This window comes from Salvelinus alpinus, chromosome 36 (assembly GCF_045679555.1).
Source record: "Salvelinus alpinus chromosome 36, SLU_Salpinus.1, whole genome shotgun sequence".
Taxonomy (NCBI): domain Eukaryota; kingdom Metazoa; phylum Chordata; class Actinopteri; order Salmoniformes; family Salmonidae; genus Salvelinus; species Salvelinus alpinus.
In genome coordinates, this window is record NC_092121.1 from 16,392,709 (window position 1) to 16,536,887 (window position 144,179).

Here is a 144,179-nt window from a genome sequence, read left to right on the forward strand (position 1 = left end):
ACGCTCCCTCAAAACTTGACTTGTGGTGTGGGACAAAACTGCACAATTTAGAGTGGCATTTTATTGTCCCCAGCACAAGGTGCACCTGTGTAATGATCATGCTGTTTAATCAGCTTCTTGATATGACACACCTGTCAGGTGGATGGATTATCTTGGCAAAGGAGAAATGCTCACTAACAGGGATGTAAACTAATTTGTGCACAGATTTTGAGAGAAATAAGCTTTTTGTGCGTATGGAACATTTCTGGGATCTTTTATTTCGGCTCATGAAACACAACATGTTGTGTTTATATTTCTGTTAAGTGCATATTGTGGCCATAGCCAGTTCAGCTAGGAAAGAAGGAGTTGTGAGAACTTGAAGAAAGTTTGTTTCTGTAGAAAGCAGATCATCTTTACTCAGGTCTTCTCAAGGTAATACTACAGATTCCATCTTTCTCTTTATCAAGGTCCTAGCCAGACAGCATGGATCTTTTGAACCAAAAATGTTTTGTACTTTTATAGCAGAATCTTATCCAAAATTATTTGAAATATGGCTGTACTTTCTGTATTTGCTGGATGTGACACATCCTTACTAAAAGACAAAAGATTGTTACCTCAAGCAGCTTTTTTGCCTGGTAAAAAACAGCCAAAATATGTTTTTGTGCACTGTCTCACAATGTTAAAAATCACTTACTTTCACTGTTGACAACTGAAGAGAGCCAGATGGCTAAGACCCAGACAAAAATGACCTCTGTTTTTCTCTGTTGTTTCATCTGCATTTAAATTGACATGCGTTACTTTAGACGGCACAGTTCACAGCTCAAACACATGGCTATAAAGAGAGGATCCAATCCAAAGCAGTGTTACTTTCTGATATGTATTATAGCAGTACTACTCACCATCTTGTTAAAGATCTTAAAAATACAGTCTTCTCTGTTTATGACTTCCTGCCTCTCTTTTCCTGTGAGTGGTTTACTCATACAGATTTAAAGCACTTGAACTAACCTCAAGCTGTGTTTAGGGCTTGCACATTTCTGAGCCAGAGGAGTGTCTCACATCTCAATTGTATGATAACATGGACATTCCTCTGGGTTTGTTTTCATGCCTAATGTCATGTAGTGTCAGGTTTGCACTAGAACATGTGCAGACTGGCCTCTTTGCTCTGGGTTGAGTGAGGAACTATGCTGATGGTTCGGGCAAATGCAAGCAGCTTCAGATTACTTTTCAGTTTCACTTTTGTCAGTCATCTGGAAAGGCCTCTAGTTATTTTTATAAACTCCATGTTTGATTTATTCCCTTATATGGAAATGATGTTCTATTTCTTGTTTATTTCAGTTAACAGGGACAATAGTTAGTACTGCATTCCCCCCTTCTTCTCAAACTAATCATGACCGCACCCTTTAGCCGCACCCTCATCCTACTACTCCTCTGTTCCTCGGGTGATGTGGAGGTAAACCCAGGCCCTGCATGTCCCCAGGCATCCTCATTTGTTGACTTCTGTGATCGAAAAAGCCTTGGTTTCATGCATGTCAACATCAGAAGCCTCCTCCCTAAGATTGTTTAACTCACTGCTTTAGCACACTCTGCCAACCCTGATGTCCTTGCCGTGTCTGAATCCTGGCTTAGGAAGGCCACCAAAAATTCTGAGATTTCCATACCCAACTATAACACTTTCCGTCAAGATAGAACTGCCAAAGGGGGAGGAGTTGCAATCTACTGCAGAGATAGCCTGCAAAGTTCTGTCATACTTTCCAGGTCTATGCCCAAACAGTTCGAACTTCTAATTTTAAGAATTAATCTCTCCAGAAATAAGTCTCTCACTGTTGCCGCCTGCTACCGACCCCCCTCAGCTCCCAGCTGTGCCCTGGACACCATCTGTGAATTGATCGCCCCCCATCTAGCTTCAGAGTTTGTTCTGTTAGGTGACCTGAACTGGGATATGCTTAACACCCCGGCAGTCCTACAATCTAAGCTAGATGCCCTCAATCTCACACAAATCATCAAGGAACCCACCAGGTACAACCCTAAATCCGTAAACATGGGCACCCTAATAGACATTATCCTGACCAACTTGCCCTCCAAATACACCTCTGCTGTCTTCAATCAAGATCTCAGCGATCACTGCCTCATTGCCTGTATCCGCTACGGGTCCGCGGTCAAACGACCATCCCTCATCACTGTCAAACGCTCCCTAAAACACTTCTGCGAGCAGGCCTTTCTAATCGACCTGGCCCGGGTACCCTGGAAGGATATTGACCTCATCCCGTCAGTTGAGGATGCCTGGTCATTCTTTAAAAGTTACTTCCTCACCATATTAGACAAGCATGCTCCGTTCAAAAAATGCAGAACTAAGAACAGATATAGCCCTTGGTTCACTCCAGACCTGACTGCCCTCGACCAGCACAAAAACATCCTGTGGCGAACTGCAATAGCATCGAACAGTCCCCGCGATATGCAACTGTTCAGGGAAGTCAGGAACCAATACACGCAGTCAGTCAGGAAAGCAAAGGCCAGCTTTTTCAAGCAGAAATTTGCATCCTGTAGCTCTAACTCCAAAAAGTTCTGGGATACTGTAAAGTCCATGGAGAACAAGAGCACCTCCTCCCAGCTGCCCACTGCACTGAGGCTAGGTAACACGGTCACCACCGATAAATCCGTGATAATCGAAAACTTCAACAAGCATTTCTCAACAGCTGGCCATGCCTTCCTCCTGGCGACTCCAACCTTGGCCAACAGCTCCGCCCCCCCGGCTGCTACTCGCCCAAGCCTCCCCAGCTTCTCCTTTACCCAAATCCAGATAGCAGATGTTCTGAAAGAGCTGCAAAACCTGGACCCATACAAATCAGCTGGGCTTGCCAATCTGGACCCCCTATTTCTGAAACTGTCCGCCGCCATTTTCGCACCCCCTATTACCAGCCTGTTCAACCTCTCATTCGTATCATCTGAGATCCCCAAGGATTGGAAAGCTGCCGCGGTCAAAGGGGGAGACACCCTGGACCCAAACTGTTACAGACCTATATCCATCCTGCCCTGCCTATCTATTGTATATAGACTTATTTTTTTTCACTGTATCATTGACTATATGTTTGTTTTACTCCATGTGTAACTATGTGTTGTTGTATGTGTCGAACTGCTTTGCTTTATCTTGGCCAGGTCGCAATTGTAAATGAGAACGTGTTCTCAATTTGCCTACCTGGTTAAATAAAGGTTAAATAAAAAAAAATCTAAGGTCTTCGAAAGCCAAGTCAACAAACAGATCACTGACCATCTTGAATCCCACCGTACCTTCTCCGCTGTGCAATCCGGTTTCCGAGCCGGTCATGGGTGCACCTCAGCCACGCTCAAGGTACTAAACGATATCATAACCGCCATCGATAAAAGACAGTACTGTGCAGCCGTCTTCATCGACCTGGCCAAGGCTTTCGACTCTGTCAATCACCATATTCTTATCGGCAGACTCAGTAGCCTCGGTTTTTCTAATGACTGCCTTGCCTGGTTCACCAACTACTTTGCAGACAGAGTTCAGTGTGTCAAATCGGAGGGCATGTTGTCCGGTCCTCTGGCAGTCTTTATGGGGGTACCACAGGGTTCAATTCTCGGGCCGACTCTTTTCTCTGTATATATCAATGATGTTGCTCTTGCTGCGGGCGATTCCCTGATCCACCTCTACGCAGACGACACCATTCTGTATACTTCTGGCCCTTCCTTGGACACTGTGCTATCTAACCTCCAAATGAGCTTCAATGCCATACAACACTCCTTCCGTGGCCTCCAACTGCTCTTAAACGCTAGTAAAACCAAATGCATGCTTTTCAACCGTTCGCTGCCTGCACCCGCACGCCCGACTAGCATCACCACCCTGGACGGTTCCGACCTAGAATATGTGGACATCTATAAGTACCTAGGTGTCTGGCTAGACTGCAAACTCTCCTTCCAGACTCATATCAAACATCTCCAATCCAAAATCAAATCTAGAGTCGGCTTTCTATTTCGCAACAAAGCCTCCTTCACTCACGCCGCCAAACTTACCCTAGTAAAACTGACTATCCTACCGATCCTCGACTTCGGCGATGTCATCTACAAAATAGCTTCCAATACTCTACTCAGCAACCTGGATGCAGTTTATCACAGTGCCATCCGTTTTGTTACTAAAGCACCTTATACGACCCACCACTGCGACCTGTATGCCCTAGTCGGCTGGCCCTCGCTACATGTTCGTCGTCAGACCCACTGGCTCCAGGTCATCTACAAGGCTATGCTAGGTAAAGTGCCGCCTTATCTCAGTTCACTGGTCACGATGGCTACACCCACCCGTAGCACGCGCTCCAGCAGGTGTATCTCACTGATCATCCCTAAAGCCAAAACCTAATTTGGCCGCCTTTCCTTCCAGTTCTCTGCTGCCTGCGACTGGAACGAATTGCAAAAATCTCTGAAGTTGGAGACTTTTATCACCCTCAACAACTTTAAACATCTGCTATCTGAGCAGCTAACCGATCGCTGCAGCTGTACATAGTCCATCGGTATATAGCCCACCCAATTTACCTACCTCACCCCCATACTGCTTTTATTTATTTACTTTTCTGCACTTTTGCACACCAGTATCTCTACTTGCACATGATCATCTGATGATTTATCACTCCAGTGTTAATCTGCTAAATTGTAATTATTCGATTTATTGCCTACCTCCTCATGCCTTTTGCACACATTGTATATAGATTCTCTTTTTTTCTACCATGTTATTGACTTGTTTATTGTTTACTTCATGTGTAACTCTGTGTTGTTGTCTGTTCACACTGCTATGCTTTATCTTGGCCAGGTCGCAGTTGCAAATGAGAACTTGTTCTCAACTAGCCTACCTGGTTAAATAAAGGTGAAAGAAAACATAAAGGGCATTATTGTAAAATGTTGCCCTTGAAGTCCATACATTTCATACTTTTGTGTGTTTTATAACCTTGCTTCTACTATCTTCCATCTCTTGAATATTTCTTGAGACTTTCCTTTCGTCCAAGAATAACATCTGGAGTGAGATACTAGAACACCCACGTATCCTCAAGCTTGCCTTTTATTTCCCCGTAAACATTTTCCTCAAATTCCCCTAGTATCCTCATATGGAATTATAGGATACTGAGTTTTGACCAGGCAAAAACAATGTTAGTTGAAGTCTTGAAGGTCAAAGTTGCTTAACTCTCACTTATCCATCATTTCTTCTTGTCTCTGGCTTTTCTGTCACTATGCAATACACCCCCTCTCAGAGAAATAGATTCTATAGCATCTGTCCACCCACTTGTATTGAAAATAGATTGAAATGTAGTTCCCCTGACACATCTTGACAAACTAAGGGTATTTTAATTGTCCTTGACTCACTGAAAGACATGCTGTTGTCAGAGAGAAGAGCGATTGAGCAACAATCTATTCCTACAGTGTAATTACATACTGTATCCCCCTCAGATTGAGAGTTTTACGTATTCTGGAGTCTCAAGTTTACCTTCACATTGAATTCTTTCACAGCTATCATACTTCCTTTTGTTTCATGAAACTCGAAAAAAAAATCTAAAAGAAAACCCAACAGCTTTTATTGCCATGTTTATTTATTTTTCAGCACTTTGCTGTTTAATGACACAGATATAATCAAATGTCTCCTGGGTCTTGCCAGAGAACGCATCGACCTCCAACACTCATATAGGCTTTCAGCGGTAATTATAGACTATGTCAAATCCTCGCAGCATTACAATTGGCCTGCTGGTGTATGAAAGGCAGAAAGTCAACTTCCACTTAGTGGCTGCATTCAAATCTTTAACCTCATTGATAGCAGCACTAATAAAAGTATTACCTTTCAAAAATGATGGGCCAAAATCATCATGATGGCCCTTTAGTGATTTGGGAGGGAATTAGAACATGGCCTTCCTCATAAATGTTATTGACTGTGGTAGTGACTCTGTCAATGAGAATCCCTATGGGGAAGATAATCATTAATGTGCTCAGATTTCATAGTGATTATCAAAGGTCAGGGTTGTGAAACACTGTCCTCTTTCCTACCTGTGTGAGGAGGGAACTAGGGCCTTAATCGCAATAAGGAGGGCTTGTAGAGCCTTGTCAGTGCCCTGAGGGAGATTCACATGGCCCACCCCTTAATTACCCACTCCCTGACTCATTCATCTGGGAGTTATACATGACACCTTGACCATGTGACATCACAGTGGTAGTAGTTATCCGTTGCCTTTGTCAAAATTAGTGAACATCAATATGGAGAAATGTATACATTAAATTAAAAACTCAGTTATATGTAATTGCAACAGGAGTCTACCAGTAACCTGTCTGCAGTGTCATAACTTGCCCAAGAATGTACTACGATTGTCAAATAAAATTCTAGAACTGATGATTGCTTAAGACCACAGCTACCTGGGCATATTTCCATACTTGCCAACTGGATACAGACGGGATATTATATAACATATCTGTCAACATCTGAATTAACATAATGGGCAGTGGGTGGCAGCATGTCTTGGATTTTAACACCACAGCAACCTTCTTTAACAAATATATTTCGGCAGTGTCTGTACACAGCCAGCAAATCTCCTCTGCCTTTTAGTTGTCTTGTGAAACACACAATGTTTGTCAGTCAGGGTACTGTGAAGTTGGTTCTGAATTCTAGCTAAGATAACAGACAAACCGAATATGTCCTAACCCTTGTCTTAAGGGTAAAAAATGACCCGCCACTATGTTTAACAGCAGAGAACCCCCTAAATGATATTTTTTCAACTTGAAATTTTAAATTTCCTAGAGTGACCCCAACATTAGAAAAAGTTAAACATTGCCTATTTCCACCCTGGCGGTGTACAAAGATTGTCTTAGGGTCATTTAAAAAATCATTTACACACCACACAAACCACAGTCACACACATACACACAATGAGAAATTGAGATGATATGCGCTACTGGTTGAACTCAGCCAGCAGCTCCTGAAGAGGAAGATCACCATGGTTGGTACAGTTAGAAAGAACAAGCCTGAACACTCCTCGCAACAAGGGGGAGACAGGCCTTCTCATCAATGTTTGCCTTCACCCCCACCACCACTCTAGTTTCTTACCACCCAAAGACTAACAAGAATGTGGTCCTCCTGAGCACACTGCACAAAACAGCTGAGATCAGTGATCGTGAGGACAGGAAGCCAGCCATCATCCTTGACCACAACCACAACAAAGGAGGCGCGGACTACCTGGACAAGGTGATTGGAACTTACAGCTGCAGGAGGATGACTGCCTGCTGGCCCCTGGTCATCTTCCATAAATAACATCATTGATGTGTCCTCATACAATGCCTTTGTGATATGGAACAAGATCAACCCTACCTGGATGCCTGATAAGCGGAACACGAGGAGGGTGTTCCTGGAGCAGCTGGGAAAGGCACTTGTAACCCCACACCCCACACATTCAAAGAAGGGAGTGCCTTGCCCACACAGCAGCCTCTGCAGTACTTGTGAAAGCTGTTTAGAGGGCTGAATCTTGTCCTGATCCACCTGAGGCTCCAGCTGGGGCAGGCAAGAGGAGGAGATGTCAATTCTTCCCCCCAAAGGAAGACTGTAAAACAAATACTATGTGCTGCACATGTTAGAAAGACATTTGCCAAGTCCATGCACACACACTTGCATACTGTCCTACATGTGCTAATTAGAGTTGATTGATTAATGTTCTTCACGTTTTTGTTTTGTATCTATTATCTTATTTTATTCGTATTTGTTGTTGTTTATACACCTTGTGGGTGGGGGCTGGTAGAAAATGGGAGAAGACTAGTATTTTGTAGTTGAATTCCTAATTGTACAGTATATAAGAATATATATATCACTGACTTATTGTTTCCCTTCAATAAAATGCATTCAAAACTACTTTCTTCACATTTCTGCTACTTTCTTAGGCTAAACAAGTGCTGTCTCTTGCTAAAAAATGTATGTTTACACCTATGCTGTACCTTTAGCAATAATAATAATAATAAACCTCTACTTTAAAAGAAAACAATTATGACAGGTGTGTTATAATAAAAAACGAGTGGTGTCCACTGATTAAATGCAGTCTTTCTGCATTGTGAAGAGGGAAAACCCACATATTCACAAAGTTTGAGATGAATGACAGGTTGTTTCTTCATGCAAAATAGATTTAGGGTTTAAAATTCAATTAAACTGCTTTATTTTAGGGGTTTAGTGAAGGCAGGTCATTTTTTACACTTAGGACAAGGGGAGTATACAGCATGTTAAGACTAGACTAGGGTTAACAGCTTGGTCCTGGCACAGGCTCTATCACAGCAAACTGACATTTCTAGACTGGTGTGAATCAATGCAACATAGCCACACCAGAGGAACCAGAACCAGGTGCAAATGAGGACAAGTGCGCATTGGTTGAATATTGAGGAAGCTTACACTTGGAGGAGTGTTTTTGGTGAGGAGGAGGGGAGAGGTTCAGATAGCGAGGTCACATTTCCATCCAGTCCTACACTCTCTTGAGAGACAAGTTGGTGTAAATAACATTTCCATCCAGTCCTACACTCTCTTGAGAGACAAGTTGGTGTAAATAACATTTCCATCCAGTCCTACACTCTCTTGAGAGACAAGTTGGTGTAAATAACATTTCCATCTAGTCCTACACTCTCTTGAGAGACAAGTTGGTGTAAATAACATTTCCATCTAGTCCTACACTCTCTTGAGAGACAAGTTGGTGTAAATAACATTTCCATCCAGTCCTACACTCTCTTGAGAGACAAGTTGGTGTAAATAACATTTCCATCCAGTCCTACACTCTCTTGAGAGACAAGTTGGTGTAAATAACATTTCCATCCAGTCCTACACTCTCTTGAGAGACAAGTTGGTGTAAATAACATTTCCATCCAGTCCTACACTCTCTTGAGAGACAAGTTGGTGTAAATAACATTTCCATCCAGTCCTACACTCTCTTGAGAGACAAGTTGGTGTAAATAACATTTCCATCCAGTCCTACACTCTCTTGAGAGACAAGTTGGTGTAAATAACATTTCCATCCAGTCCTACACTCTCTTGAGAGACAAGTTGGTGTAAATAACATTTCCATCCAGTCCTACACTCTCTTGAGAGACAAGTTGGTGTAAATAACATTTCCATCTAGTCCTACACTCTCTTGAGAGACAAGTTGGTGTAAATAACATTTCCATCCAGTCCTACACTCTCTTGAGAGACAAGTTGGTGTAAATAACATTTCCATCCAGTCCTACACTCTCTTGAGAGACAAGTTGGTGTAAATAACATTTCCATCTAGTCCTACACTCTCTTGAGAGACAAGTTGGTGTAAATAACATTTCCATCCAGTCCTACACTCTCTTGAGAGACAAGTTGGTGTAAATAAAGAAGTTGCTTGTGTTAAAGTAGTGCTGTCAGATCTCAGACATCTCTGTTTTTCAATATATGTGACAGAGTTACAGCACAGTGCTTCTTATTCAGTGTAGTCTATACAGACATCAGCACCGCATTCAGCAGGTATTCTTCTGGGTTATAAACCAGCCTGTTCCTCACAGGTGGAATACAAAGGAAAAAGAGGAAGGAAAGAGACTCCAAACCTTCAGAGCCATTTCCCTTTGATGTGTCACTGTGCCGAGCAGTGTACAGATGTAGGATCTTAATTGGATCACTTTTTTGTTGCTGAGAATTTGTAGTGTGTTTGAGTTTGATTTTTTTCTTCTAAATTTCATATTTCCACTTTAAAATGTCAGACTTAATTTGCCCTAATGAATAATGTATCAACCCCTACAAAAATGTCAATATAATCCACATAACAATTCACATAACTGTTGCTGCAGGATTATTTTCCTTCTCTAGCTAACTGGCTCAAACTAAGATCCGACATCTGTACCTGAGTAGTGAACAAATCCCCATCCACCAGTCATAGTCCAAAGCATGACAGATGAAGCAGAAGCCTGGCTGGTTTATCTGCATTTCCTTTATACAGGGATTCCTATATAGCACAGTAGAATATATTCTAGGAAGGCAGAAGTATGATACTTACAGTATGACCTAGGAATAACATCATCATTACGTTTTGGTCAGAAATGTATTGTAATGCCAATAACCATTGAGTAATTTGATCAACAACATAAAGAATACTCATACCATATTGCATGCTAATATTTTTGGTGCAGCAAATCACAGCACCATCATACTATTACAGAATGAAGAAGCAACCTTTCCTCCTTGGTTTGAACTAACTATAGAATTGAGATCAAACTTGAAAATGAGGGTTGGCATTTTGAGTACACTGTTCAGTGAGTTTCTTCTCTCCCTGCCTGCAGGTATTAACGCTGATGGGTAGAAGTGTTCCCGGGTCCCCTTAACCTGGTCTAAGGGGAGGAAGAGCATTCCATCTCTTGAAACGGCTTTGTTCATCTTCGCCTGGAGCGACAGTAAAGCAGCAAACAGTGCTGAGGTGCAGAAAGATGCCCTTTTCTTATCAGTGGGGAGGCTTGACAAAATAAACCCTCAGGCCAAACCTATATATATATATATATATATACAGTTGAAGTCGGAAGTTTACATACACCTTAGCCAAATACATTTAAACTCAGTTTTTCACAATTCCTGACATTTATTCCTAGTAAAAATTCCCTGTCTTAGGTCAGGATCACCACTTTATTTTAAGAAAGTGAAATGTCAGAATAATAGTAGAGAGAATGATTTAATTCAGAGTTTATTTCTTTCACCACATTCCCAGTGGGTCAGAAGTTTACATACACTCAATTAGTATTTGGTAGCATTGCCTTTAAATTGTTTAACTTGGATCAAACGTTTCAGGTATCCTTCCACAAGCTTCCCCACTATAAGTTGGGTGAATTTTGGTCCATTCCTCCTGACAGAACTGGTGAAACTGAGTCAGGTTTGTAGGCCTCTTTGCTCGCACACGCTTTTTCAGCTCTGCCCACACATTTTCTATAGGATTGAGGTCAGGGCTTTGTGATGGCCACTCCAATACCTTGACTTTGTTTTGCCACTACTTTTGCCACCACTTTTGAAGTATGCTTGGGGTCATTGTCCATTTGGAAGACACATTTGCGGCCAAGCTTTAACTTCCTGACTGATGTCTTGAGATGTTGCTTCAATATATCCACATCATTTTCCTACCTCATGATGCCATCTATTTTGTGAAGTGCACCAGTTCCTCCTGCAGCGAAACACCCACACAACATGCTGCTGCCACCCCCGTGCTTCACGGTTGGGATGGTGTTTTTCGGCTTGCAAGCCTCCCCCTTTTTCCTCCAAACAAAACGATGGTCATTATGCCCAAACAGTTCTATTTTTGTTTCATCAGACCAGAGGACATTTCTCCCAAAAAGTATGATCTTTGTCCCCATGTGCAGTTGCAAACCGTAGTCTGGCTTTTTAATGGCGGTTTTGGAGCGGTGGCTTCTTCCTTGCTGAGCGGCCTTTCAGGTTATGTCGATATGGTTCCAAGATGGCTTAGCAGTTCAGACGTCATTTCTGTTTCGTATTGTCGTGTCCTGTATATATATATATTTACACCTTTCTTCGCATATCTTTTATATATTTTATTATCCAAGAACTCAACTACAAAAGCTTCCCTGCAAAAGCTTTCCTGCAACCCGCTTCACCAATTACAAAAAAGTATTATTTACCTTTACCTCAAATCTGAAAAAACACCGTGGAAGCTAGCCAGGGGCTAATTCAGAAGCTAGCCAGAAAGCTAACCAGAAGCTATCCGATAGCTAGCCAGAAGCTAATCTGTAGCTGCCCAGAAATTAGCCGGTCTGCTGGCTAGCGTTGGTGTTTCAGCTGCCCACGTTTTGTGGTCATCAGCTATTCCTTTAGCTCGATAATCTACCGGCACTTTTGTGCAACGCGACTCGGACCGGAGCATTCCGGGACTTTTTTTCTCTCAGTTTCCCCGGATTTCAGCCGCAGGCTCTGGACATTTGCAGCTAGCTAGCTGCAAACCGTGTGACTACTGGCTTACGTCGATCCCGGAGCAAACTCAAATCATTCCGGAGCTAGCCAGCTGAGGAGTTCCATCAGCCATTCCTGGGCTACAGCCACCTATCCGGACCCGTTTTTTTTTTGTTGTTTTGTTGTTGCTGCAGATACGGAGCCCCACCGGGCCTTCACGACTGACTGCCGACGTTATCTGCCCGAGGGAGTTATCCAACTGGCACCTCCGTCCCGACGTTACCTGAACGCTCATCTGGGGCCCGCTAACCGTTAGCTGTCTTATCGGCTGCTATCTGAATAAGTATATCGGACAATTATTATTATTATTATTTTTTTTTTTTCTTGGGTCACTATATCTATTTTGCCAATTTGGATTGATCCCCTCTACCACACGGAACCCCACTAACCTACCGACGGAAACGCACGAGGTATCTACAAATAGACTTCCATACTATGCTATCTTGCTACCGATAGCCATCTACCCGGCCAGCTGTCTGGATCGCCGTGACCCCAACCAACCTCTACTCACTGGACCCTTATTGATCACTCGATTAAGCATGCCTCTCCTTAATGTAAATATGCCTTGTCCATTGCTGTTCTGGTTAGTGTTTATTGGCTTATTTCACTGTAGAGCCTCTAGCCCTGACCACTTTACCATATCCAACCTCACAGTTCCACCACCCACATATGCGATGACATCACCTGGTTTCAATGATGTTTCTAGAGACAATATCTCTCTCATCATCACTCAATACCTAGGTTTACCTCCACTGTATTCACATCCTACCATACCTTTGTCTGTACATTATTCCTTTAAGCTATTTTATCGCCCCCAGAAACTTCCTTTTACTCTCTGCTCTAGAAGTTCTAGACGACCAATTCTCATAGCTTTTAGCCGTACCCTTATCCTACTCCTCCTCTGTTCCTCTGGTGATGTAGAGGTGAATCCAGGCCCTGCAGTACCTAGCTCCACTCCTATTCCCCAGGCGCTCTCTTTTGATGACTTCTGTAACCGTAATAGCCTTGGCTTCATGCATGTTAACATTAGAAGCCTCCTCCCTAAGTTTGTTTTGTTCACTGCTTTAGCACACTCTGCCAACCCGGATGTTTTAGCCGTGTCTGAATCCTGGCTTAGAAAGACCACCAAAAATTCTGACATTTTCATCCCCAACTACAAGATTTTCAGACAAGATAGAACGGCCAAAGGGGGCGGTGTTGCAATCTATTGCAAAGATTGCCTGCAGAGTTCTGTTTTACTATCCAGGTCTGTTCCCAAACAATTTGAACTTCTACTTTTAAAAATCCACCTCTCTAAAAACAAGTCTCTCACCGTTGCCGCCTGCTATAGACCACCCTCTGCCCCCAGCTGTGCTCTGGACACTATATGTGAACTGATTGCCCCCCATCTATCTTCAGAGCTCGTGCTGCTAGGCGACCTAAATTTTAACATGCTTAACACCCCAGCCACCCTACAATCTAAGCTTGATGCCCTCAATCTCACACAAATTATCAATGAACCTACCAGGTACCACCCCAATTCCGTAAACACGGGTACCCTCATAGATATCATCCTAACAAACTTGCCCTCCAAATACACCTCTGCTGTTTTCAACCAAGATCTCAGCGATCACTGCCTCATTGCCTGCATCCGTAATGGGTCAGCGGTCAAACGACCTCCACTCATCACTGTCAAACGCTCCCTGAAACACTTCAGCGAGCAGGCCTTTCTAATCGACCTGGCCGAGGTATCCTGGAAGGATATTGATCTCATCCCGTCAGTAGAGGATGCCTGGACATTTTTTAAAAATGCCTTCCTCACCATCTTGAATAAGCATGCCCCATTCAAGAAATTTAGAACCAGGAACAGATATAGCCCTTGGTTCTCTCCTGACCTGACTGCCCTTAACCAACAGAAAAACATCCTATGGCGTTCTGCATTAGCATCGAACAGCCCCCGTGATATGCAACTTTTCAGGGAAGCTAGAAACCAGTATACACAGGCAGTTAGAAAAGCCAAGGCTAGCTTTTTCAAGCAGAAATTTGCTTCCTGCAACACAAATTCAAAAAAGTTCTGGGACACTGTAAAGTCCATGGAGAATAAGAACACCTCCTCCCAGCTTCCAACTGCTCTGAAGATAGGAAACACTGTCACCACCGACAAATCCACTATAATTGAGAATTTCAATAAGCATTTTTCTACGGCTGGCCATGCTTTCCACCTGGCTACCCCTACCCCGGACAACAGCACTGCCCTCCCCTCTGCTACTCGCCCAAGCCTTCCCCATTTCTCTTTCTCCCAAATACAGTCAGCTGATGTTCTAAAAGAGCTGCAAAATCTGGACCCTTACAAATCAGCCGGGCTAGATAATCTGGACCCTTTCTTTCTAAAACTATCTGCTGAAATTGTTGCCACCCCTATTACTAGCCTTTTCAACCTCTCTTTCGTGTCGTCTGAGATTCCCAAAGATTGGAAAGCAGCTGCGGTTATCCCCCTCTTCAAAGGGGGGGACACTCTTGACCCTAACAGCTACAGACCTATATCTATCCTACCCTGCCTTTCTAAGGTCTTCGAAAGCCAAGTCAACAAACAGATTACCGACCATTTCGAATCCCACCATACCTTCTCCGCTATGCAATTTGGTTTCAGAGCTGGTCATGGGTGCACCTCAGCCACGCTCAAGGTCATAAACGATATCTTAACCGCCATCGATAGGAAACAATACTGTGCAGCCGTATTCATTGACCTGGCCAAGGCTTTTGACTCTGTCAATCACCACATCCTCATCGGCAGACTCGACAGCCTTGGTTTCTCTAATGATTGCCTCGCCTGGTTCACCAACTACTTCTCTGATCGAGTTCAGTGTGTCAAATCGGAGGGTCTGTTGTCCGGGCCTCTGGCAGTCTCCATGGGGGTGCCACAGGGTTCAATTCTTGGACCGACTCTCTTCTCTGTATACATCAATGATGTCGCTCTTGCTGCTGGTGATTCTCTGATCCACCTCTACGCAGACGACACTATTCTGTATACTTCTGGCCCTTCTTTTGACACTGTGTTAACAACCCTCCAGGCGAGCTTCAATGCCATACAACTCTCCTTCCGTGGCCTCCAATTGCTCTTAAATACAAGTAAAACTAAATGCATGCTCTTCAACCGATCGCTGCCTGCACCTGCCCGCCTGTCCAACATCACTACTCTGGACGGCTCTGACCTAGAATATGTGGACAACTACAAATACCTAGGTGTCTGGTTAGACTGTAAACTCTCCTTCCAGACTCACATCAAACATCTCCAATCCAAAGTTAAATCTAGAATTGGCTTCCTATTCCGCAACAAAGCATCCTTCACTCATGCTGCCAAACATACCCTTGTAAAACTGACCATCCTACCAATCCTCGACTTCGGTGATGTCATTTACAAAATAGCCTCCAAAACCCTACTCAATAAATTGGATGCAGTCTATCACAGTGCCATCCGTTTTGTCACCAAAGCCCCATATACTACCCACCACTGCGACCTGTACACTCTCGTTGGCTGGCCCTCGCTTCATACTCGTCGCCAAACCCACTGGTTCCAGGTCATCTACAAGACCCTGCTAGGTAAAGTCCCCCCTTATCTCAGCTCGCTGGTCACCATAGCAACACCTACCTGTAGCACGCGCTCCAGCAGGTTTATCTCTCTGGTCACCCCCAAAACCAATTCTTCCTTTGGCCGCCTCTCCTTCCAGTTCTCTGCTGCCAATGACTGGAACGAACTACAAAAATCTCTGAAACTGGAAACACTTATCTCCCTCACTAGCTTTAAGCACCAGCTGTCAGAGCAGCTCATAGATTACTGCACCTGTACATAGCCCATCTATAATTTAGCCCAAACAACTACCTCTTTACCTACTGTATTTATTTATTTATTTTGCTCCTTTGCACCCCATTATTTCTGTCTCTACTTTGCGCTTTCTTCCACTGCAAACCAACCATTCCAGTGTTTTTAGTTTTATTTTACTTGCTGTGTTGTATTTACTTCGCCACCATGGCCTTTTTATATTTTTATTTATTTATACATATATTTGTTTGCCTTCACCTCCCTTATCTCATCTCACTTGCTCACATTGTATATAGACTTATTTTTTTTCACTGTATCATTGACTATATGTTTGTTTTACTCCATGTGTAACTATGTGTTGTTGTATGTGTCGAACTGCTTTGCTTTATCTTGGCCAGGTCGCAATTGTAAATGAGAACGTGTTCTCAATTTGCCTACCTGGTTAAATAAAGGTTAAATAAAATAAAAATTAAAAATATAGGACTCGTTTTACTGTGGATACATTTACATTACATTTAAGTCATTTAGCAGACGCTCTTATCCAGAGCGACTTACAAATTGGTGCATTCACCTTATGATATCCAGTGGAACAACCACTTTACAATAGTGCATCTAACTCTTTTAAGGGGGGGGGGGGGTTAGAAGGATTACTTTATCCTATCCTAGGTATTCCTTAAAGAGGTGGGGTTTCAGGTGTCTCCGGAAGGTGGTGATTGACTCCGCTGACCTGGCGTCGTGAGGGAGTTTGTTCCACCATTGGGGTGCCAGAGCAGCGAACAGTTTTGACTGGGCTGAGCGGGAACTGTACTTCCTCAGAGGTAGGGAGGCGAGCAGGCCAGAGGTGGATGAACGCAGTGCCCTTGTTTGGGTGTAGGGCCTGATCAGAGCCTGAAGGTACGGAGGTGCCGTTCCCCTCACAGCTCCGTAGGCAAGCACCATGGTCTTGTAGCGGATGCGAGCTTCAACTGGAAGCCAGTGGAGAGAGCGGAGGAGCGGGGTGACGTGAGAGAACTTGGGAAAGTTGAACACCAGACGGGCTGCGGCGTTCTGGATGAGTTGTAGGGGTTTAATGGCACAGGCAGGGAGCCCAGCCAACAGCGAGTTGCAGTAATCCAGACGGGAGATGACAAGTGCCTGGATTAGGACCTGCGCCGCTTCCTGCGTGAGGCAGGGTCGTACTCTGCGAATGTTGTAGAGCATCAACCTACAGGACCGGGTCACCGCCTTGATGTTAGTTGAGAACGACAGGGTGTTGTCCAGGATCACGCCAAGGTTCTTAGCACTCTGGGAGGAGGACACAATGGAGTTGTCAACCGTGATGGCGAGATCATGGAACGGGCAGTCCTTCCCCGGGAGGAAGAGCAGCTCCGTCTTGCCGAGGTTCAGCTTGAGGTGGTGGTCCGTCATCCACACTGATATGTCTGCCAGACATGCAGAGATGCGATTCACCACCTGGTAGGAGCGACCTATAGATACTTGGATATAGATACTTTTGTACCCGTTTCCTCCAGCATATTCACAAGGTCCTTTGCTGTTGTTCTGGGATTGATTTGCACTTTTGCACCAAAGTACATTCATCTCTAGGAGACATAACGCATCTCCTTCCTGAGAGGTATGACGACTGCGTGGTCCCATGGTATTTATACTTGCGTACTATTGTTGTAGAGATGAACGTGGTACCTTCAGGCGTTTGGAAATTGTTTCCAAGGATGAACCAGACCCGTGGAGGTCTACAATTTCTTTTCTGAGGTCTTGGCTGATTTCTTTTGATTGTCCCACGATGTCAAGTAAAGAATCACTGAGTTTGAAGGTAGGCCTTGAAATACATCCACAGGTACACCTCCAATTGACTCAAATGATGTCAATTAGCCTATCAGAAGCTTCTAAAGCCATGACATAATTTTCTGGAATTTTCCAAGCTATTTAAAGGAACAGTCAACTTAGTGTATGTAAACTTCTGACCCACTGGAATTGTGGAATTATCTCTCTCTCTCTCTGAAAATGTGATGGAAACACATTGAACATTAGATTTTTATTTGGTACATGGAAAACTTAAACAAAAAAGTACATTTTGTGTGCACTACGTTATCACGCACTGATTTTTATCTGCACTAAGTCAGTTTGTTGGAAACACTGGTGGGAAAATGTTTATATTTTCTTCATGCACATTTTTTTATATTTGCATTAACATCTGTCGCCCAAATACAATATTACTTTCGTATTACAGCAAATAGCCTAAAGTTAAGGCTATATTAGAAACTAATGTAACATTCACCCTTAAAATTAGTAACACATCCATGGCCACATTTTGAATTTACTGTAACTATACATTTCTTATGTAATCATATAAAGTGTGCATGTTCAAGATAGCATGCATAGGTCATTGCAGGTATGTGGAGATCTTCACAATTGCCGTAATAATCTGTGCAAAATCTCAACCGGCATTGATCACTTGCACCATGTACTTTTAATGTAATCTCAACTGCAATCCAGGGCCTGGTTTCCCGATAGCGATGGAATTTAGGCTTACGAGTGTTTTAACTATACATATTTCTTACAATGGCCAAAGATGTACACTGAAAACAAATATGGGGTTGAGGTCAGGGCTCTGTGCAGGCCAGTCAAATTCTTCCACAACGATCTCGACAAACCATTTTTGCATGAACCACGCTTTGTGCGCAGGGACATTGTCATGCTTAAACAGGAAAGGGCCTTCCCTGAACTGTTGCCACAAAGTTGGAAGCACAGAATCGTCTAGAATGTCATTGTATCCTGTTGAGTTGAGATTTCCCTTCACTGGAACTAAGGGGCCTAGCCCAAACCATTAACAGCCCCAGACCATTATTTATCCTCCAACAAACTTTACATTTGGCACTATGCATTAGGGCAGGTAGGGTTCCCAGATTTGTTCGTCGGACTGGCAGATGGTGAAGTGTGATTCATCACTCCAGATAACCCGTTTCCACTGCTCCAGAGTCCAATGGTAGCGAGCTTTACACCACTCCAGCCCACGCTTGGCTTTGCGCATGGTGATCTTAGGCTTGTGTGCGGCTGCTCGTCATAGAAACCCATTTCATGAAGCTCCTGACGCACAGTTCTTGTGCTGATGTTGCTTCCAGAGGCAGTTTGGAACTTTAGTGAGTGTTGCATCCGAGGAGAGCTGATTTTTTTACGAGCTACATGCTTCAGCGGTCCCATTCTGTGCGATTGTGTGTCCTACCACTTCGCAGCTGAGCCGTTGTTGCTCCTAGACTTTTCCACTTCACAATAACAGCACTTACAGCTGACCGGGGCAGCTCTAGTAGGGCAGACATTTTATGAACTGACTTGTTGGAAAGGTGGCATCCTATGACGGTGCCACGTTGAAAGTCACTGAGCTCTTCAGTAATGTTACGTGGAGTGGAACAGGGAAACCCAAAAGCAGACTCAGACGAGGAGACTGGGATGAAGTAACCAAGGTATTTATTGAAACACGGGGAAGATGGAGTGCAGGCCAGGGGAAGCTCGAGCGGGTTGCAGGAAATCAGGTGCGGAGGCTGAGGCTGGAGCGAGAGGGGTTGGGACAGGGTAAGCAGGTCCGGAGCAGGTCCGGAGGGGTATCCAAGGAGCAGTAGAGTGGGGTGGGGAGAGTGGGGAATCCAGGGTAGACAGAGTAGCAGGATGAGGAGACAGGGACCAGAGTCAGAGCGGGCAGAACTGTAGCGCAGAGGAAAACCAAGTCAGGCAAGGAAACCAGGCACAACAGGATCTAAATAGTAACAAACGGCTAGAACCGTAGACTGACTGAGCAGAGATTACGATCTGGCAGTGTGGAAGTGGCAGGACTGAGTCTTTGTAGAGGTCTTGATTATGGAACAGGTTGCAGCTGGTGGGGATCTGCTCTGACTCCAGCACACCTGTCTCCGCCCACACAATCACACACAAACGGAGAGGGAGAGGGCACTGGGGGAGTGGTGGCAGGTCAAGGAGACACAGGATGAGCAATAGAGGGCGTGGCAGGAGCAGATGTAACAAGTAAGGCCATTCTATTGCCAATGTTAGTGTATGGAGATTGCATGGCTGTGTACTCGATTTTATGCACCTGTCAGCAACATGTGTGGCTGAAATAGCTGAATCCACTAATTTGAAGGGGTGTACTTTTGTATGCAACTCTACTTGCTCGCTAGCCTAACTTCCTTTCATGGGCAATGATACGCCAGGCCTGCTTGTTAACACTAGCAATCTACATCTAGCTACATATTGAACTTCCATCCTCTCAGGACAGGGTCACAAGGTTTAAATTTAAGGTTAGATCAGAATCGCCGTTCTAATCATTGGTCAGTACGGAGAATTAAGTAAAACCACAAGTCCAAATCCAAATCTCCATCGATGGCTAATTTAGAAACGGACGATTTTAGCTAGCTAGCTAGCTAGCCACCAGAGGAAAACAACATAACCATACGTTGTTTTCTGTCAATAATGAAGTTTGGCTTCAATAATGAAGTTTGGATTGGGCAAATCCAAACTGGCTTCCCTTGACACGTTTTTTTTGTGCGCCAGCACCATACACAGCTGAGCTGACTCAGTTTAGCTCAATGCTGATTGGTTATTATTTTATTTGTTTATTATCAAGGGATGACAAATGCTCGCTGGCTTCTCTTGCATTCAATGCTACTGGCAGCAACAATGTCATACCCTTTCTGACCAGACAGCATCAGATAGATAACCTACACATACTGAGACAGAGGGGTGCTGTTTTGTTCGTTTGGATGCTTTCTCCGGTGAAATACGTACAGCCTCTTGCGAATTGAAGGAAATGTATGAATCACAGATAGACGAAAGATACATGATTTTGTATGTTTTTTTGTTGTTGTAAATGTTTGGGGGAAGCCTGGCTTTCCTTGGCAACCATGAATACACGTCACTGGGTCTATGTAGCCTACAGTAAGTAGGCTGTTTTTATTTTAATGCAGTCATCTCGGTTTTCATTTTAAGCTGAATTTTTTCCCTTCCCTTGTTTGTAACAATTGCAAAGACTTTGGCAACTCTATACTTGTAGTCAACTTCGTTGTGAAGTTATCAGTGGTCACAGAGCTTCAGATAAACATCTTGGTTTATATGTTTAGCGGAGATCTTCTGTGTATAAAGTGACAAGGTAGGGAAAAATGCATCTAACGACAGACTTAGCTGTTCTAGGAGTGGTCTGAGGCAGTTGGTAAATAAATAGCGTTTTCAATTGCAACTTTAGTAACGATGGTATTGGCACGATGCTCCTACGAAGGTTCTAACTTAGCCTTAAGATGCTTTTGGGAAACTGGGCCCAGGTCATTTGGTTCTGCTATTAGATAAATAAACAAAATATCTGACATTGTATTCCCATTTGAACTTTGCTGTGCTTTAAGAGGGTTGAAAGCATAGTGATAACACATTGGAAATTCAACTAACTTTTGTCTGTCTTTTTTTAGTGGTTGAAAATAGTTTGTAATCTCATTTATCAAAGTCTCAACCAAATATGACCCAATTAATTATCCACGTTGAAATTACGTAGTGTAGTACCATAGGGGATTTATATATAGAAGGGACCTTTGCTTCCTTTGAGTTGCTGAGGGAAACTTCCCAGAAGTAACTTTTTCAGATACCTACAAATCAGAGACTATGTTAGAAAACACCTCCCAACATTTGGGAACGCTAAGCCTTCCATGTTTGACGGATGCATAAAAACATCCCCCACCTCAGACAAACTGATATCTCGTTTATATGATGCTTTTCAATCTGTTAGCACACCTTCTACAGATGCCATTAAGGCAAAATGGGAGGAAGAACTAGGGACTGACATTTCGGTGGCAGACTGGGAAGATAGCTTGGAGTATATCCACACCTGCTCCATTAACTCCAGACATCATCTCATACAATTCAAGGTACTACACAGATTACACTATTCCAAAACCAAACTGCATAGGATATTTCCTGATACATCCCCTATGTGTGATAAATGTCAGGCTGCACAGGGTACACTACTCCACTGCTTTGCCCTATGCTCTAGCTTGTATGGTTACTGGTGTGGAATTTTTAGGATCCTCTCTGAAGTTCTGGAGACTTCAACGGACCCAGACCCGCTTCTGATAATCCTGGGAGTGTCTGATTCCCTAAACGGATTAACCAACCCTCAAAAACAACTCATCTCTTACATCTCGTATCTCGTCTCATTTCGGCAAAAAAACGAATCTTGTTGTTTTGGAAAAAGAGGGAAGCGCCCACTACCAAATTATGGCTCAGCGAATTGGCAAACACTGTACACTTAGAAAGAATTAGATATATTCTGAACAATAAATTATCAACATTTGATCAAATCTGGCAGCCTTTCCTCTCTTACTTGGACCGTTCGGCGCTGTGAATTTGTACTTTTTAACGCACTCTCAATTGTAATATTTTAATCCACCTTTGGGCAGCATGTGCTGGCACCGCCACCCGAGCAGTCGGGAGGGGAATAAGGGGAAGGGATAAAGGGGGGGAAGAAGTGGGGGAGGGATAAAGGGGGGGAAGAAGTGGGGGGTGACACCTACCCTCTTTCTTTCTACCTGTCCTTGTTCTGTATGTCTTGTTTTGTAATATTTGTTTTGTACCCAGAACTCTGGGTCTTTTTGTTTCTGTCTGCTCTTTTATGTTTAGATAAGAATTGTATACCTGTCTTTTATACCTATACACCATTCTTGTGTGTGTTCAAGAAAAAATATTTGAACAGAAATGACGTAGTGTGCTCAGTGGGATGTTACACTGAAACATATTGTCTTCATTGAGCCACTGCAGACAGAGTGATCTCTGTCCAGTTGCTTGTGGCCATATCGATCACTGTGTACATGATGCATTAGCCCATAGAGGTGATGGAGGCGATAGAGCCCCTGAGAATAAAGGCCTCCCTCTGACTGTCAGCATGAGTCATCATGCCACTGGCAGCACATCACTGTATTGGCTGTCTATCAGTGTCATTAGCCTGTATTAGTAACTTCACCTGATAAGCAATCAACCCCAGAATGAATTACAGTAGGTCAATTTGTTGACTCTTCACTTCATCTCATCATTTCTACTTATTTTCCCACTTTAATGGAAGTACGTCACAACCATTAGCTGTGATGGTCTTTCTATAGCCTAATTGTTATTGGTGAAATTATATATTTGGTGTTGACTATTTGTTGACAGGAGATGTAATTGTCATCATATGCCCTCACCAGCTAGGTTAGTCATCATTATGATGCCATTAGGACATCAGAGGTATTTTTCTTCCAATCTGTCTGTCAGTTGAATTAGCTTCAGCCTGTCCCAGGGTGTTTATACCATATGCAAATGTCTGACTGCCACTTCTGTTGTCATTGCACCTAGAACATCATAGTTCCTTGTCACGCTCTGTTACTCTCAACTCTCCCACTGAGGAAATTTAATTGTCTGAGATATCAAGTCAGGGGGTGTAATTTGACTTCAAAAGTATAGAATCACCAGGAAATGGAAAAACCCTGAGGATGGCACTTTAGAACCAGAGAGATGATTTGCCTGCCCATTTCAGAAGTGCTTTAGCAGTTTTGTCATTTCAATCAATTGGTTTTAGTGTAGGTCACAAAGAAAGTTAACTTGAATAGCTTTTGAGACAAGTGGAAATATGTTTGGAAAATTAATATTGAATGATGTCTCATACTATACCAGACATTTATCCGAGAATTATTCACAGCGGAGGGGTGAAATGAACTACACTATAGTGAAACAACAAACCTTGTCAAAAAGACCCAGCCTTTCTCAATATAAAATTCTACTCCTAATAAGGCTGAGTCTGTTGAGGTTTGGTTCCCTCTTGTGTCACAGTGGTTAGTCACAGCTTTTGTTTCCCTATAGGACGGGATGCCCTGCAGCTCTCCAATCTTGCTCCCCTCTTCTCCCAGATGTCTGGCAGAAGAGCTGTGGGGGAAAATGCTGGACGGAGGCCAGATAATGTGTATCTAGGCCACTCACCACTAGACTGTGTTTTATTCCATTCTGATCAGAGCTACAGTCTGTATCTAGGCCACTCACCACTAAACTGTGTTTTATTCCATTCTGATCAGAGCTACAGTCTGTATGTAGGCCACTCACCACTAAACTGTGTTTTATTCCATTCTGATCAGAGCTACAGTCTGTATGTAGGCCACTCACCACTAAACTGTGCTTTATTCCATTCTGATCAGAGCTACAGTCTGTATGTAGGCCACTCACCACTAAACTGTGTTTTATTCCATTCTGATCAGAGCTACAGTCTGTATGTAGGCCACTCACCACTAAACTGTGTTTTATTCCATTCTGATCAGAGCTACAGTCTGTATGTAGGCCACTCACCACTAAACTGTGTTTTATTCCATTCTGATCAGAGCTACAGTCTGTATGTAGGCCACTCACCACTAAACTGTGTTTTATTCCATTCTGATCAGAGCTACAGTCTGTATGTAGGCCACTCACCACTAAACTGTGTTTTATTCCATTCTGATCAGAGCTACAGTCTGTATCTAGGCCACTCACCACTAAACTGTGTTTTATTCCATTCTGATCAGAGCTACAGTCTGTATCTAGGCCACTCACCACTAAACTGTGTTTTATTCCATTCTGATCAGAGCTACAGTCTGTATCTAGGCCACTCACCACTAAACTGTGTTTTATTCCATTCTGATCAGAGCTACAGTCTGTATCTAGGCCACTCACCACTAAACTGTGCTTTATTCCATTCTGATCAGAGCTACAGTCTGTATCTAGGCCACTCACCACTAAACTGTGTTTTATTCCATTCTGATCAGAGCTATAGTCTGTATGTAGGCCACACACCACTAAACTGTGCTTTATTCCATTCTGATCAGAGCTACAGTCTGTATCTAGGCCACTCACCACTAAACTGTGTTTTATTCCATTCTGATCAGAGCTACAGTCTGTATGTAGGCCACTCACCACTAGACTGTGTTTTATTCCATTCTGATCAGAGCTACAGTCTGTATCTAGGCCACTCACCACTAAACTGTGTTTTATTCCATTCTGATCAGAGCTACAGTCTGTATGTAGGCCACTCACCACTAGACTGTGTTTTATTCCATTCTGATCAGAGCTACAGTCTGTATGTAGGCCACTCACCACTAGACTGTGTTTTATTCCATTCTGATCAGAGCTACAGTCTGTATGTAGGCCACTCACCACTAAACTGTGTTTTATTCCATTCTGATCAGAGCTACAGTCTGTATGTAGGCCACTCACCACTAGACTGTGTTTTATTCCATTCTGATCAGAGCTACAGTCTGTATCTAGGCCACTCACCACTAAACTGTGTTTTATTCCATTCTGATCAGAGCTACAGTCTGTATGTAGGCCACTCACCACTAGACTGTGTTTTATTCCATTCTGATCAGAGCTACAGTCTGTATCTAGGCCACTCACCACTAAACTGTGTTTTATTCCATTCTGATCAGAGCTACAGTCTGTATGTAGGCCACTCACCACTAGACTGTGTTTTATTCCATTCTGATCAGAGCTACAGTCTGTATCTAGGCCACTCACCACTAAACTGTGTTTTATTCCATTCTGATCAGAGCTACAGTCTGTATCTAGGCCACTCACCACTAAACTGTGTTTTATTCCATTCTGATCAGAGCTACAGTCTGTATGTAGGCCACTCACCACTAGACTGTGTTTTATTCCATTCTGATCAGAGCTACAGTCTGTATGTAGGCCACTCACCACTAAACTGTGTTTTATTCCATTCTGATCAGAGCTACAGTCTGTATCTAGGCCACTCACCACTAAACTGTGTTTTATTCCATTCTGATCAGAGCTACAGTCTGTATGTAGGCCACTCACCACTAGACTGTGTTTTATTCCATTCTGATCAGAGCTACAGTCTGTATGTAGGCCACTCACCACTAAACTGTGCTTTATTCCATTCTGATCAGAGCTACAGTCTGTATCTAGGCCACTCACCACTAAACTGTGCTTTATTCCATTCTGATCAGAGCTACAGTCTGTATGTAGGCCACTCACCACTAAACTGTGTTTTATTCCATTCTGATCAGAGCTACAGTCTGTATGTAGGCCACTCACCACTAAACTGTGCTTTATTCCATTCTGATCAGAGCTAGAAAGTCTCAGTGAAAGAGAGCTATTGATTTTTCATCTTTGTTAATGACAGTGAAACTAAGGAGTTTCATGATACATGATCGGGGACTGTGAAACAACACAAACATAGGGGTATCTTTTCTAGTTAACACAGTCACAGCTCAATATAAAGTAATCACTTTTAAGAGTTCTATTGCCCTCCCAGAGGGGTTTTGAACTCGCATGAAAAGCAGACTGAGATAAAACTACAGAGTAGTGAGCGACAGCAGCAGATAGAACAAAGAGAGTTAGCTAGGGCTCTATTGTTTCTACTATATGGTTTGTGCTGAGCGCTGTGACTGAGTACACCAGGTCCTGAAGGTTGTGCAGTACTAACATGTTATGCCTTAAAGCCAATTTTGATGCAACCGCACTCACACACGCACGCACGCACGCACGCATGCACACACGCATGCACACACAGTATCTCGTCCTGACATATCTTGCTACAAATGTCAGTCTGCTCTGCAATGAGTTTCCTTCCTGTCCAAACATATAATGTGAAGGTCATCAAAAAGAAAGTAGGACCAAGGCACTGCTCATGTAATTAATTAAAATGCCTTTATGTGTATGGCATGTTCAATGAAAACAAAGATGAAAAACTCTGACATGTTTTGGCTGCATGGCCTTCGTCAGGGAGTACAAAGATATGATAATACAATGTCCTTTTTTGAACAGCTTTTTCCAATAAACCCTGATTTAAAGAGGGAGTGGTTACAGAATTCATGGGACAACACCTAGTAAGCAATACCATACACATTAAAAAGTGAAGTACTGTAGATATGTATCAACATGCAAATCACAGCTAGAAGCATCAGAACCTCTAGAAAAGTAGTTCTAACCTTGAATATGACTGGGCAAAGTGGTAAGAATAGGAGAGACATCTATTTTATAGTACACTAGATCACAGCAAACATGGACCACCGCAGTCTAAACATAGCCGAGGGCAATAGAGCAATATGTCCACTAGATGACAGCAAAGGGACCTCCTACGACCCTACAGGAAAGGTGAGAAATCCATATCTTAATTTAAACCAGGGTACTCAGTGGCCTGTAGTTTGTAAATCCATATCTTAATTTAAACCAGGGTACTTAGTGGCCTGTAGTTTGTAAATCCATATCTTCATTTAAACCAGGGTACTTAATGGCCTGTAGTTGTAAATCCAAAGACTTTCCTTTTGGTTTAGCTGTTTAAGACGGTCCCATTTTCTAATTGAGGGGAACAGGATCAATACCCGTAGCTTGTAGGGAGGCAGGGTTGCCATGGTGTAAGGACTTGTAGTGCCTTGCCATGGGGTAGTCTTCATTGGCTACCCGTATGGCGCACTTGTGTTTCGCTAGGCGGATTTGAAGGTGTCTCTTTGTCCATCCAATGTAGAATACCTTGTAATGGACATTCGAATCTGTAGATTACATGAGTAGCATTGCAGTTAACGAAATGCTTGACGTGATACTCTGTTTTAGAAGCTGTGTCAACAAAATACTTTTTCTGTGCAATATTTCTGCGATGGTTGCACTGGTTGCATTTAAAAGAGCTGCTGGGTTTGTGGTCTAGCCAAGTCTTTTGAGAGTTACCAGGAAGACTAATTTGTTATTTAGGGTAGGACATCTCTTAAAGCTTATGACTGGTGGCTCTGGGAAGACTTCGCATAGTAGCGTATCACTTTGGATGATTCTCCAATGATTTTTAATGTTTTTTTTTAATGTTCTCTGCTTCAGTGCTATATTTTGTACCAAAGTACACTCTCTGGTGCATCACGAGGCACTCCCCTTTGCAACAAGTTCTCCCTATCAAGTCGTCCGGCCATTAAACCTGGATCTTTCAGGACCTGAGCGCTGTAACCCTGGTTCAAGAAGCGATTCTCCAATTCAGCTGTAGTCTTTTTCCTGATTCTGCGGACTCTTTGGAATTGGCCATATGGAATGTTCTCTTTTAGCCTTTTGGGGTGGTAGCTGTCTCCCCTCAGAATGTTATTCCCATCTGTAGGCTTCCTTAAGATTGATGTGTGCAAACAAACGTTGTCATTTTTACTGATGTCAAGGTCGAGAAAATGAATGTTATCCTTCTGTCTACCAAAACCTACTATTGTGTACCTTAGCAGCTTCTGTCTATCAAAACCTACTATTGTGTACCTTAGCAGCTTCTGTCTATCAAAACCTACTATTGTGTACCTTAGCAGCTTCTGTCTATCAAAACATACTATTGTGTACCTTAGCAGCTTCTGTCTATCAAAACATACTATTGTGTACCTTAGCAGCTTCTGTCTATCAAAACCTACTATTGTGTACCTTAGCAGCTTCTGTCTATCAAAACATACTATTGTGTACCTTAGCAGCTTCTGTCTACCAAAACCTACTATTGTGTACCTTAGCAGCTTCTGTCTATCAAAACATACTATTGTGTACCTTAGCAGCTTCTGTCTATCAAAACCTACTATTGGGTACCTTAGCAGCTTCTGTCTATCAAAACCTACTATTGTGTACCTTAGCAGCTTCTGTCTATCAAAACCTACTATTGTGTACCTTAGCAGCGCTTCCCTTCCTCCTTTTTTCTACAAAATAATGTGAAGGGTTGAACTTGTCATCTTAAATGAATGTGAGCTGACTGTCAATGCCTTTGAAGCCAGAGCTTGGGTATAATGCCATTCTCCACACCATGACCGTACCAGGCCTGCCAGTGTCTGTCTGATTCAGGGCTCATAGGGCTGCATGAAAATGGTTGCCATAGCAGCAGGGATGTAGATTGCTCTCTGTCATAGTAGGGATGGCCCTGGGTGACCTCAAGAATGGCCGCCTCCTCTCTGTCTTTCTGTCTCTTCTCTGTGATTTATTGCCTTAACCCAATGACAAACTCCTCTCTCTCTCCTCTCTGACTAGTCCTGCAGGAGCACAAGTGGTCAGGCTGGTCACACATTTTCATGGGTGTCTGAATGAAATCTAGGGATTTTGACAATCGGTTTCATCTATCTCTCCTCCAGTTTTCAGGTCTCATATCATTAGTTATCATATTTTATATAAAACATTTTCACTAGGTTACAAAAAGCCAGAGGGAGGATAAAGGATACATTGTGGAAAGGTGAGATCATTCAACTTTGTGAGTAACTTCTGCCCATAATTACCTAGCTATATATTAGAATAGTAGAGTAGATTCTTAGCAATTGGATTCATAGAATGGGCCAAAGCAGGCTAGTCTAACAGGTGCAAACTCTTCACTGATGCAAATGCGTCAGGTCCTAGTCCTACCAGTCACACTGCAGCTGTCGATAAGAGACTTGGTTTGAGTGTCCTCCCATTCAGACCATTGAGTGCTGCTGTTGATAAACTCAGCAAAAAAAGAAATGCCCTCTCACTGTCAACTGTGTTAATTACAATGAAGATCTGTGAAGTTATTTGGAGTTTTACGAATTATCTTTGAAAGACAGGGTCCTGAAAAAGGGACGTTTCTTTTTTTGCTGAGTTTATGTCTGCTCAGCTGCTGACGGCTAAGGGAACTGGCCATGGTGCTGAAAGTAAAAAAGTAGGCCACAGCGTCAACGGATGTGAAAAAAGCTGGTATGTAAGTTTAAAATAAATTATACTGTCCAAAGACTAAACATGTATTTTTTTTTAATAGCTTGTGTGCTTTTAAATGAAGCCTAGTTCCTACAGTTTATCAATGATGTTGGCTTTCTATTCTAAGTTTAAAGTAAATTATACTGTCCAAAGACTAAACATGTATTTCTTTTGAATAGCTTGTGTGCTTTTAAATGAAAACTGTAGGAACTAGGCTATCTATGATGTTGGCTTTCTATTCTAGAGACTAATTCACTGCTATTTTGATTTGGGCTTCTGTGCAGGGCTGACTAGGACATTTTTATGAAAACAGGAGTCATTTGTCCTGCAATACTGAAACTTTTGATTGTATGCATCACTCGTTAGATGGCGCTGCACTGAAGACTAGGCTACTTGCACAATCTGGAAATACACCGCCAGAAAGCGAATTGAGTCTAGCACACATTGTGTGCTCACCGGTGAGCAATGGACTTTTACGCTCGATAACTCTGCTACCCTTTTCCCAACTTGAAACACATACACGTTTACCATGTTAACAAGGAGAGGAGTGAACAATATTACTTGTGTTTTTCCAACAGAACGGCTAGGACTCCAGAGTCAGGGTTCATTTACGGACTAATTTAAACTCAGCGGAAGCAAACTATTGTATGCAGCTGGGTAAGCGGAGTGTATTCCTGCCGAACTTTACTGAACCAAGCACGTGCACTATTGGTTATCCGATTCCGAAGTCGATGTATCGATATTTTTAAAGCTCTATTAGTTAATAATTACTATGTTTATGTTTGCGCTTAGGACACTTTGTGAAATATACACAATGTTGGGGGCTCTTTGCGTTTTCTCCTTCTCCGGAAAATGAGTGCTGTGAACACAGACTATTCAACTATGGTGAGAAGATGTCTTCTGACGTTCAAACCATTCAGGTAAGCATTTACATGTAGGCTACTGTTCTTGTGGTCTCGATGTACAGGCAGTGTTCTCTCTCTGTGTAGCCTGAAATTGAGTTGTATTTTTATTTTTTTTACCTTATGAAAATGGGAACGTCATGAGTAGACTACAACAAACTCACAGTGGTCAGGTTGCCTTGACAGGAGTACACACCTGTGATGTCATAGAGGTGTGAAAATGGATCTGTCATGTCAGAAACATGTTATGACAACCTCATAAAAGCAAGGAGTAGGCTAACGGCATAACAGATCAAGGTGCATTGCAGATAGTGCACAACAAGACTAAATTTGAACTACATATTTCTACAGTAGTTTGCCTGTATTTTCCCCTGTACATAGAATGACATGCATGTACCTATACAGTAGGCCTATGCACTTGATACTTGAGTCAATATGGATCACTGCATTGTTTGAGCTCTTGGGCATACTCTGATTGCTATGGTAAACCTGAACTCTGCCAGCACTCTAAAAGCAGTTAGGCTTGTGCCTAGTGTCTACTGTGAATGAGTTAATTGGTGTGTAGAATGTGTTCAGTGGCATGCAAACACACAAAGGAGCAGATCATCAGCGTACAGTAGGTGATATCAACTAGTTATGTGTATTTCTGCTCACACTGGTTTTAACTTTCATGAGCGCAATACTCAGCTCTTCACCATTAGCCCAAATATTGGACAGTGATGGAGTATGACATCGCTCTTAGGCAGTAAGAGTATAATATTTCCTCTGAATTAAATAAAGCTCTCTTTTAAAGGGCTACCCTTAGGATGAGAAGAAAGAAAGCAATATCATAACCTGTGTTAAATGAGCAGCAAGTGATGTGAGCTGTGGTGTGTAATATGTAGATCTAGCTCTCCTCTGGAGGAATGGATGGGAAGGGTTTCAAATATTTCAACATTTGCATGAGCATTTCTCAGTGGAACACTTTTCTCACGCAAGGATGTCATCTACAGTTTGAAAGGCATCTGGTTATGAGCATTCATTTCCACCCACCATTCTGAACATTTGAAAATGTCTACAGTGATTGTGGTTGCAGTCACAAATATGCAACTGTAATCCTTAATGTTATAATTTTTCAGTTGACTTTTCATGCATTGTGTAGTACACAAGACCCATGTACTGTATGTAATATGCCATTTACCTTTGTCCACAACCAGATCCCCAGCATTGCCGTAGGTAGATTAGTTAAGATTGATAATTCATCCATCTCTAGTCTCGACAATTGGATTCTCTGCACTCTGTTAAATGGCAAGAAATACAGTGATAGGATCAAAACACTAAGTGAAACCGAAGTGGACTCAAAAAAACAAAGTAAAATAATTTGTTTTCATGATGCCATCAGCTCCCGTTTGCCGAGCTATGTGAGATGCCCATGACTAACCCCATGAAAAGAATTGCAACGCGTTAGACCAATGGGCATCGAATTCAAACTTGTCATCTTTAAGTTTCTTTGTTATTTTGCATCATCTTCTTGTGCCCCATTCCTTTTGTACTGTACAGCTCTTTTGCTTTCATTCTGACAGTTGACCCCCCCCCTCTTCTCTTCTCCCCTGCCTTAACTCCCTATTTTTTCTCTTATTGTTCCCCCTGAGTTCTAACCCTGAGTCTTGCTCTCTGTCTCCTGGCTGCCCTGGTCCCTGTCCCTGCAGGATCTTTGTGGCGGGGATCGGCTTCTTCAGCCTGTGCTTCCTAATGACCTCCCTGGGGGGCCAGTTCTCGGCCAAGCGACCCGGAGACACTCCCTTCACCATGCGGGCCGAAGGTAAGCTCCAGAAAACAGACATTACAGCGTCTCTCTCTCGGTAAAGCCTGGCAGCCTCTGACTACATACGTTCTCTGCACACAATAAACACGGATGAACATGCTCAGTGCAGCAGAAGCCCTTGATTGCAGGCAGCCGGCTGACAGACCTCATCAGTCTGCTGTTCACCAGGTGGGGGTTAGGGGGGCTGGGGAGATGGTGATGTGGGTCTTGTTATCCTCCCCTCACCTCCCTGTAGTCTTGCTAAGATGTCACCCCCTCCAGGTCTTTAGTATTCACCCTAGTCAGTGTTCCGTGCTCTGGGAAAGCAGGCTCTTAAATTTCGGAGCACGTTATCTGTGTTTGTGCTATGTGCCCCTGCATTTATATCACAGTGCACAGATCATTTAGAAGAGTCAATGTTAGCTTGGGCACTGTTGCCTCTCAGCTTTATTACAGCCTGTCACTCTGACACTGTGTCATCCTCATAGGGCAATGTGGGCATTATCAGGTAACAACCACCCAACAGAACAATAGAAAGTCAAGAGAACTCAGAATTATCCCTGTTGTTTTACAGATGATTTGCTTTATGGTTTGTTCAGCAGTGATGCATGCTTGTAGACCTAAATGCTGCTGCAGTGCAGTGATAATACAGTACAGTAGGAATCTCTAGTGACAGCTTGTTTGTCTGTGTGAAAGCCTGATCTAAAGCAGAATCACTCTCTGTCCTCCACACTGTGGATAAAATCCATAAGTGATGGATAATCTTCATATAATGTAATCCGCCGTGCTGCACGCCAACCCCAGCAGAGAGAGAGAGATTGGGAGAGGGACGTGGGCAGGCAGAGGAAGGCTGGAACGCTGCCTGATAAATTAACCACTCACAGGCTGCAGTCTAGGGAAGGCATTTGGCCCTCAGCTCATTAAACACTGCCTGCTACCCAACCAGGGAAAGCCTTGCTAAGTAAACTCTGAGCTTCTGTCTGTGTGTGTCTGTGTGTCTGTGTGTCTGTGTGTGTGTGTGTGTGTGTGTGTATTGAATGGGAAGGATGGAGGTCAGTGTTCATTGGAGCAGCACCAGGATAGTAGACACCACATCAGCTACTTCTGGCCCCAGGAGTGACACAGAGAGCCTGTTGACTGTGTAATCTGCTTTAGTGATAAGGATCTTTTAGTGCACACGCACAATTTGTGTTTTGCAAGAGGAAGGAAAAAGGATAGGGATCAAGTAAATGGGGGACATTTTTACGCATTAGACCAACTGAGCATAGAAATATATCCCAGATTGACTGTGACGGTAATAAGCCTTTTAGTAGAGCTCATGAACGGACCCGTAGTTGATAGAGGAGGAGTTTAGATGTAGATGGACGGGAGAGGAAGTATAAAAATGAGGAAACCCAACAGACTGGTTTCTAACGTAGGGAAGAGAAGGTTGCTTGATGAAAGGCGTTCCCCAGTGAACAGTTCACTCTCCCTCAGCAGTTTGTTTTTATAATGGAACTCACTTACAATGCAACCACAAGATAAAGCCTCAACAAAACTGTGTTAGGACAGTCTACTGTTTTCTGTTCATTATAGACAATACAGTCATTAGAGGCAGCCTGAGCCTATCATTACATCTTGTCCATAATGTTCTTTCAGAGAAGTCTAAATTAAATTTGAGTAGATACGGTATACTACTATACAATAAATGATGCTGCTGTAGGCTAGTGGGAGGACTACAAATCAATGAATCGTTTGTAGATTCTGCCCAGATCCTGTCTGTATAGTATCCAGCCATGCAAGCTTTGATGCTATTTACATTGGATGATCTGTTTGTCTAGGGCTTTATTGGCTTGTTGTGTGGACAGGGAGAGAATTAGCAGGCATACAGGCTCTGTTGTAGGATTCTCCCTGGTCGGATTAGTGACCACACTGGGGATATACACAATGTTATACAGAATTGATACCCAACAATGAAATAGAATAGATTCCTAAGGTTTCATACAGACAGTTTGAATCTTACATTTCAGTTACCTCCACTTATTGATATATGTATCAATTCAGACCTGTCTGAGTCAACATCAATACCAATCAATATATTGTAGCCTATTCTCAGTGACTGCTGTTGCTAAATTCTTATTGATAGTACAATATTGTACTATTTGCTTTTTCTGTCCCGTTGCTTTACCTGGCGACACCCATTAGGCCACTGAAATAATGTGTCTGTACAAACGTTTACCCCATTATTGGTGCAGGTTAACATTTTTGGGGGTGAGTCTTGTCCGTGATGCAGAACTGAGTGATATCCACTAGATGTGCCAGCTGCAAAGTCAAAGTTAGCTATATTGTAAAAATGAATGAAAACAAAATGTAGGTTAGTGTTAGCCATTAGGGTTATCAGTGTGGTTGGGGTTGTATGACTTTGTGGCTGGGCCAGCTAGTGACCACTGAGCAGAGCTGCCTCCAGCACATGAGTCATCCCAATAAATGCTAACCTGCATTATCCAGGTGGTCTTTCATGGAACGTGAAACTAATGATGTGGTGGGGGACTATTTCCTGGAAAGGATGAAGCTATGAAAGAGGGAAACATTTGATCCTCTCTATCTTAAAGGCTGCAGAGGGTTTCCAGGGGCTTCTAATAATGTCTTTGAAGCCCTCCCTCACGGAGACCCCTTTTTCCATAAGGGCTATTAACGTGGCCCTGCCTGGCTGTTGGGTAGATGGAGAAAGGGTAAAGTTCATGAGCTCCAAGATTTGCCCTTGGTAGGCTGATGCTGTTTAAATGGTTGATATACAGTAGTTTGAATGTAAACATATTTTGTCTATCCCCCTTGTACTGCTGAGAGATGAGAGGCAGAAGCTCCATTGTGCTGTTCTATAGACTCAATCTGAGTAGCTATTCTATCAGACTAGCTATACACACTCAATCAGAGCTAGGTACAGTACTGTAGCATCCTTTTAAGGAACCACTCATTATGAAGCTTCTGTGTGTCTATTCACTCAGTCACTCAATTAATGCACTGTAGCTGTGTGCACAGTGTGTTTGTGTACTAGGCCTAAGGTGCTCTCTCAGCAAAATGCCACTGATGGATGTTGGTACACATCTAATTAACAGGAGGAGTCTGGCGCAAATATGGGGCCAGGGAAGTAGACTGGCTCACACACGTATTAGGCCCGGAGGCCAAGTGAGGAGTAATAACTCATGAACTCTCACCCGTTGTTTTCCCCTACATTTTGTAACATAGTAGGTCACTTATTTCGTCAGAAAACATAGTGGTTGGGCAGGAGCCACTAAGGTGAGGATGAACCAGAGAGAGCTGATGAACTATTTTGCAGGATGTACAAGAGTGAAAATGACATCTAATTTGACCTTCATTCAATGTCATGGCTATCTTGTCACAATGTGTTCACATGTTCATTGAAATGCTAATAATACAGTTAAATCCATCGTGTTAAGACTTCCACTGCAGCTATGTTCAGTGACGCGTTCATGACAACGATAGACCATGTATTGTGTAGCTCAGCAGTCATCACTACCTAAAATAGAGCAATTAACTGAATTCTCAAAGTGGCTTTTTACAGTACAGGTCTCTAAAAAAACATACATTGCCTCAGTGAAAGAAAAATGGCACGCTTGAAACAGAGGGCGGTCTTCTCAGAAGTGGTTTTGAATTTTTTTAAATAATTGGCCTTTGTTACAGCATGCATGTATAGTCCCCACGGACAGAGAGACATTACAGGAGATCCAGCATGCTGTACTGAGGTGAGCTGCTGTGACTAAAGAAGACATGAGTTTCCATCAGGGTGGCCAGACAAAGAGACAGATGCTTTTCTGTTGGATTTTGAAAAGCTCACGACAGCCATGTTGTACAGATCTTTCTCACTCTATTTTCCATGATAGGCCGTGACATTTTGCTGAAGAAAAATACCATGGTTCTACGGGTAGGGCGGCTGCACAAATGTTTTTGATTCTTAGCAGATCTGATGGCATCCACCAGGGTAAGAAGGCATGGGGTTCTGCCGAGAAGAGAGGAGAAGGGAGAAACCTCAAAGATTCCTCATCTTGAGCAGCTGAAAAGATTTACAGTCATCTTGATTCTGTGTTGATTGATCAAACCTTCATCCAGTGAAAACACTGTCACAGTCATGAAGGGATTTTCCTTGCATTCTCACAAAATTATTTCTAGAAGAGAAACGAATATGTAAAATTACAATGCAAACCTTTTTAGAGTTGTATAACAAACTGGAAGTCAATCTGGATAAGAGCGCCTGCTAAATGACTAAAATGTCCAATTTAAATGTTGTGAATTAGTTCCTTGGAGTGTTCAAGTATACAATGAGTGTACAAAATACTATGAACACCTTCCTAATATTGAGTTGCATCCCTTTTGACCTCTGACCAGCCTCAATTTGTTAGGGCATGGACTCTACAAGGTGTTGAAATCATTTCACAGGTATGCTGGCCCATGTTGACTCCAATGCTTCCCACAGTTGTGTCAAGTTGGCTGGATGTCCTTTGGGTGGTGGACCATTGTTGCTACACACAGGGGAAACTTAAGTGTGAAAACCCAGCAGCGTTGCAGTTCTTGGCACACTCAAACCAGTGCGCCTGGCACCTACTACCATATCCCGTTCAAAGGCACTTAAATCTTTTGTTTTGCCCATTCACCCTCTGAATGGCAACATGAATGCCTAATGCTGAACACAGTAGTCAGTATGTATAGTTTGAAGGAGTGTGTGTGTGTGAGAACTGGATGTGTGTGTGCATTACATTGAATCAGAAGCCTATCAGCGGTCCTTGTGCAGAGTCCCTGACTCAGCGGTTCCCCTCTTTGTGTTGTTGGTGGGGTCCGATTTCTTATTTACCCTGAAAGAACGTGTGGCCCGGTATTTTCAGAACATAAGAATGGTGGTGGTGGGAGGTCAAATGTGAACTGAATGCTGAATGTAAACATTGTTAGTATCTACATAAAAGCTCCCCATCTAGTTCCAGCTTATGTATGCCATTCATACCAATGAAGAAGACTGGCCTTCAACTTGCTTGTGGTTCTCCTAAAATGTGTTTTGGGTTTGTTTGTGTCTGTGTATATTGTCTGTAGGGGGAGGTGGGGTTAATAGGAGGAAGAGGCAGGTTTTTAATTGAAGCCGTGGAGAAGCATAGACAGATACATTAGTGCAGATAGTTTCCTCTTTCTGGGCTGTCAGGTGAAATGAGGAGAGAGAGGATAAGTGACAGAGGTTGTCGGCTCTAATAGGTTCTGGTTCGGTCAGCTCCCCCATGGCTGCCGGGTACACTAGAGCAACTCAATCTCAATCAGTCTTCCTGTTAATGAATATTCGTATGAGGAGTGAGAGCAGCAGGGCTAGGGGGAGTGTGAATCTACCAATCTAGCAGGTGAGAGGGGGGAGGGACTGACACCCCAAGGGTCCTCAACCAGGAAAACCTATCACCACACACACACACACACACACACACACACACACACACAGTACTCTCGAGTTATATGTACCAACATTTCTCAGTTGTACACAATCTTGTACAATACCCTTTGAAAAACTGAATTGTCAATAGGGATATGCATAAATGTAATGTTTTATGTGGAAACCACCAACAATTCAATACAGGGTCAGGTATGTGTGTCTGTCTGTGCATGTTATAGCCAAGACATTGAATATATTTTATCGATATTTGTCTCTTTTTTTGCTACTGTAGGTAGCATTAGTCGGCTGTACCTGTGCTAAAACCTGTATTTTTCATCCTACAGCTTGTTCTCCATCTTTTTAAATAGTGAGCCAACATGTTTTCAGCATTTATTTCCATGACTGATCAAAACTCATTTTCTCATGCTCTCTCTTGTCTCTCTGCAGCAGACCAGAGGAGGCTGGTGGGAGGAGCTATAGGAGGACAGGCTCATTGTAAAGACTAGGATGGAATTATTGGAATGGTATAAAACATCTGGAAACAACGTTGGACTCTGTGCCCTTTGTTCCATTCCAGCCATTACAATGAGCCCATCCTCCTAAAGCTACTCCCACCAGCATCCTCTGCAGCAGACATATAATGGGCATTATGTTTGGAACATCAAATCGCAATAAAATCGCAAGTATCAAATCACAATTGTGGTGGTTATTTCTTTATTATCAAATGAGGAGAGACAAACTTATCACACAAGTCAGAGTTATACTTAAGACTTTATTCACTTATTAATAAGGAGAGCAGGTCACACACACACACGTGAATGATGTGAGTGATCTGCAATAATGATGGCTGGTCGACGAACCACCCCTAGATGATTTGTTGAGAGCCCCGACACAAAGGATACAACTATCTTCTATAGTAAAGGTACTCCCCCTTAGTCTACATGACAAAAGATGTGTGGAATGGGTCACAAGGTTAGGATTCGTATGAAATAAATTAATAATTCACAGCAGACAGTATCTGCTGTAAAGACTGTTCTCATTGTGTGGAAACCAGGATCTTGCCCCCAAAACAAGGTTCCCCTCATCATTATCCATACCGGCGCCATCTCTCCATGGTACCTTCCAGTCAGACCAGAGCAATCTGCCTCACATGAGTGGAATGTGGCTTGTTAGGTTTATCACCTAAGGCATCGTAAATCTACTGTCAGCACTGATCCCCAGGGGCCCACTCTCAGTTCACAGACACAGTAGAGTACTAAGAACTCTATTCTGTTGCATAAAACAACCATTTGATGCAATAACAGTGTTATAATCTTGTAATTCTGCTCTCACACAGTACATATACTGTAGAATCGTGAGAATTGCAATACATATCGTATCGGCCCCTAAGTATGGTGATAATATCGTACCATGAAGTCCCTGGCAATTCCCAACCCTAGACTATAGCACTTTCTTTATCTCATCCTACTCTCTCTCTCCTCAGCAGCAGTCCTTTTTCCTCTACTCCCCCCTCACCTGGCATCTCATCTCATCACTCACACACACACACACAACAGGCATACACACACCAGGCATACACACACACACACCAGGCATACACACACACACACACACACTTAGTCATCTATTACACATACTTGGCAGGTATTGATTTCGTCTCACGATTAAGTCATGAATTTACTTAATCAGTCCAAACATATACGCACTGTTTAAATAACAAATGAGGAATTTTCACAAGGCTAATAAATACATCATCCGGATGTTGGAGCGAGTGTGTCTGCAGGATTAGCGCAGTGTGATGAGACACAATACAGAGCCATCCCTCTGTGATGCTGCTGGAGTGTCAGCCCAAATCCACACCCACCACAGGAGGCTGAGGAAAGGATGCCCACAGACAGCCACAGTAGCAAAGGCAACACAGAGGTTGACATTAGGCAAAGCATGGCATGGCAAACACAAGCATTAAACTGTATCATGTTTGTGTGTCTGAAGCCTTACTGGATTACAGCGTACTGTATGCACACACAGGGCATGGATGATGCTTTGCTGTTGTCTACGCCACAATGGTGGCCATGTTTTTCTATCTTTTGCCAATTTTCCATTGATAGATTTGTTTAAATTGACTAGATTTCATGATCCATGCCACAAACATTTTGATGAGCATTACTGCCCAAAAACTAGGAGGATGACTGCTCACGATTGTTATGTTAGCTCGCAATGACGCATAGCATGTCTCATGCTATTGTAGTTTCCTGCAGTCAAATGACCAAATCGCCCTCTAGTGGCTTCATAAGTGGAATGTTATTAATATTTGTCATTATTCCATAATTAATAAACATTATTAAAAAACAAAAAGTGTTGCTATATTTCAGTCTTCTGTGATGTATATAAAGTGTAATATTGGGAGGCAAACTCAAAATGTAATACATTTCAACTCTACATCTGACATGGTACATACAGCTGTCTTCTTTTTTTTAAGCCCAGAACCATGTGTGAGGTGTATACGTTTGTTTCAAAGCAGATTTGTTTAAGACGACCAAGAAACACTCTGTGTGACCCTGATATAGCCCACTACAGTAAAAGGTTAATATTATTTTCAGAAAGAAGAACACAGGCTCTCACAGTGCTTCGCAGAGAGGGACATGTTCTTTTCTGGAAAGGTCTGGATGAAACGCAAAATAATAACTTATGTGGGAGTGCCCTTTGGCAAGGCTTTCATCTATCTGAACACTTGTATTTCAATCTAAATTACATGCGGCTCAGATTCAGATCTAACAGTCTCCAGGCAGTAAGAGCTCTCAGCTAAATTAATCTTAGCTGGAGTGATCAATAAACCAAGTTGGAATTTGATTAGTACTATGGCATTATATTGCCAACCAGGGCAATATTCACTTCACACCATTGAGTCATACATGCCTTATTAACCCACTAGGAGCCCCTCTGGTTTCTGAACTTATTATCTGTCCTCACCTCAGAGGCTCTGATGACGGGCTGCAGGAAACCGTTGTAGTTCAGACGCCAGACTCTCAGGACCTATAACGTTAATATGTGTCCCTACTAAAAGTCAATGAGAGAGCAGACAATTAGTAACTGCTCATGCAAAGCTGCTCGGAAAAGTACTACACTGATCTAATTAATTCTTCCTATGAACAGATGTTTCTCATCCTAGCTGGCAAGAAACATAAGTGTTATGAAAAAAGTGGTGAATGTAAGCTAATTCTTTTTTCCGTTTCTAACAACCCATAGCACAGCGAACCATAAAAAAAGAAAATAGAGTGAAAGTCTGTTTGCTGTCCATCTATGTGACCAGTCCCATTTGGGGCGAGCTAGTTCAAAACGGGGGTGGAGGCACAGTGACTGTGAAATGAGACTAGCCGACCAGTGCTCCGCCCTCAGCTTGCAACGGTATGGCTATCTAATTAGAATTTGTTCATAAAATCGATTGTGTTGTGGCATTTACGAAATGGAGTCGTTAAAGGAGATTAGTTCTTGTTAAATGGGCCCTTTATTAACCAGTAGATGAGGAATGACATGGCAACGGCCCATATTAGCACACAGATACTATCGGCAAACTGGCTGATGAAACCACTAACAGCGCAGGACTTGGTGAAAACACATTAGCCTGTTCACCTCCAGGGGATAGGCTAGTCGCTGGAGCAATAAATAGAGGTAGCTGATGAACAATAGATTGCGAACATATATAAAATAATTCTAAAATGTACTGTGTGGGAGGGGTGTTAGTTTCCATAATGATGATTTATGGGCGAAACGTGTGAGAAACGTCATTATTGTGAAGCTACGTTCCAGTTCCCCTAGACTCAAAGCCCAGCGGCAGGGAGAGCCTCCCTCGAACTTGGCACCTGCTTTATAGCCTCTACTCTGGTTGAGAGACCGTCTCTGTAAGCCTCATGCTCCCGCCGAACAAATGCATCAATAGAATTACTCTTGAGATTGAAAACTATGAATGACTTCTACATATTTTTTTTGCTGTTGTTGAATTATTTCAATCCCTAGCATTACTGTAGGGTGAGCATATGCTGTCTTTCAGCATTCTATAACAGTTATTACCAGGAAAATAAGGGAGATGTTCTTTGAAGTGTTTCTGTATATTACAGATCTCCCTCCCTCTCCTTTGAGTCATGTTGTTGCCAAACTGGTCCAGTCTGGGGATTTCATTTAAATGGATGTGCAATCTATGTATGTACAGTTGAAGTCGGAAGTTTACATACACTTAGGTTGGAGTCATTAATACTCGTTTTTCAACCACTCCTCAAATTGCTTGTTAACAAACTATAGTTTTGGCAAGTCGGTTAGGTCATCTACTTTGTGCATGACACAAGTAATTTTTCCAACAATTGTGTACAGACAAATTATTTCACTTATAATTCACTGTATCACAATTCCAGTGGGTCAGAAGTTTACATACAATAAGTTGACTGTGCCTTTAAACAGCTTGAAAAATTCCATAAAATGATGTCATGGCTTTAGAAGCTTCTGATAGGCTAATTGACATAATTTGACTCAATTGGAGGTGTACCTGTGGATGTATTTCAAGGCTTACCTTCAAACTCAGTGCCTCTTTGCTTGACATCATGGAACAATCAAAATAAATCAGCCAAGACCTCAGAAAAAAAATAGTAGACCTCCACAATTTTGGTTCATCCCTGGGAGCAATTTCCAAACTCCTGAAGGTACCACATTCATCTGTGCAAACAATAGTACGCAAGTATAAACACCATGGGACCACGCAGCCGTCATACCGCTCAGGAACGAGACGAGTTCTGTCTCCTAGAGATGAACGTACCTTGGTGCGAAAAGTGCAAATCAATCCCAGAACAACAGCAAAGGACCTTGTGAAGGTGCTGGAGGAAACGGGTACAAACGTATCTATATCCACAGGTAAACTAGTCCTATATCGACATAACCTGAGAGGCCGCTCAGCAAGGAAGAAACCATGCTCCAAAACCGCCATTAAAAAGCCAGACTACGGTTTGCAACTGCACATGGGGACAAAGATCATACTTTATGGAGAAATGTCCTCTGGTCTGATGAAACAAAAATATAACAGTTTGGCCATAATGACCATCGTTATGTTTGGAGGAAAAAGGGGGAGTCTTGCAAGATGAAGAACACCATCCCAACCGTGAAGCACGGGGGGTGGCAGCATCATGTTGTGGGGGTGCTTTGCTGCAGGAGGGACTGGTGCACTTCACAAAATAGATGGGATCATGAGGAAGTAAAATTATGTGGATATATTCAAGCAACATCTCAAGACGTCAGTCAGGAAGTTAAAGCTTGGTCGCAAGTGGGTCTTCCAAATGGACAATGACCCCAAGCATAATTCCAAAGTTGTGGCAAAATGGCTTAAGGGCAACAAAGTCAAGGTATTGGAGTGGCCATCACAAAGCCCTGACCTCAATCCTATAGAAAATGTGTGGGCAGAACTGAAAAAGCGTGTGGGAGCAAGGAGGCCTACAAACATGACTCAGTTACACCAGCTCTGTCAGGAGGAATGGGCCAAAATTCACCCAACTTATTGCGGGAAGCTTGTGGAAGGCTACCTGAAACGTTTGACCCAAGTTAAACAATTTAAAGGCAATGCTACCAAATTCTAATTGAGTGTATGTAAACTTCTGACCCACTGGGAATGTGATGAAATAAATAAAAGCTGAAATAAATCATTCTCTCTACTATTATTCTGACATTTCACATTCTTAAAATAAAGTGGTGATCCTAACTGACCTAAGACAGGGAATTTTTACTAGGATTAAATGTCAGGAATTGTGAAAAACTGAGTTTAAATGTATTTGGCTAAGGTGTATGTAAACTTCCGACTTCAACTGTATGAACAGCCCCTGCTGTCAGCCTTAGTGAATGAAGAGAAGCCTATCTACCATGTTTTATTTATTATCTCTAGACAGGTATGGAAGATGTAACCATGACAGGATGAAAGGAAGACATTTTAGACAAAAGTGTGTCTGTATATTTGACACGTCACACGGGCACACTTGTGCACACACACACACACACCGTGAATCTCCAGAGCAGGAAGATCAATTCCATTCTAATCAGTTTTTCCCCCCTGATTAAGTACTTACTCCTGAGTTTGTTTTGTTGTGTGGTTTAATTTAAAACTGTTTTGTTTTTTCTGACGAAGGTGACTTTCTCTTAGACGGTGACAAATGAAGTCTGACAGTGAAAGCAAGTGAGTCTGCACACAATGCATTTTTAAGAGCCTAATACGCTTGATGAATGACCACATAAAGGTGAAGCTCTATTTCATTCACACCACAATCACAACATTTTGGGGCTGTTGTCGGTCAGTGTTCTCAACAACTCAGACTGTCAGACATAGGTAAGGATAAGGCTATTATTTAGTTTTGTATCTAGACTTTTGGTACAATGACCTAAAAGGAACAGTCCTCTTTTAACAGCTTGTTAACCAGAAGTTGTACTATTCTCATTTAACTGCAGAGCTGGTTATATTGATTCAATATTCTGTTTGACTTGGGTGTGCTCTTTAGTTAATAAAATCTCCGTTGTGGAGTTAGAGCAGAGTAATTAGGTAAACATAAGGGAGAGCATGGCCGTAACATGTGAGTGTGGTGTGGTGGAGAACTGAGTTGACCCTGGTCTAATAGCTACGGACTCTTTCATTGACCAGGTGAGGGCTAACAGCATCATTCTGGTTCCCTTGCTCTCTCTGGGTCATGGGTAATTGGAGCCGAGAAAGAAGGGAAAAACAAAAATGTCAGCCTAATTTGTTCCCTTCCTGTTTGTCCAGTGGCGTGCCGTGGGCCTAGGGCCTGGGCCTTCAGTGAGGTACTACACAGTCCCACCCGAATTAATCCACCTCTTATTACCATCATTATGATGCCATGGCTCTAGACACTATACATTTAGACAGAAACGCAGTATAACCAGGCGTTGCGTCACCTTGAAATTGACAAATTGACATTTTTGGGTAAACAGTGTTTACCCAAAAACATGACACAATCAATGAGTCTTTTCAATATTTCCCTTCACCTTTTCATTGTGCAGCTCCGTTGCCCTGCGCGCTTGTTTTTTGAGCTGTAGATCCACTCCGGTGTCCCCAAAAGTTTTCAAAAGCACAATTGCTTGTAAGTGCCCAGCCGTACTTTGGCGTCTCGTTGCTGCCTTGGTTAGACAACTCAAGTTTGCAAAGCCAGTGTGGCTCCAAACACCAAATCGATCACTTGCAAATAATAGGCATTCCCAGCAGTACAGTTTGCAGTGCTTCTCGGAGCCTGTGAGCCATTAACAGCGCTCGTAGTTGAAACTTTGAAAGTGGCTTTCCCGCCTGTGACAGGCTTTGTGGCGTCGGGCGACCTCTCCTTACAATGTCTAACTTTTCTTGAAAAGTTCGTCTTGAGAATGGCGTTATAATTATATCCTCGACCAAATCGATATCTTCTCCTCCTTCCGCCATTGTGGGTTGAAAAAACAGCTTAGTAGTACGCGAATTAATTCGTTTATCAAATTCAGTTTCCTAGATCTGCATAGACCTGCCCATAGGACCTGCCTCTCAATATTGGTAATCCAATCAAAAGACGTGCACGCACTACGCCTGCTAGCTGGCTCCTGTGTAACACTGGAGCCAGCTAGCAGGCGTACAATAGCCAACTCTAAAGCTGATTGGTTGACACTAAATTTTTATTTCCATTCACTATAAGCTACAAGCGCCCGCACTGTTGATTCTGAAGGCCTGAGGGCAGATTTTAGACCCCTGGCAACACATGATGGCTGAATATGATTGGATAAAAGATCTAACATAAAGACCAGCCCTCCAAATCTCAACCTGGGGCTGGAAGCAGTGCAACCAAGAGGAAAGCTATGAAATGAAGAGTATAACTCTTACTCTGGGGAATAATTTAATACATATTTGTGGGAAAATATATTAAAAAAAAAATTATATTCTGATGATGTTTAGGCCAGCAGAGAAGGCCTTGCAGGCCCTGACGGCCCACCACTGTGTTTGTCCCTGTGTTCTCTGCCTCGGTAATGAAGGTCAAATTAAGGTGTTTTAAAATTATTATTTTTTATCCCAGCCCCCATCCCTGCAGGAGGCCTTTTGGTAGACCGTCATCGTAAATAAGAATTTGTTCTTACTGACTTGCCTAGTTAAATAAAGGTTAAATAAATAAAATAGAGAAACTCCTGGATGTTGTTTTGTCAAGGTGCACCGAAAATACCACAGGGCCTGGCTGAGATATTCATGGAACATCTGTCTGTGTCACACCCTGACCATAGTTTGCTTTGTATGTTTCTATGTTTTGTTTGGTCAGGGTGTGATCTGAGTGGGCATTTTATGTTGTATGTCTAGTTTGTCTATTTCTATGTGTTTGGCCTGATATGGTTCTCAATCAGAGGCAGGTGTTCGTCATTGTCTCTGATTGGGAACCATATTTAGGTAGCCTGTTTTGTATTGTGGGTTGTGGGTGATTGTTCCTGTTTCTGTGTCTTTGTCTTTGTGTGTCACCATACGGGACTGTTGCGTTTTCGTTCGTTTGTCCGTTTATTGTTTTGTTCTTTGTTTTCTAATTAAAATGGATAATCATCACGCTGCATTTTGGTCCTCCGATCCTTCTTACTACTCCTCAGATGAGGAGGACGACGATCGTGACAGTCTGCAATGCATTGCATTTCAAATGCAATCTTGAGTGAATCTGTATTGTGACGCAGCCTTTGTAAATACATTAAATTTTATTTATTTTTATTTCACCTTTATTTAAAGGTAGGCTAATTGAGAACAAGTTCTCATTTACAACTGCGACCTGGCCAAGATAAAGCAAAGCAGTTCGACACATACGACAACACAGAGTTACACATGGAATAAACAAACTATATATACAGTGTGTGCAAATGAGGTAAGATAAGGGAGGTAAGGCAATAAATAGGCCATGGTGGCGAAGTAATTACAATATAGCAATTAAACACTGGAGTGATAGATGTGCAGAAGATGAATGTGCAAGTAGACATACTGGGGTGCAAAGGAGCAAAATAAATAAATACAGTATGGGGATGAGGTAGGTGGATGGGCTGTTTACAGATGGGCAATGTACAGGTGCTGTGATCTGTGAGCTGCTCTGACAGCTGGTTCTTAAAGTTAGTGAGGGAGATATGAGTCTTCAGCTTCAGTGATTTTTGCAGTTCGTTCCAGTCATTGGCAGCAGAGAACTGGAAGGAAAGGCGGCCAAAGGAGGAATTGGCTTTGAATATACCTGCTGGAGCGCGTGCTAAGGGTGGGTGCTGCTATGGTGACCAGTGAGCTGAGATAAGGCGGGGCTTCACCTAGCAAAGACTTGTAGATGACCTGGAGCCAGTGGATTTGGTGAATAGTATGAAGCGAGGGCCAGCCAACGAGAGCGTACAGGTCGCAGTGGTGGGTAGTATATGGGGCTTTGGTGACAAAACAGATGGCACTGTGATAGACTGCATCCAATTAGTTGAGTAGAGTGTTGGAGGCTATTTTGTAAATGACATTGCTGAAGTCGAGGATCTGTAGGATAGTCAGTTTTACGAGGATATGTTTGGCAGCATGAGTGAAGGAGGCTTTGTTGCGAAATAGGAAGCCGATTCTAGATTTAATTTATTCTTCATATTGTAGAATGGATAGGCCTTGGGAGTGGGGAAGCAGTAGGATTGTCCCCTAGGTTCTGTGTTGTACTTAGCCCAGGGATTGATTGTTTAGTTAGATTAACTCATTTTGGATGATGCTGATATGCTGACAGTATGGATCAGAGAGGCAATGGTGCTTGTACTTCCAACATGTCTGATTTAACTGGCAGTTCTCTTTGTCAATATAGCAGTTAACCACACAACAGATCTCTATCACTGTCTGTCTGTCTGTCTGGTAATGTCGTTTACGAACATTCAATCAGTAAGGCTGGACTGAATGGATTGTCACTTTTCATTCATTTAGTCAACTCATATAATTCACATCACTATCTCACTCATCAGCATAGCCCAGGGCAACTCCAGTCCTCGGGGGCCTGATTGGTGTCAGACTTTTGCCCCAGCTAACACACCTGACTCCAATAATCAACTAATCATGAACTTCAGTTAAAAATGCAGTTCGTTTAAATCCGGTGTGTTTGTTCGGGATGGGGGGAAACTTTGACGCCAATCAGGCCCACGAGGACTGGATAGCCGGTATTTATAGGGTAGTGCCTATAACATTACCTCATCAGTATAGCCGGTATTTATAGGGTAGTGCCTATAACATTACCTCATCAGTATAGCCGGTATTTATAGGGTAGTGCCTATAACATTATCTCATCAGTATAGCCGGTATTTATAGGGTAGTGCCTATAACATTACCTCATCAGTATAGCCGGTATTTATAGGGTAGTGCCTATAACATTATCTCATCAGTATAGCCGGTATTTATAGGGTAGTGCCTATAACATTATCTCATCAGTATAGCCGGTATTTATAGGGTAGTGCCTATAACATTACCTCATCAGTATAGCCGGTATTTATAGGGTAGTGCCTATAACATTTCCTCACCAGTATAGCCGGTATTTATAGGGTAGTGCCTATAACATTACCTCATCAGTATAGCCGGTATTTATAGGGTAGTGCCTATAACATTACCTCATCAGTATAGCCGGTATTTATAGGGCAGTGCCTATAACATTTCCTCATCAGTATAGCCGGTATTTATAGGGTAGTGCCTATAACATTACCTCATCAGTATAGCCGGTATTTATAGGGTGGTGTCATAATTTTACCTCATCAGCATAGCGTCAGGTCTCTCCTCTTCCTTTACTATTAGCAAGCGTGTGGAATGTCATTCACCTATTAACTTCACCCTATGATCATGGCACACTAAGGCAATTCCACCACGGTTGCTGATTAACCTATGGACTCACTTGTGCAATAATTACTTTAATCTCTTTCAACCAGTAGACCCCTTTCTGTGTTTGCAAACGTTGCCGCACGGTGGTGATGTGCGCAAGTTGTTTGCAGAACACGGGGTTCTTATAGAATGCCAGCAAAAAAAAGCCTGTCTTTACATGTTGCTTATGAGTGCATTTCACACTACTTTTGGATTATAATTGGATTTTAAGGCTTGTATGAATGTCCTGTTTAATATAATGTTTGTGTCATCATCGCAAACCAACTGCATTATACTTAGAAAACACTTCAACCTTAACCAGTATTGGTTAGCTTTTGCTACAGACTATATCAATGAGTGTTAGCATTCTAGCTAACAAGTGCTGCATCCAAAATAGTTATTTTGCAAAGATCACAACCAAATATAATCTTAGCGACTGTTCAAGCAAGAATCAAAACATCATTGAAGGCGTATGAGAACCCCAAAATGTTTTTTGTTGTTGTTCAGAAGTAATAAAAACAAATCTACGTTGAATAGGCGCAGATGGCGATGGCTTTCTGACTGCAGCCAAGCGTCTCGTGCGTCTATGCGTGAAGTCAGTGTGTCGTGTACTAGAAAAGGGTCTATGGGCATGAATCTCAAACCTTGCGTCTCCCACTTGCTGTTTTGCAGCAAGTCTTCCAACGACCTCCCCACCACCACCAACTGAAGGCCCGTCATCGGATCCCCGTTCTCCCAGTGGGTGAGGGGGTTTGATGCCAGCTGCCCAGCATAGGGCAACCTGTCATCAGCATCTGGCTCTGAGGAACATTCCTCTGAGACGAGGCCTACTACCCCAACTATCCTACCCAAAAATATTCAATAAAATTACATATTGTATTCAGTCTCTATTGTCATTCAGTTATGCCTGTACTCGATTTAACTGTATTTTGCTCTTCAGGGATGAATTGAAGGCAGTCAATTCAGAAAGTGTTTTAATTTTTTTTTTTTTATAAACATTGAAACATTAAAAAAAAAGTAGCTTCTAGTCCTCAGTTTTTAATAGTCCTCAGTTTGAGAAGTTTTTCCACATTTTGAATTGTTATTTAAGTTTACTTCCTGAATTGACAGCCTTCTAATTGAATTGACCCCAGCCCTTGTGCTCTTATCTGACCTACTGTATGTGTCTGTGTGTTGGCAGTGCTGGGTGGTCCAGAGTCTCGCGGGGTGCTGAGGAAGATCAGTGATATGCTGGAGGTCATCATGAAGAGGATGGACACTTTGTCCAAACTGGGCAACACCACCACAGACTCCCACAGACTGGATGAGCTCAGCTCAGCACTGGACAGGTAGGGTTCTGGGGTTTGGTAGCAGGCCTGCCATTACATAATGTATGGTGTATGCATGTATTTGTCTGCATATAAACAAATAATTGGAGGATATTTAAACTAGAAGTTGTCTCGTTAGTCTCAACATTTTCCTATCTATTTGCCCTGTTATTGGGTGGACATGGACAGTCAGACAGGGATGCTGCGCTACCAGACATGCAGAGGCTAACAACCTGGAGTTTGCTCTTCTGTCTCCATGGCAACGGACCTCTCTCATACATGGGGTTGAGAGGCTCCCTCCTGCTGAGGTTTGCCCATGTCTGACACTCTGGCCATCCCTTCTGGACATCCCTGCTCCTACACTCACTGTCTCACACCAGGAAAATAATCCCGGCTCAAACTATGCCTGAGAGTTAAGCTAACTGCCAGGATGCAGAGTTGTGGATGTTTGATATGGATTCTAACCACCAGAATAGACAGTATTGTTAGAACATAAATAACTCCCACTATTCACATTCTATCATGTACAGGCATCTAATTGGCTTCTTTGGGAGGTACTATAGAAATGATGAGGATTTTGTTCCTAAATGTTGTCGGAAAGAGGCCATTCATTGCTGTTTAAGTCAGCCTAACTGTAAGCGATTATGAAAAAGGGGGAGCATCTCTAGGCCTCAGCAGTTTGCCTTTGGTAATAAAGTCTAGTTTGCTTGGTGACCTGCTCAGAATTCAGCCAAGGTGCAGTTTAACAGATACAAACAAAGAACCCAGAGCCATTCAGAGTCAACTGTTAGGTCTTTAAAAAGGAATCAGCCGTCTCTCTTTAATGCTGTATATGGTTCTCCAGGGCCAGACACCCATTGTAAATGTATTAGTGGTGTTCTATAGAGGGAGGACAGGATTATCTGTCTGGCCACAGGAATGTTTCCTATACTGATCAGTCTGTGCTGCAGTCTGGTGCTGTGTAGAGGACAGCTCTGTCTGTCTGGCTCTCATCTGTTCTGACATGCTGCCTCATAGGAGGGAATAGGAAGTGATGGCTAACACTTGCCCGTAGGGTAGTACATGGTCAAGTGATATTAGAGGGGGATTTTACACAAAGTAATGCAGCATTTTAGACACACATACCACACCTATGCTCATACACTTATTCCAAAAGCACTGGTCTAGACCATTGCCCATTTCTTCCAAAACAAAACCTCCCAACCATTCATTTAAATGCATATGTTAGATAAAGCTGTACAGTTTGAACAAAAGCAAAAGGCCAGTGTTGAACACTGTACAGTAAGCGTCATTGATATGACAGGGCTGTTAGACCCCAGGTATTGATTTGGTTTTGGTTGATACTCCCTGATAAACAGTGTCTTCAGCTCTGCAGAGTCCATCTATAGTACAGTAGTACTCCTTAAGACCAGCATCAATCCTATTGGAGGGTCCTCAACTTCCCTGAACAGGTCACAGCAGCCTTGGGAAGACGCAGTATAGAAGTAACAGAAAGATGCTGAATGCACTGGTGATAATTCTGTCTCGGAGGCCTTGCTTAACCTTCGCTTTGCCCGTGAGAACATTTAGTCCTCCGTTCTCTACAGCACACACAGGAGCACTGTTCTTTTATACTGTGGGGCCCAGGTGGCTGACTGACTGCGTTGAGATTATACACAATCATCATGGCTCCATAAAGACAGCTGGAAATCTCTGTGCCTCTTTGGACCTTTATGATACATCAGCTAGGGCTGAGATTTCTGTCTTTATCGGAAGGGAGCCAAAGCAAGTTCAAAATGTTCACACAGCCATAATGCTTCAGCTTGGAGTTCCCTGGGCACCTTCCAGTTTTCACTGCTAGTGCCTGAGATAGCTGTGAGTTCAGGGCTATCTCCCTCTTTTTATTGCTGTCTCCTTTTCTCTTTCTTTCTTTCTCACTCTCTCTCTTTTTTTCTGATTGTTTTGCCAACACTAACATGGCAACAACAAGCCATGGCAGTCAGCTGCCATAAAAGGCATTTGCTAACAACCTAATTGCGCTCTGTTCTCAGTCTCCCAGGGACCTGCTTTAATGTGCTGAGTCACTTTTTCACCTCAACAAATAAATTGTGTCAGAGTTTAAAAGCTTTTTTATTTCACGCTCCAACCAAGTTCCACACAATTATCATTTCCTCTACTTGTTGAAGCTCTTCTCTTTTGGGAGGAAACAGTAAGCGTATACCGTAGGAGGGTGGACTTAGATGAAAGAAGAAGGCTTCTATGTTTCTTTTTCTAGATGTTTCCAGGGAGTTTAAGGATTGAGATAAAGGATAAAGATTGAATGTGCATTCCCACTGGGCACAGACATCAATTCAACATCTATTCCACGTTGGTTCAACATAATTTCATTGAAATGACTAGAAAAAAACAATTAATTCAACCAGTGTGTGCCCGGTGGGTTGTCATGGGGAAAGAGATGGCAGAAATGATCAGTAAGAAAGAGAAGACATGCCTAACACTTAATTCACCTGTGCCTGCATGTGCCCTATTGATGATCATTCCCCTGTGTGTGTGTGTGTGTGTGTGTTGGCAGGATCCAGCCGATTGGTCTGGTGGAGAGGATCCAGGCTATTGCCCAGAACATGTCTGACATGGCTGTGAGGGTGGAGCAGATCCTACAGCACAGCATGGCCACCAACAGAGGTACAAGAGACACACACACATCTGACCACTCTTCACATTTGAAAGGTAGTTGTATATGTCTGCCACACTGTAAGACCCTATTGAACATGACAGGCAACATTTATGACAGTACTTCAGATGATGAGTCTCCATTCATGTCTTTGTAAAGAGAACTACGCTGCAGGAGGGCTCTATCTCCCTGTCTCAGCATAATTATAAATAACGCTACATGATGTTCAGTGTATGCTGATGAATTCCCCTCTAGTTAAGAAGATCTGAGACTGTCAGCTTTCTTCTATTAGCTGTCCTCTGCTCAGTTCATTGTGCTCCTGTTCTCTTTGAGCAAGAGATACAGCTACTTACATGCAAAGCGAGACTAACTCCACTAGCCGACACATTAGAAAGCCAATTATAGACTTTGCATATCGTCATTATTTGCCTTGTCATTGAGTAAAGCAGACATGTCCTATTCTGTAGAGACTGTTTTTACTACCAGAACCTAATCCCCTGGCTAATTTAGTGACACCGCTAGTGATAGTGCTCCACACTGTGACTGCTGTAGTTATAATGGTAATCAAACAGAATGGCTGCTAATCCTTTGTCTGTGATTGCGCTCACCCAGGCTTGGCGGCACACTGGTAGAGGAACAGCTTCCGCTCTCTTTAATTAGGCTAATTGGAGCTTGCTGCCGACGAGGAGGGAGGGAGGGAATGAAGGAGTGAGACTGGGGAGAGAGGGAATGAAGGAGTGAGACTGGGGAGAGAGGGAATGAAGAAGTGAGACTAGGGAGAGGGGGAATGAAGAAGTGAGACTAGGGAGAGAGGGAATGAAGGAGTGAGACTAGGGAGAGAAGGAATGAAGGAGTGAGACTGGGGAGAGAGGAACGTGGGGGAGATAGGGGATGTTATTAATCAAGCCCACACAGTGTTGTCTATCCACTGTTCTCAGTAGGCATCAGAGATCAGCAAGGGAAGCCAGGCTTTCAGAAGTGGCTGATAACTAACCCAACAGTCTGTCTAATGCTCTGTTCTATCCCCATGGCCACTAGAGTTAACTAACCCAACAGTCTGTCTAACACTCTGTTCTATCCCCATGGCCAGTAGAGTTAACTAACCCAACAGTCTGTCTAACACTCTGTTCTATCCCCATGGCCACTAGAGTTAACTAACCCAACAGTCTGTCTAATACTCTGTTATCAACCGAAACCTGGTCAAATCCAACATACCATAACCCTAGATCCTCTTTCATTACCTTTATGCAATACTTCTCTCGCTCCGGATTGCAGTCAAAAGCCCTCACCTTCACTATACTCCACCTCCGTCCATACTGAGTATGTGGATTTATATAAATCAAATCAAATTTATTTATATAGCCCTTCGTACATCAGCTGATATCTCAAAGTGCTGTACAGAAACCCAGCCTAAAACCCCAAACAGCAAGCAATGCAGGTGTAGAAGCACGGGAATTGGGACATATATCCTAGTAAACCAACTCTAGGGATAATATCTTGACCTAATATTTTAGCTTATTTATTACAATTATTTTTTTAAATTAGTAGTTCATTATCACATAGGCCACTAGGCCACGACATCTTTCCTATCCTGCCTAGGCCACTGGGCCATCAATAGGCCACTAGGCCCTCATCCCTCCGGTTGATACCTGGCTCCGCCCATGTATCAATCTTGCTGCATCTAAACAATGACTTAGGTAAAATAGAGAGGTTCCCTTTGTGCCAAATTCCTCTTTTGTCAACGGCCCCCATCTTAACACATCTAGTAAATTCCTTAACTGGGGCTCGAAGCTGACTTTCCTTCAGTAATTCTGTGTTTATACTAACTTCCTCCTTCAAGTGAGAATCTGTGTGTGTGGGTGTGGCTATCCGCCAGCCCTTTTTGCTTCCTCTTCTGCCTTTCTGTTCCCAATGCTGACGTAGTCAGTGCCTTTCGTATGTGCTTCGCATTTACAAATCGCTACCTTCTCTGGTAATAAGACTGCTTCTAGCAAATTCAAAATTAGCTGCGCATGTGTAATGGGTTTACCTGCCGTAGTGATCATACCCCTGTTTCTCCACTGAGCTGCAAATATATGGACGGTGTTAAAAGCATACGCACTATCAGTATGTATCGTAATGCATTTACCCTTCCCCAATTCACAAGCCCTGGTAAGGGCAACAATTTCAGCTTGTTGAGCAGAGTAATTATTTGGTAATGCTCCAGCTTCCAACACCTCAGTAAGAGTCACTATTGCATAACCAGTGGCATTTGAGCCATCTGGGTTCTTTCTAGAAGACCCATCAACAAACATAGTAATTTCAGCATCTGGCAAAGGCAAATCAGTTAGATCTGGTCTGGGGAGAACTACTTTCTCCGTCTCTGCTACATAGTCATAAACTGATTCTCCGCCTCCCTTGTCCATATAATTTTGTCTTTTGCTGCCATAGTCCTACCATAGATCAAATCACTAAGTATTCCTGTATGTAATGCGAAGTGTGGGACCCACGCCCTACAATAGTTTATCGTTCTCAGAAAACTCAATGATTCTGGATCACCACAGATGCCATATCCCTGTCAACTTTCTACTTATTTAAATAAAAATCTTCTAATGATTAAATAAAGCCAAAACGAATGCTAAACATAGCATATGTTTTCTGTACTAATGAAATCTCTCCTTCAGGAGTCCACTGTATTTTATCTAACAATAACATGGACTAATCTTAAATCAGTCTCATCAATAATTTAATATATGTTGCATTATCTAAACAATGACTTAGGTAATATTAGTAAATTATCCTTATGTCTGACCTTATCATGTAGGATCGCCCCTTTCATTCTCTTTATGTCCAATTCTCCCTGAGGGGCGTTCATTCATGTCTATCCTGTATCAATTCTCTGTCAAGTGTTTTGTCTACTTTAAGAGTTATCTGTGCTGCTTTGTATGGTCTTAGATATATATGTGCTTGTCTATGTAAACAGTAACCTTTCTCTCCTTTCTTATTTCACAGGCACTGGTCAATGCTACTATTTCGGCCTGCTGTGTCGAATAATTTCTGGGCAATGTTTCCTTGTTTAACACCTTAGTTCCTGAAACCAACTAAGTTTTCATTCCCCCTTTTGTCTCCCCTCAGTAACCGTGACCCAGTCTCTGTCACTCCTATCTTGCTGATTTCCTGGCCCCCCTTCCCCACCTTCTCCTCTCTAAACCCAAACCTTCAAGGTCTCAGCAGTGCGGGGAGGACTCCTCCGTCTGCCCTTCCTCCTATCTGTCTGTCGCACTTTCTCATAACAGTCTGTCAATTATATGGGGTTTTGCCAAATCTTGACTAAGTGTCTTACTGTCTGAACTCATAGATTTTGGAAAAATAACTTGTCTATGGTGGCCATCTCCAAAGTAATTACATAGGTTGATTAAGGTTATCTCCATCTTCTCATTGGTTCAAATTACCACTATGTCAAAGAACTATAAACTCGTTCATAATTATCAATTACTCAATTTACCTTAAAATCAGTATCACAAATGACCTTAAATTCCTTATCCAAATGGCCCTCCCCTGAGGCTGATCAGACCCCAAAGGAAAAAGCCATGATCGAGGTTAAGTCATACCACCCTTTTACAGTCGTGTTACTCAATTTATATATTCCCAGAACATTCCCTTATCAAAAGAATTAACGTGTTTAATTAAAACTCAGAAAATAAAACTTCTCATATTCCACATGTGTGTACCCCTTTAAGATTTTTTTATTTTTTATTTTTTATTATTATTTTTTTTTTTTTTCGGGGGGTGGATCAGCTTAATATTGCGGAAAGAATGTTGTTTCCAATGTAATTGTCTGCATCATTTCCAATCCCCCATATTTTTTGGGGTAAATATATATATCCATTCACGTATGCATACATATACACATATATACATACACATACCTACATAGACATACATACTTTTTTTAAAGAGTATACCTTTATTATTATTACCTGCAAACCCTACCACCGATCCCCCAATTGGAGTAAACTGATAAACATTTCTGTTTTTACCTTCAATTTATACATCTTATACACATTTACAGACACAGTCTACTTTATAATAGTTCTCTCTTGTTTGTTCTTAGTCCTTCCTCTATTTCTGTTGTCCATCCAGTTTGATTTCCACTTGTAACTGTGCTATTTCACAATAGCTCCGCACCTATACACATTTCACAGATCCCGTATGCCCTACATTGTTTATCTTGTTATTAGTCCCACCCTTCAGCTCCACTCAACCTTTCCCATCTATCTTCCAACATCATCCATTTCGGATTTTTATTTGCCATATATTTTTCAGCTGTGCTGTGATGCTTCACAAAAGATTTGAATCTTCCTATTCTCATAGCTTCCACGGATTGTAAATTAAAAATAAACATTTTTGCTAAAATAATTATTATATTATTGATTGATTGACTATGGCTTTTCAAATCCCCCAGTATTGCTATCTGCTATAGTTCTACGCAAATGTTGCAATTCTTCAACCATTCCTGGACCTGTGACCAAAAACGAGCTACATGCGGACAATACCAAAATAAATGGTCTAATGACTCTGCCTCCTCACAGCAGAATCTACAGAGCTGAGAAGATTGTATCCCCCATGTATATAACATTCTATTAGTTGCAAGAATTTTGTACAATAATTTAAATTGAAAAATTCGAAGTTTTGAATCCGGCGTTGTTTTGCGTATCAATTCATAAACCATGTGCCATGGAATGGGTACATCGAAAATCTCTTCCCAACTATTTTGCAATTTATATGGCACAGCTGTAAGTTTTTTGGTCCTTAAATGAAATTGGTATATGTTTTTATTTATCACACTTTTCTTTAACCATTTATGTTCTTTAATATAAGGCCGACATACAAGTTCCTTACTTTTATCCCCTTCCACCTGCCTCTTCCATTTTTGTGGTAATGCTGCAATTAATTGGTTGTAATTTTGGGTAGAGCAGACATTTCCATATGTCTGTGTTAGCTGCATGTGTGACATTACTCCACCAGTCCTATTTATGATATCATTCACAAAAATTATACCTTTTTTAAACATTTCTTCGATAAATACAGTTTTTTTATCAATTACTATATTTGAATTTAACCACAAGATTTGTTGTACTATTTGTTCCGTCCTTTCAGGTGGATTAAACTGAAATTGCAACCAACTTTCTAAGGCTTGTTTAAAAAATAAAGATATTTTGGAGATTATTTCCTTTTCAAGCAACCGAAAGTGAGCAGGTGTAATCTGAATAAAGGGAAAAAGGCCCTTCTTGAACATAGGATGAGACATTCGTACCAATCTACTAGAGAACCAGTTTGGATTTAAGTATAACTTTTGTATGACTGATGCCTTTAGTGAGAGGTCTAATGCTTTAATATTTAATAATTTCTGCCCTCCGAATTCATATTCGTTATATAAATAGGCCCTTTTAATTTTATCTGGCTTGCCGTTCCAAATAAAATTGAATATTTTTTGTTCATATAATTTAAAAAGCAGGTCACTAGGTGTAGGCAAAACCATAAGCAAATAGGTAAACTGTGATATGATTAAAGAGTTAATCAGGGTGATTTTCCCACAAATAGACAGGTATTTTCCTTTCCATGGTAGCAAGATCTTATCTATTTTTGCTAACTTTCTATAAAAATTTATTGGAGTGAGATCATTTCTTTCTTTTGGGATTTGTATACCGAGTATGTCCACATCACCGTCAGACCATTTAATTGGTAAACTACATGGCAATGTAAAATGTGTATTTTTTAGTGATCCAATACGTAATATGGTACATTTATCATAATTTGGTTTTAATCCAGAGAGGATAGCAAATGTATCTAGATCCTCTAAGAGGCCGTGGAGAGATTCTAGTTGTGGTTTTAAAAGAAAACATGAATCATCAGCGTACAATGACACCTTAGTTTTTAGGCCCTGGATTTCTAATCCCTTAATATTAATGTTTGATCTAATTTTAACAGCTAACATTTCGATGGCAATAATAAATAGATATGCCGATAGTGGACAACCTTGTTTTACTCCTCTAGATAGTTTAAAACTTTCTGAGATGTAGCCATTATTTACTATTTTACACCTAGGGTTACTATACATAATTTTTACCCATTTTATAAGAGATTCCCCAAAATTGAAATATTCTAGGCATTTATATATAAACTCCAGTCGTACTTTATCAAAAGCCTTTTCAAAATCAGCTATGAAAACCAGGCCTGGTGTCCCCGATATTTCATAGTGTTCTATTGTTTCCAGTACTTGCCTTATATTATCTCCAATGTATCGTCCATGTAAAAAACCTGTCTGATTAGGATGAATAATATCTGACAAAACTTTTTTTATTCTATGCGCCAAGCATTTTGCTAGGATTTTTGCATCACAACACTGAAGTGTAAGAGGTCTCCAATTTTTTTAATGGACTGGATCTTTATATATACCACTTGGGTCCTGTTTCAGTAATAATGATATCACACCTTCTTGTTGCGTGTCTGATAATCTATCATTTATATAGGAGTGGTTAAAACAAGCTAATAGTGGTCCTTTGAGTATATAAAAAAAATGTTTGTATACTTCCACTGGTATGCCATCCAGTCCTGGAGTTTTCCCATCCTTAAAGGCCCCAATTGCATCAAGTAGTTCCTCCTCTGTAATTAGGCCTTCACATGAGTCTTTCTGTACAGATGTTAATTTTACATTATTATTAGGGAAAAAATCCATACAATTAGTTTCAGTTAGTGGAGATGGAGGAGCCTGAAACGAAAATATATTCTTAAAGTACTTTACTTCCTCTTTCAAAATATCATTTGGTGAATCATGCGTGACTCCATCATTTGTAACAAGTTTTAATACGTTTTTTTTGGTAGCATTTCTATATTGAAGATTGAAAAAGAATTTGGTGCATTTTTCCCCATATTCCATCCAGTTAGCTTTATTTTTGTAATATATTACACTGGATCTTTCTTGAATAAGTTCCTCCATTTCTTTTTGTTTTTCCTCTAACTTATTCTGTGCCTCTATGGTACCGTTTTTATTGTTATCTAACTGTACTGTTAGTCCTTCAATTTCCTTTGTTAATATGGACTCTTTTGATCGAAATTGCTTTTGTTTTATAGATGAGTACTGAATTGCATGGCCTCTAAAGGCACACTTAAAAGTGTCCCATACAATATGGGGATCTGCTGTACCTATGTTATGTCTAAAAAAGTCAGTTATAAATTATTCTGTCCTAGTTCTAAACAATTTATCATCTAGTAGGCTTTGATTAAATTTCCAATATCCTCGCCCACGTGGAAATTCTGTAAGAGTAATATATATGCCAATTATGTGATGGTCCGACCGCATTCTGTCCCCTATCAAACACTTTTTAACTTTTGGTGCCAGAGAGAATGATATAAGAAAGTAGTCAAGGCGACTAGCTTGATTAAGCCTCCGCCATGTATATCTCACTAGGTCAGGGTATTTAAGTCTCCATATATCCACTAATTCCAATATATCCATGACATTCCTGATTTCCTTAAGTGCCTTTAAGATTTCGTGTCTATAGGAAAATGGAAATTTCCTCAAACCCAAAGGCTAAAAACAAACACAACATATCCAGGCCTTTTCAATTTTGGTAGAAACATGCCTCTATCTCACTCACTCGCTCCCTTCAAGATTACAGTCTGTCTGCAGACGGTCTCCCAAAATTCTTAATAGGAATATCCTGCCATTAGATACCCACAACTGTGATTAGCGTGCACTGTCCCTTTAAAATAAAATTAACTAACCTGCAATCCCCTTTACCGACCGGACATGGTTCCACGTAATGGAAACAGATTATAATGTTTAGAATACGTTAACTTCTTGTTCAAATTCACTGGTGTTACCTAAACAATCAAACCAAAAATCAATAACCGGGAACTATCACAAAACTTTTACGATTCAACTATTCAGACCTCCCTCTCTTACAGCCAAATATAGCCCAGTGAGCCCCACCAACCAGTGATGCCCACCTAGCAATTTTGTTGCTAGATTTAGCATATTTTCAGACTACCCTGACAAATTTAGCTACTTTTTGAAAATGTATTTGGAAATTTTAGCAACTTTTGAAAAGTGACTCAAAGCTATAATGCACGCATTTTCCCTCTCAATGACACAAACAATTTTCTCTGTCCCACCCTCAGTCACAACCTCATTGCCTGGCTGCAAAAGTGCATTGTGAGTGACGTCAGCAGCAGGCGCTCAGCCCGTGCCCAGGCAGCAGCAATTTCAACGAATTGCAAATTATTGTTGGCTGTCTGCAATAGCAGTAGTATGGGTTCGACAAGCCAAACCCAAAGAATATAGTTGGTCACGAATGTATCCCAACAACTGTCAAATCAATTTGAGTAACGTTATTGTGCATTCTACGTAATGACACAGTTTTACGCTATTATGCAAACATACTGTCACGTTCTGACCTTAGTTCCTTTTTTATGTCTTTATTTTAGGTTGGTCAGGGCGTGAGTTGGGGTGGGCATTCTATGTTGTTATTCTATGTTTTGTTCTGTGTGTTATATTTCTATGTGTTTGGCCTAGTATGGTTCTCAATCAGAGGCAGGTGTCGATCGTTGTCTCTGATTGAGAATCATACTTAGGTAGCCAGTTTTCCCACTATGGGTTGTGGGTAGTTATTTTCTGTGTCTGTGTTTCACCATACAGAACTGTTTCGGTTGTTTGTTCGTGTTTTGTTATTTTGTTCTGTGTTCATTTGATTTATTAAAAATCTAATTATGGACACTTACCACGCTGCACATTGGTCCGATATTTCCTACTCCTCCTCAGACGGAGAGGAAGAGCACCGTTACACATACCCCCTACTCAAACCGAGCTCCGCTTTAAGTCTATCGCAAGAGCAAAATCCAACTTTCCAACTTTCTCCACTCCAAAATGTAAAAGTACCATGTACTTCGCTAAATTTATAACGTATGTCAGTTAATCCATAAGAATAGAAACATTCGATGGGCACAACTATCGTAATTATCTGTCCGTTATTATTTAGAATTCATTAGATTTAGGTAACTGTCTCTTCTATGATTCAGCATTTTAAATACGACTCCGGTCTCAATACATTATTCCATCAGATCATTTAGGCAACATAACGTATTACATCGAAATCGCCTCCCTATTTTTCTGAATGGCTTAGTCTTTCAATTTAACCTAAACAAGCTTTTAAAACATTCAGTTTATATCTTAAACAAACACTGACTAACCGTATTTCTCCCGGGCAAAAGCTATAAATAGTTGAATTACAATCATAATGAATTTTAGTCTATCGGTGCATAGGCTGAGATACGAACCCGAGACTCTCGCGTTGTAAGGCAAGAGTTCCACCCCTCGACCACCATCACTATTGGAATGACGGAGCCTCCCCGCCAACAACCCTATTATTATAATTGTCTGTAGTCGCAAACTCCGGCACCGAGACAATTTTCCAGAAAATAGCCCTAATTTAAAGGTCCAAGCTTTTCCCCAGCAAGGATTTTCCTTACTCTCTCTCTCTCGTTGTCTCTGTATTTACAGCCCACTGTAAAACTACTGCTGCCCCCTGTCCTGGGGTCCCGTCTCCTTTTACAACCGCACAAACCTTTCCTACTACCTGTCTGACCTTTTTCTGTCTCATCTCCATATCTCTTATGTATCTGCTTTATAAGCGATTCTAGCTTTTTTACATCTAGACGTCCATCAAATTCATACTTCTTTCTACATTTTTGACCGAAATCAATATTACTTTTAACTTCATATAACGCTTGTCTCCCGTTAAATCCGGAACCTCCTTTGAGGATTTACTGCCCATTGTTAGTAGAACATTATCTCTATGTATCTCACACTGGATGTGTATGTCACTACTCCCTATGTGCGTGGGTCTATATTATGCTCATCATCTATGTGTATCTTTTTGACCTGTGTATGTCTATATTAGGTCTCTATGATCTATGTGTGTGCTCTTTTTCCCGTTATCCTATTCCTATAGTTGCTCTCCTGACTCTGTGTGTGTCTCTTTATGCTCACAATCTATGTGTATCTCTTATTTCTATTCTAGGGTATATTTACACACTCTATGTGTATGTGATGTTTGATGTGTGTTGATGTGTGTTTCTCCTTTCTGGAAACTTTATCTATAGAGTTGAATGTCGATCGGACATTAGGTCTCACCCGTACAACTATAAGCTATTACCCAGGGGCGTAAACCCCTAGTTAACATCCCATTCTGTCGTGTCATAGGACTTTTAAAGTTAATATCTCGTATCTTCACTCCGCTATATTAGGCTTCCCTTCCTTTCTCCATTTTTGGACTTTATTTCAGTATTGAATAGGTTATCTTGTTCGCATAGAATCACCTTCCTTTCTCACCAAGCCTAGTTTATATCCACACCTGTTTTAATATATCTATCGCTACTTTTCATAGTCTCAGACTACTTCCCATATACAGATAGACTACTTAGGTATTAGGACTTTATTTAGGTATGTCTTTTGAATGGGGTCTATGGCTAATTTATGCCAGTTAACCATAAGTTATCCTATTTGTACAAAACGACCGTCCTATCTAACAACACTTATTTAATTTCCCTACTTAACAAACCTTGCAGGCCGTCACAAAGGTGGCCGGATCTATTATTAAGTTAGTTTTATCTGTGGTAGTGCACCTTACCTCAGGTCATCGCTGACCTGTCTCCTATCAATTTTGGTTACAACACAAAGTAAACCTAGTGAATCTGTTTAGAATAATCAAGCACCTATTATTGATTAATTCTAAGCATTTATAGAACATCCAATCCAAGATATCTTAAATATTTCCCCCCAAATTCGTAAATAAAGATTTACTGACCTGTCTTGTAGACTGGGAAAAGCAATGTAGGTTGGATCCCGTCACCGTCTCTGCCGACCTTAGGTATATACCGGCCTGTTATGGAACCCCAATGTCAGGGGACAGGTCTTTAATTTATGGGTCAATGACCCGCCCGTGCACGATATTACGGCGTGGTACCGTCAGACGGCAGGGACAGATATTGAGATCAGGCTCGAAGGACCAATTCTTAGGAGAATTAAGTTCTCATTCTTTAACCAATTCAATAATATGACTCAGTCTGCTATATCAGGATTTGTAGGATACTGATAGAAATAAAAACAGACAGCGGCCCAGTCTACAAAAGTCAAATGTTTATTTACGGGAACGTTCTGCCAATCATTACATGTACATTGGTTTATATACCTCTCATTTCGTCATAAATGTCCCTCCTCCTCTAATGACAATGATAATATAGTTTACAAGTCCTTCTCATATATTGTCTGCCACCTGTGCAATCTACTACAAGCCCAAGGTTTCGCCCCTCCCTGGGTGGGGAGACTTCCTTCCCTATTATCAGTTCCACAGTGGTCACAAGATGTCTGACACAGTTCCTTGCCTGCTAACAGTCCCTCTTTCTTATGGACGAACATTCTTCATCAGACATGATATAATTCTGTTAGTTATAATTCTACATTAAATGTATACATCATTTAGTCATTATTCATAAAAATCCCATCACACTAACCCAACAGTCTGTCTAACGCTCTGTTCTATCCCCATGGCCAGTAGAGTTAACTAACCCAACAGTCTGTCTAACACTCTGTTCTACCCCCATGGCCAGTAGAGTTAACTAACCCAACAGTCTGTCTAACACTCTGTTCTACCCCCATGGCCAGGAGAGTTCTGCTCTAATTTAAGAGACTAGTGCTAAAGCCAAGATATGCTCCCTTTTAGGCATGACCTGTTGAAAAGCTTGTCTGGTTTCTGCCTCAACTGCTCCATAGGGCTGAATAGCAAAGTTATGAGCAGGTATTTTAAGGATTCTGCCCATAGGGAGGTGTTTGTTGTTAATACATGTGTTTTTGTCCCACAGGTAAGGATGGCACAACAGGACAGTGTGAGGTGCCCAAAGACCCTCACTACCCAGACTGCCCCAGCAAGGTGGATGTAAGTCTGCATGTCATACAATTTCACAGTGGTTTTCCTGATCCCACAGTCCCTATGTTCTTTTGCTCTTGGACTGTTCATTACCCTGCAACTCCAGCTTTACGATCAGCTTCAATCAACCCTGCCTTGTTTCACAAGGATCAATGTCTAGTGCTGTGTTCAGATCAATGAAAGGACCTTGACCAAGTCCAAGTCAGATTTCATGGGTTCCTTAGCTATAATACATTAATTTCTACACTGACATTTGACCTCCTTTGACCTCCTTTGATCCATAGAGATACTGTATATATTTATTATTACTTGAGTCTGCCTTGACCTTTTCCCTCAGTGGATGCGTGCCCGCTGGACCTCAGACCCCTGCTATGCCTTCTATGGGGTGGACGGCTCCGACTGCTCCTTCCTCATCTACCTGAGTGAGGTGGAGTGGTTCTGCCCCCCTCTGACCTGGAGGAACCAGACCTCCACACCCACGCACAAACCTTTCCCCAAGAGACAGGTGGGATAGCTGGGTTGGCATGGGCTGTTTACAGGGCTGCTACTGTGTGTGTGTGTGTGTACAGAGTTTGTGTCTATGATTCTAGTCTTTGTATTTCATCTCCACTCTAATTTCCCTGTATCCGACTGCCACACAGTCTCCTGGGAGGGGAGTGTGGATATACAGTCACTCACAGACAGTCTATTCTCCCTCTGCCTTGAATCATGGCTGTTGCTGTTTTTCTTGTGAGAGCAGCATTCCAGTTATTTATGGGTCCACCAGGGCCAGGTGTTCTAGTTACAGCCCTCTTGCTGCTCCCCGGAGCGCTGTACACTACACACCAATGGGTCGGCTGCTCATTTGAATTATCTGTGCAGCTTAATCATGGATTCTAATTGCCTGCCTGGATCCAGCTGGACTAATCCTGTGACTTTTCTCAGGTGTTCCTCTGCGTTCACAGAAGCACCTACAAGTTGCTTTCCAAACAATAATTAACTTGTAGTGCGAAAGTAATGCCTCTCATATTGATTTTGTATGTGTGCATAAGCAAGAGCATGTGTGTGGAAGGAAAGAGGGACTGTGTGTCCCCACTGTGTGTGTGAGAGAGAGACAGAGAGGTTTGTGTGACTGTCTATGTGTGCCATTTTTATAAGTCCTCTGTGCTCCCTTATGCAGTTACAACATTGATTAGCACTTGGCTGCTCGGATTGCGCTGTGATCCAGCGATTAAAAAGGGCTGGGAAACATGCGGAGTGAAATGAAGGCAGCCTGTTTATGAGCATGAGGCAGGAGTCCCTCAGGCAACACTATCTGAGAGCCCTGCCTCCAGGGGGAATGGGTATGACATGGAGAGCTGTACTCGTATAACACCCATCTCCACTCAACTCCAAGTAGGGCTCCTGGATATTGGTGGTTACCATGTGGCTGTTTTGTACAGGCTTGGGGAGGTGTTTAATGTATTAATTAATTGTTTAATGTATTGGACTTATATAGCTTTTTCTAGGTGCTCAAAGTGATTAACATAGTAACGGGAGAATTTTTTTTTAGATGTTCCTTTTCCTGTCCTCCAGGCGGCATTCCGGTCAGACATTGGGGCCCTCCTGGAGCAGGTGGGAACGGGGAAGGAGTCTCTGAGTTTCATGAAGAGAAGGATGCGCAGGCTGGCTGCACAGTGGGCCTCGGCTGCACGCAGGCTACATGACAGTCTGAGGAGTCAATGGAGGGAGCAGAAGAGGGTGAGTGTGCGGTGACTGTGGAGGGAGAGAGAGTTTCTGTGTCTCTGCTATGAGTCAAAAGGTTGACAGTTCACTCATATCTCTTCCCATGACAGTGCAGGCCAGTAATATGCTGTACAGGTAGGTGCCCATTTTGGTTTGCTATATTTGATTCCCGAAACAATAGGCAGATACACTGACAAAAAGATGGAAGGTTGTCAAAAGATGGATCAAGACGAGGTGGCCTTCATGAACATTACAGTGGTGACATTTTTCTCCACTAGCGATTACGGACCCATTTGCTGTGAGTGGTGTTACTGTGAATGGCAGAGAGAAGTAGATTTGTAAGGAGGAGACTGACCAGCCGTTATCAGGAGAGCAGGCCTGGGATGTATTGTCTTTAGTGCTCTTTAATCAGCCTAACATTTACAGGGACATTTTCAAAGAGTGGTGGTGGAGCCTGAATACAGGAACACTGCTTTACCATCACTGATGAAATGACAATGACTGTAGAATCTCCCCAAGCCTGCCCTTTGTGTTGAAAACCTTTTCGTAATGTCGTAATAAACGGTTATAAATCAACCTCAGAATAATATTGACATGTGTGTTTACATGCCTATGCTTGTCTGCAGTGCACTAGATGGATTAAACAGTACCTGTGCTTGTCTGCAGTGCACTAGATGGATTAAACAGTACCTGTGCTTGTCTGAAGTGCACTAGATGGATTAAACAGTACCTGTGCTTGTCTGCAGTGCACTAGATGGATTAAACAGTACCTGTGCTTGTCTGCAGTGCACTAGATGGATTAAACAGTTCCTGTGCTTGTCTGCAGTGCACTAGATGGATTAAACAGTACCTGTGCTTGTCTGCAGTGCACTAGATGGATTAAACAGTACCTGTGCTTGTCTGCAGTGCACAAGATAGATTAAACAGTAGCAGTGCTGATTTTATTTTCACAGTGACGTGAATAACCACCTCCGTCACCGGCTTCATAAGGAATTGCATCGCCGATATTGTCCCCATAGTGAAGGGTCGCTGCTTCCCCAAACAAAAGCCCTGGATTAACACTGAGGTTGGCGCTAAGAGAAAGGATAGGGGACACAGGACTATCACACAGGGCTATCGCAGAGGCTACGGCTACAACCCTGAGGCTACGGCTGAGGAAAGGAACAAGTACAAGAAGTCCCGCTACGCAAAATATCAAAAGGACAATAAGGTATAAGGTGGAATAATACTATACAGGCTCCGACACCCGGGGCTACAGTCCATTACGGATAACAAAGGAAGACGTGCTCTGTCCAACGATGCCTCTATTCCAGACGAACTCATTGCATTTTATGCACGCTTCCACCGTATCAACACCGTTTCATGCGTGAGGGCCCCCACCAACCCAGACAACTGGGTTATCTCGCTCTCCGAGGCCAACGTGAGTAAGATCTTTAATCAGGTCAACACTCTCAAGGACGCAGGGCCAGACAGTATTCAAGGGCATGTTCTCAGAGCATGCGCAGATCAGCTGGCAGACATATTCACTATCATCGTTCCTGTTCCCAAGAACTCTAAAGCTTCAAGCCATAGTGACTACCGCCCTGAAGTGCTTTGAAAGGCTAGTTATGGCACACATCAACTCCATCATCCCAGACACCCTAGACCCACCCCAATTTGCATACTGCCCCAACAGATCCAAAGACAACTTAATCTCAATTGCACTCCACACCTATGTGAGAATGCTGTTCACTGACTACAGCTCAGCGTTCAACATTGTCCACTAAAAGTTTGTCACCAAGCTAAGGACCCTGGGACTGAACACCTCCCTCTGCCCCTGGATCCTGAACTTCCTGACAGGCCGCCCCCAGGTGTTGAGGGTAGGCAACATCACCTCTGCCATGCTGACCGTCAACATGGGGCCCCACACGGGTGTGTGCTTAGTCCCCTCCTGTACTACCTGTTCACCCACGACTGCGTGGCCATGCACGACTCCAACACCATCATCAAGTTTGCTGACGACACAACGCTGGTAGGCCTGATCACTGGCGACGATGAGACAGATTACAGGGAGGAGGTCAGTGACCTGGCAGTGTGGTGCCGGGACAACAATCTCTCCCTCAACGACAGTAAGACCAAGGAGCTGATCAACACATCGATGGGGCTGCAGTGGAGCGGGTCGAGAGGCAACATTGCCTCTTCCACCTTTTATTTACATATTTTTATTGAATCTTTATTTAACTAGGCATGTCAATTAAGAACAAGTTCTTATTTACAATGACGGATTACCAAGAGGTAAAAGGCCTCCTGCGGGGACAAAACACACATCACGACAAGAGAGACACCACAACACTACATAAAGAGAAACCTAAGACAACACAACATGGCAGCAACACAACATGGCAGCAACAGAACATGACAACACAACATGGTAGCAACACATGACAACACAACATGGTAACAACACAACATGACAACACAACATGGTAACAACACAGCATGACAACACAACATGGTAACAACATGACAACACAACATGGTAACAACATGACAACACAACATGGTAACAACATGACAACACAACATGGTAACAACGCAACATGGCAACATGGTAACAACACAACATGACAACACAATATGGTAACAACACAACATGGTAACAACACAACATGGTAACAACACAACATGGTGACAACACAACATGACAACACAACATGGTAACAACACAACACAATATGGTGACAACGCAACATGACAACACAACATGGTAACAACACAACACAACATGGTAACACAACAACACAACATGGTGACAACACAACATGACAACACATGGTAGCAACACGACATGACAACACATGGTAGCAACACAACATGGTAGCAACACAACATGGTGACAACACAACATGACAACACAACATGGTAACAACATGGTAACAACACAGCAGGGGCGGCAGGTAGCCTAGTGGTTAGAGCGTTGGGCCAGTACCCAAAAGGTTGCTGGATCGAATCCCCGAGCTGACAAGGTAAAAATATGTTGTTCTGCCCCTGAACAAGGTAGTTAACCCACTGTTCCCCGGTAGACTGTCATTGTAAATAAGATTTTTTTCTTAACTGACTTGCCTAGTTAAATAAAGGTTAAAAAAAACATGACAACACAACATTGCAGCAGCACAACATAGTAGCAGCACAAACTTTGTTAGGCATAGAAGACAAAGCAGCCACAAGTGTCAGTAAGAGTGTCCATGATTGAGTCTTTGAATGTAGAGATTGAGATAAAACTGTCCAGTTTGAGTGTTTGTTGCAGCTCTTTCCAGTCGCTAGCTGCAGTGAACTGAAAAGAGGAGCGACCCAGGGATGTGTGTGCTTTGGGGACCTTTAACAGAATGTGACTGGCAGAACGGGTGTTGTATGTGGAGGATGAGAGTTGCAGTAGGTATCTCAGATAGGGGGGAGTGAGGCCTAACAGGGTTTTATAAATAAGCTTCAACCAGTGGGTCTTGCGACAGGTATACAGAGATGAGCAGTTTACAGAGGAGTATAGAGTGCAGTGATGTGTCCTATAAGGAGCATTGGTGGCAAATCTGATGGCCGAAGAACATCTAGCCGCTCGAGAACACCCTTACCTGCCAATCTATAAATGATATCTCCGTAATCTAGCATGGGTGGCATGGTCATCTGAATCAGGGTTAGTTTGGCAGCTGGGGTGAAAGAGGAGCGATAACGATAGAGGAAACCAAGTCTAGATTTAACCTTAGCCTGCAGCTTGGATATGTGCTGAGAGAAGGGAGGAGGTTGAAAAGGTTTGGCATGGGCCCTCATGATAGATCCTCAAAACGTTCTACAGCTGCACCATTGAGAGCATCTTGACTAGCTGCATCAGAGGTAAGGTGGTATGGAAACAGCACCGCCCTCTATGCCATGGCGCTACAGAGGGTGATTCGGATAGCCCAGTACATCACTGTGGCCGAGCTCCCTGCCATCCAGAACCTCTATATCAGGCAGTATGAAAAGAAGGCTCGGAATATCATTTAAAGACTCCAGCCACCCAAGCCATAGACTGTTCTCTCTGCTTCTGCACGGCAAGCGGTACCGGGGCATCAAGACTGACACCTATGCACACACTCAGGACTCTACACACTCGCGCACACGGATACTCCAACACACACACAACAAGCACACACACTTACATACAATCATAATTTGCGCTGCTGCTACTCTGTCTATCATCCTGATGTCTAGTCACCTTACCTCTATATCTACCTGTATCCCTGCACATCGGAAATATGGTATTGGAACTGACCCTTTATAAACTGTGTTCTTCCTATTTCTATTTCTCATGGGTTTCTGTTTTTCCTTGTTATTTTTAGTGCTACATTGATATTGATTACTACATTGTTGGATTTGGAGCTGCAAGAAAGGCATTTCACTGTACTTGTGCACACGGCGTTAAAAACTTGAAGCTTGAATTATTCACAAAACCAAGCCTGGGAAAGGTATAGATTGACTGCAGTATTCTTTGAGTTTACCACTCCGAGCATTCTCTTCGTGCAAACCCCACTCCTTTAATCCTTCTCTAGTTAAAAAGAGGCTCATAACTTCAAAAGCCTGAGTGAACATGAGACGCAGTGATTGATAGGTGTTTGCTTTGCTTTGGGAAAGCAGGCCCGTCTGGTCTTTGGCCAAGAGATGCTTTCAGAACGTATATAAATAGGATTCTTCTTTTCATCAGTCTCTCTTTAGAGAACTATTAGCTTGGATAAGCCAGCACCAGCGCTGTCAACACACAGCATCCTTCCCAAGCCTGTTCCTTGATCAGCCTCCAAAAAGAAGAGTCTCTTTGTTCTTTTTTAACGGTGTGTTCAACAGTAATAGTTACTGTCCATTAACTGGCCCCTCTGGGCTTGGCTGCAGCGGCTCTGACAGAACAGAACCGTGTTTAGAAAACAGACGAGGAGGAACTGCTGTGCTGCTGTGAAAACGCAGATGAGAGAACGATAATCTGCCGATGGAAATAGACTCATTGAAGGGAGACTTCACGGAGGAGTGGAACTAGACAGCAGCCGTCTACCCCACCTGTCTCTCTCCTCTCTGTCTGCAACCTTGATTTTTCTGTCTTTTTCTCTCTACATTGCACTAAACTGTACTTTCATAAAGGCAAAATTGCTGTAGAACACTTTTATAAACTTCCAATTCCTTTTGTAGTCATTTGAAAATGAATTATTTCATGTAGTTTATGGTGATGTGACAAGTATTGTGTGGCTGGCATGAGTACCCTGGCACTGCAGTGACATGAGGATTCACTGGCATCATAGATGCAGGGGGCCTGTTGAGGTACTTCTGCCTGGTCATGGCGAGGCATTTGTGATGACATCTGTTGCGTCCACTCTTAACGAAAGCAGAGCAATAAATCGCAATTGATTGTCATCGATTTCCCTCTTTGTATTGTGTGCACTGTGCAGTCATCTTGTCCTCTAGCAATTTCCCTGCATTGTGCAATATTCAATGGGTCTGTGTTGGCTGCCTTCACTGTGTCCTTCGTTTTCTCCCGTCTTTAGTGAGAATGGTAAAACTAGTTTGGAGCACGAACCCCAGAGTGGTTAGTTACTTTACTCTTTAGAAGTAAGATGAGAAACTTTTGTGAGTCAAAAGTAACTGGGGAAGAATTAAAGGCTGCCATCTGCTGAGAAATCACACAGTCTGATTTCATTACACAGTTAACAAGCTGGAAGTCCCATCCTCTCCCATCAGCAATTAAAACAGTCTTGTACCATTAGGCATATTAATTATCTTCAGCAGGTCAATCACTATTCAGATTCCAGATTCAGAAATGGTGTTTTCCAAGATTTGCTTGGGAACGAATGTTTCATGGCTTGCATTACTACTCTTCCTGTCTTTTAGCATACATATTCAGTTTGTTGCAATTCATCTCTCTTATCTCCATTCATCTCTATTCCAAGACCAGTGGTTTGGGGTGATCTGAGATGTACAGACATGAATGAAGCTAATAGAGATAGCTATGGATAAGAACCATGGATCAGTCCTATTAGTTGGGAGCTCATCAGAATGAGACTGGAAACGGTTCAAGCCTATGGTTCCAACCCCTCAACCCTCTGTTTTTTTCCTCAGATCCTGGTGCACGTAGGCTTCCTGACAGAGGAGTCAGGGGACGTGTTCAGCCCCAAGGTCCTGAAGGGAGGTCCTCTGGGGGAGATGGTCCAGTGGGCCGACATCCTCACAGCCCTGCACGTCCTGGGACACAACCTCAAGATCTCTGTCTCGCTCAAGGAGCTGCAGGGGTGAGTCAGATGATGTCATGTTCTATCTATGTCTATATCTATATGTAAGGATGGGACCTATCACAGTATTCAGACTGAGTCTAGTGGTTCATAACTTCTTCCTCTGGCTCAGAGTATATAAAGTCATGCATGAGAGAGGACTTTTTCAGCACCATGGATAGCTCCAGGGAGAACCGTACTGTGGCCATTCTAACTGTTCTGCCAATTCTTAATCCCCTCATGAATGCTCTAGTCCTGTGACATATATTCATTGAGAGTCATGTGACTTGTTGTGACATCATGATATTTTTCCCACTTTGAGATGTTTTTTGCACACACATTTGGATGAACAAACAAGCTTATTTCTCTGGCACTCATGTCATACATATCTTATAAACACATCTCTATTTATACCGTCTTACCTTTTTAGGTGATGTGTAACCATGTATAAGGCAGCCCATCTCAGGGTTCATTCCCACACAGTGTGTTTGGTTACATTTGGTCTCACCCTGATAAGCCTCCTGTCTCCCTGTGGACTGGAGTTCCAGCCAGACAGACAGTGTTTGTGTTCCTCTCCCAGCTCACTCACCCCAGACAGACAGCGTTTATGTGTTCTTCTCCCAGCTCACTGATCCCAGACTGATAGCAGTGGCTGGCTGGGCCACAGAGCAACATCCGGTCTAACCAAGGCTTTATTTATCCATCTGAAAAGATAACGCTATTGATTTTCAAATCGGCCAGGTGTGACTGCTGGAGTTAAGAGAGCAGATGGTTCAATCTGGGAGCAAATGCCATAAACGTCTTGGAGGACCCAGTCCCTGCCTCTCCTTTTATCTTTTACCCTTTCCCAGTTTCACCCGGCCTGGTCAAAATTGCAGTGTTTAAGTCGGACTGGAGATATCGGATATTGTCGATTCCTGCCAGTGCAGACGTGAGGCTGAGAGAAATTGGACAGGCAGCAGCATATGGTGTGGCTTCTGTTATTGAACACATATTCCTCACTGTGGGGAAGCGTCAGAGTTAGAGCTGCACTGATGACTTAGAGCTTCCCTGTGATCTCAAATTGGAGTTTTGAAGAAAGCGGCTTTGATAAGGGTAGACTGGAGATCAGTGAGAGCGGATGGGATTCTGCCTCTTCTGCCCACGCTATTATTTACCTCACTAATTGGTGTCATGGAGTATTGAATTACTGCATTCAGTCACCACAGGGAATGTGTCTTGTGAATGTTGATGAAACCGCATGAGGCTGACAGTAATTGTCAATCAGAAACAAATTGGAGCTGTGCTAAAGCCAAGTTAGGCTCTGTTTCCACAGGTTGAAATGCTCTGTGTGTGTGTGTGTGTTTGAGTGTTCATGTGTTCTAGTGTGTTTGTTTATTGGTATATGTGATGGTCTACTGTAAGGCCCATGCAGCTCTCTATTTGTCAGGAAATGGAATGTGCAGCCTTAGAGAAAATATAATAGAAGGTTGAAATTGGAGCCTATTGGATTTATCAGACAGACCATTTCCCCCTTTTTCTCACAGAGAAAAGAGCCGCAGTACATTTCCCACTCTTTTTATGATCCCATCTTCTCAAATTGGCCAATAAAAGAGATGCTGAATGTCCAATAAATTCCTTTCCAGGACCATTAATGAATAGGAAAATCGGACATTTCTCTCTCTCTCTCACACTCTCACTCACTCACTCACTCACTCACTCACTCACTCACTCACTCACTCACTCACTCACTCACTCACTCACTCACTCACTCACTCACTCACTCACTCACTCACTCACTCACTCACTCACTCACTCACTCACTCACTATTAAGTTGACAGATTGCTATATGGGTTGCGTTCCCACAGATTCCCCCGGGGTTGTATCTATTTAGATTTCATCCTCCTATCTCCCCCACTCAGCCTGGGAAACATGTCATCCTCCTATCTCCCCCACTCAGCCTGGGAAACATGTCATCCTCCTGTCTCCCCCACTCAGCCTGGGAAACATGTCATCCTCCTGTCTCCCCCACTCAGCCTGGGAAACATGTCATCCTCCTGTCTCCCCCACTCAGCCTGGGAAACATGTCATCCTCCTATCTCCCCCACTCAGCCTGGGAAACATGTCATCCTCCTGTCTCCCCCACTCAGCCTGGGAAACATGTCATCCTCCTATCTCCCCCACTCAGCCTGGGAAACATGTCATCCTCCTGTCTCCCCCACTCAGCCTGGGAAACATGTCATCCTCCTGTCTCCCCCACTCAGCCTGGGAAACATGTCATCCTCCTGTCTCCCCCACTCAGCCTGGGAAACATGTCATCCTAATATCCCATGGTCTGCAGCGGCTGTTACGAGAGGACCATGGTTGATATTGTTGTTTTGCAGATCATGGGTTGCTTGATTTCATCCAAACCACCAGATACTGTAGCTACTACCACTCGAAGTTAGATATAGATTAGTAGTAGCTACAGTACCTGGTGGTTTGGATGAAACCAAGCAGTTTGCTTGAGTGGTTGTAATTATTTCTCATTTGTCACTTCCCCTGCCAGCTTTATGGACTAGTTCTCGGGCTCCCTTTTTTTCATACAATCTTTTTTTATTCAGACGTCTCCGTTCCACTCGCTACTTTAGCTGAGAGTCTTTTTTCTCGGTATAAGCTTCTGGCTCACGTCGCTTGCAGATGCTTAACTAAGCTACTTTGGTATATTTTTAGTGATATTTTGGACAGAGAGGAGGACGCTCCTCTGCATGCAGCCAGATTCATCAAGTCCGCCTTCACACAGAAAAACAGCTTGTAAAGACATTCTCCAAGGACTGTTTCATCTGTAAATTTTCATGATTAATGTAAGCCCATTTTTCTGTTGCGGTTGGTCAAGTTGTGGTAGTAGTTGGGGACGGTGCAGTGTGTTTTTCTATGTCACAGTATGGAGAAAAAAAGTCTGAAAATATACTGTATGCCCTCACCACTGTAAGTCACTCTGGATAAGAGCGTCTGCTAAATGACTAACATTTAAAAAATGGAAACATCCCATTATTGGTCACCCTCTTCCTCTGCTGTGTTGCCTTGACGGGCAGATGAGTCACTAGGCTGAGAGTGGGGATGGGAGGAAGTGATGAGGCTCCAGTCTGTCAAGGGAGGTGAGGTCAATTGAAGGGGGAGCCTCAGTGGTTGTGACATGATATTTGTCGGGAACAGCATCACATGTGCTAAAAGGTGCACGTCGGCGGTTAGCCGAGCAGTTTCAGACAGCTGTCCCTTCCTCTAGGGGATCTCCCCCCTGTTCCTCCCTGTGCGACGTGAGTAATTAGCCAGCACCAGAGCATGGCTTATCAACACCTGAGGAGGAGGAGAGAGGGAGGGGATAACAGCCTGACAGAGCTGGCTGGTTGGCTCTGTAGTGTCTACAGGGCCAGGAGAATACTGAGAACTCCCCTGCTACAGCAGCTCTGTCTGTCTCCACCCACACAGACTCTGTCCTCCACCCTCTGAGACCAGTAGGAGAGCGAGGGAGGGGGTGATTCCACAATATGAGGAACATCCATCATTTGAACCCTCAGCACGAGTCCAATCAGAAGCATCATAGAACCGTGCAATAAATAACGAGTGGGTTAAAACTGATCTGGAATCAGCGATAGCATCGACAAGAGCACAGCCACTATGTGTATGGGAAGGAGGCACTAAGAAACATAACTCTCCCTGTCGTTTTACCCCTATCAAATCACCCTTTTAGGCTGATTTAGGCCCCCATTAGGCTTCCAGAATGGGGGCTGCTGTGTGTGCCTGCAAGTGCTACTGCGCTCTCTCACCCTCCAGCCTTTCCAACGATGTGCTTTTGTTTCTCGGCTTTGAAAAGGCAAACTAAAGCAGCCCTGTTAAAAATAGACTGCTGTGTGTTTACAATATGTAGCAGTGCGCAGCACTTTTACAGAATCAGAGTTGAGAGCAGATTTTTATCGCTTGCAGTGATCAAAGCATTTGGGTCACGGCACGATAACATGATAGAATCATGTGACATGATTTAGCTGTAGCGAGAGGGATTCAACTTCATCCAAGAGTCGTAGCGTGATGCCTAAATGAGATTGAGACCAAAGGACTGCATGGTGCGTTATTGACAGTGTTGCATGTCAGTTTTCATCCAGTTTGAATCACTACAGTAAACAACATATGGATGCAAGATTTTGCAATCGCTGCTAGTTTCCTCTACTATATGCTGTATTGTAAACTCGGCAAAAAAAGAAACGTCCCTTTTTCAGGACCCTGTCTTTCAAAGATAATTCGTATAAATCCAAATAACTTCACAGATATTAATTGTAAAGGGTTTAAACACTGTTTCCCATGCTTGTTCAATGAACCATAAAGAATTAATCAACATGCACCTGTGGAACGGTCGTTAAGACACTAACAGCATACAGACGGGAGGCAATTAAGGTCACAGTTATGAAAACATAGGACACTAAAGAGGCCTTTCTACTGACTCTGAAAAACACCAAAAGAAAGATGCCCAGGGTCCCTGCTCATCTGCGTGAACGCGCCTTAGGCATGCTGCAAGGAGGCATTACACCGAGGCCTGTACTCTGGAGCGGGATTGATTTGGAGGTGGAGGGTCTGTCATGGTCTGGCACAGCATCATCAGACTGAGCTTGTTGTCATTTCAGGCAATCTCAACGATGTGTGTTACAGGGAAGATATCCTCCTCCCTCATGTGGTACGCTTCCTGCAGGCTCATCCTGTCATGACCCTCCAGCATGACAATGCCACCAGCCATACTGCTCGTCCTGTACGTGATTTCCTGCAAGACAGGAATATCAGTGTTCTACCATGGCCAGCAAAGAGCCCGGATCTCAATCCCATTGAGCACGTCTGGGACCTGTTGGATCGGAGGGTGAGGGCTAGGGCCATTCCCCCCAGAAATGTCTGGGAACTTGCAGGTGCCTTGGTGGAAGAGTGGGGTAACATCTCACAGCAAGAACTGACAAATTTGGTGCAGTCCATGAGGAGGAGATGCGCTGCAGTTCTTAATAATGCAGCTGGTGGCCACACCAGATACTGACTGTTACTTATGATTTTGACCCCCCCTTTGTTCAGGGACACAATATTCCATTTCTGGTAGTCACATGTCTGTAGAACTTGTTCAGTTTATGTCTCAGTTGTTGAATCTTGTTATGTTCATAAAAATATTTACACATGTTAAGTTTGCTGAAAATGAACGCAGTTGACAGTGAGAGGACATTTCTTTTTTTTGTTGAGTTTACATTGTAACATTGCTCTTTGATTTGTTCCACTTGAACATTGTGACATTTAATTGGACACACCCTGTATTTTGAAAAATAGGACCAAATATGAACACCCGTTATATACTGTATATATCCTGCAGTAGACATGGAGCAGGAGATCCCAAACACAGTTCACAGTAGCTGCAGAGGTGCCTGCTAGCTCCACTCAATCTTCTCCACATTGAGGTTTTGACTCACAGGACTGACTGTACAGAGCCAAAAAGTGGGCAATCGACATTCAACACGAACAATAAGCAATCAGTGAATAAAAGTGCGGAAATAGCATAACAAGTGGGTGTTCCACATTAAGAGGAAGCTGTGCTTTTGTTGTTGACGGAGGCAGCGTCTCAGTCTCTTATGCCCAACTCTCTCAACTGGCTCATTACTATGCCTGGCTCTGCTCTGCCAAGCAGGTCTCCACGCTGCCACTACCCTCTCTCTGCCCGTTTCTTTTCTTCCACACTGAGCCCTCTGCACCCCATGGCCCCACCCCGGCCTCCTTCCTGTGAATGTGGCACGGCATCTGCCACGGCCAATTCTCCTCACCGTCTGACTTCCTCCTCTCTGTGAGATAGACTTCTGCTCAGCTACAGTATAAGGTTCTCTCTTTGATATCTGGCAGCACGGTGCAGGTGGCCAGTCCACTCAGTGGGATACACCAAGATGGCCTGGTGCATGTAGCTGGTTCTTTTCTTATGGGGTGCCAATCCATCCTCCCTCCTCTCTTCTTCCGCTCCTTCTCTCTCCCTCCCTCCTCCTTTCTTCACCTACTCTCTCCCACTCCTGCTGAACTCACAGCAGGACAGTCCGCCCCAGATGTCTTTCCTCTAGTGTGTGCGTCAGACTCGGTGTGTGTGTGTTTGTTCGTGTGCACGTGCGTGCATGTGTTGCTTTTTATTCAACTGCTGCTCATTTTCAGCTGCATAACTGCAAATGTAATCCCCCTGTTCTCTCCAAGTTTGCAGGGATTTGCATATATCCAATTAAAGCTCTGAACACAGCAGATTTAGTGCATTTGTGTTCAATACTGCCTCATGGAGTCACATAATGCACTTTGTAATTATTAAACATTTGTTCTCACATTATCACACCACATCTTTTATCTGATCTATCCCTTAAATCATTGTTTTATACGTTCTAATAAATACAGTACCTCTGTTCTATTGGAGAACAAACTGGATGAGTTCCGTTCGAGACTATACTATCAACGGGACCTGAAGAACTGTAATATACGGTCTTTCTCTGAGTTGTGGCTGAACTAGGACATGGACAATATACATCTAGCTGTTTTTTCTAGGCATCGGCAGGAGTGTTGGGTAAGCTGAAAGGGGGAGGCGCGTGTCTCTTCGTTAACAACAGTTGGCGATCTGTAATATTAAGGATTCTGCTCGCCTGAGTAAGAATACCTCATGATAAGCTGTAAGCTCTATTTAGCAAGAGTTTTCACCTATATTTTTCGTAGCTGTCTATTTACCACATCAAACCAATGCTGGCATTAAGACCACACTTAACAAGCTGTATAGGGACATAAGCAAACAAGACAATGCTCATCCAGAAACGGTGCTCCTAGTGGCCAGTGATTTTAATGCAGGAAAACTGATATCCCTCTTACCTCATTTCTACCAGCATGTCACTTGTGCAACTAGAAGCAAAAAAACTCTACATCACCTTTACTCCACACACAGAAACACATACAAAGCTCTCCCTCCCCCCCATTTGGCTAATCTGACCATAACTCAATCCTCCTGATTCATGCTTTAAATAAAAACTCAAACAGGAAGTACCAGTGATGCGCTCAATACGGAAGTGGTCGGTGAAGCGGCTGCTAAGCTACAGGACTGTTTTGCTAGCACAGACTAGAATATGTTCCGGGATTTATCCGATGGCATTGAGAAGTTTACCACATCAGTCACCGGCTTCATTAATAAGTGCACAACGACGTCCCCACAGTGACCATATGTACGTAGACATATCCCAACCAGAAGAGGGATTAAAGGCAATATCCACAATGAGCTAAAAGCTAGAGCTGCCGCTTTCAAGGACCAGGACACTAATCTGGACTCTTATGAGAAATCCCGCTACGCCCTCCGATGAACCATCAAACAGGAAATGCGTCAATTACAACAGATCGAATAGGCTCTGATGCTTGTTGGATGTGGCAGGGCTTGCAAACTAGAACGGAGTACAAAGGGAAACCCAGCCCGCTGCTCTGTGACACGAGCCTACCAGACGAGCTAAATGCCTATGCTTGCTTCGAGGCAAGTAACACTGAACCATGCATGAGAGCACCAGCTGTTCCGGACGACTGTGTGATCACTCTCTCCGTAGCCAATGTGAGTAAGACCTTTTAAACAGGTTAACATTCACAAGGCCGCAGGGCCAAATTGATTACCAGGATGCATACTCAGAGCAGGTGCTGACCAGTTGGCAAGTGTCTTCACTGACATTTTCACTGACACTCTCTGACCCAGTCTGTAATACATACATGTTACAAGCAGACCACCATACCTGTGCCCAAGAACCCCAAGGTAACCTGTCTAAATGACTATCGCCCTTAGCACTCTTATCTGTAGCCATGAAATGCTTGGCTGGTCATGGCTCACATCAACACCATCATCCCAGACACCTTGGATCTACTCTAATTTGCATAACGCCCCAACAGATCCACAGATGACGGAATCTCTATTGCACTCCACACTGCCCTTTCCCACCTGTGCAAGAGGAACACCTATGTGAGAATGCTGTTCATTGACTACAGCTTAGCATTCAAGACCAAAGTGCCCTCTAAGCTCATTGCTAAGGACCATGGGATTGAACACCTCTCTCTGCAACTGGATCCTGGACTTCCTGACAGGCCTCCCCAGGCGGTGAGGGTAAGCAACAACACATCCACCACGCTGACCCTCAACACGGAGGCCCCTCAGGGATGCATGCTTAGTCCACTCCTGTACTCTCTGTTCACCCACGACTGTGTGGCTGCACACGACTCCAACACCATCATTATGTTTTTGGTGACACAACGGTGGTAGGCCTGATCACTGACAACGATGAGAACCTATAGGGAGGAGGTCAGAGACTTGGCAGTGTGGTGCCAGGAGAACAACCTCTCCCTCAATGTCAGCAAGACAAAGCAGCTTATTGTTGACTACAGGAAATGGAGGGCCGTGTAGGGGCCCTCCATTCACATCAACGGGGCTTGTAGGGGAGAACTTCAAGTTCCTCGGTGTCCACATAGCTATGGATGTATCCTTGTTCACACACACCAACCCAGTCGTGATGAGGGCACGACAATACCTCTTCCCCCCCAGGAGGCTGAAAAGATTTGGCATGGGTCCTCAGATCCTTAGAAAGTTCTAGAGCTGCACCATTGAGAGCATCTTGACTGGCTGCATCACCACTTGGTATTGCAACTGCTTGGCACCCGACTATAAGGCGCTACAGAGGGTAGTGCTTACAGGCCAGTACATCACTGGACCCGAGCTAGCTGCCATCCATGACCACTATACCAGGCGGTGTCAGTGGAAAGCCCTAAAAATTGCCAAAGACTCAAAACATCTCAGTCATAGACTGTTCTCTCTGCTACCGCACTGCAAGCTGTGCTAATGCACCAAGTTTGGAAATAACAGGACCCTGAATAGCTTCTACCCCCAAGTCATAAGACTACTAAATAGTTAGTCTGGGTAGCAATCTGGTTAACTATTTAACTATCTGCATTGAACTTTGACTTATCACATATGCTTCTGCTACTGTTTGTCTGTTTTTTATTCCTAGTTCTATTTAAATATCTACCTCAATTACCTCGTACCCCTGCACATCGACTCGGTACTGGTACTGTGTATATAGCCAAGTTGTCACTCATTGTGTATTTTTTATTACGTGTTTTTACTTTTCTATTATTTCACTATTTTCTTTCTGCGTTGTTGGGAAGGTAAGCATTTCACTGTTGTCCACACCTGTTGTTTACGAAGCATGTGACTAATACAATTAAATTAAATGTGATATTCCAGGTTATAAATGCCACTTTTCAGTGGGTTAGATGAGTTCCACCTGTCTGAACTGCTGCAAGGTGTCATGGGTGTGTTAGAGAGACATCCGAACGAGCTCAGCCTTTTAATTCTTAAACGGGGAACATTTTCACGCTGAATGGAATTTTACAACATGACGTCACAATCAGAACGATTGGGAACTTTTTCACGCAGGGAAGATTTTACATGACACAAGGCACTATACACAGGTGAAGCCACAGTATTTAGAACAGTGTGTTGCTGTCAGATACACTACATGTGTCATAATATAATATAGAATAGAAAGCTGTAAATTGTTAACCTCTACTGCCTCAGAAACCCGGATCCGGTAGCACCCCCCACCCCCCCCACACTGATTAGCATAGCTAGCATAGCTTCACAAGTAAATAGTAGCATCTAAATATCATTAAATCACAAGTCCAAGACACCAGATGAAAGATACAGATCTTGTGAATAAAGCCACCATTTCAGATTTTTAAAATGTTTTACAGGGAAGACAAAATATGTAAATCTATTAGCTAAACACGTTAGCAAAATACACCACTTTTCTAACTCCATCAGTTTCTTACTACTTCAGGTGCTATCACCAATTCGGCTAATCTAAGATATTGATAGCCACAAACCAAGAAAAAAACTCATCAGATGACAGTCTGATAACATATTTATGGTATAGGATAGGTGTTGTTAGAAAAAAGTGCATATTTCAGGTAGAAATCACAGTTTACAATTGCACCGACCATCACAAATCGACTAGAATTACTAGATAGAGCAACGTGTATGACCAATTTACTCATCATAAAACATTTCATAAAAATAGACAAAGCATAGCAATGGAAAGACCCAGATCTTGTGATTCCAGACAATATTTCAGATTTTCTAAGCGTTTTACAGCGAAAACACAATAAATCGATAAGTTAGCATACCACATGTGAAAACGTTACCAGAGCATCGATTCCAGCCAAAGAGCGCTATAACGTAATCACCGCCAAAATATATTAATTTTTTCACTAACCTTCTCAGAATTCTTCCGATGACACTCCTGTAACATCATTTTACAACATACATATACAGTTTGTTCGAAAAGGTGCATATTTAGCCATACAAAACCGTGGTTATACAATGGAAATAGTCACAACTCAAGCCTCAAAATGAGGAACGTCAGCTTTCAGAGTGATCTAGTTTAATCGAAAGCTAATCATATACTTGACTAAAAAATACAGGGTTGACAGGAATCGAAAGACAAATTAGTTCTTAATGCAACCGCTGATTTACATTTTTTAAATTATCCTTACTTTTCAATACAGGGTTCGCCAAGTGAAGCTATACCAAACAAAATGGCGAAATATGCGTTTAAAATATTTCGACAGAACAACGATTTATCATATTAAATATTGCTTACTTTGAGCTGTTCTTCCATCAGATTCTTGGGCAATGTATCCTTTCTATGTTATAAACGTCTTTTGGTCGATAGATGTCCTCTGTCCTTCGAAATGTCCACCACCAACGACCGACACCCCGAAACGTTTCCAAAGCTAAAAAGTGCACGACAAAGAAATTCCTCAAAATCGCACTAAACGGATATAAATTGCTATAAAACGGTTCAAATTAACTACATTATGATGTTTTTAACAACTATAACGACTGAAAACATGACCGGAGAAATATAACTAGTTAAACAACGATTTGGAATGAGGCAGGTCCGATGTCCATCTTGCTTGTGGCGCGCGGAGAAGAGAGAGAGGTCCTCCCACGTTTTGTGGTGTTATATGGGCTGGGATTGTGCAATAGACTCCATTCAAAACGTGATGACGTACAGACACCCAGAGGAAGACGTAGGCAGTGTCGGTTTCTTCATAGCATTCACTGTCGCCTTAAAAACAGACTCCAGATCAGGGGTAAAAATTTCTGAAATCTGACCCCTGTCATGAAAAGTGCTGTAGATATTGTTCTGTACCACTCAGAGACAAAATTCCAACTTCTATAGAAACTAGAAGGTGTTTTCTATCCAATAATAACAATAATATGCATATTGTACGATCAAGAATTTAGCACGAGGCAGTTTAATTTGGAGACCCAAATATGCTAATGCGGAACAGCACCCCCTATAGTTCCAAGAAGTTAAATCTACTGTTGCCCCCAGGGAAGGTAGGTATGCCACTGCTTGAGCCATGGTGAGGTTAAATTACTTCTCTAGCTTTTCAAGGTGAGAGAATATCTCGCAACTCCTTCACTTCCCTTGTGGGGGTGTATTAGATTGACCATGCTGACTTTGCTACAGTGTATCTGTCCTTAATAAAATACAGAGCAAATCCCTCTATATACACACACACACACACACACAAAAGTTTGCCACAGTAGACCACAGTGGGGGCAAATCACCCCATTTAGGAGCAGTCATGCTTGAAATAAACCTGACGTGTTCATTTCCAATAGTAAAACATGACACTACCCGACAAAAATGCAAACTGTCCAAGTTGAGTTATTTGAATGCCAGACACAGGGTATGATTTTACTGTAGGTCTTTGGGTTACTATGCAGGCCCACACTGCAATCAGATTAATTTCAGTCAGGTGAAGTGTACAAGGCTTGTGTTGGGGTGCTGTTTGGATGCACACACAGGATACCTCCATACAAGTGGCTTGACTAGTGCTATGTATTCTTGAGTGAGGTGCAGGCAAAGAGAATTGAATCCACTCTTGAGTGAAGACCCCTTTTGTTTTTGTAAGCCTTTATACAATTGACTGATGAAGCTCTAGTCTAAAGCAGTGACGGCTGACAAAGACTCTCTGCTCGTTATCAAATCTACTGCAGAAACATTCTACCGTGCCTGTTTCCACCCGTTTGCAATTCCGACTAAATCAGTTGAGCAAACAAAAGCAAAATCGATAGCTTTTATTTGCAGGTGTGTGTGTGTGTGTGTGTTGACTGTTTGTGTCTGTTTATTCACACTATTTATACAGTAGCAGTCTAAGCCTTTCTGCTGTTATCGCAAAGCCCCGCTAGAACAGCTGTGAGCACGAACACATTCAGAAGACCACACAGCAAAGCATCTAAATCAACCACACAAACACTGTCATCCTTCATCTACATAGATCTATACAACTTAGCCTGGAAATTGTGCAATCAGGTTAATATGTTAACAAGATTTTGTGTGCAGAATGCACATTATTGACACACATGTTGTGCTGTATGGACCAGATCTGGGTAAAATTAAACTATTCAACAAACTCAACTAGTTTGATAGTATAAAAATAAGTTACATTGAATTTTGAGGTGGATAACATCTTATCTTTAAGCTATCATTATCTCTACCTCTGCTTATACCATGTCATTTAGAGAACTGCTCTCCCTGTCTCCCCCTGCAATTACATTTCCTCTCCCACAGAGGCTGTCCATCTCCCTTTAAAAAGGCAATGTGTTGACAATATTCCCGTCTGCTGTGCAATCACAAAAAAATCTTATAATTTAGAGGCAGACATAATTCAGCTGAAAACCGTTTGATTGCAGGGGCCATTTTGTGTCTGACAGCCTCCTGAGAGTTTGGCTCTGGCAAAGGGAAGCAATTACTCTGGCTGCTGACTAGTGCAATCTCACTGCATCTGAAGAACACTCCAACATTAGAAATCTAGCCACTCTGTAAAGTGGAATCCGGAGGAATTAATCAAGGCCTGCAATTTACCTGTTTACCTTGTATGCTGGACTAATGTCAGTGTGTGTGGCGTTTGATTTGTGTCTCCTTAGCTGAATAGCAAAACTTAGACTTTTTCACAGTCAGTCAGAGAACACCAAGACTCTGTCATTGTTTTCCCCCAGCTATTTCTGGAAATTGTAACGAGTGGCCAATTTCCTGGACTCCAATTCTTGGTGTTACGGGTCATTAGCATAAGTGGTAGCTGCAGAACTGTGTGCATTTCTGACTGCCAGAGAGATAAAAGTCTGGATAGGAGGCAGATAGCTGTCATTTTCATTCCAATACCTCACTACCTCTTCCACAGGGTGTCATATGGAAGCTTCTCCCTACTCAGCCATGCATTACGGACAGCAATGAGATGGTAAATCAAGTGTTTAGATATCCCTATACATACTGCCTATCCGTTATCTCTCTGAGGTGATTGTGGGTCACTGATATGGCTAAATAATCAACAACATCAATGGTTATTGAGAGTGAGTCACTCATATGAGAGAGGCAGGTAATATTGTTGTGACAGACATCAGAATATGTGAATAACAGGCAGGGTCCACCCTCTGTTTTGAAAAATTTATTTACAATACCTTTGGCCATTTTACAAAGACTGCAGGTGTTTTCAGGGCCAGGTGGCTGGTGTAGAGAATTGTTTACAAAGGGAAATAAATTAAAATGTGTTTGTTTGCATTTTGGCAAGCAAATGATTGTTTTCATGACGATACCGTTTTTAGTGCGGAAAGTCTAAAAAGCTTAGGCCTCTTGAGGTGAGCTGAGATGCATTGCTTGTTTTATTGCTCACGGCAACACATACACCTTTTCTTTCATTTCCCTACTAATTGCACATAGAGCGAGTTGCAAAGCAATGGCTGAATTAGGAACATTCTCTGACCCATTTCTGCACCTCCACCTATCAGACTTCTGGTATCATTCCCCTTACACCAGACACATCTAGTTGATGTGACTAGAGCTGGGGGCTCTGACGGCTGGGGCTCCCCATCTCTCTCTCACACACACAACTTGGGAGATGGCACACAACATTTATGGAAACATCCAGGCCATTTCAGAGCATTATAATTACCCTGCTTAAGCCATTTCAGCTTTTTATAGCAACATAGTATGTCAGCTGCTTTTTACAGGAACATAGTATTTCAGCTGCTTTTTACAGCAACATAGTATGTCAGCTGCCTTTTACAGGAACAGAGTATGTCAGCTGCCTTTTACAGGAACAGAGTATGTCAGCTGCTTTTTACAGGAACAGAGTATTTTAGCTGCTTTTTACAGCAACATAGTATTTCAGCTGCTTTTTACAGCAACATAGTATTTTAGCTGCTTTTTACAGCAACATAGTATTTTAGCTGCTTTTTACAGCAACATAGTATTTTAGCTGCTTTTTACAGCAACATAGTATTTTAGCTGCTTTTTACAGCAACATAGTATTTTAGCTGCTTTTTACAGCAACATAGTATTTTAGCTGCTTTTTACAGCAACATAGTATTTTAGCTGCTTTTTACAGCAACATAGTATTTCAGCTACTTTTTACAGCAACATAGTATTTTAGCTGCTTTTTACAGCAACATAGTATTTCAGCTGCTTTTTACAGCAACATAGTATTTTAGCTGCTTTTTACAGCAACATAGTATTTCAGCTGATTTTTACAGCAACATAGTATTTTAGCTGCTTTTTACTGTGTCTTGTTCCCTTCATTGTGTGGATATACAGTCTTACTACACATTGTCCAGTTCCCTATAATGTATTTATTTTCCAAGTCTGTTGTTATTCTCCGTGTCGATTGTTAATATACATTCATATTGACAGTGGATATACAGTACCAGTCAAAAGTCTGGATACACCTACTCATTCAAGGGTTTTTCTTTCTTTTTACTATTTTCTACATTGTAGAATAAATGTGAAGACATCAAACCTATGAAATAACACATGCCAAGAGTGTGCAAAGCTGTCATCAAGGCCAAGGGTGGCTACTTTGAAGAACCTCAATATAAAATATATTTTGATTTGTTTAAAGCATTTTTGGTTACTACATGATTCCATATGTGTTATTTCATAGTTGTGATGTCTTCACTATTATACTACAATGTTGAAAATAGTAAAAATAAAGAAAAACCCTTGAATGAGTAGGTGTGTCCAAACTTTTGACTGGTACTGTATATACAGTGATGAAGTTGTGTTGTGACGTGTTTGCTGTATCTAAGCCGAGCTTCTCTGTGTTCCCTGTGTGTGCAGGTTTCTTGGGGTCCCCCCTGGAAGAGGAAGCTGCCCCCTGACAGGACCTCTGCCCTTTGACCTCATCTACACGGACTACCATGGCCTGCAGCAGATGAGGCAGCACATGGGTCTCTCGCTGAGGAAGCACAAGTCAGTGGGTTTTTATATATGTTTTTCTATACAGTTGCGGTCAAATATATTGGCACCCTTGCACTTTACAATGCAGTGCAATGGAGCAGAATGTTCTGATTTCTCTTTTCAAAACTGGTTGAATGGCAATTTTTACCCTGTAGGCACCTGCAACTTACCACAGGTGAGATAGATTACACAAAAACGAGAATCACTTGCCTCCAACAAAATTATTTAGAATTTTTTATAATTTAGTCCAGGCCATTTTTCTTTTTTCTTTTTTTTACTTGAAGAGAAAAATCTCAATTTCAGTTTATATTTTTTTCTTTCTTGGTCCTGTGCAGTTATAAATCAAATAAATACATGTTTGAACACCAAAGGTTTTTTAAATGTCTACTTATTTTTAAAGAAATAGTGAATCGTGCAAGGGTGCCAAAATATTTGACCGCAACTGTATGTGTGTTTGTGTGTGTGTGCTTACTGTGTGTAGGCATGGAATGTACTATGCACCATATCAGGATATGGATTTCTCTCTTCCCTTCTGGAGGAGGAACAGACCTGTGCAGGATGTGAGTTTAACTGTCTGTTTCTTTGTTGCTGGCATTTCTGTTGTGCTGGTTAATCATTGGCTTATTGGCCTGCTGCCCTTATTGGCTGGTATTTGGTCAGCTGGTTGGTCCCCTGTGAGTCACCATAGCGCTTCCAGGGGGAATCTGCATGAGAGCAGCCCACACAGCGATCAATTGGGTAAATAATGAGTCTCAGATTGACTGATAGAAATGCTAAGTAACACAGTGGAGAAATGGCACCGCTTAAAGCCCCTGAATTCTCTGTATATATTTTGAACTTTGCAATGTACAGGAAGTTGCCAGAGGCCCGCAAAGTGTCGACTAAGCAAATAAAACATATAATTATTGGTCCTAGTTATTGCAGGACAATTTTAAGTGATAGGATTGTGAAAATGATAATGTTTCCATTTCTTGGTTGGAGAGAAACTAATATGTCTGGGGTGTGATAAATCTGTTCTGTTATATTACGTTATACTGTGGAGTAGAGGTCGACCGATTAATCGGATTGGCCGGTTAATTAGGGCCGATTTCAAGTTTTCATAACAATCGTAAATCGGTATTTTTGGACACCGATTTGGCCGTGGCAAGTCAGTTAAGAACACATTCTTATTTTCAATGACGGCCTAGGAACGGTGGGTTAACTGCCTCGTTCAGGGGCAGAACGACAGATTTTTACGTTGGCAGCTCGGGGGATTCAATCTTGCAACCTTACAGTTAACTAGTCCAACGCTCTAACCACCTGATTACATTGCACTCCACGAGGAACCTGCCTGTTACGCGAATGCAGTAGAAGCCAAGGTAAGTTGCTAGCTAGCATTAAACTTATCTTATAAAAAACAATCAATCAATCAATCATAATCACTACACATGGTTGATGATATTACTAGTTTATCTAGCGTGTCCTGCGTTGCATATAATCGATGCGGTGCGTATCATTGCTCCAATGTGTACCTAACCATAAACATCAATGCCTTTCTTAAAATCAATATACAGAAGTATACATTTTTAAACCTGCATATTTAGCTAAAAGAAATCCAGGTTAGCAGGCAATATTAACCAGGTGAAATTGTGTCACTTCTCTTGCGTTCATTGCACGCAGAGTCAGTGTATATGCAACAGTTTGGGCCACCTAATTTGCCAGAATTTTACGTAATTATGTCATAACATTGAAGGTTGTGCAATGTAACAGGAATATTTAGACTTATTGATGCCATCCGTTAGATAAAATACGGAACGGTTCCGTATTTCACTGAAAGAATAAACGTCTTGTTTTCGAGATGATAGTTTCCGGATTCAACCATATTAATGACCTAAGGCTTGTATTTCTGTGTGTTATTATGTTATAACTAAGTCTATGATTTGATAGAGCAGTCTGAGTGGTGGTAGGCAGCAGCAGGCTCATATGCATTCATTCAAACAGCACTTTCCTTTTTTGCCAGAAGCTCTTCGCTGTGCTTCAAGCCTATCAACTCCCGAGATTAGGCTGGTGTAACCGATGTGAAATGGCTAGCTAGTTAGCGGGGTGCGCGCTAATAGCGTTTCAAACGTCACTTGCTCTGAGACTTGGAGTAGTTATTCCCTTTGCTCTGCATGGGTAACGCTGCTTCGAGGGTGGCTGTTGTCGTTGTGTTCCTGGTTCGAGCCCAGGTAGGAGCGAGGAGAGGGATGGAAGCTATACTGTTACACTGGCAATACTAAAGTGCCTATAAGAACATCCAATAGTCAAAGGTTAATGAAATACAAATGGTATAGAGAGAAATAGTCCTATAATTCCTATAATAACTACAACCTAAAACTTCTTACCTGGGAATATTGAAGACTCATGTTAAAAGGAACCACCAGCTTTCATATGTGCTCATGTTCTGAGCAAGGAACTTAAACATTAGCTTTCTTACATGGCACATATTGCACTTTTACTTTCTTCTCCAACACTTTGTTTTTGCATTATTTAAACCAAATTGAACATGTTTCATTATTTATTTGTGGCTAAATTGATTTTTTTGATGTATTATATTAAGTTAAAATAAGTTTTCATTCAGTATTGTTGTAATTGTCATTATTACAAATAAATAAATAAAATCGGACGATTAATCGGTCTCGGCTTTTTGGTCCTCCAATAATCGGTATCGGTGTTGAAAAATCATAATCGGTCGACCTCTACTGTGGAGTAGTGTTCCAGTCTGTTTTGTCCCTAGCTGCATATTCAATTTCCTGTTCCACAATCCCCATTTAGCTCATTATACACATGCATGCACTCAAACATCAGCACACTTGCATGTGCACCCTAAAGTTCGGGAGGGGGGGTGCTAAGTTAAAGGTAGACATTAATATGTCATAGATGCAGAAAGAATACAGCATAGTGGTCAATTTCCACGACAACTAAGAGCTTTGAAGCGTGAGTCTCAACTTCTCCTCTGTTTTTGTCCCGTGGCTACCACATGACAAAGGTGTGAGGCGAACCTGTGCACATGCACAGATGCTTTGTGTGACTGTGTGAAAGCGAAGTCGTGCATCTCGCTTATCGCAATATCTGCGATGCTGCTCGTGGCAACATAATTTCACTGTCTGCCTTTAACTATCTAAGATGAGCCAAATACATTTTCTCCAGCTCAGGGCTCCAGCTATGCATTTGGTTTGCTAACTTGCTAGCTAAGTGGCTAGCCTGCAAGATCAAACTTTGTGGTTACAGCATCGATACAGAGCAAATCCCTCTATACACGCATGCATGCACGCAAGTTGGTGGCACCTTAACCGTGGAGGACGGGCTCGTGGTAATGACTGGAGCGGAATGAGTGAATGGTATCAAACACATGGTTAGCAGGTGTATGATGCCTTTCCATCTGCTCCTTTTCCCGGCCATTATTATTAGCCGTTCTCCCCTCAGCAGCCTCCTGTGATAGAGACATGCAAACACAGCACAATATTTGTAGTGCACACACTATTGTTTGCGATCACACAATGAAGCTCCTAATGAAGATGACTGACCAGATGCCAATATGATTGTTTGCCTCATGGATCATTTGCATTACAGGCAGATATCTGTGCAGCAATGGAATTATGTTTGAATAGATGACACAGGAGAAATCCGACGGTGCGATTACTTTGAGGTCCTATAAGACTCTTTTACGAGACCCTCAGTCCCGGCCCAGGCAGTACATGCTGCTGAAATAATTCACCATGGATTCCCATCGGTGTCAATCCAAGGTCATTTGATTAGCCGATATGTATCAACTGTCCCAATCTGGCAGGCTAATACTTTAATTTCCTCTGCAGGCCCCCATACTGCTTAGAGATGCAGGACACTGATAAATCAACCAGATCTGATAAGATCCCTTGATTCCTTCAGTCTGGATATGCAGAGCTGATGAAGCTGGGAGATAAAACAATGCTCCATGCTCGACTCACCCTCTCAGTATTCTCAAATGGCTTCCATTCCCTATCCTTCCTCTTCCATTCCCTATCCTTCCTCTTCCTTTCCCTATCCTTCCTCTTCCTTTCCCTATCCTTCCTCTTCCTTTTCCTATCCTTCCTCTTCCATTCCCTGACCTTCCTCTTCCTTTCCCTATCCTTCCTCTTCCTTTCCCTATCCTTCCTCTTCCATTCCCTATCCTTCCTCTTCCATTCCCTATCCTTCCTCTTCCTTTCCCTATCCTTCCTCTTCCTTTCCCTATCCTTCCTCTTCCTTTTCCTATCCTTCCTCTTCCATTCCCTATCCTTCCTCTTCCTTTTCCTATCCTTCCTCTTCCTTTCCCTATCCTTCCTCTTCCTTTCCCTATCCTTCCTCTTCCTTTTCCTATCCTTCCTCTTCCTTTTCCTATCCTTCCTCTTCCATTCCCTATCCTTCCTCTTCCTTTCCCTATCCTTCCTCTTCCTTTCCATATCCGTCCTCTTCCATTCCCTATCCTTCCTCTTCATTTCCCTATCCTTCCTCTTCCTTTCCATATCCGTCCTCTTCCTTTCCCTATCCGTCCTCTTCCTTTTCCTATCCGTCCTCTTCCTTTTCCCATCCGTCCTCTTCCTTTTCCTATCCGTCCTCTTCCTTCCCTATCCGTCCTCTTCCTTTCTCTATCCGTCCTCTTCCTTTCCCTATGCTTCCTCTTCCTTTCCCTATCCTTCCTTTCCTTTCCCTATCCTTCCTTTCCCTATCCTTCCCTTCCCTATCCTTCCTCTTTCTTTCCCTGTCCTTCCTCTTTATTTCCCTGTCCTTCCTCTTCTTTTCCCTATCCTTCCTCTTCCTTTCCCTATCCTTCCTCTTCCTTTTCATATATGTCCTCTTCCTATTCCTATCTGTCCTCATCATTTCCCTATCCTTCCTCTTCCTTTTCATATATGTCCTCTTCCTTTCCCTATCCTTCCTCTTCCTTTCCTTGTCCTTCCCCTTCCTTTCCCTATCCTTCCTCTTCCTTTCCTTGTCCTTCCTCTTTCTTTCCCTATCCGTCCTCTTCCTTTCCTTGTCCTTCCTCTTTCTTTCCCTATCCGTCCTCTTCCTTTCCTTGTCCTTCCTCTTCTTTTCCCTATCCTTCCTCAACCTTTTCTTATCCTTCCTCTTCCTTTCCCTATCCTTTCCTTATCCTTCCTCTTCCTTTCCCTATCCTTCCGCTTCCGCTTCCTTTTCCTATCTGTCCTCATCCTTTCCCTATCCTTCCTCTTCATTTTCCTATATGTCCTCTTCCTTTCCCTATCCGTCCTCTTCCTTTCCCTATCCGTCCTGTTCCTTTCCCTATCCGTCCTCTTCCTTTCCCTACCTGTACTTTTCCTTTCCCTGTCCTTCCTCTTCCTTGTCCTTCCTCTTTCTTTCCCTATCCTTCCTTTCCCTATCCTTCCTATTTTCTTTTTTTTAATCTAATCTAAAGTAGCGAAGCACATGCCCCACCCACCTGAGGATCTGTTTATTTCAGCCATCTATTTCCTGTGTTTGATGGGTGCAAAATCCACTTGTCACTTAAATCTCCGTGGACTGATTGCTTTTTGTGACTCTTCATACTCTTGCTTGCACCTGTAATTTTTTCCCCGTTAACGTTACGTTACGACAACGGAAATGTTTGTAAAGACATGTCAAACACACCCCGGTAATGGTTGAAATGGGCTCAATGGGATACATTGGCTGTTAGTTGAGTCGAGAAGAACACTAAAGCTTCGTCTGGAATTGAACGTTTCGTCTCGACACTTACATCACAAGAGAGAGAAGATAACTTTATTTTGATGGGTGTACATTTTTTTGTGGAATTGAAAAAAGTTATAATTTAATACAGTTTAATGTTTACAAATTAGATGCTCTGAAATGAAAGCAATTTCCAAAAATGAACTCGGATTAGTGATATTATGTCTGATCTCGCAAACAATGTAAAGTATGTTTAGATAGGTGTAATTGTGTTGATACCCTTTTATCCGAGGGTATCCTGCTATTGACACACTTATTGAATTTTGCAAGAGAATGTGACAACCGTTATTAATGAGGCAGTCTAGACAGCGCAGGTGAGTGCAGGTAGGGTAGACAGAGCAGGTAGGGTAGACAGAGCAGGTAGGGTAGACAGAGCAGGTAGGGTAGACAGAGCAGGTAGGGTCGACAGAGCAGGTGAGTGCAGGTAGGGTAGACAGAGCAGGTGAGTGCAGGTAGGGTAGACAGAGCAGGTAGGATAGACAGAGCAGGTAGGGTAGACAGAGCAGGTGAGTGCAGGTAGGGTAGACAGAGCAGGTGAGTGCAGGTAGGGTAGACAGAGCAGGTAGGGTAGACAGAGCAGGTAGGGTCGACAGAGCAGGTGAGTGCAGGTAGGGTAGACAGAGCAGGTGAGTGCAGGTAGGGTAGGCAGAGCAGGTAGGGTAGACAGAGCAGGTAGGATAGACAGAGCAGGTAGGGTAGACAGAGCAGGTGAGTGCAGGTAGGGTAGACAGAGCAAGTGAGTGCAGGTAGGGTAGGCAGAGCAGGTAGGGTAGACAGAGCAGGTAGGATAGACAGAGCAGGTAGGGTAGACAGAGCAGGTGAGTGCAGGTAGGGTAGACAGAGCAGGTGAGTGCAGGTAGGGTAGACAGAGCAGGTGAGTGCAGGTAGGGTAGGCAGAGCAGGTAGAGTAGACAGAGCAGGTAGGGTAGACAGAGCAGGTGAGTGCAGGTAGGGTAGGCAGAGCAGGTAGGGTAGACAGAGCAGGTAGGGTAGACAGAGCAGGTAGGGTAGACAGAGCAGGTAGGGTAGACAGAGCAGGTGAGTGCAGGTAGGGTAGGCAGAGCAGGTAGGGTAGACAGAGCAGGTAGGGTAGACAGAGCAGGTAGGGTAGACAGAGCAGGTAGAGTAGACAGAGCAGGTAGGGTAGACAGAGCAGGTAGGGTAGACAGAGCAGGTAGGGTAGACAGAGCAGGTAGGGTAGACAGAGCAGGTAGGGTCGACAGAGCAGGTGAGTGCAGGTAGGGTAGACAGAGCAGGTGAGTGCAGGTAGGGTAGGCAGAGCAGGTAGGGTAGACAGAGCAGGTAGGATAGACAGAGCAGGTAGGGTAGACAGAGCAGGTGAGTGCAGGTAGGGTAGACAGAGCAGGTGAGTGTAGGGTAGACAGAGCAGGTGAGTGCAGGTAGGGTAGACAGAGCAGGTAGGGTAGACAGAGCAGGTAGGGTAGACAGAGCAGGTGAGTGCAGGTAGGGTAGGCAGAGCAGGTAGGGTAGACAGAGCAGGTAGGGTAGACAGAGCAGGTAGGGTAGACAGAGCAGGTAGGGTAGACAGAGCAGGTAGGGTAAACAGAGCAGGTAGGGTAGACAGAGCAGGTAGGGTAGACAGAGCAGGTGAGTGCAGGTAGGGTAGGCAGAGCAGGTAGGGTAGACAGAGCAGGTAGAGTAGACAGAGCAGGTAGAGTAGACAGAGCAGGTAGGGTAGACGGAGCAGGTAGGGTAGACGGAGCAGGTAGGGTAGACGGAGCAGGTAGGGTAGACGGAGCAGGTAGGGTAGACGGAGCAGGTAGGGTAGACGGAGCAGGTAGGGTAGACGGAGCAGGTAGGGTAGACGGAGCAGGTAGGGTAGACGGAGCAGGTGAGTGCAGGTAGGGTAGACAGAGCAGGTGAGTGCAGGTAGGGTAGGCAGAGCAGGTAGGGTAGACAGAGCAGGTAGGGTAGACAGAGCAGGTAGGGTAGGCAGAGCAGGTAGGGTAGACAGAGCAGGTAGGGTAGACAGAGCAGGTAGGGTAGGCAGAGCAGGTGTTTGGTGGTTGCAGCCCTGTTCCTCACCTTTATGTTAATGTATTCATACACTGAAGAAAAATATAAACACGACATGCAAAGTGTTGGTCCAATGTTTCATGAGCTGAAATAAAAGATGCCATACATTTTCCATACGCACAAAAAGCTTATTTCTCTGAAATGTTTTGCACACATTTGTTTAAATCCCTGTTTGTTAGCATTTCTCCATTGCAAATATACTCCATCCACCTGACAGCTATGGTATATCAAGAAGCTGATAAAATATCATGATCATTACACAGGTGCAACTTGTGCTAGGGACAATAAAAGGCCACTCTAAAATGTGCAGTTTTGTCACACAACACAATGCCATAGGTGTCTCAAGTTTTGAGGGACCGTGCAATTGGCATGCTGACTGCAGGACTATCCACCAGAGCTGTTGCCAGATACATTTTTATGTTAATTTATCTACCATAAGCCGCCTCCAACGTAATTTTTGAGAATTTGGCAGAACATCCAACCGGCCTCACAACCGCAGACCACGTGTATGGCGTTATGAGGGCGAGCGGTTTGCTGATAACATTGTGAACAGAGGTGAACATGGTGGAGTTATAGTATGGGCAGGCATAAGCTACGTACAAAGAACACAATTGCATTTTATTGATAGCGATTTGAATGGACAGAGATACCATGACGAGATCCTGAGGCCCATTGTCATGCCATTCATCCACCTCTCATGTTTCAGCATGATAATGCACAGCCCCATGTCACAAGGATCTTTACACATTTTCTGGAAAATGTCCCAGTTCTTCCATGGTCTGCATACTCACCAGACATGTCACCCATTGAGCCAGTTTGGGATGCTCTGGATCAACGTGTACAACAGCGTGTTCCAGTTCCCGCCAATATCCAGCAACTTCCCCCAGCCATTGAAGAGGAGTGGGACAACATTCCACAGGCCACAATCAACAGCCTGATCAACTCTATGTGAAGGAGATGTGTCACGCTGCATGAGGCAAATGGTGGTTTTCTGATCCACACCCCTACCTTTTTTAAGGTATATTTGACCAACAGATGCATATCTGTATTCCCAGTCATGTGAAATCCATAGATTAGGGCCTAATGAATTTATTTCTATTGACTGATTTCTTTATATTAACTGTAACTCAGTCAAATCTTTGAAATTGTTGCATGTTGCGTTTATATTTTTGTTCAGTGTATATACAGTGGGGAGAACAAGTATTTGATACACTGCCGATTTTGCAGGTTTTCCTACTTACAAAGCATGTAGAGGTCTGTAATTTTTATCATAGGTACACTTCAACTGTGAGAGACGGAATCTAAAACAAAAATCCAGAAAATCACATTGTATGATTTTTAAGTAATTAATTTGCATTTTATTGCATGACATAAGTATTTGATCACCTACCAACCAGTAAGAATTCCGGCTCTCACAGACCTGTTAGTTTTTCTTTAAGAAGCCCTCCTGTTCTCCACTCATTACCTGTATTAACTTCACCTGTTTGAACTCGTTACCTGTATAAAAGACACCTGTCCACACACTCAATCAAACAGACTCCAACCTCTCCACAATGGCCAAGACCAGAGAGCTGTGTAAGGACATCAGGGATAAAATTGTAGACCTGCACAAGGCTGGGATGGGCTACAGGACAATAGGCAAGCAGCTTGGTGAGAAGGCAACAACTGTTGGCGCAATTATTAGAAAATGGTAGAAGTTCAAGATGACGGTCAATCACCCTCGGTCTGGGGCTCCATGCAAGATCTCACCTCGTGGGGCATCAATGATCATGAGGAAGGTGAGGGATCAGCCCAGAACTACACGGCAGGACCTGGTCAATGACCTGAAGAGAGCTGGGACCACAGTCTCAAAGAAAACCATTAGTAACACACTACGCCGTCATGGATTAAAATCCTGCAGCGCACGCAAGGTCCCCCTGCTCAAGCCAGCGCATGTCCAGGCCTGTCTGAAGTTTGCCAATGACCATCTGGATGATCCAGAGGAGGAATGGGAGAAGGTCATGTGGTCTGATAAGACAAAAATAGAGCTTTTTGGTCTAAACTCCACTCGCCGTGTTTGGAGGAAGAAGAACGATGAGGACAACCCCAAGAACACCATCCCAACCGTGAAGCATGGAGGTGGAAACATCATTCTTTGGGGATGCTTTTCTGCAAAGGGGACAGGGCGACTTCACCGTATTGAGGGGAGGATGGATGGGGCCATGTATCGCGAGATCTTGGCCAACAACCTCCTTCCCTCAGTAAGAGCATTGAAGATGGGTCGTGGCTGGGTCTTCCAGCATGACAACAACCCGAAACACACAGCCAGGGCAACTAAGGAGTGGCTCCGTAAGAAGCATCTCAAGGTCCTGGAGTGGCCTAGCCAGTCTCCAGACCTGAACCCAATAGAAAATCTTTGGAGGGAGCTGAAAGTCCGTATTGCCCAGCGACAGCCCCGAAACCTGAAGGATCTGGAGAAGGTCTGTATGGAGGAGTGGGCCAAAATCCCTGCTGCAGTGTGTGCAAACCTGGTCAAGAACTACAGGAAACGTATGATCTCTGTAATTGCAAACAAAGGTTTCTGTACCAAATATTAAGGTCTGCTTTTCTGATGTATCAAATACTTATGTCATGCAATAAAATGCAAATTAATTACTTAAAAATCATACAATGTGATTTTCTGGATTTTTGTTTTAGATTCCGTCTCTCACAGTTGAAGTGTACCTATGATAAAAATTACAGACCTCCACATGCTTTGTAAGTAGGAAAACCTGCAAAATCGGCAGTGTATCAAATACTTGTTCTCCCCACTGTATATACAAATAGGCACATATGTTTCTTTATTTAACTCAAAATATGAGTACATTGTAAGAAATGTATAAAAGTAAATTGAAAACCTGAATTCCCACCAAAATCCCTGAACTCGATTCATTATTTGTCCGTAAAAATGATGTGCTATAATTCAGTCAATATCTGATGGATTATAAAAATGTTAACAGTTTGGAGTATCTTCATCCATTGTCCAACACAGGAGGTTGGTGGCACCTTAATAGGGGAGGATGACCACGTGGTAATGGCTGGAGCGGTTTCCAAAGTGTTTGATGCCATTCCATTTGCTCTGTTCCAGCCATTATTATGAGCCCTCCTCTCCTCAGCAGCTTCCACTGTAAATGTCCAACTGTTGCATTTTATTATAATTATTTTTAAAACCTTTTAACAATTTCGATGACCTACTAAAAGGATACAATCAAAGTAGTATATGTTAGTAGTGCTCCTGTCAAAATGTCTCTCTCTTATTCAATCCTGTCAGGTACAGTAAGTGGTCATACACAAGGAAAGGAAGCCTTTTCTGACTATTAGGAAGAAGCCCCTCACACATTATGCCCCAGCAATGTCAGAGACCTACCAAAGAAGGGAGGTATCCTTGCGGTGTCTAGACGTGGTTACATTGCTGTGAGTAAGAGCTCTCCATTTATCTCCCCTGTGGTGTGTAGTGGCCTAGCAGCGTGTGATTTAAAGTCAATTTCCCCCCACCTGGAGGGCAGGCTAAGCCCAGCACACTGAGGGAGAGGAGAGGCACGGTGACATCCATCACCTTTGACTGCTTTACGGTTCAAGTCTCCTGGGCTTGGTTCCCATACCACTGCTTGTTAGACATGGGCTTTTACCAGATAAATATTCTATCATCGCAACAGGAGGCAATGTCTATCTATGTTCTGCTATTTTGACATACAGAACCCATTCATTCTCCCATCTCTTATCTCTGTCTCTCAGGTGCCACATCCGTGTGATTGACACATTTGGCACAGAGCCGGCATACAACCATGAGGACTACGCCACCCTGCACGGCTACAGGACCAACTGGGGATACTGGAACCTCAACTGCAGGCAGTACATGACCATGTTCCGTGAGTGAACCCTGAGCATAATCTCTCTTCTGACACTGGATGTGAGGGGAATGGGGTTGCGCTTGTTTATCAGGTATCAACCTCAGAAAGAGAGAAAGTGGGAAAGGGTAATATGGATTTTAGTTGAGGTTTGGCTTATGGAAGTGTGTGTGGGCACATGTTGTGGGGCGCTTGTGTAGGCCTCTGGCCTCTCACAGTGGAAGCTCAGGGGCAGAGAGACGAGGAGGAGCCTGGGAGGGTAACAGCAGTTGTGGCCAAACAGATGCCTAGAGCTAGACACTAGAACTTAGCACCATAGGCTCTCACTGGCACGCACGCAGAGCTCAGACATCCAGCTGGGATCAGTGGAAGGAGAGGAGACTTCAGCTGTGTTTGTGCTCTTCCAATTAACTCAGTGTGCATAGCTTCTGTGGAAGTACTGCTGTTTTGGAAATACACATTGTAATTGCAAGCCACACTCATATTGGGTTTGAAATAGGAACACGTTATGAATATATGATTCTCATGGTTTTTTGTTTTTCATGTGTACTGGGAATACTCAGGCCTTGCTTTGTTTCCTGGTTTATGGAGTGACCACTGTCCTTCTCTTAGGTGATGTGGTCCCAGCTGGCCCAATCTATTCCTTTAACCACTGTCTCTTTATTCCTACGACTTACTCAACATGCTGCTAACTTTCATCTGAAACTGAATGTCAATATTTAGTTTAGTGTTTGACTGTCACGTGTGCACCCTTTCCGGCCTCTAGGTCACCAGGCTGCTCGTTATGGCGCACACCTGTCACCATCGTTACGCGCACCTGCGGGTCTTCAGACTCACCTGGACTCCATCACTTCCTTGATTACCTGCCCTATATACAGTTGAAGTTGGAAGTTTACATACACCTTAGCCAAATACATTTAAACTCAGAATTTTCACAATTCCTGACATTTAATCCTAAAAAAATCCCAGTCTTAGGTCAGTTAGGATCACAACTTTATTTAAAGAATGTGAAATGTCAGAATAATAGTAGAGTGATTTATTTCAGCACATTCCCAGTGGGTCAGAAGTTTACATACACTCAATTAGTATTTGGTAGCATTGCCTTTAAATTGTTTAACTTGGGTCAAACGTTTCAGGTAGCCTTCCACAAACTTCCCACAATAAGTTGGGTGAATTTTGGCCCATTGCTCCTGACAGAGCTGGTGTAACTGAGTCAGGTTTGTAGGCCTCCTTGCTCGCGTACGCTTTTTCAGTTCTGCCCACACATTTTCTATAGGATTGAGGTCAGGGCTTTGTGATGGCCACTCCAATACCTTGACTTTGTTGTCCTTAAGCCATTTTGCCACAACTTTGGAAGTATGCTTGGGGTCATTGTCCATTTGGAAGACCCATTTGCGACCAAGCTTTAACTTCCTGACTGATGTCTTGAGATGTTGCTTCAATATATCCACATAATTTTACTTCCTCATGATGCCATCTATTTTGTGAAGTGCACCAGTCCCTCCTGCAGCAAAGCACCCCCACAACATTGATGCTGCCACCCCCGTGCTTCACGGTTGGGATGGTGTTCTTCGGCTTGCAAGCGTCCCCCTTTTTCCTCCAAACATAACGATGGTCATTATGGCCAAACAGTTCTATTTTTGTTTCATCAGACCAGAGGACATTTCTCCAAAAGGTATGATCTTTGTCCCCATGTGCAGTTGCAAACCATAGTCTTGCTTTTTAATGGCGGTTTTGGAGCAGTGGCTTCTTCCTTGCTGAGCGGCCTTCAGGTAATGTCGATTTAGGACTCGTTTTAGTGTGGATATAGATACTTTTGTACCCGTTTCCTCCAGCATCTTCACACGGTCCTTTGCTGTTTTTCTGGGATTGATTTGCACTTATCGCAATAAAGTACGTTCATCTCTAGGAGACAGAACGCGTCTCCTTCCTGAGCGGTATGACGGCTGCGTGGTCCCATGGTGTTTATACTTGTGTACAATTGTTTGCACAGATGAACGTGGTACCTTCAGGTGTTTGGAAATTGCTCCCGAGGATGAACCAGAATTGTGGAGGTCTACAATTTTTTGGGGCTGATTTCTTTTGATTGTCCCATGATGTCAAGCAAAGAGGCACTGAGTTTGAAGGTAGGCCTTGATATACACTGCTCAAAAAAATAAAGGGAACACTTAAACAACACAATGTAACTCCAAGTCAATCACACTTCTGTGAAATCAAACTGTCCAATTAGGAAGCAACACCGATTGACAATAAATGTCACATGCTGTTGTGCAAATGGAATAGACAACAGGTGGAAATTATAGGCAATTAGCAAGACACCCCCAATAAAGGAGTGGTTCTGCAGGTGGTGACCACAGACCACTTCTCAGTTCCTATGCTTCCTGGCTGATGTTTTGGTCACTTTTGAATGCTGGCGGTGCTTTCACTCTAGTGGTAGCATGAGACGGAGTCTACAACCCACACAAGTGGCTCAGGTAGTGCAGCTCATCCAGGATGGCACATCAATGCGAGCTGTGGCAAGAATGTTTGCTCTGTCTGTCAGCGTAGTGTCCAGAGCATGGAGGCGCTACCAGGAGACAGGCCAGTACATCAGGAGACGTGGAGGAGGCCGTAGGAGGGCAACAACCCAGCAGCAGGACCGCTACCTCCGCCTTTGTGCAAGGAGGAGCACTGCCAGAGCCCTGCAAAATGACCTCCAGCAGGCCACAAATGTGCACGTGTCTGCTCAAACGGTCAGAAACAGACTCCATGAGGGTGGTATGAGTGCCCGACGTCCACAGGTGGGGGTTGTGCTTACAGCCCAACACCGTGCAGGACGTTTGGCATTTGCCAGAGAACACCAAGATTGGCAAATTCGCCACTGGCGCCCTGTGCTCTTCACAGATGAAAGCAGGTTCACACTGAGCACATGAGCACATGTGACAGACGTGACAGACTCTGGAGACGCCGTGGAGAACGTTCTGCTGCCTGCAACATCCTCCAGCATGACCGGTTTGGCGGTGGGTCAGTCATGGTGTGGGGTGGCATTTCTTTGGCGGGCCGCACAGCCCTCCATGTGCTCACCAGAGGTAGCCTGACTGCCATTAGGTACCGAGATGAGATCCTCAGACCCCTTGTGAGACCATATGCTGGTGCGGTTGGCCCTGGGTTCCTCCTAATGCAAGACAATGCTAGACCTCATGTGGCTGGAGTGTGTCAGCAGTTCCTGCAAGAGGAGGACATTGATGCTATGGACTGGCCCGCCCGTTCCCCAGACCTGAATCCAATTGAGCACATCTGGGACATCATGTCTCGCTCCATCCACCAACGCCACGTTGCACCACAGACTGTCCAGGAGTTGGCGGATGCTTTAGTCCAGGTCTGGGAGGAGATCCCTCCGGAGACCATCCGCCACCTCATCAGGAGCATGCCCAGGCGTTGTAGGGAGGTCATACAGGTACGTGGAGGCCACACACACTACTGAGCCTCATTTTGACTTGTTTTAAGGACATTACATGAAAGTTGGATCAGCCTGTAGTGTGGTTTTCCACTTTAATTTTGAGTGTGACTCCAAATCCAGACCTCCATGGGTTGATACATTTGATTTCCATTGATCATTTTTGTGTGATTTTGTTGTCAGCACATTCAACTATGTAAAGAAAAAAGTATTTAATAAGAATATTTCATTCATTCAGATCTAGGATGTGTTATTTTAGTGTTCCCTTTATTTTTTTGAGCAGTGTACATCCACAGGTACACCTCCTATTGACTCAAATGATGTCAATTAGCCTATCAGAAGCTTCTAAAGCCATGACATCATTTTATGGAATTTTCCAAGCTGTTTAAAGGCACAGTCAACTTAGTGTATGTAAACTTCTGACCCAGTGGAATTGTGATACAATGAATTATAAGTGAAATAATATGTCTGTAAGTAATTGTTGGAAGAATTACTTGTGTCATGCACAAAGTAGATGTCCTAACTGACTTGCCAAAACTATAGTTTGTTAACAAGAAATTTGTGGAGTTGTTGAAAAACGAATTTTATGACTCCAACCTAAGTTTATGTAAACTTCCGACTTCAACTGTATATCACACCCTTTGGTTCCTTCCCCAGGCGTCATTGTTTCTATTTCATGTATGTGTGCTGTTAGTGTTTCTTGTTTTGTATTATGTTCCGTTTATTTTATTAAAACACTCACTCCCTGAACTTGCTTCCTGACTCTCAGAGCACGTCGTTACATTGACTTTGAGTTATTGAGCGTGACCCTTTGCTATGTTTGTCCCTCACAGCACACACTCCAGACAACTCCTTCATGGGTTTTGTGGCTGAGGAGCTGAACGACACAGAGAGGCTGAGCATCCAGAGGAACAAGGTGGACAGCATGGCAGTGGTGTACGGCAAAGAGGCCAGCATGTGGAAGGTGATCATATGGATATTAATGTTCAATTTCTACACCACTAATGTCACAAATCAAGCAAAGAAAACCATATTGCTGAGAGTGCATTTGACTGACACCCCAATAGGCGTATCACCAGCTCCTGTTTACAAGATATCAACAAACAAATGACTTTTTCCCTACTAAGATGTGCAGTCCAGTTGAGGTGGCGTCTCAACATATTTACACAACAGTCAGCAGTCTGTTATACGCTGCAGTGTATTCTGTCATGATGTGTTAAATGGAGTGCACCCCACTTCCAGAGACAAGCTGAAACATGCCTAAGTTATTCTCTCCTATCTGCCAAGCATGACACTTCAATCCGCTAGGTATATGTATGTACGCCCAGAGAGGTGTGAGTGTTGTGGAAGTGGCAATTGTTTTTGTTTAGCGTAAATTCTCTCTCCAAGCTACAGGAAAAAGGCATCACTTATTGATGTGTCTGGCCGCCTCCCCGTGGTTGAATCAGCTGCATTTATTCTCTCACTCTCTATGCTTATTGAGTTCCCCCTCACTCTGAACAGTTTGAGGTACGGCGTGCGAGGTATAATATTTATGAGTATGAATGCCATCTGTGTCTGGCTCTCCCTCGACACTGACTACCCCTCACTGCTTCTTGCATCATCCTCAGCTCTCCGGTTCACATGCTTGTCAGCTATGTGTTGTACTACAGCTGTATGTCTACAAGGAGACAAAATGACTATCATTTTATCTCTCCCACTCACTCTCTCGTCTTTTCTCCTTCCCACATGGTTTCCTCCTATTCTGCTCTCATGCCATGTTGATGGATCATCTCCAGCTCCAAGTAAGTATACCTGCACTTCCTGTCAATGATTGACGTTTTGAACACCCTCTGAAACGTTGTTTTACATTGAGCCGTAGTACGGACTGTCCCTGGTGTTTGGTTTCTCCGCAGATTCCTTTTATAGAGATTGATACTGTTCATGCACAATGAATGCGTTAATGTTCCATTAAATGTGCCAGACAGTTAACAAACATTATTTTGGAATGAGTCAGCAGCTTTAGCTCTTCAGACACAGAAAGATGTTTCAGGTGAATCATCTTTATCTACCATAAAGATACTGGCGTTTTTATAAAAAGGCCTGAGGTTTGCGTTCATCCTGGTCTATCTGCATCTGTCATCCCCCTGTCAGATCAATAAACTGCTGCCCTATAACAGGTTTAGGAAAATACAAAAGGTGGAGTTTTAATCAATACTCAGAATGTCAGCTCTCTATTAATGATAGTTTTACTTTGTGTGCTCTTTTATATGGACACACTGACATCAGTGGTTCTATTTACAACTGGGAGGGTTCTTAGTCTACAGAGGGAGAGCTCATACATATTTATTTATATTGTGTTCAGTACAAATGTTCTATGTTAGGCTAAGTATGCCACTGAAGATTTGAAGCAATACAACATTCTCACCACTATATGTAAATCATGCTTACCCAATACATCTCTATGATCAGTGACCGGTGTGCTGCTGTAGCCAAGGTGAAACCCATGCTTACTCTTCACACTCTATGACCATTGTCGTGTCATTTGCCCTCGTGCTGCTGTTGCTTGGTGTAGGAAATCAGATCACCCCTCTAATTGGCTATGCCAGTCTGTATGCACCAGAGGCTACAGTAGCCACCCCACTAATCCTAGTAACAGTCAGTCATACAGGCTTCTGTCCACACTGCCCTGCAACAATCAGAAGCTCTCCAGGGTGAGAGGCCTATCAGTCAAGGGGTTTTAACTCTTCTGAGAGATGACCTCCATGCTACTGTAGTCTTCTTAGGTTGAGCACATTCTCCTTTGCTCTTCAGTCCCAGGAGGGTGACACAGATAATATGGAGGAATCTCTAAGTGGAAGAGGCTGACAGCCAATGTCATGAATAACATGTGTGCCCCTGTCTTGGTTATGCCTGCAACCAACACACTGAACATAACTTTATGTTTGAGAAGAACTTTGAACTCATACAGAATTGGTTAAAAAAAGGAGTAACATTCTGCATATTTGGGGTGGATAGATAGTGTGGCCAGTCTGTCCTAACCATTTGTTCCATTGACCCATAGGGTAAGGAAAGGTTCCTGGCCATTCTGCACCGCTACATGGATATCCATGGGACTGTCTATTATGAGACACAGCGCCCTCCAGAGGTGCCTGCTTTTGTCAAAAACCACGGCCTGCTGCCCCAACAAGAGCTGCAACAGCTGCTCAGAAAGGCCAAGGTATGGAGGGTTTCAATACCTTCTTATATAATATACTTCAAGTTGCCAGTAAACAGCAGCAGTTTGGTTCATCTTTTTATTTTCCTCTCTCAAACAAGCTCTTCATTGGGTTTGGCTTCCCATACGAAGGGCCAGCCCCTTTAGAGGCCATAGCCAACGGCTGCATCTTCCTGCAGCCCAAGTTTAAGCCGTCCCACAGTTCCCTCAACCATGAGTTCTTCAGAGGGAAGCCCACTTCCAGACAGGTGAGCGGGTTGTCTCTGTGGTGTCAGTGGACTGTCTCCATACTGTCGAGAAAATGAATGTTAGTCAGTGAATTATTGCAAGGTAGGCCTCAACCTGACTCGTGTGCTTCTCTGCTCGTGGCTGTGTCCATGTATTGTCTGGATGGAGACTGTATTGACTGATATAGTATTGTGTTAATTCCTCCATCAGGTCTCCTCACAGCATCCCTATGCTGAGCAGTATATAGGCAGGCCACATGTCATCACAGTGGATTTCAACAACTCCCAAGAGTTTGAGTCTGCCATACGTGACATCATGAGGACCAAGGTTAGTATGCTAATTTCACTTGAGATGATAATATAATATATGCCATTTAGCAGACGCTTTTATCCAAAGCGACTTACAGTCATGTGTGCATACATTTTAAGTATGGATGGTCCCGGGAATCAAACCCACTATCCTGGCTACAGAGGACCACATGATTTCACAGAGATAAGCGTGGCTGTTCAGAGACAAATTACCTTTCAGATGTATTATCTTCACTGCATCTCATGTTAAAGAAAGTCTTTAGTATTAACATTACCTACGCATATGATTAATGGTGCCGTGGAGGTATATAATCTCCTCTCCCACAGACTGTATTTCCAGTTGTGACCCACTTCTCTCTCACATTGCTAATTGAGCTGTTAATCACAGGATCCAGTGTAACTGCAAACTGCATAGCTGGCTCCTTCCAAGGACTTTAGTCCTAATTGCCTCAGAGATGGAGTTGCTTAGTAGGTAAACTGGGCAGCAGACACCTGGGTTAGTATGGGCCCTCTGGAAGACTGCCATACTGTCTTCTCCAGGCACTAACCATTGTCTACTGGAGATGATATTAATCTATCATGCTGTGCTCAATCTGTCGCCAGGCCAACATGCAAGGTACGGCCAATCGATCCCCCAACATGCGGGGAATAATGGCAGGTTAAATATAGCCCAGACTTGCTGCTGAGGGAACCAAAACGGAGCATCCACTTGATGAAATGCTGTGGTAGAACACATGCATGTAATGGGTTAGGAGTGGAGGAGAGCGGCAGGAGGAAAACAAAACAACTAAATAATACAGGACACAAGCACTTCTCATTATGTTGATTTACAGTGCATTCAGACCCCTTGATTTTTACATTTTTGTAATCAATTTTTTTTTACCCCACTTTTTTCGTCATATCCCATTATGATCTTGTCTCATCACTGCAACTCCTCAACGAGCTCGGGAGAGGCGAATCATGACCTGCCAGACCACGCTCCTTAACACTCGCCCACTTAACCCGGACGCCAGCCACACCAATGTGTTGGAGGAAACACCCTTCAACTGATGACCGAAGTCAGGCTGTAGGCACCTGGCCCGCCTGGTCATTATGGGGTATTGTCATTATGGGGTATTGTGTTTTAGATTGATTAGGGGAAAATCAATGTAATACATTTTAGAATAAGGCTGTAACACAATGAGGAAAAAGTCAAGGGGTCTGTGTACTTTCCAAATGCACTGTACTATACAGTACACACTGAAGGTGAAGAAAAACATGTCCCCTCTTTGATCTAATGTGGGTGAACAACAATACTAATCCCTGTGATATTCACTGGTGTAAAAAGTACCCAATTGTCATACTTGAGTAAAAGTAAAGATAATTTCATAGAAAATGACTATAGTAAAAGTGAAATTCACCCAGTAAAAGTCTAAAAGGATTTGGTTTTAATTATACTTATAAATCATTTCACATTCCTTATGTTAAGCAAACCAGATGGCATGATTTTCTTGTTTTATTATTTTACAGATAGCCAGGGGCACACCTCAACACTTCAACAGAAATAATTCATTAACAAACCATTTGTGTTTAGTGAGGCAGAAGCAGTAGGGATAACCAGGGTTGTTCTCATGATAAGTGTGTGAATTGGCAAATTCACTGACCTGCTAAGCATTCGAAATGTAACTCGTACTTCTGGGTGTCAGGGAAAATGTATGGAGTAAAAAGTACATTATTTTCTTTAGGAAAGTAGTGAAGTAAAAGTTGTCAAAAATATAAATAGTAAATTAAAGTACAGATACCCCACAAAAAACGACTTCAGTAGTACTTTCTAGGATTTTTACTTAAGTACTTTACACCACTAGTGATATTGTAATCAGGTATACTGGTCAGATATGATGAGTATGTATGCAGGAAATGCGGTCGGTTTACAGATGTACATGTATTCTAAAGCTGAATTCAATTCAGAATCCATGGAGAGCAGTTTTTATCCAGTTCCTTTTCATTCCATTATATAAAGATGCCCAAAAGGCAAATTGCATTCTGGAATAGCTGATGAGGTGCCAGATACATTTCATTAAACTCAGATGAAATAAACGAGTAAGTGAGCGCTAAAAGGAAGTGAATGCTAAAAGGAACCATTTATCAGTTTAAAAGCCCAAGTGCCTCTGAGAGGCCTGATGGTAAACAATGAGATCTCTTTTAAATGGCACAGACATCTTAGGTTAGGTGATGTGGAATGGGACTACAATACCATCACACTGATTGAACATTTCCCACTCCAACATGTATCATAATTATTTATGTAATCTAACCCAAATAGGCTTTGGATAACAGCAAAATAGAAAGCATTGGCCTGCAGACTTCATCCTTTCACACTGATGACTAACGTGTGTTTACTGCTGCATTGAAAAGAAATGCCTTCTCTGTGCTGTTTTCACCGCAGTGTCACAGCATCTGTTGTGTATGTAACATACGTTCTAACCTGTAACTCTATGAAATATGCCAGCTCTGGAGAAAGTTTTCACATGATCTGGTAAAGGTCAAAAGTGGGATGGTCATCACATCCTCCAGTGAGTTGTTAAAAAGATTCAGACATTCGGTTTAGCAGCTCGTACATAACCTGTGGTCAATTGTCAGCTTAATCCATTGTTTGTCATATTGATGTAGTCAATGTTAATAGAGTAATGAAATCAAGTCAAAGGCTGTCACCTGTGATGTAGGAGGTCATTGATTATAATATGAAGCAGCTCATAATGAAGCCGTTCACAATTACCTTAATGAATATGTCAGCTTTGATTAACGGTAAACCGTTGCAGTACTATTATAGCTGTGGTGTTGGAGGTCTGAAGCCGATGGTGTGTGACGGTGTATGATTTCCTTTCTGCAGGTGGAGCCATATCTGCCCTATGAGTACACCTGTGAGGGGATGCTGGAGAGAGTGCATGCTTACATCCAGAACCAGGTGGGTTTGTGTTGCATACACCGGCCTCCATTACCCCGGAGATGGTGCAGCCGAACTCATCCACATTTATTTATGCACAGGCAAGATGAAGTCACACTGTACTGTATACATATTAAAGAGCTAATTTACACACACACACACACACACACACACACACACACACACACACACACACACACACACACACACACACACCTCAACTTCCGGCGCCGACCGAGATGGCCGCCTCGCTTCGCGTTCCTAGGAAAATATGCAGTATTTTGTTTTTTTATGTGTTATTCCTTACATTGGTACCCCAGGTAATCTTAGGTTTCATTACATACAGTCGGGAGGAACTACTGAATATAAGAGCAACGTCAACTCACCATCGTTACAACCAGGAATATGACTTTCCCGAAGCGGATCCAGTGTTTTGCCTTCCACCCAATACAATGGATCTGATCCCAGCCGGCGACCCTAAGCGACGCCGTAAAAGGGGAAAACGAGGCGGTCTCCTGGTCAGGCTTCGGAGACGGGCACATCGCGCTCCACTCCCTAGCATACTACTCGCCAATGTCCAGTCTCTTGACAATAAGGTTGATGAAATCCGAGCAAGGGTAACATTCCAGAGAGACATCAGAGATTGTAACGTTCTCTGCTTCACGGAAACATGGCTCACTCAAGAGACGCTAACGGAGTCGGTGCAGCCAGCTGGTTTCTTCACGCATCGCGCCGACAGAAACAAACATCTTTCTGGTAAGAAGAGGGGTGGGGGTGTATGCCTTATGATTAACGAGACGTGGTGTGATCACAACAACATACAGGAACTCAAGTCATTCTGTTCACCTGATCTAGAATTCCTCACAAACAAATGTCGACCGCATTATCTACCAAGGGAATTCTCTTCGATTATAATCACAGTCGTATATATTCCCCCCCAAGCAGACACATCGATGGCCCTGAACGAACTTTATCTGACTCTTTGTAAACTGGAAACCACACACCCTGAGGCTGCATTCATCGTAGCTGGGGATTTTAACAAGGCTAATCTGAAAACAAAACTCCCTAAATTCTATCAGCATATCGATTGTACTACCAGGGCTGGTAAAACCTTGGATCATTGTTATACTAACTTCCGCGACGCATATAAGGCCCTCCCCCGCCCTCCTTTCGGAAAAGCTGACCACGACTCCATTTTGTTGCTTCCAGCCTACAAACAGAAACTAAAACAACAAGCTCCCTCGCTCAGGTCTGTTCAACGCTGGTCCGACCAATCTGATTCCACGCTTCAAGACTGCTTCGATCACGTGGATTGGGATATGTTCCGCATTGCGTCCAACAACAATATTGACGAATACGCTGATTCGGTGAGCGAGTTCATTAGAAAGTGCATTGACGATGTCGTACCCACAGCAACGATTAAAACATTCCCAAACCAGAAACCGTGGATTGATGGCAGCATTCGCGTGAAACTGAAAGCGCGAACCACTGCTTTTAACCAGGGCAAGGTGACCGGAAACATGACCGAATACAAACAGTGTAGCTATTCTCTCCGCAAGGCAATCAAACAAGCTAAGTCCCAGTATAGAGACAAAGTAGAGTCGCAATTCAACAGCTCAGACACAAGAGGTCTCCCTCGCAAGGCTGCAGGCCCAGACGGCATTCCCAGCCGCGTCCTCAAAGCATGCGCAGACCAGCTGGCTGGTGTGTTTAAGGACATATTCAATCAATCCTTATCCCAGTCTGCTGTTCCCACATGCTTCAAGAGGGCCACCATTGTTCCTGTTCCCAAGAAAGCTAAGGTAACTGAGCTAAACGACTACCGCCCCGTAGCACTCACTTCCGTCATCATGAAGTGCTTTGAGAGACTAGTCAAGGACCATATCACCTCCACCCTACCTGACACCCTAGACCCACTCCAATTTGCTTACCGACCCAATAGGTCCACAGACGACGCAATCGCAACCACACTGCACACTGCCCTAACCCATCTGGACAAGAGGAATACCTATGTGAGAATGCTGTTCATCGACTACAGCTCAGCATTTAACACCATAGTACCCTCCAAACTCGTCATCAAGCTCGAGACCCTGGGTCTCGACCCCGCCCTGTGCAACTGGGTCCTGGACTTCCTGACGGGCCGCCCCCAGGTGGTGAGGGTAGGTAACAACATCTCCACCCCGCTGATCCTCAACACCGGGGCCCCACAAGGGTGCGTTCTGAGCCCTCTCATGTACTCCCTGTTCACCCACGACTGCGTGGCCATGCACGCCTCCAACTCAATCATCAAGTTTGCGGACGACACTACAGTGGTAGGCTTGATTACCAACAACGATGAGACGGCCTACAGGGAGGAGGTGAGGGCCCTCGGAGTGTGGTGTCAGGAAAATAACCTCACACTTAACGTCAACAAAACAAAACAAAGGAGATGATTGTGGACTTCAGGAAACAGCAGAGGGAGCACCCCCCTATCCACAACGACGGGACAGTAGTGGAGAAGGTGGAAAGTTTTAAGTTCCTCGGTGTACACATCACGGACAAACTGAACTGGTCCACCCACACAGACAGCGTTGTGAAGAAGGCGCAGCAGCGCCTCTTCAACCTCAGGAGGCTGAAGAAATTCGGCTTGTCACCAAAAGCACTCACAAACTTCTACAGATGCACAATTGAGAGCATCCTGTCGGGCTGTATCACCGCCTGGTACGGCAACTGCTCCGCCCACAACCGTAAGGCTCTCCAGAGGGTAGTGAGGTCTGCACAACGCATCACCGGGGGCAAACTACCTGCCCTCCAGGACACCTACACCACCCGATGTCACAGGAAGGCCATAAAGATCATCAAGGACAACAACCACCCAAGCCACTGCCTGTTCACCCCGCTATCATCCAGAAGGCGAGGTCAGTACAGGTGCATCAAAGCAGGGACCGAGAGACTGAAAAACAGCTTCTATCTCAAGGCCATCAGACTGTTAAACAGCCACCACTAACATTTAGTGGCCGCTGCCAACATACTGACTCAACTCCAGCCACTTTAATAATGGGAATTGATGGAAATTATGTAAAAATGTATCACTAGCCACTTTAAACAATGCCACTTAATATAATGTTTACATACCCTACATTACTCATCTCATATGTATATGTATATACTGTACTCTATATCATCTACTGCATCTTGCCATCTTTATGTAATACATGTATCACTAGCCACTTTAAACTATGCCACTTTATGTTTACATACCCTACATTACTCATCTCATATGTATATACTATACCATCTACTGCATCTTGCCTATGCCGTTCTGTACCATCACTCATTCATATATCTTTATGTACATATTCTTTATCTCTTTACACTTGTGTGTATAAGGTAGCAGTTGTGGAATTGTTAGGTTAGATTACTTGTTGGTTATTACTGCATTGTCGGAACTAGAAGCACAAGCATTTCGCTACACTCGCATTAACATCTGCTAACCATGTGTATGTGACAAATAACATTTGATTTGATTTGATTTGACACACACACACACACACACACACACACACACACACACACACACACACAGTCCTGTTTAACTAACCTTGTGGGGACACACAATTCAGTCCATTGAAAATCTTCTTTTCCCTAACCCTAAAACTATCCCTGAACCTAATTCTAATCCTAACACTAATTCTAAACTTAACCCTAAACGACCTAGAAATAGCATTTGACCTTGTGGGGACTAACATAATGTCCCCAGTTGGTCAAAGGTTTGTTCATTTACTATTCTTGTGGGGGCTTCTGCTTCCCACAAGTATAGTTAAACATGTCCACGCACACAACCACACACACACTAAAAGCCTTTTAATAATTATTTGCACAATTACACACATTGTCATGCTCCAGTACGTTCATCATGCTGAGATGATTTGTGCGGTGCACAGAGGGGCCTGTCTGCCAGTCTGGTTAAGGCCGTGGCAGTAGGAGAAAAGGGGAAATAGGGTGGGCTATGCCCAGCTCTGATCCACTCCCCCATCTGTCCATCACACACAGAGTTGTGTGCTCAGTGGGCTGTGACTGACTGACAGACTGCCCGCCTGGCATGTACGAGCCCAGACTCCCAATCAGCGACAACCCTTCTATCCTCCTCCGTGGGCAGCACTGACCCCCATGATCCTCACGGATTCTTTATTTAGAATTTTTATACTGCTTTCTCATGACACACACACACACACACACACACAGAGACTCCGGATGAGGTGGGTGACAGCTCGCCCTGTTTTCCTGTTGAGCAGTAGCCCAGGGCTGGGGGGCCGTGGTGTGGTGGAGTGGAGGAGGCCTGGTTATTGCAGCAGGGCGCTGGGAGCCTGTTTAATAAACCGGGCTGGGGGTCAGAGGAAGATGTCGCAGAAATATTATTACCTGTTCCTTATGAATAGGCCCGACTGGGGGAGGTGCTCTCCCAGGGTTGATTCCTGCCTGAAACTCATTTGATTATTGGTGGTATAACTGTATTATAGACATGACGATACTTCAGTGTTAAATTCAAATCTTCCTACCATCATATCTAAGCCAATATGACACCAATCTCAATGAAAATTCGCAAATCAACTTGATTGGAGGTACTCAACACACTCCCTGCCTCTTGTCATGAGCCATTACTGAGAACCACATAGCAGAGTATTTCTTGCGCCTACCTAGCTAAAATTCTAGACGTCGATTAAAACGAGACTATAGCGTTCATAAAGCGACCATCGGGATTTAAAAAATGCCAGATTGACTGAATGTGTAGGTGTAACAGTTTTTTGTCAATTTATAATTTATCCTCTCACATGCTAATTTCTGTCCGTTAAGTGCCAAAGATGCTACCTTTTTGTAGCATTTCTGAAAGAATATGTAAGCGGTGCAAATGCATGCTTGCTAGCATCGGAGAAACTCATCAGTTTAATATCCATAATACATTCCAGTACACTCTTACACAGTGCCAAACTAACAACTCTGCCATGTGTTGGATATTTTTCAACTCTGTCGCGCGCACCTGTGTGAAGCTAGCCACAATAGTGGAATTTGCGGTTCACCTTCAAACTAAAAGCACCCATTGAAAATGATTCAAACTGATACAAATAGTGGTTGAGATGTTGAACAGCCCTTAGCCGTGGTATATTGGCCATATACCACATCCCCCCCGGGCCTTATTGCTTAATTATGTTGTATAATAATGTTGCATAATCACCTTCCAGTGTAAAAACCTTGGAATTTAAATTGAAAAAACCTTCAATTTTAATTGAAAATAGGCATTGGTCTGATGCTGAAAAAATAAAGGAAATTCCCATGAGCACCACATTGCCTATTTCACCCATGCCCTACCTAGGGTTTCCAGCACACAGCTTCGACCTACTACAGTAGCTATGTTGTTCTTCAAACTATGTGTAGGCAGGTTGCTTAGGATTCATACTCTTCAGAGGGATAATGGACTTTACAGTGTCCTGCTATCAAAATTATGTATACCGGTATGTGTGTATATAGACAGTACCAGTCAAAGTTCTGACACACCTACTCATTCATGGGTTTTTCTTAGTTTTTACAATGTAGAAAATAATGAAATAACATATATGGAATCACGTAGTAAACCAAAAAGTGTTAATCAAATCAAATATATTTTAGATTTTAGATTCTTGATGACAGCTTTGCATACTCTTGGCATTCTCTCAACCAGGTTCACCTGGAATGCTTTTCCAACAGTCTTGAAGGAGTTCTCACATATGCTGAGAACTTGTTGGCTACTTTTCTTTCACTTTGTGGTCCAACTCATCCCAAACCATCTCAATTGGGTTGAGGTTGGGTGATTGTGGAAGCCAGGTCATCTGACGCAGCACTCCATCACTCACCTTAGTCAAACAGCCCTTACACAGCCTGGAGGTGTCTTGGGTCATTGTCCTGTTGAAAAACAAATGATAGTCCCCCTCAACGCAAACCAGATGGGATGGCATATCGCTGCAGAATGCTGTGGTAGCCATGCAGGTTAAGTGTGCCTTGAATTCAAAATAAATCACAGACAGTGTCACCAGCAAAGCACCATCACACCTCTTCCTCCATGCTTCACGGTGGGAACCAAACATGCAGAGATCATCCGTTCACCTACTCTGTGCCTCACAAAGACATGGTGGCTGGAAACAAAAATCGCAAATTTGGACTCATCAGACCAAAGACCAGATTTGCACCAGTCTAATGTCCATTGCTCGTGTTTCTTGGCCAAAGCAAGCCGCTTTTTCTTATTGGTGTCCTTTGGTAGTGTTTTTTTTGCAGCAATTCGACAATGGCCTGATTCACGCAGTCTCCTCTGAACAGTTGATGTTGATGTGTCTGTTACTTGAACGCTGAAGCATTTATTTGGGCTGCAATCTGAGGTGCAGTTAACTTTAAGGAACTTATCCTCTGCAGCAGAGGTAACTCTGGGTCTTCCTTTCCTGTGGTGGTCCTCATGAGAGCTAGTTTTATCATAGCGCTTTATGTTTTTTGCGACTGCACTTGAAGAAACTTTAAAAGTTATTAATTTTACGTATTGACTGACCTTCATGTCTTAAAGTAATAATGGACTGTCGTTTCTCTTTGCTTATTTGAGCTGTTCTTGCCATAATATGGACTTGGTCTTTTACCAAATAGGGCTATCTTCTGTATACCACTCCTACCTTGTCACAACACAACTAATTGACTCAAACGCATTAAGAAGGAAAGAAATTCCATAAATTAACAAAGCACACCTGTTAATTGAAATGTATTCCAGGTGACTACCTCATGAGCTGGTTGAGAGAATGCCAATAGTGTTCGAAGCTGTCAAGGCAAAGGGTGGCTACTTTGAAGAATCTCAAATATAAAATATATTTTGATTTGTGATTTGTTTACTGCATGATTCCATATGTGTTATTTCCTGGTTTTAATGTCTTCACTATTATTTTACTTGTGTAGAAAATAGTAAAAATAAAGAAACCCTTTAATGAGTAGGTGTGTCTAAACTTTTGACTGGTACTGTATATTCATATTATTCCAGGAGGCTGGAAGGCGATGTGTATGTCATAAGAGCTATGGTGATGCTGCTTTTATTATTCTGTCTAAATCAGAACCCATCAGAATGTATAGCTAATAAATGAATGTATAGTTCACAGCTGAATTAATAAAAAAAAATATATATACTGTCACACACAGGTGCAGTGAAATGTGTTGTTTTACATGGTCAGTCATATTAGTACAGCCCACCTGGAGCAAATTAGGGTTAAGCCTTGCTCAATGGCACCGACAGATTTTTCACCTTGTCGGCTTGGGTATTTTGGTTACGACCTTTTGGTTACTGGCTCAACGCTCTAACCACTAGGCTACCTGCAGCTTCAATGCTGAATGTAGGCTACAGTAGAATTGACTGATGAATGTAATGCTGAATAGCCAGATTGTGTAGTTATTCTGTTGTATTGTACTCGGCAGGAATTCTGTGCACCCGAAGCTCCATTTCCCTCAGCAAATGCCTCCAGCAGTTGGCCAGGCAGCCCCCCCAGCCCTTTTGTCCTGCTGCCCAACTCCAGTGCCCTGGCCTGGGCCTCCAACATCACTCCCCCCTCCTGGCCCCCGCTTAGCGCCCTGAGGCTGCTGGCCTCCCTGGAGGGCCAGTCATGTATAGATGCGTGCCAGAGCGCAGGCCTGATCTGTGAGCCCGCCTTCTACCGCTTCATCAATATCAAAGAGGCCTTCAGCGGGTGAGCTGCTGCTGCTGCCTCCCTTCACCACCATGTGATCACACCACCATCTGTTACACAACATTACATCTTGTAATTTAACATTTAGCAGATTCTGTTATACAGCACGATCACTGGGGAAACAAACAATGAATATGAGCATCTTAAATTCTTCTGAATATCCTCCCTCACTCTAATGCACTACCCAATGTGCTTTGGTGTAATGATATTGATAGCCATTTATGAAGCCTTTTTTTAAACATTGATTATAATGTAAATCACATGACTTAATATGAATAATGATATATAAAGAAATGTCTCTCTGGTGTCTCCGCCCAGGCTGGAGGTGCAGTGTGAGGGGCTGGAGGCTGAGATCAACCACATCTTCCCAGCCTTCTCAGTGGAGAGTAGTGAGTGTGGCCTCCAGAAAGACCCTCTGCTGTTCAGCTGTGCCGGGGCCAACACCAAGTACCACCGCCTCTGTCCCTGCAGGGACTACCGTAAGGGCCAGGTGGCGCTGTGCAGGGACTGCTTATGACTGTGACCAGCACCTGGGGGAAGATGACCTGCCACCCCTCCCTCAGCCTTGGCCATCCCAGGGGCCCTTTCTATAGGTGGGAGGGACACTGAGGAGGATGGCCCTGCTGGAGGTCACTGTGGGTGACACAGAGGAACCAGTAGGGTCGGTCGCCATGGGGTAGAGGAGCAGCTGTACAAAAGATCACTGCTGGTATCATTATAGCACAGGGTGGAATGCTTCACGGAACTGGATAATGTTAAAGTGAGACAAAGGAGACTCCCTACCTGCTGCTCTGATCGGAGGCTCAGTGCTTTGGCAATTCTGAAATTACTAGAATACCCAGTCGCCAAACCCACAAAATGGCTGCCAAACAAGACGTGTGGCTGACATAATGCATCTCAGGGAAATGCATGATTGTACTGTACCCTGCTAAAGTGATGACGCTGCTATAAGGTGAAAGTTTTACAATAGTCTTTATGGACTACATTGGGTCCAACAACAGGAATGTTAGGGGGATGGAGTTATGAGGAACACAGAAATGAGGGGATTCAAAATGATATCCCTGATAATTGTATTGCAATGCTATAGTTGCTAATATCTGCATTGCTTCAAGTGACATGCAGATACTGTATGGAATGTAATGTTCTGTGAAATACTTTGATCATAATGCAGTTGGGATATTTGTACAGTAGATGCACTAATAGATGTAATATTTTCCATGTCTCATACATTAGTATATTTGTACATACAAGTGTTGATTAATAAAAAAGACAATTGAAACATTCTGGTACAACCCTTCTCTTTTACAACTCTTCTCTGGTACAACTCTTCACCTCTAAAACAAGTTTAAGAGTCAGGTTACGTCTTGAGACATGCATGAGTCTGTAGATTTAGAAAAGCAATTGAGTGTAAAGCTGTCATCCATCTTTTTTGGTCAATTTCACAAAGCCAAATGGAAGAGAATGTTCTAATGACTTCTTTCAGAGTTGGTGATTTCTCTGCAGGCACTGTTGGCTTGGACTCATTTAGTTCATGGAGTGGTGCCTAAATACCCACAGACAATTCGTGAGAAGGTTGCCAGAGTGGGTGGAAGGCTGCATTTAGATGGTGCAGATCTCAGAGTGAGTTCTGTTGGGACGGAGAGGAGTGTTGGCTTATCCATGGCTCTAGATACAATAGATCCCACCTCTCACTCATCTCACCACAACCAGCAGCTCTACACTTCTTTGCTATCTTGGTCTGTCCGACTTCAGGATTTTGTCTTGTAGACACCAATGATTTACTGAAGTAACCGTCAAACACAAACTTATACTCCACAGTTGCCATACCCCAATACCATGATGAGACCCAGTAAAGTGAGTTTGCAGGGGAGCCGGTCCATGAGGGAGATTGAGCTGGAGGTAGATGTTGAGAAAGCCTATATACTGTAGACAATCATTCAATTATCCCTTTGCAATCAACAGGGTTAATAGTCCTCATCAGCATTTCCCATTCCCTGACCTGGGTGTAAAATGAACGTCATCATTTACTTGTTGAGGCTGCCAATAATGTACTCATTTACATAGATTTTGATATAGAGGCACCAATATGGATTTAGTGAAGGAAACTGACGGAGACATTTCTACAACATCTGATGTGAATTTTACGATTCTTCCACAAGTAGATCACTCTTTCATAAAACACATGGAAGACACTCTGAAACACATGACTGATTCTATCATTTCAGAGAATGACATTAACCAACACATCAGACAATCTGCGCTGATGACTAAACAAAGTTTAAGTTCCAATCTCCTGTTTGTCCTCCCACGGTCTTCTCCCTCCTGTGGTTGTCCTGATTAAGATGCCATTGCCAGGTTGTGTATCACTCCTCTCTGGAGGTAACAGAGAGCCTCGCAAACTCTGCAGGGGGAAAATAGAGATGGTAGAAATGAGAAAGATGAACCTACCTTCAGGCCTGAAGAGAGGGAGGATGTCTACAGGCAAACCTGCAAGCTCTAACTTCAAACAGGCGTCTCATTCTGAAGTGCATTTCAATCTGCAATGAGAAACTTTTTCAAATTTCCTTTCTTCCTTTAATGTTTTGTCCAGGAGATATATCTACTACTGACTTGAATCACAACTACAGTACAGTGCTTTGTTGACTATTGGTGTGGCGTATTGTACATTATGTTTTTGTTACATGATTTAGGTGAGGGGATATGGGATTTAATGACAACATCATTTTGTAGTGCCAGAATTAATCCGCCAACTTTTTCTACCACACTAGCCTGACATGCACAAAATGGCTGAGGTGACGTGAAAGACAGTCTCATCATAGCTGCTCCAGAAATGCTGAACACTCTTAGCCAAGATAAGAGAAGTTTTAATGAGATATGTAGAGAGAAGATGATTGGAATTTGCCAGCTTAATGAAGGTGCTTATACTCCATTGTCACCTGAGTTTAATGGAGAGACACATTTAAGCCCCTTCTAATCATAATTTTCCTGTCTGTGAACTCAAGTTGAACTTTAGCTTGAAAAAGCACAGGCACAGGAGTGAGAACTGAAGGATGGCAAGGAGGAGGAGAGAGATGGGAACGGTGTGAGGGAGCCGATGAGCTTTTCCTGTTCCAACTAACTTTGAACCTAAATTCAATGACATGGTGATATTTTTTGTTGAGTTCACGTTGAATTCATGTTAGTTGACAATTCAACCAAATGTAAATCAAAACTAGACTGACTGACGTCTACGCCCTGTCGGGAGGCTCTCCCTTCGCCCAACCGTCCTTTTGATTGAGATGTTAATCTGAGGTCCTGACTCTGTAGTCACTAAAGATCCCATGGCATTTACTGAAAGAAAAACCCCATCCCCTCACACTACCTTTGCCAATGACATAACTCTATTACAGACCATAGATGTTTCTCTAATGCTGCAGGTAATAGCCAGTTCACATTCCCCAGCTGGTGTAACTCCCCCATGCGTTAAGCAGCGGTCTAACTGACTTTGTGAGGTGAAAGTGGACTGAAGCAGCAGAGAGGTCTATAATGTATTATTATCTCATAAGCCTCAGTGCATCTCTGCTGGTCAGGAGATGAGAGGATTAGACTGTAGAAAGCCAACAGCACAGGTTGGAGCATCTTGACTCTCAAGAGGCGGTCTGATTTTATAAGTGTGTTGTTTTCTGGAGAGTGTTCAACTGTCATGGTCAAGAACCAAATGTAGAAAGGGTAAATTAAATGCCATGCAGTAGTTATGGCTCACCTAACTCCCTCCTTCAGCTTACTGTACAGGTCTTATCAAATGAAATTGTATTTGTCACATGCGCTGAATACAACAGGTAGACCACACAGTGAAATGCTTACAAGTTCTTCCTCAACAATACAGAAAATAAAAAAACATGAGAAATTAAACACACAAGAATGAAACTTCATACAGTGGCAAGAAAAAGTATGTAAGCCCTTTGGAAATACCTGGATTTCTGCATAAATTGGTCTTAAAAATGTATCTGATCTTCATTTAGGTCACAACAATAAACTAACACAGTCTGCTTAAACTAATAACACACAAAAACATACCGTGTAAACATTCACAGTGCAGGGTGGAAAAAGTATGTGAACCCTTGGATTTAATAACTGGTTGACCCTCGTTTGGCAGAATGTCACACCCTGGCCTTATCTTATCTTTGTTTTCATTATTATTTTAGTTATCTTTGTTTTCATTATTATTTTAGTTAGGTCAGGGTGTGACATGGGGAATGTATGTGTTTTGGTTTGTCTAGGGGTTTGTACGTTTAATGGGTCAGTGTCTTGTCTAGGTGTTTGTATGTCTATGGCTGCCTAGATTGGTTCTCAATTAGAGGCAGCTGTGGTTTATTGTCTCTGATTGAGAGCCATATTTAAGGCAGCCATAGACAATTACCCACAAAACCCAAATGCCTATGTTGTACGTTTGTTGCTTGTCTATGCACTTACGTCGTTAGCTTCACGGTTGTTTTGTTTAGTTTGTATTCAGTGTTCGTTTTCGTGTTTTTTCCCTTCTCTAAATAAAAGAATGTATTTTGCACACGCTGCGCCTTGGTCCTCTCTCTCACCCATAGACGATCATGACACAGCAATAATCTCAACCAAAAGTTTTCTGTAGTTGCGGATCAGACCTGCACAACGGTCAGGAGGAATTTTGGATCATTCCTCTTCACAAAACTGTTTCAGTTCAGCAAAATTCTTGGGATGTCTGGTGTGAACTGCTCTCTTGAGGTCATGCCACAGTATCTCAATCGGGTTGAGGTCAGGACTGGACCACTCCAGAAAGCATATTTTCTTCTGTTGAAGCCATTCTGTTGTTGATTTACTTCTGTGTTTTGGGTCGTTATCCTGTTGCATCACCCAACTTCCATTGAGCTTCAATTGGCGAACAGATAGCCTAACATTCTCCTGCAAAATGTCTTGATTAACTTGGGAATTCATTTTTCCGTCGATGATAGCAAGCTGTCCAGGCCCTGAAGCAGCAAAGCAGCCCCAAACCATGATGCTCCCTCCACCGTACCTTACAGTTGTGATGAGGCTTTGATGTTGGTGTGCCTTTTTTTCTCCACACATGATGTTGTGTTCCTTCCAAACAACTCAACTGTAGTTTCGTCTGTCCACAGAATATTTTTCCAGTACTGCTGTGGAACATCCAGGTGCACTTTTGCAAACTTCAGACATGCAGCAATGTTTTTTTGGACAGCAGGGGCTTCTTCCGTGGTGTCCTCCATGAACAACATTCTTGTTTAGGGTTTTACGTATCGTAGACTCGTCAACAGAGATGTTAGCATGTTCCAGAGATTTCTATAAATCTTTAACTGACACTAGGATTCTTCTTAACCTCATTGAGCATTCTGCTCTGTGCTCTTGCAGTCATCTTTGCAGGACGGCCACTCCTGGGGAGAGTGGCGACAGTGCTGAACTTTCTCCAATCATAGAGAATTTGTCTTACTGTGGACTGATGACCATCAAGGCTTTTTAGAGATACTTTTGTAACCCTTTCCAGCTTTATGCAAGTCAACAATTTTTAATCTTAGGTCTTCTGAAGTCTCTTTGTTTGAGGCATGGTTCACGTCAGGTAATGCTTCTTGTGAATAGCAAACTCAAATTCTGTGTGTTTTTTATAGGGCAAGCCAGCTCTAACCAACATCTCCAATCTCGTCTCATTGATTGGACTCAAGGTTAGCTGACTCCAATTATCTTTTGGAGAAGTCATTAGCCTAGGGGTTCACATACTTTTTCCAACCTACACTGTGAATGTTTAAATGATGTATTCAATATAGCCAAGAAAAATACAATAATTTGTGTGTTATTAGTTTAAGCACGCTAGGTTTGTCTATTGTTGTGACCTAGATGAAGATCAGATCAAATTTGCTGACCAATTTATGCAGAAATCCAGGTACTTCCAAAGAGTTCACATGCTTTTTCTTGCCACTGTACAGTGCATTCGGAAAGTATTCAGACCCCTTGACTTTTTTTAATGTTCAGCCTTATTCTAAAATGGATTCAATTGTTTTTTCCCCCTCATCAATCTACACACAATACCCCATAATGACAAAGCAAAAACAGGTTTATAGAATTGTTTGCAAATTTATGAGACAAACTGAAATATCACATCTACATAAGTATAGAGACCCTTTACTCAGTACTTTGCTGAAGCAACTTTGGCAGCGATTACAGTCTCGAGCCTTCTTGGGTATGACGCTACAAGCTTGGCACACCTGTATTTGGGGAGTTTCTCATATTCTTCTCTGCAGATCCTCTCAAGCTCTGTCAGGTTGGATGGGGAGCGTTGCTGCACAGCTATTTTCAGGTTTCTCCCGAGATGTTAGATCGGGTTCAAGTCCGGGCTCTGGCTGGGCCACTCAAAGACATTCAGAGAGCTGTCCCGAAGCCACTCCTGCGTTGTCTTGGCTGTGTGCTTAGGGTTGTTGTCTGAGGTCCTGATTGCTCTGGAGCAGATTTTCATCAAGGATCTGTCTGTACTTTGCTCCGTTCATCATTCCCTCGATCCTGACTAGTCTCCCAGTCCCTGCCGCTGAAAAACATCCCCACAGCATGATGCTGCCACCACCATGCTTTACCGTAGGGATGGTGGCAGGTTTCCTACAGATGTGACGCTTGGCATTCAGGCCAAATAGTTCAATCTTGGTTTCACAAAACCAAAGAATGTTGTTTCTCATGGTCTGAGAGTCTTTAGGTGCCTTCCATCTGGCCACTCTGCCAGAAAGGTTTATTTGGTGGAGTGCTGCAGAGATGGTTGTCCTTCTGGAAGATGCTTCCATCTCCACAGAGGAAATCTGAAGCTCTGTCAGAGTGACCACCAGGTTCTTGGTCACCTCCCTGACCAAAGCCCTTCTCCTCGATTGGTCATTTTTGGCCGGGTGGCCAGCTCTATGAAGAGTGTTGGTGGTTCCAAACCTCTTCAATTTAAGAATGGAGGAGGCCACTGTGTTGTTGGGGACCTTCAATGCTGCAGAAATGTTTTGTTACCCTTCCCCAGATCTGTGCCTCAACACAATCCTGTCTCGGAGCTCTACGGATGATTCCTTCAACTTCATGGCTTGGTTTTTTCTCTGACATGCACTTTCAACAGTGGAACCTTACTATATATTAACAGGTTTGTGCCTTTCCAAATTATGTCCAATCAATTTAATTTACCACAGGTGGACTCAAGTTGTAGAAACATCTCAAGGATGATCAATGGAAACAGGATGCACCTGAGTTCAATTTTAATTCTCATAGCAAATAAGTAAATAAGGTATTTCTGTTTTTATTTTTAACACATTTGCACAAATTTCTAAAAAAACTTTTTGCTTTGTCTTATGGGGTATTGTGTGTAGATTGATGACTTTTTTTTAGAATAAGGCTGTAACGTAACTAAATGTGGAAAAAGTCAAGGAGTCTGAATACTTTCCAAATGCACTGTACAATGAGTACCAATAACATCTAAATGTGCAGGCATATGTGGTAGTTAAGGTAGATTTGGACATGTAGGCATGGGTAAAGTAACTAGGCATCAGGATAGATAATAATAGGGGTAAAAAGTAGCAGCAGTGTATATGATGAGTGTGATCGTGTGTGCGGCGTCAGTATGTGTGTGTTATGTGTTTACGTATGTGTGTGGTGTCAATATGTCTGCGTCTTTTGTGTCAGTAAGTGTGTGAGTGTGCGCATAGAGTCTGTGCAGATAGTCCGGATAGCCATTGATTGGTGTTCAGCAGTCTTATTGCTTGGAGACAGAAGCTGTCTCGGAACATGCTATGCTACTGCTTGCATGCCAGATGGTAGCAGAGAGAACAGCCCATGGCTTGGGTGGCTGAAGTGTTTGCAATTTTCTGGGCCTTCCTCAGACACTGCCTGGTATACAGGTCCTGGATGGCAAGGAGCTCGGCCCCAGTGATGAACTGGGCCGTCCGCTCCACTCTCTATAGAGCCTTGCGATGGTGCAGCTGTAAATCCTCTTGGGGATCTGATGGCCGATGACAAATCTTTTCAGCCTCTGTAGGGAGAAACGGTGCTGTTGTGCCCTCTTCACGACTGTGTGGGTGTGTACGGACCATGTTAACTAAGATATGTCTACAGCCCTGACGATGTGGATGGAGGCGTGGATGCTCTGAGCACATGCCCTGGTATTGCGTCTGGTCCCTGGCCTTGCAAATGTTAACCCTTCTAAAAGTCTTACTCACCTGAGCCATAGAGCGCTAGATGGCATAGTCGCCCGGAACAGTGGGAACCCTCATGCATGGCTCATGTTGTTTAACTCTAAACGAGCAGAGAAGGCATTTAGCTCGTCTGAGAGGGAGGCATCATTGGGCAACTCACGGGTGGGTCTTCCTTTGTAATCTGTAATAGTCTACAAGCCTTGCCACATCTGACGAGCGTCGGAGCAGTTGTAGTAGGATTCCATTTTGTTCCAGTATTGTCCTTTTGCTGTGTTTTTCAAGTTTCAATGTCACATGCACAAGTCAAATGCCTTTCTTGCAAGCTCTAACCCCAACAATGCAGTAATCAATAACAATGTAATACTAAAAATAACAAGGTAGAACAAAAACACAATAAATAAAAATAAGAAATAAAAACAACACAATAAAGTAAGTAAGCAGACCATATACAGGGTCAGTTCCAGTACCATATTTACAATGTGCAGGGATACTGGAGTGATAGAGGTAGATACACTACATGACCAAAATTATGTGGACACCTGCTCGTCGAATATCTCATTCCAAAATAATGGACATTAATATGGAGTTGGTCCCACTTTTGCTGATACAACAGTCTCCACTCTTCTGGGAAGGCTTTCCACTAGATGTTGGAACATTGCTGTGTGGACTTGCTTCCATTCATCCACAAGAGCATTAGTGAAGTCGGATACTGATGTTGGGTGATTAGGCCCGCAGTCGGCGTTCCAGTTCATCCCAAAGGTGTTCGATGGGATTGAGGTCAGGGCTCTGTGCAGGCCAGTCAAGTTCTTCCACACACCAATCTCGACAAACCATTTCTGTATGGTCCTTGCTTTGTGCACGGGGGCATTGTGATGCTGAAACAAGAAAGGGCCTTCCCCAAACTGTTTCCACAAAGTTAAAAGTACAGAATCGTATAGAATGTCATTGTATGCTGTAGCGTTAAGATTTCCCTTCAATAGAAGTAAGGAGCCTAGCCCGAACCATGAAAAACAGCCCCAGACCATTATTCCTCCTCCACCAAACTTTACAGTTAGCACTATGCATTAGGGCAGGTAGCATTCTCTTGGCATGTGAGTGGGCGTGTGTAAAGTCAGTGTAAATGTATGTGCATATTATGTGTGTGAGAGCAAATGTTAGAGTGAGTTTGTATGCGTGTTGGAATGTGCATGTGCATAAGAAAAAAATATAAAGGTCAACTCAGAAGCTCAGAAGTTTGATGGCTTGATGGAGGTTGTATGCGTCCGTGTCCCGTCCTTAAAAAACAATAGTTCTAGCCTTCAGTTTCAAAGTTGTATTGTCACACGCACAGAATACAGCAGGTGTATAACAGCACAGTGAAATGCTTACTTGCAGCTCTTTCCAACAACGCAGTAATAATATAGATGAGGAAAACAAGAAATAAGAGAAGGAAAAAAACAGGAGAATGGAAGTGATATACATGTCAGTGCTAATACCATTATTACAATGTGCAGGGGTACTGGAGCAATTGAGATAGTTATGTACATGTGAACAGGTGTAGAAAGTGACTAGTAACAGGATAATACATAATGGTAATAGTAATCATACTGTAGGTAAGGCATACTGTAGCACGGATGTCACCATTAATCCAAGGCTTTCAGTACGAAATATAAAAGAAATGAAAAGAGATACAGAACATAGTGTACTGGCTGCCCTGTAGGTAAGGAACAATATGTAAGCTCAGTATAAAGTAGAGTGGACAGCCACCGGTCAACCAGTTGAATGTGTTTTCTCCATCAGTGAATTAGCCCATACAGTGGCCATGAAACGGCATGGTTCAAAGTGAGGGAGGCCACCTTCCCCACAGAGAGAGATCACAGGCTAGGATCACCTTTATCTAAACTGCTGGCCAGGCCTCCCACTCTCTTCTCCTCTCTCTGGTTTCTGTGGTGCTTTTCTTTGCGTGACAGTGGGGTTAAAGCTGCTTGCTCATGTCCCCTACCAGCAGCTTTCCCTTTTGATTAACGCAATGCTATGGTTTGCTGCTGGTCATTTCCATGTAAAAAGACCCAACACCAACATGTGAAGTTTATATGCCAGCAGCACACCACCCTGCATCCCAATGCTGGCTTGCCTCTGGAGCTAAGCAGGGTTGGTCCTGGTCGGTCCCTAATTGCGTGACCAGATGCTGCTGGAAGTGGTGTTGGAGGGCCAGTAGGCGGCACTCTTTCCTCTGGTCCTCCCAAAAAATATCCCAATCCCCCAGGGCAGTGATTGGGGATATTGCCCTGTGTAGGGTTCAGTCTTTCGGATGGGCCATTAAACGGGTGTCCTGACTCTCTGTGATCACTAAAGATCCCATGGCACTTATCCAAGAGTAGGCGTGTTGACCCCGATGTCCTGGCCCTCATACCATCATGACCACCTAATCATCCCCAGCTTCCAATTGGCTCATTCACTCACCCCCTCCCCCCTTCCCTGTAACTATTCCACAGGTCGTTGCTGTAAATGAGAATGTGTTCTCAGTCAACTAACCTGGAAAAATTTGGCAAAAAAATATATATATATGAAAGCTAAGAGTCTATATTTTATAAGGTAAGGTAAGGTTATATAGGTATATATACATTTTTCAACCATTTTCCATGCAAAAAAATTGGAATAAGCAAATCCTTTGATTTCTGGTCCAACAGATGGAAAAATCTACCAGAAAAAGTCTTAAAAAGGTATTAGAAATACATCCAACACAATAATGTTTGAGTATATACCCCTGCCAACTAATATCAACACTTATATTACATTTTAAATACATGTTTCTGCCTTCTGTATGCTTAAGAAACGTTGCCTTGTGCCTTGATATTCCTTTACCAAAAACTCACATCTTTAAGATATTTTCAAATTTCTCTCCCTCATGAGGGTGGATAATGAAAGTTCACAGAAGTAACAAGTAAAGGTAGATCTATCAATTAGTTAGTGTTTGAACTGATATCAATTTAGTTTAGCAATTATTAACCACTTCATACTCTAAAATCCGTTACCAAATCGGTAACAGTACAGTAAAGTAGAGTATAGTTCAGTACAGTACAGCAGAGTAAAGAAAAGTAGCTTACAGTTCAGTACAGTAGAGGTCAGCACAGTAGAGTAGAATAGAGTAGATTTCAGTACAGTACACAGTAGAGGACACTAGAGTTGAGTACACTATAATGTACTGAACTAAACTTAACTCAACTCTGTTTTGTGCTGTGCTGTCCTCTACTAAGCCCTACAGTGCTGTACTTTGATGTCCAAACTTGTGAAATATATGATTGATTCAGATTCGGTCCGGTATTGATGAACCAAATTTGGTATTTTGGGGGGGGGGGGGGGGGACAGAGCTCATTAAAAGTCAGTGTGTTGAAAAATACCCAAAATGCAAATTAGGATATTGCACATTCATGCACACCCACATATGTACATAACGTATACAGTAATGTGATTCTCACCAAAACATTTATAGCATGTAGAAAAGTGCAGGACCCAGAGCATGCAGACACAATCCCTGTATACGTCTGTACTTCCTGACTCAAACCTTCCTGCACCTCCCTTAGACACACAGACAGTGCTGTGCATGCATGATAAGCCTGCCCTGTCTCTCTGAGGGAAGCTAGTCCAATTTGAATTGGGCCAGAGGCAAGACACATGGCAGGCAGGTAGGTAGAGAGAGAGCAGTCTAAACAGGGGGGAACCAGCTCTAGACTATACCCAGCTAGCACATAACGTTCTGAGAACCATATGTTTCTTAGAGCTTGGTGAGAGCATGCTTGTCCTATGGTTATTTTGCATACAACCTCCCAACAACTTTTTGGGAATGGTACAGGATAGTTTCTTGGCTTTGGAACATTCTCAGCACATTTAAGGAACTTGACAAAAATATATTATTTTCTTGGTATTTCATTACTTTAAGAGAACGTTTCCTAAAGGTTCAAACATGGTTACATTTCATTTCAATTCTGGTAATGTTCTAGAAACATTCTCCAACTGGTCCAACTCCAAAGTCATGTTCTCAAATTGTTCCAAGAATGTTAAGAAAACTTTCCATAAAAACCACAATAAAATGTTAGTAACGTTCAGAGAACGTTCTATGATTGGAATGTATATATTTGTAAATAACATTTTCAGCATCAACAAAACTCTCTCTATCCTCTATCTTGTTAAGTGTGTTCAGGTGTGTTGGCCATGCCCACTAATTGGCCACACCTGATCTTAATGAATGCTTGTTTCCCTTTGAAATGGGGTCTGTTTTAATGACTAAAAGGAACAGCTTTGTATGCAACAAAATATGGCATTCTAGCTACATCCTGGTGGTGCAGTGGACTAATTCCATGGATAGAGGACAGATGACTATAGGTTTGAATTTCACTGATGCCGTGTCAAAAAAATAAATGTTTGCATTATTAATGCATAAGGAAATAAGATAGTTGTGTTATTGAAAGTTATTCATGAACCTCCAAATAATCTATAATTTCCGTTAATTTCCGTTAATAAACCTCCCAGAAGAAACTTAAGAAATCAGAGTAAAACATTCTCAGAACCTCCCAGCAACTTAAAAATAAATGTTCCTAGAACAGCCGAAATGATCACTTCCGTTCTCAGAATATAAAAAAACTTTCAGTTTTACTGGTCAGAAACATATGGCTTTGTTCCCAGAACCAACATGAAACCAAAAACATGCTTTTCCACAACTTCCAAGGAATCAAATGTGCTAGCTGGGTAGTATCATCCAGATCTGGGCCACTGGTGCTGAGTCTGCCCAGAGGCATCCGAAAAGAGGAAGTTTGGGTTTGGACCCGACCGTGTCTCTGCCTCTCTGAGTCTTCACCTCATTAGCAATCTGTCAGTCACCCCGCTGGACGCTCGGGCAGTTCACCTCTACGGAAGGGAGTTATTTTCATATGTAAAGTGGTAATCACATTGGCTAATGCAGTCTCCATCCTGGCTGACTTAATTGCTTCCCTGCTCAGGGTCATATCCAAGGCGTTTGACTCAGTAGCGAGTGCAGAGATTTTCAAATCACAACTACTGTTAAAGTTCACTTGGCCTGAAATGATGGGCTAAAACTAATCTGGAAGGGGATATTCACCAATCATTCTCATTTTGGATACCTCTCTCTGGGCTCTATGTATTATATTTACACATTCATATTTTCCAAAGTCATAGAGGCAGCAAAGTCTTCCACAGATCTGAGGAAATAGGCTCTCCAGGAAAATGCCGTCAAATATCAGCCCACTCACTCAAAATGCCCTTTCACTCCTCTTCTGTTGTCATCTATGGTTGATGTCACTCAGCCTGGTCACTGACGCATACTATGGTACATGCTATCCGATCAAGCAAGCTCAGTGGTGCATGCCATCCTGTACACATGCTACCCACCCAAAGTAGTTGTGTGTGGAACGATAGCTAGAGCTCAACCCGTAAAAGGTGTGTGGAATGATAGCTAGAGCTCAAGCCGTAAAGGTGTGTGGAATGATAGCTAGAGCTCAAGCCGTAGGGGTGAAGGCTGGCTCGCCGTAGGGGGGAATGATAGCTAGAGCTCAAGCCGTAAAGGTGGTGGTCGGGGAATGATGCAGGCTCACCGAAGGTGTGGGGGCAGAGCCGCCGTAAAGGTGTGTGGGGCTAGAGCCGCCGAGGGGCGAGTGCAGAGAGCGAGCCCGTGGGGGAGCGAGGACTGAAGACATACCCATCAGCAGGTGAGTCTGTGCAGCTCGGGCCAGCTGGCAGATCCAGGACCAGTCTATTCATGCTGCATCTGTCACTGTTCTGGCAGACACTCTGTCACTGCAAAGGTCACACAATTACAGAGTTTATAGACTGGGATCTAGCAGCATGACACACAGACGGTATAGCCACTCTCAGTGGTAAATCAGGTGCTGCTGAAGGACTGAAGAGCATCTGTGGTCTGGCTTTTAGGAAAGGTGAGTGGCAGGGTGACTGTTGGCTGTCTGGAGAGGTGGAGCAGAGAGAGAGAACAAGAGAGCGAGAAGACACAGGTAGATAGAGAAGAGGTTTCTAATCCCCCAGACATTCCCTTCACATGATCCTGGTGTCTGAGTGGCTTGCCAAACTGTCTGAGCCCACTTGTATTGATGGGAAAGGAGATGAGAAGGAGAACGCTAAGGGAAAACAAGCAGAGAAAGAATGGGGGAACACAGTAAGAGGGACACGTGAGGCTGAATGAAAATAATGGCATATAACGGGACAGAAATCAAGAGTGAGGGATTAAAAGAGAGTAAAATAGTCACTTAGATGGGGAAAATACACTCAGAAAAAAAAGAAACGTCTCTTTTTCAGGACCCTGTCTTTCAAAGATAATTCGCAAAAATCCAAATAACTTCACAGATCTTCATTGTAAAGGGTTTAAAAACTGTTTCCCATGCTTGTTCAATGAACCATAAACAAATTAATGAACATGCACCTGTGGAACGGTCGTTAAGACACTAACAGCTTACAGACGGTAGGCAATTAAGGTCACAGTATGACCTTAATATGACTTAGTATGACTTAGGACACTTAAGAGGCCTTTCTACTGACTCCGAAAAACAGCAGAAGAAAGATGCCCAGGTTCCCTGTTCATCTGCGTGAACGTGCCTTAGGCATGCTGCAAGGAGGCATGAGAACTGCAGATGTGGCCAGGGCAATAAATTGCAATGTCCGTACTGTGAGAAGCCTAAGACAGCGCTACACGGAGACAGGACGGACAGCTGATCATCCTCACAGTGGCAGACCACGTGTATAACAACACCTGCACAGGATCGGTACATCTGAACATCACACCTGCGGGACAGGTACAGGATGGCAACAACAACTGCCCGAGTTACTCCAGGAACGCACAATCCCTCCATCAGTGCTCAGACAGGCTGGACTGAGGGCTTGTAGGCTTGTTGTAAGGCAGGTCCTCACCAGACATCACTGGCAACAATGTCGCCTATGGGCACAAACCCACCGTTGCTGGACCAGACAGGACTGGCAAAAAGTGCTCTTCACTGACAAGTCGCGGTTTTATCTCACCAGGGGTGATGGTCGAATTTGAACGCAGTTGACAGTGAGAGGACGTGTGCTGAGTTTAGAATAGTGGAAGAAAGGTAGATTGAATAAGTGAGGGAGAGAACAGGAGAGAGGTAAACTGAAGACACTCCTACCCATTGGGTACACACTGGTTGAATCAACGTTGTTTCCACATCATTTCAATGAAATGATGCTGAACCAACGTGGAATAGACATTGAATTGACGTCTGTGCCCAGTGGGTATTTGCTATTGCTCTGGACTTATTCACAGTCTCAGCACCACTGATCCATTGGCAGCACACCAGGTTGTCTTGAACTGACCGGTCAGAAATACACTCTCAATACCCAACAATGATCTCATGAAACCCTTTCAAGCAATATAACTTTCACATTCAAAGGAAAACAGCACAGGGTGAGTGATCTTTTCTGATCCAAATCCAGAATATATGAAGGAAAGAAGCCTCAAACGGGATTCACAGAATGGCATAAATGAAATCCATCCAATTAGATCCTTGATGTAGTCTTGGTAGAGATCAAAGCCTGTGTGAATTTCAGAGCCAGCTTGTTTCCAACCCACTTGTTCTCATGAGTTATTTAGCATGCTGTGGATTGATGGAGTGAGAGGGGGAGTCGGTGTGTGTGTGAGAGAGAAGGGATATGCTGTACTACATACTGGCAGGCATGTCCCCAGAGCCATCCTCAGACACAGCAACGCAGCAGAAGAGAACTCTAGTATGTCCCACTTTACATGGTGCAGCCACAGGGAACAGGGCACAGCTGTGGGTCCAATTCAGAGAAAGGGAAGAGAGAGAGGAGAGAGAGAGTGAAACAAAAAAGTCCCATTCAGTCTCCATGCTGCCCCTGAACTATGAGAGTTAAAGGAAGCTAGCTAGGAGTGGGGGAAGGTTTTTCTCTGCTCTTACCTTAATAAATGATTAATTAAATGCCCGGCATATATTTATCCTTGATTTTCAGCATGTAGTGGATTGATCCAGAACTCGATAGAACCTCAGTACAATGATAGTGTTCCTGTAGACTGTGAAGCCACAGCAAAGATGATCAGTAGTCACAGTCGTCTGCTCTGATTATGGAGATACTTCCGCCAGCCTCTGATAGTGTCTGATCCCCTTTGATCTCTCCAAATGAGATGGCCAAGCTTTAGAAGTGACTGCAGCAATCTCACTAAGGATGGATCTCCCGGGGAGACATAGTGAGCCGTGTGATTATGGATTGTCTCTCTCCTCATTGCAACACACATCTGTCTCGCTCTGTCTTTCTCTCTATTCAATTCACCTTTTCGCCCCAAGAAAATTAATATTGCCGCTTGGTATCACACAATTATTCCCAGTGGACGGTTTTTGATCTGCTATTGTCACTTAAGCAAGCCAAGCAAAGCCCCAGAAATAACCAACAATTAAAATATATAAAACCACACCACCAAGTTTGTAAATAAGGTTACTCTAAAAAACTATTCCCAAAGGGAATAAGTGCACGATAACTTGAAAAACAAACAAAACAGTTAATGATATGCTTCACCCGTTCCCTGTCTGCGCTGACATAGAGGGCCTGAATGATGGACGTCTGTGCCTGGGTGGCAGAGCAGAGGCAGGCTGAATAATGAATCAGGATGGCATGACTCAGGCCCGTCTCACAAACAGCTGTAATCTCCTGCTTTGATCAGGCCTAATTGATCTCATTTGCTCTGGTTAAGACTGCCTCAGCTGCAGCAGAAACAGCTGTCACCCAGCTTGTCAGGGCCTGCTAATTAGAGTCAGCACAGATAAACACTTGATAAACACTTATATCTGAAAGCCTATCTAGCTATGGTCAATGCCTGTTTCTTTATGACTACCTGTGGTCCGGCATGTTACATTGGGTTACTATGCAGACTAAAATATTGAATGGAATAATATGGTGAGTATGGCTAAATCTTCTAGGCTCTCCATTACTGTAGATATCTAGGTGAGCAGACTAGAGTGGCCCATTATAAAAGGCACTGAGGTCTTTGAGCCGCTGTTTGAGAAAAGGTCACAATACGTGACTCTTCTCTGACTCCTCTCAGGTGCCCAGTGTATTAATGTCCTGGTGATGAGAAAGCCGAGCTGACAGACACGGAGTGAGCTCATCTCTCTCTCTCTGGTCTTTTGGCAGACTGTTAAATACACTTTTAATGAGAAGGCAACACTCACCAATAAGCCATCCATCCTCAACAGCTCCCTCCTGTAGGCGTTTAGGCCAACATTGCTGTTCTGCAGAACAAGTTGGGCCACTTTTCCACCACATTCAGCAGTGTATTTTACACATCGCATCACCTGCGCATAAAACGTGGAAACCTTTTCTGTTCACATAGTTGAAACCGTTTTGGGATGGTGTTTCTGTTTTGGGTGTGGGTGCCGTCTATTGCTCTGTTCGTATTTGGGAACCCATGGCATCATGGCAAAGAAACTCCTCTTGACCAACCTGTTGTGCGATGGTGTATGAAAATTGTATGTGTTACTGTTCCCTTTGCTGATGTTTGCATCCAAAACATTGGCTCATCGAGGGCTGTGAGATGCCTATCGGCAAGTTCCAACTGAAAAGTGCCGTTGCCAAAAAACAAAAACCTGGGGGTGGAGAGCGTTTGGATGTGCACCGGAATGGCATGTGTTTGCCTTTTTTGTGTTTGTCTTGAATCTCTGCAAATATCCTAAAGATTGGTTTTTGGAAAGAATATTTGCTGAGACAATCTGTACTTTTTGCAGAAAAAGTCCCACCTGTCTCTAAAAATGCACTCTCTGATAAATGTAGTGTGTCAAATCTTAAAACAGAGCAAGATCAGCTATCTCTTGTTCGATTTCTTCTTTAGGATTTGGTTGGCGGATCGCATCCAACTTTTAGGTGCATACACCGCCACCTACTGTACTGGTGTGTGAGGCCATTCACGGCCTACCTACATTCAATTCTTGATTCGGTAATACAAAATTGGGGAAAAGTAAAATTGCCCTGCCAACTACCAGCCCTCTCTAAAAAACCACCACCCTATTCCACTATTTAACCCTCTAATCCTACTTGAGACCAACGGTCTGAGAGGACAGAACACTACCATTGAAAACCCCCTGCAACTATTCTGCAGTAAATCCTCACAATTCCAAGTACTTCTCTTCCACCACAACCTCTATTTTCTGTGACTTCTGATCCATTTCTGCATTACAATTGACCACCATGGCTATGAATGCTAAAAAGCCCACCTTACTGAAGCACATATTCTTCCCATCTCTCTTGCTTGGTCTCTGCCTACTCACAAGAATCCTCTAAGTATCCCTCACCCTGTACCCATCTTCCTCTACCACTCTCTTCACTGCTTCGGCATACGACACTTTCTGTACAACTCTAACCATGGCAAACTCAGCCTGCCTTTCTCTCACCAAGTACCTCCAATCTCCAGCCCCATGGGCACCCCCACAGTTAACACACACAACTTTCTCCACCAATACTACACATTCCTTCGTCTCATGCCCTCCTGAACACTTCTCACATCTAGGCATCTCCCTCCTACACACTGCTGCAACATGCCCATGAACTTGACACCTAAAACACTGTAGTATTTTCAGAACAATGCTCTCACGGGATAACGTACATGACATTGTTGGGCAAAGACTCTACATCAAAACTCAGCAGGACAGACAATGTCTTCTTCGCACACTCTCCATGGATCTGTGTCGCACCAAACGGCCGGTATCACAGATACAAAGAATTTCTTACATTTCAACTGATCCTCCTCAACACTTAATGCCACCCCAATATTACTCCTTTCAATGGCAACGTTTTTTTATTTATTTATTATTTCACCTTTATATAACCAGGTAGGCTAGTTGAGAACAAGTTCTCATTTGCAACTGTGACCTGGCCAAGATAAAGCAAAGCAACACATACAACAACACAGAGTTACACATGGAAGAAACAAAGCATACAGTCAATAATACAGTAGAACAAAGAAAACAAAAAGTCTATATACAGTGAGTACAAATGAGGTAAGATAAGGGAGTTAAGGCAATAAATAGGCCATGGTGGCAAAGTAATTACAAAATAGCAATTAAAAACTGGAATGGTAGATGTGCAGAAGATGAATGTGCAAGTAGAGATACTGGGGTGCAAAGGAGCAAGATAAATAAATAAATACAGTATGGGGATGAGGTAGGTAGATAGATGGGCTGTTTACAGATGGGCTATGTACAGGTGCAGTGATCTGTGAGCTGCTCTGACAGCTGGTGCTTAAAGCTAGTGAGGGAAATATGAGTCTCCAGCTTCAGAGATTTTTGCAGTTCGTTCCAGTCATTGGCAGCAGAGAACTGGAAGGAAAGACGACCAAAGGAGGAATTGGCTTTGGGGGTGACCAGTGAGATATACCTGCTAGAGCGCGTGCTACGAGTGGGTGCTGCTATGGTGACCAGTGAGCTGAGATAAGGCGGGGCTTTACCTAGCAGAGAGTTGTAGATAACCTGTAGCCAGTGGGTTTGGCGACGAGTATGAAGCGAGGGCCAACCAACGAGAGCGTACAGGTCGCAATGGTGGGTAGTGTATGGTGCTTTGGTGACAAAACGGATGGCACTGTGATAGACTGCATCCAGTTTGTTGAGTAGAGTGTTGGAGGCTATTTTATAGATGACATCACCGAAGTCGAGGATCGGTAGGATGGTCAGTTTTACGAGGGTATGTTTGGCAGCATGAGTGAAGGATGCTTTGTTGCGAAATAGGAAGCTGATTCTAGATTTAATTTTGGATTGGAGATGCTTAAGTCTGGAAGGAGAGTTTACAATCTAACCAGACACCTAGGTATTTGTAGTTGTCCACGTATTCTAAGTCAGAGCCGTCCAGAGTAGTGATGGACGGGCGAGCAGGTGCGGGCAGTGATCGGTTGAATAGCATGCATTTAGTTTTACTTGCGTTTAAGAGCAGTTGGAGCAGTGCTCCAAAGAGCACACCAAGACACATTTTTTCCCTAATCACGTGATCCAGAGCGCCCGCTCCCTCTGGACTGAAGAAACACAATAAATCATCACTAGTCCACTCCCGAGTTACACTCACCACTCAAGAGTCCCCAACCTCTTCTCCACCCAATATGAATCAGCCAAAACGCAAGGACCCACAAATCTCACTCCCACTGGGCCAGAATCATCCTTTTCATCTTCGGGATGAGGCCCAAACTCGGCGGGCCTCACCGCATATACTACCTCCATACTCTTTTCAGGTTCCATCTCTGAGCTACTAGAGCAGGTATCCTACTTTTTTGCACTTGAAGCCAACCTTCCCTTCAGCCCGCTTCCCTTCTCGGAGGTCATCACTGCACCTGCCACTACAATTAATTCACCCTCACTCGTCACATTCACTTTCCTTCTCTAGCTTTTCTAAAGGTTCTGTGCGATCCTCCATTCCATATTCCCTCAAAACATATTCCACTTTTTTCCTTATCCGCTATCTTCTCCTTTACCAGATCTTCCAGAAGGCTTGTGCAATCCCCACTCCATATTTATTCATAATATGTTCCACTTTCATCCTTTTATCCTTGTCCGCCATCTTCTCCACCATGCAGGCCTCCCTTGAGTTCTCAACTCATTCGATTTTCCATTATCTCAGTCTTTTATTGTATTTCAACAATGGTTTCACTTTCCCACATACTTGTCATTTAACAAATTACTGTACTTTATATTAATTTATCATAACAAATGCACAGATGTAGTCAAATTACATACTGTAGCTTGTCAAGATATGTTGCATGAATTCACAATGGGAATACAATGAAATGGATAAATGATTTAATTATTACTCCCACAATTTCACACATTTTCACCATATATTTGATAATAATGATAGTAATGATAATAGATCATTAAAACTATTCCTTGAGAGATTGAACCTCCTGCACCCAGACAAGATAATTCTTAGGCTACAATCTGCCTCTGTCTTTGGCATCGTGCATTACTTTGAACACTGCTGCTGCCAGTCTGAAAGAATCATAGTTTTGTTTACCAGCTTGCTGGGAGTGTGTGAGTGTGTGTGTGTGGCTGAGCAAATCTCCCAGATGGTAACTATGCAGTTTTTTTTGTCATTGACAAAGTACCTGTCTGGGAGTCCTAAATTGACTATGGTGTAAGGACCTCTAGTGGACTGTAGATTAACTACAGTCACTGTACAATAAACTAACCCTGAGCCAATCAACCAGTTGATCACCTATGGTGTGCTGTCTGTCTCACAGGGGACGGACGGGGGGACAGCCATGCTATTGGTGTTTGGTCAGGCTGCTTTCCCTTCCATCAAACCAGCTGCTGAATGGAGAGATTAGCCCCAACTCTCAGTCCTCTCACTCATAGAAAAATGCTGACCGGGTTTAAGGGACTGATAAATTGCTTCTGCTCATTCCTTCATATATCTTGAACTTTACTGCACACACACACTGAAGTATAATTTTCATGACGCGCTACTCCCTACATACTGTATAGTGTTCATTATTACAGCTGAAATTGCTTTCATTAGAATCTCGCTCTTCTTCATGGGTATTTGCATTGGGTGTAACCTTTACCTACTATGATCAGATAGTCTTTCCTCAATTATGAGTTCATCAGTGCGCACTACTGTAAAAATATTATTCTAAATGCTCTTGGACATAGCTTTAACCTACAGTACTTTCTTCAATGAATCACTGGCTATTGGCACTAAATAGTAATTCCCTCATATTTGAACTCAAAAAGACCTCAGATAAGAAATCACATCTATGTAGAAGAAGCTGTTTCTGCAGAACAAAGAAGGGCTGGGCGGCACTAGTTAATTACCAGATTGAAGACTGAACATAATTTAAAAGCAAGGCAAGCAATCAAACCAGAACCCCCAATCTCTCCAAAGTAATTACTAGATCCGTGCCTTCTACACCGAGCTGTCAATCACTCCACACAAACAGGCTCCAGCTTCATACTGAGACAAAGAGCTTTCTACAATTAAAGGGATTGTAATGAGACAAAAACATTTTAGACTTTGTGTTTGTGTGTCTGTGTCTATCGGGAATTGTTTTAATTAGCTATTGATACAGATCAACTGGCTATCATCCTGAGTCAGTTCAGCCTCGGGCACACTTCTCTCACTCTGATGCCAATAGTACTTTTCATCTTGGACACACACACACACACACACAAACACACAAACACACACACACACACACACACACACACACACACACACACACACACACACACACACACACACACACACACACACACACACACACACACACACACACACACACACACACACACACACACACACACACACACACACACACACACACACACACACACATTCTCTTCTATAAGGGGATTTTCTGGGCTGTTTGTTGAGAGTGAGTGAGGGGGTATTTTAATTGGATTTTGAATGATCCATTCCACAGTGTGAGGCTTTTGGAACAAGTTTACTGTTGGTTCCGAAGTGAGTTAAATTCCTTCAAAGCCTTTTGTATTTTTCGTTTTCTGAGAGGGCTTCAGTTATAATTTAAACTGACTTCCCTTAGGGTATCTTCCCCAAAACTACTATAGGAGAAACACAGAGAACTATACTGAGCTGAAAGAAAGCACAATGGTGACACTGAATCACCAGGGGAAAGCCTTATCTACCACACTGACTCACTGCTGCTAATTAAAAAGGGGAAACTTAAAGACTAGAATAAGGGAGATGAAACAGGATGGTGTCACCCAGGACATGAACATCACTTATTAAGGTTGCTATTGCCTAGATGTTCATGATCTCTCTGTTGGCAATGGTAAAGATGAGGGAGAATTACACGGAACAAAGATACAGACAAAGATGGTGACAACAGAAACTACACAATCCCTGTGTGTGTGTGTGTGTGTGTGTGTGTGTGTGTGTGTGTGTGTGTGTGTGTGTGTGTGTGTGTGTGTGTGTGTGTGTGTGTGTGTGTGTGTGTGTGTGTGTGTGTGTGTGTGTGTGTGTGTGTGTGTGTGTGTGTGTGTGTGTGTGTAAGAGAGAGAGATGTGACGCTCTGGATGTGTGTGAGATCTGGAGGCGGCGTACAGGGGAGGACAACATTCAATTAGAGCCAATTGCAGAATTACAGCTAATCAGACAGGAGAGATAATGTGTCTGTAATGAGGATGATAAGGTCAGGTTAGAGGGGAGAGAGGAGCTGAGTGTAATACTGCAGGTCTGGAACCTTCCTTTGGACAGGACTGTCCAAAATGGGGATAGGAAACAGTAACCCCGACATAAAAGAGAACAAGGGAATGGGGGCTATACCCATATGTGTGCAATGAAAGGGTTAATACAGGAAGGCTGGAGAAAGTGAATACATCTCTTGGTGCTGTGGCTACCTTAATGACATTTCTAGAGATATAGAGCTTTAATGTTTACTCAGACTGTCGTCTTTTAGTGATCATTATCCGTGTTGACAAGCAACAGCAGTTGTGGGAGTAATAGCAGAAAAATGCGGAAGCATACTTCAAATATTGGCATGGCCAGCACATTACAGGCTCCAGCTGTGCATTTCAGTGGTGTTTAAAAATAACATTTATGCATTGGTGTTTTATATACAGTCTGCCATTTACCTGGAATTTTCTTTGAAATGACTAGGTCAAAATTATGATTATTATAATTACCTTTCGGTTTCTTTGGGATTCATGGAGAAAATAGCCCTCTGTATCTTTTGGTAAATAACTGAATGTACAAACTGTTACTGTACCACGTGATTTTGTGACTAAGTACCAGGTCAATAGAGTCTGAAACAGGACTGTGAAATACATTGTTGCAATTTCCTCTGCTGTCCCAGCTGTTAATAAACCTCCATTAATTTATTTTATGCAGTATGTTAAAGGGAGATTTGTCAACACACAAACCCAACCAGGATCCTCCTGAAAACCATGGCATATTGCCCCAGCTAGAACATTTGGTTTCTTGGAAGTTGTGGGAACGTACGTTTGAGTTTTAGTTCTGGAACGAAGCCATATGGTTCCTGACCAGTAAAACGGAACGTTTTTTTAAACGTTCTGAGAACGGAAGTGAAAATTTCACCTGTTCTGGGAATGTACATTTTTAGGTTGCAGGGAGTTTGTGAGAATATTTTACTGTGGTTCCCTGAAAGTTTTCCTGAGAGGTTTTATTTGTGCTGAGAACAGAAATGATAGGTTACTTGAAGGTAATTCAATGACTTTCTGAGAACATGTTTCAATAAGACTTTTATTAAAACTCCTAGCTTAGTTTGGATTAATCTCCAAGCACAGATAGGACACATGGAAATGAATTTGCTTAGGCATTAATCATGCAAACAAATGTTTATTTTTTTATTGTAGATTCGAACCTATAATATTCTGATCTCTATCCATGGAATTAGACCACTGTGCCTCCAGGATGGAGCTAGCATTATATGCTTGTTTTTTAACTCGTACAAAGTTGTTAATTTTAGTCTATTCAAGCAGACCCCATTTCAAAGGAATCAAGCACTCATTAGGATCAGGTGTGGCCAATTAGTGGGCGCAGCCAACAAACCTGAACACACTTAACAAGATAAAGGATAGAGTTTTGTTGATGCTGAGAAGAATGGAATGTGTATCTTTTTAAATAACATTCTTAGAACGTTACAAAAGTGGTTTGTGGTTTTTATGGAAAGTTTTCTTAACGTTCTAGGAACAATTTGAGAATATGACTTTAAATAGAACCATGAGGAAACGTTATGCTGAAGTACTGAAACTTCCACAGAAGAACGTTATTCCTTAATGTTCTCTGAACTATTTTAGAACATTCTAGTTGGACAAACTTCCTAGACCATTTCCAAATTGAAATTAAATGTAACCATCTTTGAACTTTTAGGAAACGTTCTGTTAAAGTAATGAAATACCAAGAAAATAATTTTTTTTTGTCAAGTTCCTTAAATGTGCTGAGAATGTTCCAAAGCCACACAACTTTCCTTCACCATTCCCAGAAAGTTGTGGGAAGATTGTATGCAAAATAACCATAGGACAAACACGCTCTCACCAAGCTCTAAGAAACATATCGTTCTCAGAACATTATGTGCTAGCTGGGCGAGAAGTAATATTCTGCCTTTGTTTTGGCCATTTGTATTTTAAAGCATTCTTAACTGATGCCAAAGATGGCACAATTTCACTCAATTGATCTAAAACTAGGGGTTGTGTTATCAGATAAAAGCCCCTCAATGCCAAAACAGTGTTATGTTATGATGCAGTCTCTTTTTGTCTAGAAGATCTTTGGGAGGGCATAGTGGCACAAGATGGCATTATACACTTAGAAACTCTCTTCCAGTCAGCTCAAGTCTAACTGTCTTAACTCCATTCCCCCTTCCTGCCCCTGCTCTATGCAAATTATTTTTTTGCTTCTGCCAGAACATCTTTGATCCAGCAGCTTTGAATCCCTCTGCAGATGCTGCCTTAGGAGCCATACTACTAACCAGAACCAGGGCCAGGGCTAGAGCCAGAACCAAGGGCACAGCCAGGCTGAGGCAAAGGATGTCCAGACACACACAGTTAAGACAGCTGCCACTATAGCCATAAAAAAACGATGTACATTTTTGGTGAGCTCTCAGTTTACAACTGAGTGTAATGTGATGATGAGGACTATTTTAAACAATGGGTTATATAATTCAAGACATTATTGTGACAAACTACACAAATAACATTTGTTCAATAAAAGGGGTTTATTATTGAAAATCAAAGCAGATTTCAGACACAGTCTGACTGAGTATCCTCCACTACTGTGACCATCTAGTTGAGTCGCTTGGCACAGACAAAGGCAAACAGGTTGGAACAGGTGAGATCATTCCATTGCATTCCACAGGGCCAGTTAGTGAGAACACAGTCTTCAGTGTCTTGGTCATTATCCGGCTGCTCTCTGTTCCAGTGGGTGAAGTCCACCTGGGAGCCGTCAGACCACATCCACCTGCCCTCCTTGTGGGTGTCACTCAGTCCGATCCAGGTGGGACTCTCAGCAGGGTCGTAGCTCTTGATCAGGTTGTTTATAATGTAGTGTTTATCCAGGTGGTGAACAGAGGCCAGGTTAGCTTTCTGAGATACTCAGTGTGACTCTGCATTGGCCCAGTCAACACGCGTGGCAATGTACTTGAAGCAACGGCCATTAGAGCTGTGCCAGCCCATGGAGCAGGAGCCCTGGAAAAGCTTTCCATCCTGGCCAGACAGAACACCTACAGCAAGGCTCAGGAGACAGAAGAAACAGTGGAGCACTAACATGGTGAAAAGCTGCTGGGATCTGCAGCTCTGCTCTTGTATACGGGGCTGGTAGGCTGAGAGGTTAACTGTGCCAGGCTTTTATTTAATTTACAAATTATTGGATAAGGTTGGTTGCTAGGCGGGATATCATTGGTAGATCATTTCTGGATGAGGAACCCTGATCATCTCAAAATGAATGGTATGCAATGAACTATTGACCTATGTCATCTTTGAGGCTGTTAAGTCAGTGTATTTGGCAAAAGAAAAGACACAGAAATCAGAGGTTTTAAGTGTATTTCTCTCTACCCTCACTAAGAGATATAAACTGTACATTTCAAAAGTGCTGAACAAATAGTTATTGACTACGTCCGTCATAGCTCGTTCATTCATATCTTAATCAAAAAAGGATGTGAACCCTTTGGAAAATTACCTGGATTTCTGCATAAATTGGTCATCAAATTTGATCTGATCTTAATCTAAGTCACAATAGACAAACATAAACTAATAAATCATTTTATTTTTCTTGTCTATATTGAATACATAATTTAAACATTCACAGTGTAGGTTGGAAAAAGTATGTGAACCCCTAGGCTAATGACTTCTCCAAAAGCTAATTGGAGTCAGGAGTCGGCTAACCTGGAGTCCAATCAATGAGACGAGATTGGAGATGTTGGTTAGAGCTGCCTTGCCCTATAAAAAACACACAAAATTTGAGTTTGCTATTCACAAGAAGCATTGCCTGATGTGAACCATGC

General features: G+C 43.0%; 2 protein-coding genes across 3 annotated transcripts in view; one reads left to right on the forward strand and one right to left on the reverse strand.

Annotated features, from left to right (window-relative positions):
* Positions 1 to 1,062, reverse strand: part of LOC139565124 (uncharacterized) — a 5,094-nt gene extending 4,032 nt beyond the window's left edge. Inside the window, exons 1-2 of one of the 2 annotated variants that reach the window (XM_071385223.1) lie at positions 879 to 1,062; positions 674 to 752 (exon numbers count right to left, since the gene is read on the reverse strand). In XM_071385223.1, coding sequence (XP_071241324.1) covers positions 674 to 752; positions 879 to 959 — 160 coding nt within the window. In that variant the 5' untranslated portion in view covers positions 960 to 1,062. The remainder of the gene's footprint in view (positions 1 to 673; positions 753 to 878) is intronic. The other variant, XM_071385224.1, reaches the window with a different exon arrangement.
* A 28,748-nt stretch (positions 1,063 to 29,810) lies between these two features.
* LOC139565036 (alpha-1,6-mannosylglycoprotein 6-beta-N-acetylglucosaminyltransferase B-like) lies at positions 29,811 to 118,305 on the forward strand. The gene is made up of 18 exons (XM_071385043.1): positions 29,811 to 30,352; positions 32,023 to 32,135; positions 49,560 to 49,707; positions 52,238 to 52,347; positions 64,238 to 64,311; positions 64,640 to 64,807; positions 65,857 to 66,021; positions 72,115 to 72,284; positions 87,468 to 87,599; positions 99,099 to 99,232; positions 103,481 to 103,611; positions 104,426 to 104,431; positions 105,691 to 105,846; positions 105,945 to 106,091; positions 106,282 to 106,398; positions 109,249 to 109,323; positions 116,758 to 117,026; positions 117,345 to 118,305. The coding sequence occupies exons 1-18, from the start codon at positions 30,285 to 30,287 to the stop codon at positions 117,541 to 117,543; spliced, it is 2,382 nt and encodes a 793-aa protein (XP_071241144.1). The 5' UTR covers positions 29,811 to 30,284; the 3' UTR covers positions 117,544 to 118,305.
* The last annotated feature ends 25,874 nt before the right edge of the window (positions 118,306 to 144,179 follow it).

What these genes read in the sequence shown, in the direction of transcription:
- LOC139565036 (XM_071385043.1), top strand. Translation starts at nt 30,285, where the DNA reads ATGAGTGCTGTGAACACAGACTATTCAACTATGGTGAGAAGATGTCTT. An exon ending in AACCTTTCCCCAAGAGACAG is followed by an intron (nt 64,808 to 65,856) that starts GTGGGATAGCTG and finishes CCTGTCCTCCAG; the next exon opens with GCGGCATTCCGGTCAGACAT. An exon ending in TCGCTCAAGGAGCTGCAGGG is followed by an intron (nt 72,285 to 87,467) that starts GTGAGTCAGATG and finishes CTGTGTGTGCAG; the next exon opens with GTTTCTTGGGGTCCCCCCTG.